Source organism: Cyprinus carpio, chromosome A14 (assembly GCF_018340385.1).
Source record: "Cyprinus carpio isolate SPL01 chromosome A14, ASM1834038v1, whole genome shotgun sequence".
In the NCBI taxonomy this organism is placed as follows: domain Eukaryota; kingdom Metazoa; phylum Chordata; class Actinopteri; order Cypriniformes; family Cyprinidae; genus Cyprinus; species Cyprinus carpio.
This window is the reverse complement of record NC_056585.1, coordinates 24,157,474-24,301,652: the sequence shown is the minus strand read 5'-3', so window position 1 is coordinate 24,301,652 and position 144,179 is coordinate 24,157,474. Positions and strand designations below refer to the sequence as shown.

The 144,179-nt window shown below is 35.6% G+C and overlaps 1 protein-coding gene across 1 annotated transcript; it reads left to right on the top strand.

Annotated features, from left to right (window-relative positions):
- The first annotated feature begins 45,870 nt into the window (after nt 1–45,870).
- On the top strand, nt 45,871–133,606 carry mid2 (midline 2). The gene is given in 11 exon segments (XM_042770329.1): nt 45,871–46,120; nt 73,677–74,425; nt 100,470–100,565; nt 107,813–107,920; nt 111,618–111,766; nt 113,138–113,313; nt 113,474–113,578; nt 118,987–119,148; nt 131,523–131,730; nt 133,056–133,089; nt 133,092–133,606. Coding segments are annotated over 10 exon segments (2,112 nt in total). The 5' UTR covers nt 45,871–46,120; nt 73,677–73,732; the 3' UTR covers nt 133,473–133,606.
- The last annotated feature ends 10,573 nt before the right edge of the window (nt 133,607–144,179 follow it).

Genomic DNA, 144,179 nt, shown 5'->3' with positions numbered 1-144,179 from the left:
AGGATTTTTTTTTTTTTTTTGTGTGTGAAACAATTTGTTTGTTTCACACAATCCAAACGTTTTTTTTTCTTCTTTTACTGCAATATATTTAGCCTAATGACAGTTTTGTGCCATCCTGAAATAACAAAAACAAAAAATGCTAGAGCAGCCTACTGTTGCCATGGTTACCACCTCAGGTTTATTTATTTATTTATTTTAATTTATCAAGTGAAAATGCCAGCTTTGACTAACTTGTAATCTAACTTTTGAGGTACTGAACTGTTTGAAAGGGATATGTGCGCTTCTGTTTAAGATTCCATACACCGCATACTCTAAAAACAGATAGAGTTTTAAGAAAACCATCCTGCAAGCAAGCTTTGTTTTGACGGACGCAAGTCTGAAGTAGGGTCCTCACGCAGAATGTATATAATTTAGTCGATATGTTTATATAACCAGGTCGATATCCATATGCATTCAGACTGGTTTGATTGTCGATGCTTGTCAACTTGTTTCCATTGTCCAATTCATTATGTGCACATCACATTAAGAGGGACGCAATGGAATCGACAAAGCCGAATTCAAGGACGTGTCCTGCCGAAGCGATGCCGGTGTAACCGATACCAGCCGCCGGTGAGGGAGGGATGAGAGCTATTCCCGTGGGATGGTCACGTGCCCGTGGGGAGTAGTTGTGTGGAGCCCGTGGAATAGGAGGTGTAGCGTCAAGCGCGTCGTTCAGACTTGATTGTTACAGTAAGGAAGCTGTCAACACAGAGCCGACTGTATTTGCGCGTGTTTGTTGCTTTGTTCTGGGCGAATGAAAATGCACGTGAGGATTGAGGACCTGGCGATCGATTTCCATAAACTTCTGCGCGCATCTCAGTCGCAACAAACACACTCGGCGTGCTCAGTGTTGTAATATCAACGCTACTGTTTACTATTGCAGCAACATCTGCGAAATACGAAGGACTGTCCCTGCAAATCAAGGTGGGTACTTTTTTCTTTTGAGATTTTATAAGTTTAATGAAAAGTTATGTCATTGCATATTTAGTTAAGTAGTATCTATCATGAAGATAAACAACTCGTTTACTCTGAATGTAACATCATCTACATTATGGAAAGTATGTTTAATTTGTAATTGTTGTAGACTGCATTGTTCATATTTACACTAGTATCGTGTTTTTCTGCAAAATGAAAATACAGCAGGTAGGCTGCACGTGACTTCTCCGGTGATGAAAGCTTCTGGATAATGTGCAAGAGCAACATGATTCAATTCCTGCCTCTGTAGCCTCCTCAGATTTTTTTCTTCTAAATAGTCCTATATATATATTTGCCTTTTTTCTCCCAATTTTTTTTTTGTTTGTCTGTTTTTCATTAACCTCATGTTTTGATATTTCTCTGGAGATAAAGAAAGACCGAAAGCACAAAATAGCCATTTACCAAGGAGAGGCAATATCACACTTTTATGCTCTGTTAATGTCACCATGCAGATATAAAAATCTTGGCTACATTATATTTTTTTTTTAATAAGTAGTTCCCCCTCAATATGTAAAATCTCTTATTATTTATTTATCCTCATGTCAAATTGTCTTTCTTCTGTGCTGAAGACAGTGATAGTGATGGGTGGATAGAAAATCTATCATGCTTTTAATGGCAAAAAAGAATGTAAAAAAAAGTAGCCTATTCAACTTCCATATCTTCCAACAGGGGGAAATTATAAGTCATTATTCACCTATATTTTCCCCAACAGTGAGTCATTAAACATTGCCACCAAATCAGTTTGCTCAACTCAAGAACTGTCATGAAAAACTGGGTTGTATCCGAAAATTCACTATGTCCTACATTACTCCTACTAATATAGCTCACTGAATGAGTGAATAAAAGCCAAGCGAGTGAAAGCATGCTGGATTTGCGGCAGACGTCAGGTATTTTCTAGAAGTTAGTAGTTGAGTGTACAGCAGTTGTACTTGTTATTTAGATGCATTATGGGGTTGAATGAGTGCACTCGACAGTGTCCACTATGGTTTTGGACACCACCTCGAATGGCTTTTCCCTCAAATCGTGTATCTTTATAAGAGTATAGGGGGCGATTACAATGCCTGATCAAACAAAACACATAAAAATTTGTGCTGTCAAATGATTAATCGTGATTAATCACATCCAAAATAAAAGTTTTTGTTTACAATATGTGTACTGTGTATATTTATTATGTATATATATAAATACACATACTTACATTGTATATTTTGAAAATATTTACATGTACTGTATATACATTTATATATTTATATTCTTATACTTTATATTATACATAAATATATTTAATATATAAACATAGCATATTTTTCTTAAATACATACATGCATGTGTTTGTATTTATATATGTATAATAAATATACACAGTATGCACACATATTATGTAAACAAAAACTTGAAAATGGTTTTGATGTGATTAATTGAGAGCACTAATAAACATTTAACATTTGCGTAGAGAGTAAGCTAAGGTAGCAGTTTAATCAACTAGCAGTATGCTAAGCTAGTACACTGAATGGTTAACTTGCAAAAGTGTGGCCAATTTTGTGGTAATTTGAGTTTCACAGTAAATGTAAAGTGTGTGGTTATTTTGATTTTGTTTTGCAATTTTTGTTTATATCATGTACAGCTTCAGTGCATTGCATGTTTGTCAGTATCTTAAACAAAATTGATATCCTCTGTTCCCATGGCAGAAATATCAGAACTGTGTGGAGGTGTACCTGCCTTTAGCGATGAGGAAGGACATTACATGCCCTCGTGTTGAAAATGTCTGTTTTTCATCCAGTGCGGTTCATGTGATGTATTTTGTTTGTAGCCAGTTGATTTTCATATTGCATCTGAATACATAGGCTAATTTAAGGTTACAATGCATTGTTGTGCACTGTGAGTTATTTTGGTGGCATTTCTTCATGAAAGTACTGTCATCCCCATAGTAACACTGAGCTTATTGTATATCCACAGGGGACTGACACCTGTGTCACCGGCTGCGCTGTCAGCACTGATATGACATTCATGTGGTTAGATGCATTTCAGGAATAATGGTTTACAGTGCTGGTTTTCAGTTGCACCTCTTGGAACCAGTCCTTAAATCTTGTTTAGAAATAACAGGACTAGTTTGTGATGATTATAATAAGAACTGTTCATAGTATAGTTTGTTTTTGAGGAAGTGGGAGGTACAGTATCTTGTTGGCACTCTGTCTAGCCTTAAGATGCAGTTAAAAGGTGCCCAAAACTGCAGTGAAAGGACTCCTTTAGTGTTGTTTCAGCCTTTCTTCTGTTTATGCTGAGTAGTCTCAACTTCCTTCCAGTATTGTAGGGCATTCTTAAACTAGCAACAAACATCCAATTTAGACCACCCTTGTGTTATGGGACACATGAGAAAAACCGTGCCCATATGTATAATGGCTTCAGTATCCAAAAACCTGCTTATATTTATGGAAAATCAACTCTGATGCCATCTTCTAAGAGCTTTCTTTCCTTCTCTACCACTGTAGCTCCAAAGGGAAGAAAAGTTTCTCGATATTAAAAAGCACAGAAGGTAATTTTCCATGGCTGACCTGCTGTGCCACTTGTATTTCTTGAGGCTATGTACTATTCTTATCTCAGGCAAGGCAGCCTGAGAAAGGTTGCTGAAGAGCTTGAGGATATATCTACTGAAAATATTGAGATATGTGTTAGATATGATTCCATGATGCCAGGAATCTGGTGGAGATTAGGAAGGGGTTCCATTAATGTTGTTAGCTTCTCGTCAGGGGTTTAATATTCAATTAGAGAGTCCTGCGTTCACGCCAACTCTTATGTAAATGTGGCCAAAAGTTTGATTTAAAATGTCTTATATTAAGCATTTCTATAGTTTACTGTCATTGAGGCGTAATCGCTTGTGGAGATTTGACAGTAAGGCCTGCTGTGATGACGGTCGCGTTAACAGCTTCGCACTTTTTCCTTCTATCTTTTGCTTTGTCTTTATCTTTCGCTGCATGAACTTTTTAGCCAATCCAGCATGTGATCTCACATTGATTTACTGTTCATATTGTGGTTCTCTGTTGTGCTTAATGTGCTGATTTAAACTCTCCTTCTGTTTTCATGCTTATTGTTGTGTTATTGATGGATGATGAAATGGTGGTGATTACTTGGTGGGAGGTCTCATAATGCACACATCGTTTTCTAGGAGAGCCTTCAAAGAATGCAGGCCTGTTGAAATGGGTATGACTAATTTTGTTTTGAGCCAGAGTCAAGACGAGGTGACATAGTGCTTTAATGCCCAGTAATGGCCAAGCTCCATATTGAGTTTAGGAAATGAAGCCCCTCATGGCAAAGAAACTCATTCTGAATCTGATGTGACTTTCATTCCATTTTTAGCGGATTCAAATCATAGTATCTGTTATAAAGTGCCATTTAAGTGTCTAAAGAGTCTATTTTAGGAACTATTTATAGAAAGCCACAATAAAGGTTTCATTTAGAACCAAATAGGGTTTTAAAGAAGGATCCCACTGGAGAACCTTTTTAAATTCAAGAAAAAAATTCTTAGAGAAGAGCTTTGAGGAACCGAAAAAGCAACAAAATGATCTAAAGAAACCAACTTGTGAACTTGTGGTTGTTAAGTCGCTGAATGCTGTAATAAGAATATTTTTACATTTGAATTTATTTTTTAATAAAAGGTTCTTTAGATTATGTTGACCTTTTTCCAAGAACCTTTTGTGTAATAGAAAATTCCATGGATGTTAAAGGTTCTTTATGGAAACATCAATGCCAATAAAGAGCCATATTTTTTTTAGCAATGTTCTTGTTTTTGCAGATTTAAAAAGGTACTTTAACAAATATTTAATGAAAAGTATAATATTTTCATTAGCCAAAGAAAAGTGTCATTTTCATGCCATTTATCAATACTTGTATGAAAGTGACATCCTGTGTGGCTTCATACAATTTCCCTTTTCCTTCTGAGACACAGGACATCATAAATTTCAATTGTTCAGTTTTCAGTATGGTGGCAGTTTATCTCATTTTAAAGGATGTAGCACAGTGAAAGCTGTTATTCAAGACACTTAGAAGACATTGTAAATTGTCATTTTTCTCCTGCTGATATAATTAATGCCGCTCTAAGCTCATTAGCTACAATGCACATTAGAGTCACTGAGATGGATGTTGAGACATTCACCAAGCCAGAAAAATTGTCTTGTCTTCCAGTATCAAAACAATGTCAGGCTGCCTCAGCACACTCAAAAAAAAATTTCATGAATCCCTGATGGTTGCTGTGGGACAAAAATTACACGACAAGGTCAAGACGGGTCATGAGACAACCCTCAGTAAATTCCTTCAAGGACTAATCATAGTTTTTTCTGCCGTAAACTTTTTAAATCGGCCACTGGCTATCCTTCGTTCATTCAAACAATTCTTAACCAGCGGCTTTCAGAAGGTTTTAATTTGTTTGTCTTTCAGCCCGTGACGAACACACCTCTACCTCCATATAAAACAAACAGACAGTGTTTAACTTAATAGAATGTTTGGCATCAGTTTGAGCAGGACGGATAGTCTTACTCAAGTGTTTTACTCAAGGTCAAACATGTCTCCTTCAGCTGACGGAAGGAGCACAGATGTTGAAGCTATGGGAGAGTTTAAACACAACGCTATTGTTCTAGTTGTTTTGTTTGTTTGGAGCCGTATAATGCCAATCAGTGGGGTGGGGTTTGTCTAGACTCAAAGGGGGACCATGTGTTTGTGTAATGGCCAAAATAGTGGACCAGAAGTAGACAGCAGATAAACCTTAAGTATCCCTTGGCCTGCCAACATCATTTAACGTAGAGTTCTCTTGAGTGGATTAGATGCCATTAAGGCCAGACTTTCATTATTGTGTTTTGTCTCAGTCACAAGTTTTCTTTCTAAACAGCCACCTACAATGTCTCAGTGTTTATCTCAATAGGGTGAGTTCAAGTAAATTGCGCCATTTCATTTCAAGGTTTCTTTCTGGTATCATATTGGGGTCAGATTTTACTTGACCTGAAAACAAGTTTTATTTTTATCAACATATTTTATGTGTAAGAAAAGCATATTTATATTTCGTTTTTAATTTTTATTTTTTTTTGGTTTTTTATTGTGTTTTGTTATTTTTATTTAAAATAACTTATCTATGTTAATATATTTAAAAAAGTAATTTATTCCTGTGATGCAAAGCTGAACTTTTAGCATCATTACTTCTGTCAGTGTCACATGATCCTTCAGAAATCATTCTGATAAAATGCTGATGAATAAACATTTATTTTCATTATCAATGAAAAATAGTCATTCTGCATAAAATTTCAAACTATTTCTGATTCATTTTTTTAATTAGCATTATTTGATTAACAGAAAATTCAAAAGAATAGCATTATTTGAAACAAATCTTTACTAACATTATAAATGTGTTTACATTCATCGTTGATCAACGCAATGCATCCTTTCTAAGTAAACATACTGTACTAAAAAAAAGGTCTTAACCTCTAACTTTGAATGGTGGTGTAATAGAATATATATTCTATTACTATATATATGTAATTTACATTTTTGGTGGAAAATTATACAAACATATATTTGTTTGATGGTTCCAACACAAGTCATTACACAAGTGACAATTTCAACTACCAGTGTTAACTAGCTATAGTAAGTTGCCCTAAATTAGTAGCAACACATATCTTTGAACCTTGCATTGATGATAATGTTAAAAAAAAAAAGACAAATCTACCTCACTTCACTTTGTTTCTTGTTTCTATCTGTTTGCTCCTAGAGAGCCTAGAGAGAACTTTGTATGCTTCTTGAAGCTAATGTGTGCTTTTTAAGATATGTCAGTTGCTGCGTCACCCTTATTTTTGCTATTTTTGTAGTATTTTTGCTTGTGTTTTACATTTTTTTTAGATGTATTTAATTTTTTTTGGCATATTGAGATGTTTTATGAGATGTTGTGTTTCTGCTAGTGAGTGTTTATTTATCCTGTTCTGCTAAAGTACTCTAGCAATTTGCATTTTGCTGTTCTTAGTTCAAACTGCTGCTTTTCCAAATATTAATTACATGGATGGAGGATAGAGCAGTTTGTCATAAATACATTTCAGGAGATGTCAGGTCACCATTTTCATTTCAGATATTTGCATTCACAAGAAAACCTCCATAAGCTAATTGCTACACTCACAAACTCAGAAAAAAAAAAATCTCCTCTTCACTCTTCCACCTTTTTTGCCCTGAGCATGAACAGGAAATGGACTATGTGCCCACATTTCAGTTCGTGGGAAAGGTTGAGAGCATGCAAATGCGTGTAATTAGTCAATGCCAACGCAGTGATTAAAACCTACAAAGTCATTAGTTCTCTGACTTCCATGGCGCCTAAATTCACTTATATTTTTCTTCCCACTGCATTACTGGTTTGAAATGAAGTGATTTGCTAACAGCAACGTGAACTAGGCCTAGCGACTGTGAAAGTCACAGTTATTCGTTACTCGTGAAGTGTCAGATTCTCCTGAGTGTCTCTGTATGAGCCCTGCAGTTTTGTCCTGTCTGGTTTAATTGTTGTCCTGCTTGGGCTGAAGGCCATGGCGTGTGGATCACTGCACTCTCGCGCTCTCCGTGTGTAGGCGTGTCTTGCTTTGCCTTAAGGAGCAAATAAAGACTCACATTGTTGCCACCCAGTCAGCCTGCTGGATTCCAGAGCTTGGGAGAGGAAATCTATCCACAACACTAACAAAAGCAAACTTGCATACCTCTGAATGAGTCAGCCAGGCATGCTGGGAAAGTTTGTACCCATCTTATGCATCTTAAATGAAATGTGATAACCTTGGAACCATCTACAACATTCTGTTCTTGCGTATGGGAAATGGTATTTCTAAACATGGTGGCTGCTGTCCAGTGCTTTCAACACCCACTGAGACTGTAATATAAAGACTTTTGTGTATTTATGACTGTAGACGTTTTGTTCATTAGCACTGGGGAGTCTGATTCATTTTAGTGAATTGATTTGTTCGGTTGGGTTATTGAACCCTCAGAGACCCAGCATAGCAGTAACATTGTATTAGGGTTAAATGAGTTCCTAGCTCACAATTTTATGTGGGGTTATTTTTGTAGTTAAATGCATTTTACATAATACACAGTTAATACTGCTGTCTATTTGAATGATTTTTTTTTTCATTAACTTATGTAGATTGTTAAATGGTGTGTTGTTTTTGGCTTCAACTTGTCAGTCTTTATCAGTTTTATCAAGTGTTTTACAAATGCTTTGTGAATCATTACTACTGAATCATTAAAGATAGCTGTTGCAAAAGAAGGGTTTGCACTTATCTTTTATGAGTTCAAGATTTGAACATTTATTTATTAAAGGGATGGAGTTAAAGATGATTGTCTGAAAATGAATCTCATGAATGAATCATTTACCTGCCCTGCTGTTGCGCAAAACCTGTACAGCTCTTTCTTTCATGGAATACAAAAGAAAAATGTTTGATGGAATATCTCATCTTCATCTTTTTTTCAATGTGATGAAAGTATATGGTGACCGAGGCTGTCACTCTGCATAACATCTTCCTTTGTGTTCAAATGGCTTTGAAATAACATGAAACGATGACAGAACGTTCATTTTTGGGTGAAATATCTCTTTCAGAATGATTCAGAAATAAAATAAATAAGTACACACCCTCTGAAACTTACATTTAGCTATTACTCTATTAGGTGTTGATTTATGTTTCTGCCAATGGGTGCTCACCCCACCAGAGTGGGGTAAATGATGTTTTATGTGTGTTTCCTCTTGTGAGAAGGTCCCTGAAATAAGCAGGCCTTTACTTTGAGTTACTTTGAGTGATTGTTTTGCTAGGAAAAGAGCAGGAGAAATAGCATGCAAGTGTCAGAGCTGGCGAAAGCTATGAAAAGAGTTTCGTCTCACACAAAACATGGTTGTTGTCCAGTGATTAGACTTCTGGGAATCCATACTCTGGTTTCATGAGGCCAAGTCAATAATTTTGTATCTAAAATGTTATGGCATTGTTAAGGGAGGAGAACAGTGAGAAGTGCACTGAATTTATTCAAAGCTGTATTTAAATTGTCAAATTGGCTAATTGACTTTGATTTTAGTTATATTAATGACATATTTCTCTTTTTTTATTAAGAATATGTTTAATGCACTTCATTTTTGCCATCTTTTCATGAATTGTATTAGTGATTATTAAGAAAAAAAAATATTTTGGGGTATATTCATCTGCTGTGTGCTGTGATAAAAATGTTAATAATGCATTTCTTAAAATATATAGTACTGTGTGATCACAATATAGTGGTTTGTTGTTTCAGTTCAGTTTGTCTTCCCACAGACTCAGTGGCTGTGCATCTTTGAAAAGCCCACAACCTACAATTAACGGAGAGGCTGAGCACACAGAGACTCTCTCTTCTAATTGTCAAGCATTGTCTTTGAATGAGCAGCCTGAGATCTGCTCTCCATCACTGAGACTTTGTTTAGGTAGAAAAGAACATAAAGGGTGGCAGTGTGTCACTTCCTCCTGCTATAATGAATTCAGAAAGCAGTAATGACAGCTTTAGTTTCTCTCTCCGGGTCATCAGCCACAGCTGGTGGGCACAGCCTCTGCCATCTGACACACAACATTGCTTTAGTTTTTCATCCATTATAACCTTGCACTGCATTTTCACTGGATTTTAGCGCTAGTGTCTCATCTGCCTTCTCATTGCCCTTTTGTCATTTTTTTTTTTGTTTTTTATCTGGTCTTTGTGAGGCTATATTGCCTTTTGTGGAATTTGAAATTGCATTTTAATGCATTTTCTGTGCACAACACTTTTTTTCTTTTCTTTTCCCTCCTCGTAAAGAGGCTTTTGTGTTTTTAAAGTGCACTTCTTGAACTATAAATAATCTTCTGGTTGTTTTGGAGGGATAAAATAAGACATTTGTGATGTCTTGCGAACCCAGTTTAAATATTACTCAGGTTTGTATGTGTACAAGTGCAGTAGAGTCACAGTAGACTGTGAATAGTTTTAGCACTTTTAAATTTACTAACCTCAAATATAAAAACAGTCAGAGATTTGTAATGTATTTTCAGACCCGGTGGCAAGCATAACAACCAATGACTTTATTAAATGCATTTTGACATCAATTAACAAATGCATCATGGATCAATAGTTCATGTTTATTAGATTGTGAATGCACTAAGAATAATTGAATATATTATCCGTCTGCTTGATTTCAGGCAATCTATCACCTCGCAGTTTGTTAAAAATACACGCCAGGCATGTATACACAACACATGGGAGCCTTAAGGAACACACTAAGTGTTTGCCAGAAGGCCTGCGGGGAGTCTGAACAAGAAGCTGAAGTGTGTTCGACTGGTTGAGGTAAAGGGATAGCCTAGTGACAGGTGGCTGCCCCTCAGTTGAACCAAACAGTTCAATGGCAGTGCCGAGTAACCCCCCTCCACCTCACCTACCTCTGATCCTCAGAGCTCAATTTCCACTTCCACCCCTTGGCCAAGCCTGAACCTACGCCAGAGTCAGTCTCATGGGACGGAGTTATCGAATTTCTACCGCGATACAGAATAGCACCTGAGGCGCTTTCTGTGAGAGCAGCATTGCTGAGAAAATGGAACGATAATGACTCGAGTGCCAGTTTGTCTTCCAAACTATGTTTTTATTTGGTGGTAAATGGTCTTCCACTGCAATTTTGTGCTCATTAAATGGCTTCAGTTTTATTAAGTATATTCAGAATAGTGGAGATATGGTTTTCAACATTTATGAGTGAAAAAATGATATCTGGATAAATGGTGTTTGCAGGCGTTGTTTACTTTCCAATTTGTAGAATAAAGGCTTTAGGGTAGCTTAATATTACTTGTACAGACCGATTCAGGTGATAAAGTGGTTTTAGTCTGAATATGTTGAAAATCATCCTCATTTAGCAAATGCTGTTAGACAGGTGGAGAGTAATAATTCATAATGAATTGTAGGGTGGAGAAATGTCTCACTTCATGAGGTGCCTTAGTAGGCACTCTCTCACAGCTGGAATGCTTAAAGAGTATTTAGATGTTTATGATTTCCTCGTATCATGCAGCAGAGTTTTCATCTTTATCAGTGAAGATTTAATGTTCATTTTCTTATGTAACGCAATATATTACTACAAAACTACATTTACACTCACTCATAACTGCAACAGGCTGTTAATGCAAGCATGAATGATGCCATTTAGCAAAGCCATAGCAACAGTAGGAATACAAATATTGGACAAATGGCATAGGTAGGGTTGGAATTATTGTATTGTTGAATTGACGAAATTTTTTAGAATTGACTTTTCTTGTCTTAATGGTTAGTAGTATAATATAGTTAAAGGGTGGGTTATAACAATTGTGATACTGTGGGTATAGAGGTATTGATATTTTGATTGATCGGTGGATAGATAGATAGATAGATAGATAGATAGATAGATAGATAGATAGATAGATGATTGTGAGAAGATTTGAGATTTGCTCGTCATAATTTTTAATCACGAAATCAATACTGCTTAATTTAAATTTTCTTAAAAACTTTAGATAAATGCATTTGGAGGATGGACTGCTAAAGTTCATGGTATCTAATTTAGTATTAAATATTGCCCCAAAGTTTGGGCAACTGTGCCTGTAGTAACTAAAGTGCTGTGTCTAATTACACAGTTGGCCCTGAACTGTGCATGTAGTAAATGATGCAAGTTAACTCCCCAAAGGAACTGTGCGTGTAGTAACAATAATGCAAGTAATTTTGGGTCTGAAAATGTCTGTTAAATGAAAATTAACTGCTCTAGAATTAAACAGTGTGGATGCACACTCCGGCACCTACACTTACTGTACATCACTGTCCTGAGAAAGCTTACACAAACCAGCATAAACAAGTCACTGTTTTTGTATTAAAGAGATCTCTGTCCTGGCTATTGACTAAATTAATTCATAGGTTACTGAAAGAACATAATGAGATAAACTGTAGCTGTATCAAGTATCATGTTTTTGGTCATGACATAACTCCTTCATACAATAATTATTTCCAGTCCTCCAATTTGATTGGCCAAACAGCGTTCCAATAGCGTTGATATATGCAGTCCGACAGCACAATGTGTATGCTCAGAAAACTCAGCTGTGTAATCCATATAATGTGTGATTTATTCACTCACAGAAAGTGTCTGAGTTAAGAACATGATGTGTTTGTCTTTCTCTGGCAGCTCTTGGCAGCTTCATCATTTGAGTTCTCCTGAGATACTTTTGATTCCTTTAAGCAGATTTTGCCCGAGACAAACTGCCTCAGAAACGGGGTTTTTACACGTTACAGCTAATCTTTATTGAAGGGATTAGTGTTCACAGGACGGATGCACTTACCCTCTCCTCTCTGAGTGATCCAATTAATAAGGTCAAGAGGAACCACTCCTGTGAGGCATATTTGACTTGACCGCTGCTTTATATCTTGGTAGTGACTCAGATATATGACAAATTAAAAGTTTCGTTTTGGATGGTTTATGTTTTTTGACAGCTTTTATTAAACTGAAATGGGACATCAAATCATATAATTAATTATCAAGTAATTGTCTCCAAGAATTGTGTTTTAAAACTCAACAATGGGTTTTTCATGCTTTGCGTGACACTGCCTTGCAGCTCTATAACTTGTTGCCAATTTTTTTACACATCTGATCAGGCCAGCTACACTCTTAATGACATTTAAGCCATAGGTAATTTATTTTCAATTCAATATTCAATATTCAGGGTCAGTGTCTTTTTGGCTACCAAAGCGTGAATACAGAGTGTTAGCTTTATTCAGGCTGAATTTTCAACACGGCTTTACTTTGTTCTATTCTCTTAATTATGGATGAAATTCTAATATTATGCTATGGTTAAAAGGATCCTGTGTAGAATGTGGATGATGAATTGATAAAGGTAGCATGTAATTATGAAATTATGGCTCTAGATTTGTGAGTAACAGGGCTAAATAGTATGGTGCGGATTTGTAATTAGAATATTTTTAACATAAGGGGGTTATGTGTTGCAAAACAGCCTGGTTTTGTGCAATGCTCTGGATTACATAAAAGACACTTCAGCCATTAATGAGAAGACTGGATTGCACAGAACATTGCATTTTTCTGTTATTTGGTTCACTGCAGCCGTTGAGATTCAGACTTTCACAGAATTGCATTTTCCAAAGCAATTGCATGCAAATTGAATTTACTGCTCTCGATTTTCACTGACCTTTCTCTCCTCGTGGAGCCATAAAGGTGGTGTATAAGGGAAAAGAGGTGTTTTTAGTTTTATTTAGTGTGTAGTGGGTGCTAGGCCTGGGCAAAATGAGGGTGAGATGGCTACAGTCTCACACTGGGAGCCTTTCATTCTGCTCGGACTGTTCTTTGCTTGTTTGCTTGTTAAGATAAAGATGTTTTGTTTTATTTGACTTTTTTTAAGTAGGGGTGGGTGGGAAAACTGTATTTTTTTTTTGTGGTATGATTTGATTTTATAATGAAGAAGATATTATTTTGTGCTCTTTTGAGGGCCCCAAAAAATGGAGCGGAGCTAACTGATAGATGTTCACCCCCAAGCTTTTGTCTCCTGTTTGGTGACAGAACATGATCTGTATGCCATCAGGAGTCTCGCATCTCCATTTACAGCTGTATTGTGTCTTTCACCTGAAAGACAGACAGACCACAGACATTGAAGCAGACGGGAATCCATCTGAAGCCACAGAGCGTTGATATTTGAGCAGGTGGTCTGTGTTTAATCGTAGGGAGAACCACAAAACACACATCATCCGCATTAGAGCCGAGGTCTTTAAAGAATTACATAATACAAATCTATTTATGGTGTATTGTGTGGGAACATGATGATACTGCTTTGACAGGCATTGTTAATATACAGTGTGGCTCCCAAAATTGTAGCATAACTCTTGTGTAGTTTTGGGACGAGACAAGGAGTACTTTTTCAAATGGTGGGATTGTTATCATCATATGTGGTGAACATCCGCTATCAAAACAAAAAAGAAAACTTTCTGAAGCCACTGGTGCAATCCACATTTTACTCTGTCACTCTACTGCTTCCACTGTCTGTAAACTCCAGTTGATTTGCATGTATTGTTGTCATTTTGAATAATTGTTTTGCTTCTGTGCTCTGTTATGTTTGTTGCTTTGGGCTTGTTTGTAACTGTAATATGGCAGAGATAAATGTAGGTTATTAAAGATGAAGTGTATAATTTCTGAGCCACTAGTGTTACCGAATAAAAATAATGACTGTTTTGAAACACTCCCCCTGTCTCCCATTGGTCAGACTGACAGATGGCCACGCCTCCAAACTCATGCCGTAGAGTGCAACAGTGGCCACTTTGTTTTTCAGTTGGGATTTTTAAAAAGTGTTCCTTAAAGAAAAATAAGCCATGAACCAAACCAACCAGCTACAAGGTTAATCACAACATTACAAAGTTTGATTTGAAGCAAAAAAGTATTGGAGAAAAAGACAAAGGTACAAGCCTGTGAACTTAACAATTTTAATGAAGGAAAGAATTACAATCCCATGGTGCATGGTAAATGATTTTTCTCCAGGTGCGTTCGGTTCCGATTGACAGGGTCCCTATGCAGTGCTCACTGCTCCCTACTCCCTAAGCACGGGATATCCATTGAAGTGAACTTCACTGACAATAATCGCTCATTTGGAATGCCCTTTAACGTAATTTTCCCTCTTCACTTCTTGTGAAGTTATGTATCGATGTTCCCTTATTCCCTATGCTGTTCGCAGTGCCCTTCAAACATTTCGGAAAGTTCGCTCCCTTTGGACTGGAATTTCACTTAAGATGGCGGAATAACCTATGAAGTCCACTTACTGGAATGCAGCATGGATGGAACGCACCTTCCGATTGTTTGAGATTCTCTGCAGAATCATGGGTAATGTAGTTTTTCACCAGGAACATGATTATTTAAAAAAAGCAGATGGCTTTAACAAAAGCATATACCATTGATAAACAACGTTGTAGTTCACAGTAGATCTGTCTTTAAGGGCTTATAAGTGACTGTTAAAAATCAAGTCCCCTATTGAGAAAGTGGATGAGATTTTTGCTTCGTAATATTTCTGATTTGGTCTATTGGTTGACCCATTTTTTTTATAGTAAAAAGTTGATTTTATTTTTTTTAGAATCATATTGATTTATTTTTATTAGTTTGTTGATTGAGTGCAACATAAGTTTCGATGCCTTTAATAATACACTTTTTCTTTTTTTAAATAATAATAGAACTATATGGTGAAAATATGGTTTATCTTCAAGAGTATGAAATTCTATGTAGAAGTGACTGTGTAATAAGTTGTGTAGGTTATTGCTAGCTTAGCAGGCTAATCATTTGGCTTGTTAACTGACAACACAAACTGTACTTTAGATATTTTTTATTGAAATATATTTTATCTTTATGACAGTGAGATTATTTAGCTGTTTTCCCTTTTGTTTGTGGTAAATAGCACAGCACAGGTCACCGTGTGACAGAATCATGCTGGACATGATACAACTGGACAAAAATGTGAAGGCGTTTTACATTGTATAAGGTGTGAGTAGTTTGGGACTTCATTTTTACAAGTGAAATTATTGAAAATTAACCTCATGTTCACATAATTGTGATACAAGAAAACTTAAATATTTAAAAAATGTGATTTAATATTTTCTATTAGGACCTATAGGACCAGGATGTGAATTAACAGGAATGACTTGACCCAGGTAAAATTCACATGCTGATTATTAAATTTACTCAGTTGCAAAACTCTCTCTAGCTTACCGCTGTTACTGTAGCACATTCAAAGAAATAGGACAGAGTTTAAAAATAGGTGCTCCCCAATTCCTCCCTATTTATAAGATGAAATGACACTGCAACTCTATTTTGAATCCACTTATTAGGTCCACTTTTCTGCTGTGAGTGTCTGATTTGCTCTAGTGTATTATGTCTTTTAAAGCCTGAGGGGTTTATTATTTCATTTTTAGGTTTTTTTTGTGGCCTGGCAAAACTAGACATAACACACCATCAATGAGAAAGAAAGGCTGCATTTTTATTTTGCTCGTCAGAAGTGTGGTTCTCCTGACACCAATAAAGCCTCAGGTTAAACAGGTGTTTTCAAAGCATATTTATGCCACTTTTTGCATTAAGACTGTGAATTAAGGCTGTGAAATCTCACATTAAGCCAGTCAACATTGTATAAACACATTTTCTATAGATAGAATAACATCTATTTAAAAAATAATAATAATTTTTGCCAGGTAAAATTTAAATAATTTGTTTTGGCTTAATATTACCTGCAGTGATTTACTCAAAAAACAACAAAATTTTTCTGATTTATAAACTTAGAGATACATTTTCAATTCAGTTTAAATGTATGTACCAATTTCACAAAGAAAGGTATCATTAATAAGTATTAGAGTATTTATTATACTTACTATCCAATGACAAGTTTGTGTGTTTTGAGGTTTTGCAGTTCTTAAGCTTGTTAAATGTAAATGCACTGCATTTTTGTGTGTGTGTGTGTTGGCATGTACTTAGATAGTGTTATGATTAATATAAATTATCTTCAGTGGCTCTGACTAAATGCTGCGGCCCACCTGGGAGGTAGTTGGTGGGTATAAGTTTTTTTTTAAATGTTGTTGTAGGTTAGTGGGAATGAGTTAAAGGAGGTATGTGTTTATTTTTTATTTGTATTAATGAATTACTTAATAGACATATCAAAGGCATCCGTGGCCCCCCCAGAGTGTAGTCTGATCATGAAATATTCACGTCCTGAATAATTTAGCTCTCGCTGTCAATGTTTGTGCTAACAGAGACCTCCAACAGACAGTGCATAACTGGCAGTGCAGGGTTGAGGCACTTCTTGTACTGGATGTGTGGAGGGACACAAGATTCATGAATAAAAACCAACGTCCCTCATTTATCGTTTTTGGAATGGTTGCATCTGCTTTGCTTTGCGTTTTGCTTTCTCTCTGAAATCTGTTTATGGAGACATGGAAAAAACGAACAAGTATCTTTTTAGCATATCAAAAAGAACAGAGCCATTTCAGTGTTTTCAATCTTTTCAACAAATAATAAACACATGAATAATGTACAGCGTTACAGCGTTAGCACATTCCAGTTGGGCATTGCATTTATCTTCAGTAGCAACAGCCATGATTAGAATCACTCTACATTCAATGAAAAGTGCATCTGCAGGCCTGCAGTTTTGTTGAAGATGAACATTTTCTTATTCAGACTACTGTAAATGCAATAAAGAGCCTAAAAATAAAGCATCCAACCATTAATTCTAAGGTGAGACTGTAACATTCTTATTCAACCCTCGTAGTGTAAATTTAGAACATAAGTATTCAACTTCAAATTCCACAATATGTAACTATATATATATATATATATATATATATATATATATATATATATTATATATATATATATATATATATATATATATATATATATATATATATATATATATGTATATAATAGTATATATATATATATATATATATATATATATGTGTGTATATATATATATAATATATATATTATATATATATATAATATATACAGTCTCTACATAATAGTATAAATTATATATATATATACACAGTCTTGTACATAAAGTAAATACTACGTCTTGCTGTATGTGTGTGTATTTTTTAAATAAAAAAGTAATTGATATATTTTGTTACGATTATATTTTTAGATATTGCTGTTTTACTGTAATTTTCATCAAATACATACAGCCTTTGTGAGCATAAGAGACTTCTTCAACAACACTTACATATCTTTGTCTTAAGTAATAAATTTATAATATTGTAACGATATTTTATATATATATATATATATATATATATATATAAATAATATATATATATAATATGTTGTACATAAATAGTTTAAGCATGCACTGATGACTTATACAACAACTAAGTTGAAAGCAATTTATGCTAAGTTCCCTTTGAAGAAAAGCTGCGTAATGCACTGTGAGTTGCTAGTTCAGATCAGGATGCTTGTTCATCTCCTCCAAGTGCCCTGAGGTTTTCTGAACGGAACAGTGTCTCCTCCTGGGTGTTGTAGAGCTGACTGAGGTGCACGTAATTAAAAGTGTACTGGACCCAGAATGGAGCTATCTGAACCTCATTAAGGTGTAATACTCTGAGGTTTTAATGCTGTCATAGCCCAGCATCACAAAGTTCAATTAGCTTGCCCTTCACACACAATTACCCAGATGTAGTGACCACCTTGACAGGACACGTCAACCTTAATAGGAAGCTGGATGCCTTAGAAGTTTTATGACAGTGTCCTAGAAGTCTAATGACTTGCCCTTGTCCTTATGGCCCAAAGTTTGTTTTTAAAGTTAGTTAGTTTAATAAAAAAGTTGTATCCCTTGGCAACTTACTAACAGCCTCCTTCATCAAGGTAAAGCTTGAAACATCTGCAGGAAACTACTATCAGTACTGAACACTCACTGTTGTAGTGGTCAGTGAGGTCACAGTAACAAAAGTTCCCACAATGTGATAATGGCATACAGTGTGAGAGACTGGCAGATAATGTGGGGTGAGATAATTCCTGAGTTCTGATTAACACTCTCCACTCTGTCCCACTGGACCTGCCATTTTCCAACCGTTTCTTTTTTACTGTGTTGCAGGGGAAAACACCTTAGCTGAATATGCCAGAGTAAACTGAAGAAAAATTCATTTATTTGTTCTTTATTACTGACTGCTTCAGGTTTTAACCGTTTTTTGTGAGAAATAATTAGTTTTCATTTCTCAGTTTTATTTATTAAACAAATAGTTTGAGTGCTGACTTGGTTGGAGGGGGGAGGTGGGGGTCAATACGCAAATCAGGTAAATTTGCATAAACAGCAAGATGATGAAAGTAGTTAATTACCTGTAAATGTTTACAGTTTTAAGTGATTTTGATTTATATTTGTATTGTATTTTGTATCGGTCATTACTGATAGGTGTAATACTCAGCCTTACTAAATATTGTGAAAACGTTAAGATTGACTTTCTTAAACTTGTTAAAATAGTTCAGTTGATTTTCTTGAACAGTTTAGAGTTTTTTTGCTATATTTTGCATTCTTTATTTTTTAGGTAACGTTTTGAGTTGTTTGTTATGATATGAATTATTTAACTTGACTTTCTGAAGCACTTTTCACTGAAATAGGCAATTGCAAATGAAATGGAGCACTTGACTAAAGTCATAAACATGAAAATGAGCCTTCTGCCTAAAGTAAGCCCTGGATATTATTGAAGGCAACATTTAATTTATTTGACGCAGGGATATGGTGACACTTAATTTCTTTCCTCCATGTCTGCAAAATACAGCTTGGCCTGCAGGAAGTTTGATGAGAGTAAAATCAAAGTGGGCAGTTTAATCGCGTACAGGGGGTATTTATCTGTCTTGTGCCTTCACGTCCCCTACACGCAAACCAGTGTCAGCAACATTCATAATTCATTAACTTACAACTGCCATTTATCTCTGTGCAACTTCCATTTGGCTGCCTCCTGGGGTAATTCTGAGCATTGTGTTGCAGACACAGTTTAGTTTTATTTGAGAAGCTTTGTCATCTATCCCCCATCTGAAACATCTTAGATTGACTGATGTAATATCATGTAAATAATTCAGTTTCAGCGCATTAGCTAACAGATTAATCAAACTTTGTGAGTGTGTTGGAGTCAGTTTGTTGATTTCTTAGCTAACAGATTAATCAAACTTTGTGAGTGTGTTGGAGTCAGTATGTTGATTTCACTATATATACAATATATATATATATATATATATATATATATATATATATATATTCAGCAAGGACGCATAAAAACTGGCAGTAAAGTCAGTAAACCCTGAAAAACAGTTGTTGTTGTTTTGACTTGTTTTTTATTAAGTCATTTGACTTGTTTTTTATTTTTTTGTTGTTTTTTTTAGCATGTTAGAATGATTTTTGAAGGATCATGTGACACTGTAGACTGAAGTATTCATTTGAAATTTAGCTTTGCATCACAGGAATGAATTACATTTTAAAATATATGAAAATAGAAGTTTAAAATTGTAATATATTACAACCATTTTACAGTTTTAGATCAAATAAATGCAGCATTATTGGGCCTTAAAGTCTTTCAAAAACATAAAAAAAATTCTTATTGACCCCCAACTTTTGAAACTTACTTCCTCAGACAGACACTCAATGCATATTTTGTTAAATTTGCCATGGTTTCCCTCAAGAATTTCAAAAATGTTTTATTATTTAGTTCCTGACAGTTTGCTACATAAGAACAACTACTACTACAAGTATGTGAGTTTAAATGCTTGATGAATTGAACAACTGCTGTAAAAACATCTTCGAGTGATATTAACCACAGGTCTTATTTTATTCATAAATCAAAAAATCTAAAGAGCCACATGAAAAACCTCAGATGGAGCTCATGACTCAAAATGTAAATTCAACTACAACCTGAACAGCTCTATGACCTCCATTCCCCTTGGCCTTCATTATACCACTGGAATATGACAGCTCTTGCTGGGTTTGCATGGAAATTTGAGAGGTTTGGTGACCAGATATATTAATTTGGACAAGCCAGAATCCAGTGCCCTGACAAATACTGCAGCAAAAATATGTGCACTTAGATCTCTCTTATTAAAGAATCTAAACTTCTGTTCTCCCACAAATATGCACAGAATAACAAAATGAAGACTCAGAGGCATTGGGTGTTCCCTCCTTAAATATCACAGGAAATGACTCTCATTCTTTGTGGTATTATCAGGATGCAGTTGCAGAGTGATTTGGACGGTCTCACATATGGAGTTTGGGATTAATTGGGGTGGGTTGGTGGGCTATAAATTCAGAGGTTGTGTGGGGTTGGGTGTGAGCGTCACGCTTCATTTCCTCATTAATTCAATTCAAGTTTATTTGTATAGCACTTTTTACGATACAAATCATTACAAAGCAACTTTACAGAAAATTATGTTTCTACAATATTTAGTAGTAGCTTATCAGTTTATGTACATATGGCAGAAATGTAAAGAAAAATCAATTAAAGACGTAAACAAACAGACGATGAACACTAACAGCAATTTTCATATGATGCAATCAAACTTTGGTAGTTCTGTATGTTGTTTCAGGGTTGGCATTAACTCTTCTCAGGTGTTCTGGATCCAGACTGAAGCTTGTGTATCCCGTGGCAAAAACAGAGAAACAAATAGAGACATAATTAGCATAGCTGCTGTTCCAACCAAGCAAAATTAATGTTTAACCCAAGCTAAAGAATAATAATGCACATTCTGATCAGATATAACTGCAGTACATGATTATGAGATGCATTATTTGAATGATTGGCTAAAGAGATGTGTCTTTAATCTAAATTTAAACAGAGAGATTGTGTCTGAACCCCAAACATTATCAGGAAGGCTATTCCAGAGTTTGGGAGCCAAATGCGAAAAAGCTCTACCTTCTTTAGTGGACTTTGCTATCATAGGTACTACCAAAAGTCAAGAGTTTTGTGACTTTAGGGAGTGTGATGGATTATAGTGTGGCAGGAGACAAGTTAGGTACGCAGGAGCTAAACCATCAAGGGCCTTGTAGTTAAGTCATAATATTTTGTAACTGATACGGAACTTAATAGGTAGCCAGTGCAGAGACTGTAAAATTGGGGCAATATGATCATATTTTCTTGACCTGGTAAGAACTCTAGCAGCTGCATTTTGGACTACCTGTAGCTTGTTTATTGAAGATAAAGGACAACTACCTAGCAGAGCATTAAAATAGTCAAGTCTATTTATATTTTGACCTCACTATTCGGAGAACAGACACAGTCTTTATAGATTGGACAGTGCAAGTACTTCTGTCATTTAAGTGGGTAGAACAAAAGCCATCATAGCAGTTATTTGAGAATTGGCTTACTAGTCATATGGTGCCTAGAATCCTGGAGATGTTGTTGGACAGAAGTTCCTCTCCGACTCTGCTGGGGTGCAGGCCATCAGCACGAAAAAGAGTAGGACGCTTCCAGAAAAGATTCCATTTATTAACAAAGAGCAGTTTCTGTTCTGTTCATGACGATAACCATTAATTTAAAGCAAAAAGTCTACTGAACCTTTCGTGTCCTCGTCGATACGTGGGAAGCCGTCCTGACGCGATAATCGTCATTGCGGGCGATGTGCTGCGCACCGTCTCGATCATGCTCCTGAAGTCCCTCTTTAGTGTCTCCATCTGCCGATGCGTGGTGTCGTTAACCCTGTCATGAAGCACGACTGCTCTGGGGCTCTCATCTCCCTTCAGGATCGCAAGGATCTGCACAGAAACATCGTTAACACAAGCATCAGGGAAACAGTGAGTGTGCACTTTACCTTCGACTAACGAAGCACAGAAGACGTGCCGGATGATGGAGTCTCCAACGATCACAGCGTCGTGTTCCGTGTCACACCTGCACTCAAAGGTAGACATACATCTACCATTAAAGCAAGTAACAGTGAGTAAAACAAAATTGTAATGTGTGTGAATAGAGTATTAGCAATGTAAACGAGATGAGCGGCAACCACGCTGGTGATGCTAACGGGCTATAAGCTAATAGCAGACTGTGGAAACCTAAATAAAACTAGTGATAACAAGGCTCTCTGATTGTTTTTGTTGTAGAATACGATAGAGGATATATTCACACGTTATAGAAATGAAAATTATGGTGAATAAATAAAGAATTAACATGATGGAGCTCAAACTCAAAACACATGGTAGCAACAAGGAGAGAGCCGTTGCGTCAATGGTTCCCTAAAGTGCTGACCCTTCATTTTATCACACCTGCCTGTATTTATAGCCACCTCTTTCCATTAAAATGTAGGGACATCAGAGGATGGCCATACTAGATTAGTCACATGACGGAGTTTTCCCTTCATATTTCTCTTTTGTCTGAGATGGAGAGAGTGTTGAATCAGGTCAGACCTATCTGTCATAGTCATAATCACATGAATCATAAATGCTAATGAAGATGTATGTCAGTGTGTGAATGAAGGTTCATTAATGTGATTAAGCGGGAGCGTACACAGACAGGCGTGTGTGTTGTGTTTATTTGAACCAGCCATTTGTCTTCAAGCCTTCGCTTTCATTCGTGGCCGTTTACAGATATGTCTTTGTTGGTGTTTCCCATGATTTCATCATCAAAAGGGCAATACTTTCTTTGGTCTTTTTTATCTGGCAACAAGAGGCAAAGATATTTTCAAGTCATTTGATACCTGGATTATGGAAACCATCATGCTTTGAAGTGGCTGTTGTGTAAATGTGCCATTTAAAGCTAAAGGGATATTCATGACTGTAAGTGGAAAATGTTTTGTGGTCGTGATATTGAAGATTTTCTTGTGCTGATTTATCGTTTTGCTAAAAAAAAAAAAAAAAAACATTCAGGTTGTGCTGTGGTCTTTTTTTGAATGCAGATAATAAATTTTTTAACAGCCACAACCTTGCAATACCTGGTTTACCAGTAATGGTATATTTGAACAGCCCATGGAAACTTGCATTCACCTTGAGAAATCAAAGAATTCCTGTATGACAATAGAGAAATGCACTTGTCGCATGTTTCCGATTAAAGATGAAAATCATAAGGAATTGCTGCCATGATTCTGTTTCTTCTCATTTATTGATGATTTGATTAAGGATTCTTGGATTCTTTTAGCACTTGAAGAATAACATGATACCATGATTCATTGACAGTCTTATTAATTTAGTCAGTGAGTGAGTCATAAGACCGATTCAAACTGATAACTCATCAGTTTAAGACAGATTTTTAAGTTTTTTTTATTTTTTTTTTTTTTAAGAAAGTTTTTTTTATTAGAGTCATGTGTTAGATTAAATATTCCTCATATTCAGATTGCAAGTTCCAAAGTAAATAAAATTTTTATCTTATTTTTATTTTGTTAATGATTTTTTTATATTCTATAACAAAAATGTAAATTTTTTTTGTTTTTTATTGAATTTATTTTTATTTTTTTTAAAGTTAATGGGTATTTTTTTTTTTTTTATTTTTTTTTTTAGCGGTAAATGTCTGTCCCTGTTTTCAAACGGGAGCGGCAGTTAATACACAGAGCCGTATTCAATAGCTACGCTTCGAATGCGATTAACTCTTATGAACAGAATATTGCGTAGCTTGTCAGTGAACTACGGCTCTGTGTTTAACTGCCGCGCTCCGTTTGAAAACAGGTGACAGACATTTACCGCTTTTCACGGGAACCGGCTTTTATTGATGAGACACGCATGCAAATGCATGCGATTGCCGTATCCATGCATATAGTCTTTTATTAAAGCATGAATATTTTTATTTGATTCTAAAACAGCTTTTATGCATCATTTCCTTTATAATAAAACATGAATCATGAATAATTTTTAATACAGCCTGTTACCAGTTTTAATGCTTTCAACATGGTCTTATTAAAATATTACAAATATTTAAATTATTTTATTTAGTTTTATTGTATTTTAGTTAATTTTTAATGCTTTTTTTGCATCATTGCATCATTAATCATAATTTGAAGCCTGCAGAGAGCCTCATGAAAGCAATTTGACTATGTAAAGACACCAAATGGTTTCATTCCAGTATGTTTCTGTTGTTTTTAATAAATATAAGAGAACTGGTTGAACATTCTATAGTTAGAGTAATATTTTTACTGCTACATTTCCTAGCCAGTTTGAAAGTAGGCCTTCAGTATCTGCTGCACGGAGAATCCGATTCATTAATTCTACATGGGGAAGGGATATGAAACATCAGTGTGAAGTGTGAAGTCATTAAGGTGCTCAGACTGAATACCTGCTCCATCTGTCATCCATGTGATCTCGAATGCAGGGAGAGATTGAGCAGATACAAATAGAGATAACTAGATTTCTCCTCTAATCTAGAACAGCGGGCGGACATCAGAATGTCCAAATGCGCCTGTTGTTTTCCTCAGGCATTGATCTTCCCCCGAAGAATTTTTCCCGGCTGGAGCTTTAGAAAGGGAGGCGTGCTTGTAAACACAGAGCTGAATTCAAGCGATTCCCACCAGCTTTCCATCTGCAGATTGTTTGGTGATGTGCTGTTGGTTATGCGGGCCACGCTTCGAGAGCAGTCTCTGGTAATAAAAGTCCTATTGAAAGGCTGTGAAACCAGGGCGAAGCTGACCTCTCACCCAAAGTGATAAATGAAGGCTGGAGCACTCAGCATGCTGGCTGGACGATCCGTGTCCGCACAGCCTCAGACGCCACAGACGAGGCCATCTCTTGTCCTGTTGTTCTTCATTATATAAGCTCTACATCCTGAGCTCTGCTCTGCATCAATAAACAGCACACTGGACCGTATTAATCTTGCAACCGTATTTATTATCAGATGCCATTTAAGAGTCTAGACGGGCTGAATATAAACTCTATATTCTCTGAAGACATTATACGGTTTGTAGTTTGATAATAAACATATTTTTGAAATTTTTTTTTTTCTTTTTTATGACAAAGGTGAAGTTATTTAAGTTTAATGATACATCAATTAAATCATTTATTCTCTCTGCAGAACCCGTTTTTAGTGTAATCATTTCCTGTGAGATAGTCTTTCTGTATGATGAATCATCTGTAGCCGCAGTGCATTATTTCTATCATACGTTTCTCCCTATGGACATTGTCCAATTGTGGCTTTCTCTAACAGTCAGCTAATATTCACTGCTTTTCTCATTACACATCACAAAAATCTTGTAGAATCGCCTGTGTGGACATAAAATACTGTCAGTGTAAGTGTGTTGTTGGCTTGATTCTTTTCTTGCTCTGACAAAAAGGTGCCTGGCTCTCTTTTTTCTCCTCTGATAAAAGCTTAATTTGTTGTCCTGTGCACACAGTCAGCTATTTGCAAATGTATGTAATGCGCAAGAAGACCTCATTGTCATTAGTTACGGCTGAACTAGACATTTTTTATTCTGTCTGTTAATAAGCCTGCTCAAAGGGATTGGCTATAATGTTTGTGTTATGCAGGAAATGGTTATTGTGTTATGCAGTGATTATGCGTTGTCGGTGTATACAAAGATTGTTTAGTCAGCCAGTGCTTTATATAAAGATTTTATTTGAATATCCTGCTGTAATGATTCAGTTTCCCAATAAAAGATATTTGATTAGGTGGCCAGTGTTGTCTGAAGCACTTATTATTCTGTAGGTGTTTATATGTGCACTTTTACCATCCACAGTAAATCTAATATCCTTTCAATTTGTTTGCAGTATATACATTTGAAAGGGTTATACAGTGTTATTTTAGTTTTATTTGTATACTAGAGCATTTATTTTTGAATAAGCTTTTCTTTTTATGTTTTCAGTTTTCGTTTTAATTTTAGTTACTCTTAATGATTTTGTTGTATGCTTTTCTCAGGCAGGACCACAGTCCACAATCTTATCACAGCTCTTTGCAACCCAGGCTCAATGGAAATACGTGACTGTGCCTACATTTCTGCAAAACTATACATATACAGGTGCATCTCAATAAATTAGAATGTCGTGGAAAAGTTCATTTATTTCAGTAATTCAACTCAAATTGTGAAACTCGTGTATTAAATAAATTCAGTGCACACGGACTGAAGTAGTTTAAGTCTTTGGTTCTTTCAATTGTGATGATTTTGGCTCACATTTAACAAAAACCCACCAATTCACTATCTCAACAAATTAGAATATGGTGACATGCCAAGCAGCTAATCAACTCAAAACACCTGCAGAGATTTCCTGAGCCTTCAAAATGGTCTTTCAGTTTGGTTCACTAGGATACACAATCATGGGGAAGACTGCTGATCTGACAATTGTCCAGAAGACAATCATTGACACCCTTCACAAGAAGGGTAAGCCACAAACACTCAACTGATTCATTCAAAATCACTCATTCATTCACAAATGAGTGGTGTGCTGGATTCAGGATTTGTTAAGATTACCCTGCTTTCATTTAACACTGAGTGTTAAAAACACTAATAACTTAATTTAATTTGACAGCACAATTAAATAGAATCTTTAGCAAATTTAAATCAATTTAAGATTGTAGTGTTTGTTGTTGATTGCTTGATTTAGGCAAAATAATTTACAATTTTAGTTTATTGGTTGTCGGCCATAGCAAGACAGTAATTGTCAGCCAGAATGATAATGTACTTGTGAGTGTTTTGCTTTAATGCTAATGAAATGGGTTTTTATGCACTATACACCATGGTGCAATGAGCATTATTTTCTTCCTTTTCTCAGGCCCATCTGATTGGTGGGGTCATGGGATCGGCTCTCGAGGCTGATGAGGATTACGTTAGCTGTTCATTAAGCGCTCGCTCTGGCATCAGCCATGCTGGAACGTCCTCTAACACAGGTGTGAGACTCAGCTGAGCGCTCAACGTCTACAGTCTGATTCGCTCACTGAGACTCAGCGTGGCCCCCATTCTAATTACATTCCCTCGCTCTCTTCCTCTTTCATCCTGTCTTTTCCTCGAGCTCCAGCCCCTGCCCAGAGCTGCACGTCCCCGGCTCTGCTGATCAGTGCTAAATAGGCTGGGGCCCACAGGTGCAGGCTTGCTCTCTGTGCTATTTTTACCTGCTCTTTCATCCACAGTGGGAACAGTGAACAGAGACTGGAGCATCCAGATACGGCCGTGTGGATTTGGACAACACACATGCGTAAACAACCCCCTCACCTGTATAAGAATCTTACCTCATGCTTCTTATCCACACGGGTCTGGTCAGGTCTCAGCACACATTACTGCTGATTGTGTCTCTTTAGCTCTGTACCTTGGCAGGAAGTCAGACCTCCCAGAGAACGAGAGATAACACTGCTGGGGCCTTCCCTCTGGCTCCTGACAGCCGCTTAGATCACTTTGCTTAAGTGTGTGTGTTTGTGACAGTAGCGACTTTATAACGCAACTGTTATGCTTCTCATTGTGCTTGAGAGCCCCATGAATCAGTAAAGTGTACATCCATGTATTACAAACTGCATAAAGCAACATTTCATATCGCAGATGGCTCTATTAGGCCCAATATCCAAGAGCAGATAAGCCCTTCTTTATTATGATGAACGGCTAACATAAATTTGATCTAAGCATTGACAGCTGCGGTTTGTTATTTTTCTAAGCAGTGTATTAGCTTACCTGAGTCACCCTTCAGGGATCAATGGAGTTATCTTGAATTCGAATGGCTCTCTGTGGTGGATATTGCCTTGGTTTGAGCTTTTATGAATGTTGTTACTTTTCAGACTTGTACAGCTCTTTCATTCCTCTTAGTCACTGATGAACATTTGGCATTTGGTATGATTCATCAGCAACAAAACAAAAAAATATATTTTTTATGGTTATAGGCTTTTTGAAAATTTTTTTTTTTTGTTGTTTTTTAAGGATTTTTAGGATATATTTTTTTGACAACATTGACGTGTGAGTGAAATGAAAAGGCCCCTGTGATTTATCCTTGAAATTTGTACACATTTTCCAGGGATATGGAAAACTATTAACAAATAACCAATATATATATTTATTTATTTTTAATATACTGCCAACAATTTTGTGTCACTAGGATTGTAGACAGACATGGAGTTGCACTTTTAATTAAACAGAGCTGAGTGGTCACTCAACATACTGATTATTCATATGAAGCGCATTCCAGTTTTTATCTTTCAGTGTCTTTATTGTCACTTTTGACACTGAAGCTTCAGTGTTAACTTTTTACAAATTTAATGCATCCTTGCTGGATAAAAGTATTAATTTCGTTAATAATAAAAAAAAAAATTCTGACTCCAAAATTTTGATCGTGAGCATTAGCACATTAATATCAGGGCACAAAGGTTCAAATTCAAACCTATGCTTTCCATTTGAACAATATAGTATCTGATGCATATGCTCTAACTGCTAAGCCACAGTTGTTTGTTTTACTTAGCTGTTTATTTCAAGCTGTCACAATAAATGCATCAGGCTAAAACCAATGTTAGCATTCAAAGCATAGATCATTCAGGGAGTCCCTGTGCAGTCCTATTGAATCCCAATGAGCAGAGGAGATTCTACTACTTTTGCTACATTTGATAATGTACCATCGATCCCAGGCCTTTCTCTAACAAATAAGAGTTGAGAATAGTGGCTTTTTTGTGACCCACCCTCTGTATTCCAATCCTGTAGTAAGCTTTGCTTTATATCGGAAAGTAATTATTCTCTCTTTGTGGTAAATTGCAGTTAAGAAGCAATGATTTAAAAGTGCATTAAGGATTCTCAGGCTGACTCGGCTGATAAACGCTGTCTCCGATGGTTCCTTCTGCTCTCCCCTTACAGGCATTTGTCATCCCGCTGTGCAGGTACCTTCCTCTCCTGCCTAATGATCCCTTTGCAGGAGCGTTTTTCTCTGACACATCTATAGCTGTCAGGGATTCGGGGAAAGCACTCCTCCCGGTCCCATGTTCTGAGAGTACTCAGAGTAAGCAAAAGCACCAGCCGATACATTTTTCTACAGCACAATAGTGAGTGGCGGGGTGCTGTCAGGAAGTTCTTTGTGATGTATTGTGAATGTGAGCTAAGAATGTGTGCTCGTTTGTAGATGTTCAGAGATTACCGCATGTCTTGTCCTCTCAGCATTTTGCTGATTGTTGTAGTGATGCTGCTTTTTTTTCATCCCGGCTCATCAGACACTGCGGTCTGCATTCAGGTTTCTCTGTGGGGGATATGGCAAACCAACACTTCACAATGCCCTCAGTCTTATAGTGCAGTGATACTAGGGTGGGAATATGCATGCACAAATAATATCAATTCAAAATGCTAACATTTACAATCTGCTTAAGTTTCCTGAAAATAATATCATTTTATGTTGGTTAAATTTTTTTTTTATTTAAATTTGCTGTTTAGAGTAAAGTGTGAGTTTTTCTTTTGGTTTAAATAATGGTTATGCTTGTGCTTCTGATTTCAAAGCCTTTAAGAGTGCAGAATGTACTCTATATTGGAAAGTAGTGAATAGTGATGTGACATACAGCCAAGTATGGTGACCCATACTCTGAATTCGTGCTCTGCATTTAACCCATCCAAAGTGCACACACTCAGCAGTGAACACATACACACCGTGAACACACACCCGGAGCAGTGGGCAGCCATTTATGTGCCTGTACTGTGCATAGGTATCAATAGAAGTGAGTGGAACACAAAGTCTTAAAAAAAATCGCAAAGCTCATAAAGATCATTAGAGCTGTTTATTATTGCTGTCGAGTTCTGCATGTTTTTGTGTTATATTGTTGTACATGTCCTTGCCCTGTCGACAAACAGTTGGCAAGCAGCTTGTTTGAGTTCATCGAAGGCTTCGTAACCAGTCTGGTCTAATTGGTGGTGTATTTCTCACTGATTGGTGGCCACCAGCCAAACTTCAATCATGATTTCTACTCACAACATATTGAAACTTCACTGAAATGACTCTGGTGTGAGTTCATAATGAGTTGAAGAATAATATTTCCATTGTGAGCCACAGCTTTAAAAACACTAGTACTTCTTGTACTTCTCAACAGAGACTTGCAAACGAGAGCTGAAGTACGAAGAGTAAGAGGCTGCAGGTATGAGCCGTACCTATCCTCTCTATGATGTGTGCAGTGAGAAACCTGACGCTTGCCTGGGTTGAGGCAGATGAAAGTGAGATGGTGCAAGAAAACCAACCTTCAAAGGGCTCCATGTGGAACTCTCGGGGCTCTTTGAAAAGCTGTCCCTAAAAGGGTGAGAGTAGTCCTGTCTCCTCCAAAGAAAGTTTGCAGAAGTGGAACACTGTGTTAAATTTCATCAAAGGGCTTGGGCTGAAAAGCTTGTATGGCCCGGGGTGTGTTCTTTCCGGTCCAACTTTTGATGGTTTTGTCACCCATGCATCTAGACAAACTGGAAGGCAGGGAAAAATAAACCCAACGGAATTGGTTTTGATGCCTTTCTGAACCAGTGGACACTGGGCCAAACTATCACTTTGTCACGCTTTTTCAGAGTCACAGCACTAGTGCTGAGTTTGGACTTCTGGATGCAATAAATTCACATTTGTACCAACACAAGATGTCAAAAGAGTGACTCCAACCATCATTAAACTTTTATACTTTGCTCCCAAAATGTCAAAGTGATGGATTGCTGCAGCCCATCCTAAGGGCTCAATTGCAATCAGCCTGATAGTAGCTTCCGTTTTAACACTGAAGCTTCAGAAATGAATTAGAATCTCAGAATTGACACATTGATCCATATTATTTGCTGTCTAATTGGCTCCTTATCGACCCATGTTGTTAAACCTTGCATATTTTCAGCTGTCAGCAGCCATCATTTTGAGAGTGAATTTTGAGCAGCGTCAGAATTGGTGGTCAAGAGGTAGTCATGTTTTGCAAATCTGCTGGATATTTATCTGTCAGTAGGAGCGGTTGTGTGGCTGCGTTTAATCGTGCCATCTCAATGTCTTGTCTGTTTTCTTCCATCAGCCACAGCAATACTGTTTTATCTGTTCTTCTGCTCCTCTTTCAGAATGTCTGAGACTTGGCCGTTTTAATTAGCTGAATAATAATACCATGAGGCAATGAAAATGCTCGTACGCCTTGACTGTGAGACCCTGTTCTTTTTTCCAACACACAGTAAATAGTGAGACATCATTGCTTAAATGAATTGAAATGGGATTGGGTTTTTGCAGCATAAATACAGGCTTTGTGTGTCTAATGGCACTTCTCCAGACTATGATTATCATATCTGTTCCAACGAATGGGGCCAAGATATCTCATACTTCACAGCTTGCAAACAGAGGATGCCTCACAGACATGAAGTAACGTGAATTTTTGTGATGTTCATTTTTGTGTATGTGTATACAATGACCATGTTTATCTGTTTGGGTTTTCTGGACATAGGGGAGAGATAAGGAAGCACAGCAACTCACTAAACGAGCACTGTTTTTTTGTGTGTTTACATGCACACTCAATGGAGTTACGTTTGTTGTTGGAGTTGAGTTACACAATCTTATGTATAATAAAATTCCAAGTGGGCCGCCAAAGATATTTTGAAAAATGCGCCAGTGGTTGATTCATTTTTATTTTTTGTTCAGATAAATTCACTGGTGTCCAATCTTGTTTTGGACCCCACTGACTTTCATTGTATGGACTGAAACAGTCTTTTGTGTGTCTTTTTACAGTGTGGCTGTATTTGCCAGAACTTTACCGTAAAAAAAAAAATATATATATGGTAGTCATGTTTTACGAATTTAAAAATGAGTTTATATATGTATTTCATTAACTGAAATATTAATGTTAGTACTCCAGATTACTTTGTTTTTACCTTTATAATATTAACAACAACCATACTAAAAGCACAGGTGGTAAAGAAAAAGCCAAATGTTAAATCAAAGTTTGCACAAAGAAGATACACACAAAAAACACCATCATAGTAATACATGGTACTAAAATAATGAAATGATTATTAATTTAACAACATAAGATGTAATGTAAAATAAAAAACGAAGAAGAAAAACTCAAGGGAATAGTTATTTCAGTCAAAGTAAAAAAAAAAAAAAAAACTGTACCACAATTTTGTCTGGACATTCAATTTTATTATTATTATTTTTTTACTTTATAAAATTATCTCTTTTCTTTTTCGCTTCCAAAAATTATGTACATTTAACCATCTTTTACTGTAAATTTACCATTTGATGTATTACTAGATCAAGTTTTTCACTCTATAGAGAAAGATAAATTGGTGTTAGTCAACATTTTTACAGACTTTTACTTTTTAAACTATGTAATTTAACTATACAATGGAGTAGCATCCATTGTTTTAGACATTTTGTGTTTGTCTACCTTTCTTTCAGGGCAATATTCATTATATTTTAAGAGCTTGGTTTTGTTTGGCTGCAGTACACAAAAAACAGCCAACCATGTTAAAATGGGTTTAAAGTCTAAGCTAAATCATCAGCAGTCAAATGAATGGCCATTGGCTAACCAGTAATCCTAATGGGTCTTCCTTGTTCTTCAAGTCATTGAGTTAGGATGACCGAGCAAATATTACATTGAGTGACTTAATATTCATGAGCCAGACTGTTAAGGTTTATAATGTGTCCCTCCACATTTTACAGATCATTCCTACGCCCTTGGCTGTAAGAGAATGATTTAACAAGTTAGGATTTGTGCCGGGTTCTGTTGACTTTGGAAACAGACAGATGAAATGAGTCTTGATACTTTCTTGTGAAAGCTCAAGAAAGATTCTCTTTGTGTACTCTGACTTTTACTTAATCATCTCTTGACTCATCCCCAGAGAACATGCCCACTGGCCACTGTTGCCTTACCCAGTTACAGAGGAGCTAAAGCGGGGCATTGCTCATTAGCCTGAGCACCACTGGCTGTAATTAAATTTAGCCTTAGAACAATGCTTATTCTTCCATGCTGTATTATTTTATCATTTGACTAATCATTAAGTAAGCTTAATAAAGTATCTTTTGTCTGGAGTTATGAGAGGAGATGGTCTTTGTGGCTAGGAATGGGTGGTTTCAGTCTGGATTTCTGTAAATAGTCTGGGGGCATCTTTATGCAGCACGGAATATTCATTCAAAAATTATGCATTTTAAAGGAATGATTCGCCCCAAAAATTGTTCATTATTTCCTTACCCTCAGGCTGTTATTTTTAAAATGGAATGCTAAAATTTCTGAAAATTGAATTTGAATTTTAAAATGAACTGAAGTCATGGCATGGCACTATGTGCTTTATTATTATTATTATTATTATTATTATTATTATATTGGTTTTCATTGAGCGTTGTATGGAAAAGACCTGAAAATATTAAATATTTCTTATTTAAGAATGAATTGAAATCAGAACCAGTGAAATTGAACAATATTTTATTTTATTTTATTTTATTTTATTTTATTTTATTTTATTTTATTTTATTTTATTTTATTTTATTTTATTTTATTTTATTTTATTGTGGTATGGAATTTTTTTTTCTAATTTAAAAAAGAATTGAAATCAGTGACATGGCTCAATATTTTTATTTGATTTTATTTTAATGTTGTGGTATGGAAAACAACTAGAAAATTCTTACATTTTTTGCTAATTCAATAATTAACTTTATTATTTCTTTATTTATTTTAGATTTTAACAGTATTATATGGAAAACTTTTTAAAAATTGTTTACTTTTCTAATTTAAGAAATCAGAACCAGTGACATGGATTTATATAATAGTATTATTTATTTATTTATTTAATTAATTTTGTGGGATATAATTTTTTTTTAACTGGTTTTAATATTGTCGAATGGAAAACATCTTAAAAATTCTTGTTTTTTTAATTTAATAAATGAAATCAGACATGATCAGGACAAATTATTCTTTTATTTTTTTATTGTTTTATGCAATTGTATGAAAATAATCATAGGATTCTTCAATTCCTTCTTTTATGTCCCATGGAAAAAGTACCTGCATGCTTGGAACAGCATGAGGGTGAGTAAATAATGAATCATTTTCATTTTCGTGCGAATTTTCCCTTTAATTCTGAAGTGTAAAGATGCTTTAGGTGAGGCTGAATCACAGTTTGACCAGCAGGTCTAAAAGTGGTTTGGAGCTCAATGTGAAGCATTTTTATTTCACAGAAGTGAGGTATCAGACCCAAAAACCACTTATCCAGAAGTGTTTGAGCCAGCCTTATGAATATCAAATGAGGCTGATTAATGCTACAGTTAAATGGTGTGCAGTAGTGTCAGTTAATGCCATTGCCTTAAAGTGCAGCCTCATGAGTAATGATGTCACCACAGCAGCAGTGGCTTTTATGACTCCAGTGTTTGGAGGACTTGTTCTTTCCATTGCTTCTGCTTTCGCAGCACATGGCCAGCACTCTTCCTCTGTCTGTTTATTCTGCTGTTTATTCCAAGTACATGTGCTGCTTTCATGCTCTACTCACTCCGTTTTAGTTTCTTGTTTTTCCCTGGAGAAACAAATGCCTCCAGTTGTCTGTTGTGTTTTTAGAATTGATAAACAACCAAGTCATTGCGATTTCCAATCTCATCAGCTTAGGAATGGGTGGCCCGGGTGTGACCCAGTTTTTTGCTGCTGGCCTGTGTGCCTTCATATGAAATGACATACATTGTTATGATTTACATGAATCTGTTGGAGTTTCCAGTCTACTGAATTCATATATGTCTAAAATCAGTAATATAAAAAGCAATAGGAGCCCGGGGTGCAGCCACATCAAGCTTATTCTACCACAAGCTTAGACAGGAAGAAACTGCTGGACTGACATACAGTATATAGCAAGCAACCACAGTTTGTTTTGTTTTCACATTCTGTTACAGTGGTGTAAAAAAAACATTTAAATAATGAAGTAGCTGTCAATACATTAAACGGTCAGCAAACCCACCAGCGTGTAAGCGTTCAGCTGAGTCTGAGACTGCTCTTGGTGTAATTCTGACTCAGAATTATGTGTGAGTTTTACATTAATGTAAAAATAACATACTATGTGCATTGTAAACAAAAATGAATTACAAGCTTTTATATATGACAAATGGCCTTCACAGGGTAGCATCAGTATTCAACGTCTTCATAAAAGCTTTAGCCTCTGGCCTGCATTGTCTCCATGGCAAAGATCACATAACTATTCCATAAAAGCAATTGCTTGGTATTGATTGAGGTGATTTCAGTAGGAGAAGAAAGGTGAATTCAGAAGCCTCATTTATTCCTTTTGTGATTTACTGTTCTAAAATGGTTGAATATAAATGTTTGTGTCTACACAAAGCACAAGGAACAAACTTGACCTCTGCTCATTTTGCTCATTCTTAACCATCATTAATTGTTTTTTATTTTCCTGTTGGATGATTTTGTACCTTGAGACACATAATGGGTGGATTGTTTACTGCCCCTTTGGCATAAACTTTGTTGCTGTAGAAACTAGAAAACAAAGATTGTATTGACATACATTACATAGTCTTTCTTTATGTTTGCTTGGACCTTCTCACTCATGCACAGTGTGTGTGTGTGTGTGTGTGTGTGTGTGTATATATATATATATATATATATATATATATATATATATATATATATATATACATACACACACACACACACACACATTATATGTATATATATATAGATATAATATAATATATAATAATTAATAATAAATTATAATATATTTATGTATAGATATAAAAATAGATATAATGTTATTTTAGATGTTTGGCCTTCTGTGTTTGTTGCATTTTTTTATTCATTGGGTTTAGAAGTTAATGTGAAAGCTGCATCACCTTTAAAAAATATAAAGCAACACAATTGTTTGCAACATTGAAAATAAAAATAATTCTTACGTGAGCAGCAGATCAGTATATTAGAATAATTTCTGAAGGACCCTGTGACACTAAAGACTAGAGTAATGCTGCTGAAAATTCAGCTTTGCCAGCACAGAAATAAATTAAAAATTTTATTATTTTAAAAATGACATTTTAGACATTTTTAAAAAAAAATCTACATAAAAACATTACCATTTTAATTGCAATATTTTACAATATTACTGCATTTTTTTATCAAATAAATGCACAATAAATCTCACAAGGAACAGCTTTATCATCACGTTTTTTAATTTGAAAATATATTAAAACATATTTCACAATATTACTGCTTTTTTTTTTTTTTTTTTTTACGCAGTTGTGCTGCAGGCGTCCCGAGTTCGAATCCTGGTTCGAGGACTTCTCCTAATTCCACTCCCTTCTCTGTCTCCCACTTCTCTTCCTGTCTACTCTACAGTATCCTATCTTTACCTACAGTAAAAAGGTAAAATGGCAAAAATAAATCTTAAAGAGTATGTGTGTGTATATGTACAGTACAGTATATAGCTGTAAAATAATACTTGTTAGTGCTGCATAGGTAAACTAGTTTTTATCCTGTGCTTATCTGTGATCTGCTCTGAAACACGGGAGGAGGGTACGTGATGAGATTAGTCTGTACCATGTTTACCAGTTCTGATTCGTATCAGGCGTTGCTGTCTTGACTGAATTACAAACTCAAGTAAGTTCAAATACCCCCACTTACCATTAAGCAATAAATCCAGAATTAGCATCTAACTCATTCAGACTGCATCGGGTTGATTCATGTCTGGGAGGGATGCTGATTATTTGTGTGTCGAGGTCATCAGTAGGCCAAGGGGCTGCCCGCCGAATTACTTTGAAGCCGTTCTGGTTTACTCTGTTAATGATCTGTCATTTTAAATGGTCAACGCGTGAGAATTAATCTCACATGCCTCACCAGCAGCAATTCCCACTGAATCTTCACTGGCTATTGCCATTCACAGCATGGTGAGATTGCATTTATGTCTCCTAATGACTTGTGTGAGGTCTGGCAGTTTACAATGAAAGCAGAGGTGCATGAGATTAGCTCTTTATAGATTTGGTTTTGAGAAGATAAGGTAAGATAACATGTTTAAGGAGAATTTAATCCTAAATGACCAGGGCTGTGCTATTCTAAACCATGATGCATTTTTAATGCTTTAAATAGTTACTCTGAAAGTGGTCATTACCATTTAATCTAGTCTAGATGAACAGGAGGATTTTTATGTATTTTTTGTTGTTTGATTGGTTATTATTAAATTGTTATTTATAATTTGATTTAGTCTAGATGAAATCTTTCTAAATCACATTGTAAATACTGGTCTCACATGTTTGTTTTGTAGGTTGATTGTGCTGTGTTTTTGTTATGATTGTTTTTTATGTTGTGGTCCTTCTGTCTGAAGTCAAATTAATTCTCTGCAGATATTATACAGTATGTATGAGTGGACAGCTATACATTTTAGTTGATATATAACTTGTGATCATGTTTAAGTCAGCTTGTGATGTTTTTGGTTCAGGGATTAGAAATGGCTCAAGGAACAAAAACAACAAAATAGAAGAATTTACAAAAAATAATGTTATGTTGGAAGCTGTTAACCAGTATTTTGTTCGGATTATATTCATGAAAACAAATATATATTATTTTTTATTTTTTAACAGCAAACCTTTGTTTTAAACTAATGTATTTAGTTTTTAAATTATTTTATTTTGAGTTTATAATTTATTTTGGAATAACTTATTTAGAAAGGACATATTGAATTGAGAAAACATGTCATTCATAATGCTGTTCATTTGAACTTTCTATTTATTTTATTGTATTTGATCAAATAAATGCAGCCTTTGTGAACATTTTTTTTTTTAATTATATGGGGGGAAAACTTTGCAACCTATACAGTGTGTACAATATAAGCAGTTTATAATTTAGCAAACTTTCTGATGACACAAGAGTTGACACTGGCTTCATCCGAAATTTTAGGCAGCTTATTTAGCCTATTGTTTCAGACAGATTAAAAGTGGAAAAAGTTGGTAAAAAACAAAACAAAACAAAAAACATACATTTATACACAAACTGACCACCAACCACAGCTTTGAGTCACCATTTACATTTTTCAGATCAACTGAAGGATAGCGGGATATCATAACTTCAAAAATTTATCAAATGAAGGCATCTCAGTAGACAGGATGTGACACGATCTTTGTATTTGGATGTGTTTTGTTGCCTCCCTTACCTCTATGTCCTCCAGAGGCAGCATTTTCAGCCTCCGGCCACAGCCAAGATGACCACAACACAATGGTGTTATGTCTGTATACACACGGTATGAGACACACACTGCCAACCAGCTTTTATAAGCTCTGAGATCACCTGGATCTGTGTGTGATCAGTGGACCAGTCATTACTTATTTTACAATAAGTGTATTACAATTTATTTCCCATTGCTTTCCACAGGCCATGAAATCAAGCTTTTCCATCCCCATTAAACAAACCACTGCCTTCTGCAGTCATCTGCTCTCTAACAGCCAGCGCTGAGATAGCCCTTAGCATGACTTGTTGCACCATTTAATGCATCTGTGATCCTATTCCTCCTGACAGCTAACGACAGACACTTAGTTCCAGACCACATGTGGAGCTAGTCGCTCATGCAGAGCATTTCACTGTGCTCTAAACGATACAGTCTTTTTAGTAGCCCTGCGTTTGTCTTTTGATGATATTTTTTTTTTTTATGTTAATTTATGTTGTATTTATGATTTAGTTTTTTTTTTTGCCGGTCTTCAGATGAGTTCACCCCCTCAGCAATCACTAATGAACGTAGTACTAGTGACAGACACAAGCTGTATATACCTAATTGTTTTATTTGATAATCATTAGTAGTCATCCTGCTGCTTTATTGGCTGGATTATTTGTTTTATTGCTATCTGTAAATTACTTTTAAAGCAAAGGCAATAGTGCAGTTACCCACTTTTAATTAAGGTCCTTTTACTGTTTGTTTGGCCGATTCAGAAAATTGAATGCCTCCAGTCTCATTCTACTGAGAGAACTCAATATGAGATTATACAGGGCAATAAGGAGGATGGCCCCATAGTCTGCTGTGATGTATTGAACATTGTTCTTGAAAATATGAATACATTACATACAGTAGTCTTGGAAGTATCATTAAGAATGAGCTGAACATGATAAATAAATCACTGAATACCATTGTTTTCCACCAGCAGATACTAACCATAACCATGTGTTTATTTACAACAGTTCTAACAACATTAACAACATAAATTATTTCATATACACTAACATTCAATCGTTCATGGTCAGTAAGATCTTTAAATATTTTAAACAGTCTCTTTTGCTTACCAATGGTGCATTTATTTGATCAAAAATACAGTAATATTGTATATATATTAAAATGTCTAAATTGTCATATTTTTAATATAATACAAATTTTAATTTATTTCGGTGTAATCATTATTACTGTGGTCTTCAGTGTCACATGATCCTTCAGAAATCATTCTAATATCCTGATTTGCTGCTCATGAAACTTTTTTGATTATCAATGTTGAAAACAGTTGTTTAATATTTTCTGTGGAAATCATGATCATTTTTATCATCAAACACAAGTATTCTTTGATGAATAGAGAGTTCAAAAACATTTCTTTGAAATTTGTCTTTAAATTGATCAAAAGGGACAGTAATGCAAAAAAATAAAATTGAATAAATTTTCCAAAAATTATAAGGTTAGTGTGTGTGTGTGTGTGTGTGTGTGTGTGTGTGTGGGAAGCAATACGTTTTTTTTTTTTTTTTTCCTGAGTGTTCCACTCCAGACATGAGTTGAGAGTCCAGTTGTAGGACAGCATGGCCTTTATCTCAGTGGGATCCACTCAACAGGGGGTCTGCTCATACTTTAACATCTTACGCCTTGTGACATTTGTGTCTACTGCAATTTGCTAATTTATTTTCAGAGAAAAACAGAAAATAATCTTAAAATAATAAAATATGCAGCTATTAAATGCCAGCTGTTTTATTTATACTTTCCTATGATGTGATATTGCCACATTGTTATCCTCAAAACAGATTTTGTTTTTCTTGCATTCTTCATCTTAAAAGCTTTATAAGCTGTTGCTTAACCTGACAATGACATTGATGATAATAAGAAATGTTTCTTGAGCAGCAAATCAGCATATTAGAATGATTTCTGAAGGATCACTTGACACTGAAGACTGTGATTGTCAGAAAAAGGCCTATTTTTTGATGGTTTAGTTTTAGTATTTTTTTATTTATTAGAGAGTTATTTGTTGTATTATTTTAGAGTGTTTTTCACTAGATATTAAATATCTTAATAAAATTTATTCTCACAGTTGCATCTCATTCATTGGTAATTAGTTTTGTTTCATAAGAATATATAATAAATACAGTACAAATGTTAAAGTTAGGGTGTGAGTCAGAAGTATGTGAATGAGGTTATGAAGGCTGAAGAATTCCTCTAGGGACAGGGGGAGGGTCGAACTGACATTCGTGGCAGTTTAATTTGGTTAGTCAGTGTGAAAGCATCTGTGTGTGATAGTGATGGAGTCTGTGTATTAGAGCTCCGCATTTCTGTCAGAAACAATATGTCTTTGTTCAACTGAAAGTCACAACAAAAAGAACAGTGATAGTCTTCTCTAGTTCTGCAGCCTGGCCAAGACTTCAGCTTGATAACCAAGATACACAGAAATATAGAATATAAGATACTTACTAGCTGTACATGGAATTTGTTTTGAGCTGTGTTTATTCTTGATTATAGTTTATTCTTGATTATAAACTACTAAAGTTTGTTGTATTTTAGAATTTTGTATACATATTCAAGTGATAAGTTCTTGCTTAAAATCTATTAGAAATTAAATGATAATAATAAAGTAAGTTCATTGTCCACTCTCTACTGTGTTGTAGGAGTTACATACAGTCTGCAGAAGCTGTGGTGCAGAAAATAACAGATTTTTACAAGACAAGCATTTAACATTGTGTCAAGTACAGTACACACAGTCAGTAAATACAACACTATGCAGAGCTGAAGTGTCTTTAAATATCTATTGAAAATACTATACAAGCTGTGTGCTATATTGTGAGTTCTTGTTGATTTTATTTACTACTATAAATTTTATGCTGTTTTAATGCAAATTTATTACTGTGATGGATCAAAGATTTTAGCACAGAGTGCTGTATTGACCAATCAGAAGCCATGACCACATCTGTTGTATACAATTTCAAGCCTAGACTATAAACATATGCATATACCATAAAACATGCTTTAATGGCTAAATTAAACAGTGTGTGTGTGTGTGTGGCTTGTTTTAAAATTTCAATTTAGTTTTATTTACATTTACATTCTATTTAAATGTTGTCATTTAGCAGACGCTTTTATCCAAAGCGACTTACAAATGAGTACAATAGAAGCAATCAAAACCAACAAAAGAGTGTTGAGGAATTTGAATTATTTTTGTTTATTTTTATAGTTATGTTTCAGTTTGAATATTGTGTTTACAGCTTTTGTCCAAGCAATAATAAAAGGACACATTTAATTCATAATTTGTCTGAAATATTTTGTTTAAAAAAAATAAAAATAAATTGTGAATCAAATCGAATTGAATCATGAAATCAAAATCGAATCGTGAGTTGAGTGAATCGTTACCCTAATTCTCAGAAATCGCTTACTGTACTGTATCTTTAAAGGTAGAGTAGGTGATTTTAGAGAGGGTAGCAATAGCAAGCTAGCTTTGAAGCATAAGATCCCACCCTCCCTGCAAATCACTCTCCAAAGCCACACCTCCACCAAAACACATGAGTGCACACAGGCAGACCAGAAGCTAACCAGCGACACGATGACAGATGGCATTGTTGGAGGGTTAAATGCAACGGTAAGAAATTATTGCAGTACAAAGCACATAATATTGCAATAATAATGCCTTCCGTTCTCGCTCAGTCTGCAATACTGTAATGGAATGTGCTGATGACGTATCATGTCTACGGAAACTTGTATGCAAATATATAACTTCACAGGCAAGTAGGACAGCCTATGTCACAAAGTCACTACAAGGCAAGCTTGCAATGCCCTTAACTTATTTTTTTTTTAGTATTATTATTGGTTATTGGTAAACTGAGTCATTACATAATAATTTTACACACTGAACCTCTCTGAGCTTTCAAATGGTTCCAGTGATGTGTGGCTTCTACACTGACTTTTATCGAGACGAAAAACAGAAAACAGATGAATGGAAATAGTGGGTGATCATGGCTGCACCAACTGGTTGTTTAAAAAACCAACTTGTGGATAGCATTACAGCGCTAATCAGAGACATGGTGAAACTATTCTAAAACAGGAACAGGCGTGCTTTGGGAAGAGTGGGAAAGTTCTGTCAGTGGTTTTGTGCACATGTTGTGGTTCAGTCCAGTCTCAGATGAAAGTCAGTGGAGGTTTATAAACTGTGCAGCACATCTGTGTTTACCTCGACAGTTTCAAGTTTATAAATTGATATTTATTTTGCAGTTCATCTGTGTTTTTTCCTTTTTGAAGTTTCCTCTTAGAGGCTTGTTTTTGATTGGCTCATTGTCACCCGACAGTGCCTCCAATTTAATTATTGTGCAGCATCCATCCATTGAGTGTGTTTGAAAGTTTCATTAACATATCTAACTTGAAAGCTGATCTGATCCATATCCTGGGTTTCCGACGCGTGAGGGCGTATGGAGGCGGATTGTCACGCAGCGCGTCGCCCACCTCAGACAGTCAACAGACTGAGTAAAAAGGGGTGGCGATGCATTTCCCCTGGATCCTCACGGCACGCTGATGTGTTGATGATGATCTGTTATGTAAGCTGCCTTCGTGTCATTGTGCTTCCTGTCAGCTAGAGTTCTACCCTCATTCTTTCACCCGGGCTTCTCAAAGCATTGATCAGCGGCTTGTAATATTTCACCCTCTAAAATAATTTTTTTTTTTTTTTTAAAAAGACCGTCAGGAATGTCTCAGAAGCATTCAAGGCATGCAGGCTGCACTAGACTCTTTGAGTGAAATGAATGAATTCATCATGAAATGAAAAAGCAACAGTTTTTTGAGAGTGTGTCCTCTCAGAAATAACCACACTCCAGCAAAATACAAATTGATTTATTCTGCACATTATAATCATTTTTCCCTCATCCAAACCACTGAGGGTTTGGACTTGAAAGGTTCTCGAGGAAGCTCTTGCAGAAAGTGTCTTTGTGTTTCGTCAGATGGCCGCAGACACTCCTTTTTGTGTAGCTGTAATGTCTTTGGACGTATCATGTCCCCTCAAAAGTGGATTAAGCTTTACTAGTCTGACAGGTTTTCATCTTGTGATGGGTGTGTCATGTGGCAGCAGGCGTTCGGGAAACACAATGCTGTCTTTCTTCATCTACATGACCACAAGCATTTTATATCAGGCCTCACTGGGCCTCTCAGTTTACTAAACCACAGTCAGTTTGCATATCAGCTGGGTCTGCTTTAGGAAGGCATTCATCTTAGGTGACAAGAACAAACTGTATTACCTCATTCTGTGATGCTATCAGTTATGTTTTCATGGAATATGCAGTATACATGCAGCAGCTGAGAGAAAAACTTTATAAAGTTAAAAAAAGGCTCTGGTGTAGTGAAAAAAAAAAATGAATTATATAAAAGTAAAATAACATTTTTTGCATCATTACTCCAGTCATCAGTGTAAACACGATCCTTCAAAATCATTCTAATATGCTGATTTGCTGGTCAAGAATCATGTTTTATTATCAGTTAGGCTACTGTATTATCTATTTGAAATAAAAAAAATAATTGTCTTAACTGTAAGTTTTTACCAATTTAATGTGTACTTGCTTAAATAAAAGTATTAATTTCTTTAAAAAAAAAAAGTTTTACTCAAAAATGTTTAACTTGCCTATGAATTGCATAGATTTATTATGTTGATACAAAAACAATAAGACATGGCAATCTTTCTCAGAATGGTGTAATTAAAGTATCTACCAGGAGATACCTGCATGCTAGTCAGCCAAACCTTGACCTCTTGGGTGCAAGAGAAAAGTTCCAGAAAGCCTAAAGCTGCCCGATCCTGTTCTTGGAGAGCTGCCTTTCTGCAGTATTCAGTTCCAACACACCTGCCCGTAATTATCAAGTGTTCCTGAAGATCTTAATTAGCTGGTTCAGGTGTTTTTGATTACGGGAGGAGCTGAACTTTGCAGGAAGGTAGATCTGGGCAACCCTGGCATAAAGCCAAACAGCTGCAAAGAGGAATTCAATGTGAAATGGCTTAGTATGGTTCATAGCATATTTATTTAGCAACAGCTTTTTCCAAATAATATCATGAAATGAAATCACTACACTGTTCTTGTTTGCTTAGTTGACTGTAGGTCCCCTGCACCTATGGCTCTCATTGAACCTCCACTGCAGGGTCAATCATAATTGGCAGTCAAAAGCAAGTGCCCTTGATTTCTGAACTCTGTTGCAAGTGTAAATTGTTTTGTCAGCAGTGCTGTGACACTGTAACTGCACTGTATATCTGGACTAGCAACCCAGGAAGCAATTAGTAATTGTTTGTTTTGATTTTTTTTATGTTTTGAGTGTTCGTGCATAACACTCCAGACATGAGTTGAGAGGCCGAGGTAGGACAGCATGGCCTTATCTCAGTGGGATCCACTCGACAGGGGGTCTGCTCATACTTGCAACAGCTAATACCATGTGACATTTCTGCGTCTACTGCAATTTGCAAGATTTATCCCAGAAAAATAGGAAATTAGGTTCACATTGCTTAGCTGAATATCAGGATGCTGCTAATAAACTCCAACTGCTGGTTGTGTATTTAATACATTCTTGTGATGCATTCAAGTCATTTGTTTGGGATTTTAAAGCTTTTAAAAAAAAATTTAATCAGGTAGTCTGTCTTATAGAGACAAGCTTGGCCAATCAGATTTGAGAACCAGAACTAATTGTTGTACAGTACAGCTAAAGTTACATCATTTACATGAAATTTTAATTATATAAAGTTAGAATTTATTGCTTATAAGCTTTTGTTGGGTGGAGAATGTCTGTTATTTCTCTATGATACTTTTTACATCTTTAATTGTTCTTTGTTGTATGGTTTAACATTTTTTTACTGTGTACATTTTGCTGAAAAGCCTGTAATAGTTTAATCCCGCTGTGACTACTTACCCCACACAATATAAATGTGTGTCGCTGTATTATAGATTTTTGTAGCTGTGCTTGTATAGAAACAACATAATTATATAATATTCACTGGAGAAAAAAAAAATAAAACCGTGACAAACAGCCTTGTACTGAGAAACGCAAATGACCCTCTCTATCATGATTGTATTTGCTCTCATATAGCTGCTCATGGGTAATTCTGTTTACCATTCATCTCTATAGGATTCTCGTTCATAATAAGCTATATTATATCATATCTTCCCGGTTTCATACACAGTTAAACGCGAGGTGTAACAAATGGGTCACGGCTGTTCCTTGCAGGTCCACAGACGACCATAACATCGATAAATCCTATTATGGTTCATATTTCTGACTGTATAGAGACGCGGGAGTGCTGTCTGGTGATTAATGACCCTGCTAATATCGAGAACCTGACTGGAAGGAGAGCATAGCCGCTCACAGCCATCATTCTGGAGACTCTTTGCGCGTGTGTAGCCGGTGGGAGGAGCCGCTTTCCTGCGATTGTCTGTCTGCTCTGCGCTCGCGCTGCGCGCATTCCTCTAAAGTTGCGTTCTCGAGACATACTGCGTCGCGGAGGATTGCGCGTCGATACACTCACACTTGTTTCTGACATCAAGATTTCTTTTGGTTCCTTTCAAGATGACAGAAGAAAAGATTGTTCGACATTTAAAGCTGGTATGTGAGTATGTGGTCTCATATCACGCTGTGCTGTAGTTAGTTGCGCTTTGGACAGGATTTCAACTGAGAATGAAGGTTTCCTGAAGTAACCTAAAAGCGGAGAAGTTTTATTAAAACCAGGGCTGTGCTGCAAAACATACTGAGGTGCTTACCTAGACAGTGTTTTGGGGCATCGTAAGCGCTTGGAAATGCTGTCTAGGTAGTGGGCTCGCTAGGTATTGAGAAACAGTGCTGTAGAGTCGGTGTGTTTTACTTCTTCTTAACCTGCCTGTTCTCTTTTGCACCGTGTTTCGACGTTATTATTGGATGTGTCTGGATGAACGTGTGTTTGGAGATGCTGAATAACATTGTGTCGTAATTTTGATGTTGTGATGTTCTCCTGTAGACAGAGATAAATGGATGATTAGTGTCTCTCATAATCTGAACATTTGGGGGATTTGCGCATATCGCTACCATTGCGACGATACATGCATGTATCTTTTGTATTTCGCTGAATCACTGATCGTTTTATTTATTAAGGACTTAACATTAAAAGTACTGAAAATAATACAATGGCTTTTAATACATCTTGTCTTTTACTTGCAGACTAAGATCACATTGGAAACATTCTATTTTTTATTTTTTCATTTACTTAATTTCTTTTTCCAACTCTTTCGGAACCGTTTTTAAGATCAGATATGTGGTTCTTAACTTGGGGTCCAGGGCCCACTAGGGGGCCTCAGTAAACCTTCAAGGGGCCACAAAATGTTTTATATATATATATATTGCAATAATAAGGGTCAAAAAACAAATTCTATTTTTGTTTTAAATTATATTTGCATCTGATTTCTTTTTTCAGAGAAAGATTAGTTTAACACACACTAGCTAGTTCTCAATCAAAAATTGTTAGTGTATGTAAAACATTTTGTTTTATTGATTTTTTTTTTTTTTTGTTTTCTTTTTTGCTCTTCAATGATATTTACATGTTATGTTTCTTTTAACAATAGGTTAAAAGCTACCTAAGCAGAGTGAGAAGTGTTTAAGAAGATAATTGTAATCGGCATACTTTTTAATAAAATAATTTTTTATAAGTTCTATGGGGAAAAAAGCCCACCTGCTATGAACAAGTTGAGAACATGTTTTCAGTCTAAAAGAATGTTGTTAGTAGTTGTAGTGTGTTGTTTTTAGTAGCATTACTAACTAACGTTTGAGACTGTAGGAAACTCATGTTACTTCTTTTTCGGAGCATAAATCCATCAGAAGCGGTTTGGATCAGTTTTGATCTCAGGATTCCAGTTTAATTGTTTTCATACCTCAACTGGTTTTGATTTGTAAGTGATTGTTTACACTTCGTTTTACAATATAAAGTCTATTGTAAGTGTGGGTTTTTGTCAAGCTTTCATCAAAGGCTGTCAGAGTCCCTTAACAGAAAGCAGGTATTTGGGGGTTTGTTTGTTCCGCTGGCATGCAGAACACCCTGTAGGCAGACCCTGAGTTGAAGGTCATTAAAATGTCATTTAGCAGCTGTCAGTTTTAAAAGATTATGCGGCAGATTGATCTGATTTGTTGAAAGAGCACTACTGTTGGCAAACATAACTTACATGCTAAACCATTTAACATTTATGACTAGAATTCATAAAAGTGATCTTTAGTGGCATGTACACCGTGGCTGTCAGTCCCTTCATGTTCTTTCATACAGGCTTAGATTACTGCCAGCTAAAGTAGGGATGGTTAGCTCTTTAAAAAAACATGACTTTTATTCTACTGCGACTCTGAGCAAAACAAACTGAGTGTACACTTGTTTTGAAGGCACCTCTTTTTTTACACTTCTGTGGCTCATGACATGGCAGGTTCTCTCAGCTGAATTACACATGAATAAGAGCATAATTATTGCTGGGTAACAGAAGGCTGAAATGGGCTGAACTGTGTTTCTTTTTTGCACTCGCCATTGTTCATGCCCTAGAGACAAAAACAAGTATGATGGACTATTGTGTGGTCAAAGGGCAACCACAAAATGTCATTTTGTCATTTAATTCTATAATTGCGCCTACTGGAAAAAATACTTGACTCTAAACCTAAAAAGTAAACTGACTGCCTTTTTAGCTGGAAGTAAGCACTGTTGTTTTAATTGACCCATTTGTTGTTTTTGAAAGATGTCTCACCAAGGTGTCATTTATTTAATCCAAAATACAGTTTGAAATACTATAACATTTTTCAAAATCATTTATTATTATCAATGTTGACAAAGAAAAACAGTGATATACTTTTTTAGGGTTTCTTTGAAATTAATTTATAAAAAATTTCTATATCATAATGCACGTATTTACTGTCACTTTTGATCAGTTGAATGCATCCTTGCTGAATAAAGGTAATTTCTTAAAAAAAAAAAAATGTATACAAGTATTCTGACTATACATATCGCCCAGCCCTATTCATAACCATATAGTATGAGTAAATGATACATGTGCATTGTAACTATGCACTATACACTTGTTACTATGATTAAAATGCATTGCAATTCCTAAATCAGGGATGTGGCAGTTTTACCTCCCTTCGTTGAAAGCAGGCAGGTGTGGCTGTATTTTATAAGTTTTCATTGTTGTCAGCATTCCTTGAGGAACTCTGTTAGAACAACAATAAACAGAAACAATAACTTTTTCACAACGTTTAGAGCTCTGCACCCTTCCTGTCGGTAATAGTTAGAGCAATATTTTTAGTCTACTGTACATAAACCTTTTTGTCCAGTACTGTAGATGTTTATGCTTCTTCATCTCTCACCCCATTATATGTCCCTGATGATGAAATGATCTGTTGCATTCATTGTGGTCAGCTATACAGAGTTTCATGCACCGCTGTTGATTCTACTCTGCAAAAGAAATTATATTTCAGCTGCTTTGCTTGCAGGCTGAATTGAATGAGAGGAGATAAAAATGTGTTGCACAAAACTTGGGCAAGTCTTTTTTTTTTGGATTGTCTTCGCCGACAGCATGCAAAACCAAACACGCAAGCAGTGTCGTTTGATAATATATTAACTATATTATGGGAATTATTAGAGCAGCAGTAGCAAACACTTCAGCTACATCATACGGCCTCAAATTCAGCTCACATAGAGCTCTGTTGAGAGCCTCTAGAGGGGCCGGCTGGGGACTGCGTCTGGATTGGACTGGCTCTGAGAGAAGCGTGAAGGGTACATTTTGCACAGTCCCTAGCAGACGCCACGCTGATCGTGTCTGCTCACAGAGGGGACACGTAAATCTCAGTGCTTTGCGGTGTAAGGTCATTGTGTACCTAATGAAGGTGTTGCATATTGATCACATGCTCCCAGTCACATGTTTTATTCAGGTCGTGATGATCCTGTTCAAATCCTTGGTTATTTCTCAGTGCCTTACTGTGTGTTCATGAGACACGGGGTACCAGGATGCTCCTGATGTTGACTCATGTTTTTTTTTTGTGTTTTGATGTTAGTATTAAGACTAATGTCATATATAATAAATGAGCATCAACACAGCTGTCTGCTGATTAATTTGAGCTGCAGACATGTGGCAAACAAGCAGGTTTTAGACAGACTAGCTCTTGTTCTTTCATAAACAAGTCTCAGATATTTTAGAAGTAGGGCTAGGCAATATAGGTGCCTTCTGGTGATATGTATTTTTGATCTAAAATGGCTTGAAAATGGTTGCTGTTATTGAGAAGCTTCAAAACAAATTTTGCACGATATAAAATTAAAGTTAAAATAAATCAAGTTTTCTACATTGTTTTGTTCTGAATGGACATATTGAAAATCATATTTAATGCAAAATTACACTTAATTAGTTTTACACTGCCGTACAAAAGTTCAGGGTCAGTTTTTTCTGAACATAAATTAAAAAGATTATTCAGCTTTGACACATTTAATCACATTTATAATGTTACATAAGATTTACATTTCAAATAAATGTTGTCCTTTTGAACATCAAAGAATCCTAAAATGAAAAATGTATTACAGTTTCCACAAAAAAATATTATTGCCATCCACATATTAGTATGATTACTGTAGGATCATTTGACACAAAAAATCCTGGAGCAAAGGCTGCTGAAAATTCAGCTTTGCATCACAAGAAAAAATTACATTTTAAAATATTTGTTTTATAATTGTAATAATAGTTCAATTTTACTGTATTTGTAAACAATAAATGCAGCCTTATTGAACATAAGAGACTTTGAAAACATCTTACTGACCCCAGACTTCAACACAGTAGTGTATATCCTGAAAGTTTTTATGGTTTTTAATACACAGAGCCATAGATTTTTCACACAGTAATCACAATCAAGAGAAACAATGCATCAAATGTTTGTTGATTCTCGTGCACAGCAAACTGAAAAAAAGGACACTGATTGAAATGACAACAAAACATACTCATTCAGTTGTTTTTTATTTTATGTAGTTGTTTTCGGGACCATATTTCTGCATTCTTCATCTAATTAGCATAACTAAACCACTTCCGCCGTATGGTTCCAATTGGAAACTTTGTGATCTAAACCAAGGCTAAGATTGAATCTTCCCATAAAAACAGCCGATGCGATGCTGCCGCTCTTTCTCACTGCTGCACATCTCTGAGCTACACCGGATGCTTTCACTTTGCCTCTGGTCCTGGGACTTCTCTGTACCGCCTCTAACTTTCAGCTTGTGTATGTCACATTTCTGAGTGTATCCTGAAAAAATAATGAGGCTTAATTGGATTTTCTGCCCATGTTGATCTCCATCCTGCCGTTCTGTGAGACGCTGGAAGTGAGATAGGCGGTTGACTCTCACAGGACCGCTGACCCTGGGGGTGGGTGCTCATGTACAGGCTGTTCCACTGCAGTTTTACCACTTCCTCCAGCAAACTGCAGCTCAGCAGGAAATGGGCTCTGGTCTGTTCAGTGCCAGACAAGTCTCTGTAGAGATCCAAACCACTAGCACATCCATTTCAAATCATGGAATTGTAAATCATTTGGGGAGCTTTAGACCATCTGAAAAGTTGTTATAATTAGTAGTGACTGACTGAATTTGTGGACTTCATTAAAATTTCATTGCTCATTTTAAGGAAAAACTCTTAACTGAATTTAAACTTGGCCTTTGAGACTAGTCATCATTTGTGTTGTCAGATTATGTGAAATTTGATGCATCAGGAACATAAATGATTAGATCTTCAGTTGACCAGATGTTGTTCTCTGTCAAGGTTTCTGCAGGTCTTCGGGTCTTTGCCCTTCCACAAATTAAGGTCTTGAATTGGAGCAGAAAGTCTTAAATTCATAGTCATGGCCTTAAATATTTTATGCATTGCAGAAGTTAAGCTTGCATATTTTTGTCTTGTTTTCCAGTATACATATCTAGCTAAATCAGCATATCTGCTGATATGCAAATTAACATATATGAAGTCTTGTTTTCTGAGAAGCTAAACATAATTAAAGTAAGTTCATGCTTAAAATAAGAACAAATAACTTGCTTTCCATTTGAATTTAGTTTTTCAGAGCCCACTGAAAGATATTTGTTCTCAGTTTAATCATTTTGTTTTATTAATTTGTCAAAAAATTATTTGCTTCTCAATATATTTTGATTTAAAAAAAAATACTGAGGAACTACTTTTTTGCAGTGTAATCAGAAGCTACAGAAAAAAAAAAGATTGAAAATATTGAAAAAAAAAAATAAATAAAAAGTTGGGGAAATTATATGGAAAAGTTATTTCCATATTCTAGTTAAGTTATTATTATTATTATTATTATTATTAGTATTTTTTTTTTTTTTTTTTTTTTTTTTTGTAAATTGAATTAAAAAGTAATGGAGATTTGTTGGAAGTTGTATATTCAAACTTTGAAGAATTGCTAATACAACTCATGGTGTACTTTCTAGACATTTACATTTAGAGAACATATTGACATATTTGTTCCCTTTAATATAATCCTTAAATTTTCTTTAATTTGTCTTAAAGGGATAGTTCACCCAAAAATGAAAATACTGTTGTCATTTAGGCTACTCACAAGTTGTTCCAAACCTGTATGAGTTTCTTTCTTCTGTTGAGCACAAAAGAAGGTATTTTGAAGAATGTTGCTGATAACCAAATTTTTACTAGTATTCATTGACTTCCATAGTATTTTCCACTACTATGTAAGCCAGTGGCTTCCAGCAACTGTTAACAACATTCTTCAAAATACCTTCTTTTGTGTTTAACAAAAGAAAGAAACTCATACAGGTTTGGAACAATATGAGGGTGAGTAAATGATGTTTCAAATAACCGATCGTTTTGCTAGATAAGACCCTTCTTCCTCGGCTGGGATCTTTTAGGGCTCTTTGAAGCTGCATTTAAACTGCATTTTGTAAGTTCAAACTCAGGGGCACTATAGAAGTCCATTATATGATGAGAATTCCTGAAATGCTTTGCTCAAAAAACATAATTTCTTTACAACTGAAGAGTACATTATCTGTCAATTTTTGTTCTGGAAGTGAACTACTCCTTTAAATTTGTTTTAAAGAAGAAAGAACGGAATTTGTGAATGAAAGAATTTTTGGGTGAATTTTGTGTTTAAAATGTTCAGCTGTGAGCACATCAGAACGACCCGCATCTGTTTCGTCTCTGTGCTGGTGGAGGCAGAGGTGAGCATATGGGACTAATCGGCTGTGCTGCCGTGGAGGTGGAGCCAGGCATGAGGTCAGGAGTTTCCTGCAGCAGCTGAGGGAGGCTCCCGCTGTGGTTGTTAAGAGCCAGCTGCCGTATGTGTACATATGTGTGTGTCTGCCTGCATCCTGTGATCTCACCTGGCATGGAGGTCAGGTAGTGGCGTCATCCAGCCTCACCCCAGAACCTCGTCCTCCAGGGCCGGTAAAGCACAGACAGGGAGGAGTGTGGCTTGGCGTTATGATTATAGACACACAAAGTGTGCATTTCAAATCTAGCAGACACACAAGTGCACCTTTTATACTGTATAAATATAAGCATTGTCTCAGATACTTTGATCCTGTAAGAATATATGAGGTGTTTCCTACGCCGATACTGAATCTACAGTGCAGCAAAGAGATATTTTTGCAGTGTGAGAAGCTGAATGTGATAAAAAAGATGTTCTGCAAAGAAAATAAATAGTCTGCATATCTTTCTTTGATTTGTCACCATTGGCTGCACACAAAAACTAACTGATTCACAAACTAATGACTCTTTTGAGCTGGGAATATGTAATGAATCATTCAAAAGACTAACAAGTTACTGCTGAAATTAACATACTTTTTTTTTTCCAGAGTAATGCATTAAATTTATAAAATGTAAAAACATTTACAATGTTATAAAAGATTTCTATTTCAAATAAATACTGTTTATTATATATATATATAAGTATATATATATATACTTAGTCTTAGTCTTATACTTATATATACTTCCTTAGCCATCCTTAAGTCCTTAGCCATCTTAGTCTTATTTTTTTGACCCTCTAACTTTTCACTCACTTATAATTCTATTAAAAAAAAAAAAAACATCTAAACCTTTCTAATCTTTTTGTATTCTACTATTAAATTTTCATTTATATACATAATTATATATATATACTAACACTACCTTGCTCTATTCTTTTTGTATTCTGTGTGTTTTCTTTTTATTTATTATATTATTTTAAAAACCCTTGCTACATGTACTGCGTTAAGCTAACTGAGACTTCTTATAGCACTTGTATATCATTTCTCTTTTGTTGTTTTTGATTGCTTCCATTGTCCTCATTTGTAAGTCGCTTTGGATAAAAGCATCTGCTAAATGACTAAATGTAAATGTGTATATATATATATATATATAGACGATCATAGAAACATTTCCCATGAAAACATTGAGCAGCACAGCTTTTTAATAAGAAATGTTTCTTGAGCAGCAAATCAGCATATTAAATGATTTCTGAAGGATTATGTGATACTAAAAATGGCTGCTGAAAATTCAGCTTTGCCATCACAGGAATAGTAAATATATTAAAATAGAAAATAGTAAAAAAAAATCAGTTGTAATAATATTTTATAGTTTTGCTGTAGTTTTTATCTTGGTGAGCATTAGAGACTTATTTTCTAAAAATATTAAAATAATTTTATCAATTTTGAAAAGGAAGAATATACGACATGACTTTCACTTAAAGTCAACATGAAATGGCATTCGCAGTGCATTAATGTCTATAATGTGAAGTATTATTCAAATTTATCCAAAGATTTAGAAAGAAAATAGAAAGTTACAAAATTTTGAATAATGATTATGTATAAAAAAAAAAAAAACTTTATTTTTTAAGAATAATGTATGCTTGATGAATCATGACACATTTAGGAAAGACCAGTAAGTAAATACAGGTAATTTTGATTCCATGTTGACTTTGAATTAGTAATGACACCTAAATGCTGTACAGACTGTGACATGCACTCCGGAGACCTTAGTAGCGTCAGCGGTCCATATTTCAGCATGCACATCATCTGCTCTTGACTCATTTATGACCATATAAAACCACAAAATAAATCCACGTGCATAACTCCTCCTCACCTTTCGCATGTTTACTTTGACTCTCAGCAGAAGGAGCTCTGCACATTTAAGCTGAGCTCCGTGGATTTACAGCCCTTTGTTAGGAATATAGGCAAAGGCTTGGAGAGCAGGTAGGAGGAAGAGAAGGGATGAAGAGCTAACTAGCTCACACTTACTCACTTCACCATCATGTGAACACAGAGAACGGGGACTCCTACGCTCTCTGTCGGCTCAGTAACAGCCCAACTTAAGGCAGAGCAGGATTATAGAGCATGACTGAAAAGCTCTCTCCAATTTATGCGATGCATAATCCATGAATTATGAATACAAACGAGCCATATGTTTGTGTTTCTAGCCATGGAATGCTATCTATAGCTTATTGTCAAAGCATATTTTTCTCAAGCTGTCTGTTTTGATGGTTGATTGTATCATTCAGTATAGAAAAAAGCAGAAATTAAACTGTGCTGAATAACCACTGTGTGTTTCAGGTGGAGAGCACTTCACAACTAATACAGAAAGTTTTGTGTAAAATATTTTATACAATTTAATAGCATTTAAATATTTAAATCTGATGATAATGTTATTCATGGTTTCATATGTCAAAAACACCATAGTTGTTGAATTAAACATGATATTTTTGCTGCTGTGCCTTTAAATATTATGCTGTTTTGATGGACCAAGCTTGGCGTAGGTATTCGGTTATATTAAATAGGTGTTGATACGAGCCTAATCTCATGACGAAATGTACATTTTCAAATATATTAAAATAAAAAACAGTTATTTTAAATTGTAATAATATTTCACAATTTTACAGTATTTACTGTAATTTTGATCATTCCTACCGACCCTTAAGTTTTGACTAGTAGTGTGTTTTAAAATCAAAAAGCAAAGAACATTGTTTTCTTTGATTTGGCACCTTAAAGTGTTGAGTTGGACTTCATGGAACTTCATAAAGTGGATATCCCTTGGTCTTACGCTGGCGTTTGATCTCCATTGGATCGTCATTGTTTAGTCCGTGGTGAATCCACAGTGTTAAATGTGAAGCCTACAGGGTGTTGAATAAATATAAAATGTAATGGTTTAGACTATTGTGCAACCATACACTGCAAAGTTAGAGTCTATGGAAGAAAACATAAACAGCATGACTGTGATGGGGGGGGGGGGGGGGGATAATGGCCTTCTCAACTCAACACATGGAAATGCATAAACAGAACAGCAAGACTTTGACATTTCAACAAAAAGAATCAGCAAAACAATCAAAGTCAGCCGAGGAAAACAATGCCTTTTCCTTGCCCCATCCCCAGAGGAAATACCAAACATTACAGCAGCTTATAAATAGCATCTCCTACAGCCAAATACAGGAGGGGTTCTACATCTCTGGGGGTCTTTGGAAACACGCCAACATCTCCGACACGTCTGTGTTGCACTTCCCTTGCACTCTTTTCCTTGCTATCTGCCCACCTTCTGCATGAGTTAGCAACCTTGTAACACCTCACAAACAGCCGTTTATTTATTAATAAGCAGCAGCAGCACTTGTGCAGAGAGTGTTTTTTATATGGGTGCTTCAATGAGGGGAGTGTGTGTGGACACTGACCCGAGTGATTGCACAGGTTATCTGAGGTGCCCGGTTGTTGGCTGATCACACAGCAACCACAAGGGCACACATTGTAACACACAGCTGCTAGAGGTGCTAGTATATAAGATACTAATAGATATAAGAAAGGGCACAAGAACCAGAGCATTCTGTACATGGGTGTTTCTTTAACTTGCAGCACATGTTCTATAGATTAATTATAATTAAAATAGAAATGTATTTCTTAGAAAAAGTTTTTTCATGCATTTATTTTCATTATTATTGCTCTCGAATGCTCACCAGAGATGCAATTATTTGATATAAAATACAGTAAAAATTCAAAAGAACAGCATTTATATATATATATATATATATATATATGTGTATATATATATATATATATGTATATATATATAGATGTATATATATATATATGTATATATATATATATATATATATATATATTATATATATATATATGATATATATATATATATATATATATATATATATATATATATATATATAGTATATATATATACTATATATATAGATATATATATATATATGTATATGTATATATATATATATGTATATATATATATGTGTATATATTATATATGTATATCTATATTATATAATATATATAATATTGTTGTATATATATATATATATATATATATATATATATATGTATATATATGTATATATATATAATATTTTATAAATAATTTTTTGAATTTTTTTTGAGAGTTGAAATTTTTAATTTTTTGCCTATTTTTTTATATTTGGCTTGTTTTTCCTATTAAAATGAAACAAATAATTTTGTGGTATGTTGCATTTTACAGGCTTTACCTGTGCATGTGTGTAAGCAGCCAAGCGTAAATAAGTTGCAAATGTATGGGTGAGATTTTTTTTTGCAACTTTTTTTAAACCGTATATATGCAGATGTTTCCGTATGATAACCGTGCACTTTCAAACCGTGATAGACCGTCATACCGGTATATCATTACAACCCTAGTCACAAGTCCCTTTAGTTAAAGAAACACCCACATATTGATTCACGCTATTAATTTTCTCATTTCCTCATTCCCAGTGGACTTTGAGTACGGTGGGTTCATGTGCAGCGCCGGCCTCTGTGGCTTAATAATGAGATGGAAGAGACACCGATCCCAAATCTTTCCTCAGTTATATTTCTTGTTTTAAACACTGCGCTTTGCTTGTCTATCTTGGCGATGATCCAGGGTTTAAAAGATGGATTCTCTTGATCGCTTCAGCTGTACTCTGAGCAAAAGCCTCAGTGGATTATCCATTATAGACTCTGAGAAAGAGTACATATGAAATTTACATTTTCAGTAGAATTGTTTATATTGGGAATTTCACCAGCTGGGGTTCATTGACTAGTTATTTTTTTTTTTTTAAAGTGACCTCTCTCTATTATAAGTTTCTGAATGAGAAAGGCCAGCATGCGATCTCAGAAATCATTTTAGTTTAGGACCTTTGGGGAAACACTAGGTGGGTTTGAAAGGTTACATAAGCATTCAGCCCACAAATTCATAGAAAACTGAGAGAAAGGCCATCAGCTAATCAATCCATTTGATTGGTCATGCAATACTGAGTCAAAAACTGCACTTCCACACATAATTTATTTTTCATACTGCTGATAAAATCTGTATGGATAGCTAAAAATTCATTAAAATTGGTTCAGAAAGACCACATTATTTATGTAGCTGACAAATGTATATTATTTTTAATTAATGAAGAGCACATTGGGTGTCTTGTATAGAAAAATTCAATAGTAAAAGACAAGACTAAAAAAAAAAAAAAAAGTTGTTGTGGAAAATTTTTTTATCTGGATATGGTAAAATATGGAAGCACCTGTTTTGAATATCATAAGTATTTGGATAGGATCAGAGATAGCTATGATACTGTAGCAGATTCTGCTGTTCATTATTGTCAGATGGGAATGCAGATTAGTACATTTGAGACTCAATGCAGCAACCCATCAGATTGCCATTTATGTGCGGCACAGACTGCATTTTATTCAGGCTATGGGAAATTAGCATATTTATGGGAATTTTAGCAGAAAAGTACGGCATTAGTTTGGTTTTAGTTTGGTTGTAAGTTTTGTGTGAGACTTTGTGTGAGTTTTATAGGAATAGTAGGGGATTGGTTTTGTTGTCAGTTCCTCGCACATTTTGTGTGAATAACGAAAGGATTTGCCGCAGCTTTTGCATGTTTACACTCCCATTGATCAAATTCTTAATGCATGTCAGCGGGGACCTTCACCGCAATGCTGAACCAGACCTACTAATGTTTGGAGATTCAATGTATCTTGTTCTCCAAAATGCGTGAAATAGAGGAAGCATTAAAGAATATGACAGAAAATATCCGACTAGAAACTTCAGAGAAACTTGTTATCTTTAATGTTTGTGAATCGATTCCTTGACATGTAAAATGGAGGAATCAAAGAATCTCTATGTGCTCTGATGCTGAACCATAGCATAAAACCTTCTGATACTCTTCTGTTAGCTCCAGTGGGACAGTTTGTTCTCGTACCTATGTTTTTCTGTGGCTTCCTGTGAGGATTCGCTTGAACACTGGACACAGCGGCACAAGCACTCCTTCAAATTCTCGCCTCTGTCTCCTCCCTGAAGGTACTGGAGGTGAAGGCATGGGGTCAGTAGTCCGTGTCAGGAACACTAGGACAATAAATGTTACCAACTCTCAACAGCTCTTTTTTATATATTTAGCCTGTTTCTCTATAATCTGGGCTTAATGTTTCATGAGGTTTTGTGCTGCATTTTTATCCCATTTTGTTCTCACCAGAGCAAATGCACATCAATAATGGATGTTCTTTGGAGTAGCAGAGAGAGAAAAAAAGCATGAAGGTATTCTGTTATTGTTAGACACCTCTCCAGCTGAGAGCATTAGGAAAATGACAAGTCTTTCTAGAGTATTAACGATGTGGTGATTGGTCTATTTGGCGTCAGTTCCATCCGCGGGTGGTAAATAATTAATTTTACAAACAGAAACTGTCGTTTAGTGAAACTGAGGTTTTGACCTCAATTCTGGGCAGAAGATTGTTCAGGGAAATAAGCTAGTAATAAGCTTCCTATGAAAAAAAAAAGATGTCACATTTTTCATGTCACATTGATTGCTGTAATTTAAACTCTTATTATGTGGAGAAGATTGTTGTGGGACTATAGAGTGCATGCATTTTAATGATTATTATATAATTTTAGATTTAAATGTATATTTATTTGTGCATACACTACCAATCAAATGAAAAACAGTAAAAGCAATAGGCCTAATTTTGGGAACACCGATACTTTTTTTTTTTTTTTTAAGGATTCTTAGATGAAAGTTCAAAAGAACATAATTTATTTAATTTTCGTTTTGTTTTGTTTTGTTTTGTTTTTCTTTTAGATTTTTTGTAAAACTGTATAGGGGAAAAATATTTTTTTTTTTTTTTTTAATTGTGCGAAATAAAAAACTATTTACTTTTATTTATTTATTTTAGATGTTGAGATGCTGCTTTGTTAAAATTGAAGTATGTAATAGCTGTGCCACTAGCAGTGCCAAACAGAAATGCAATAAATAAATAAAATTCCAAAAAGGGTTTCTAAACACTTACACTGGCAATTCAGTTCTGTCCCATCCACAATTGTGTGCCAGAAATCAAGATTTCAGACCAACAAAACATTGTTTTCAAAAGCACCACAGAATCACAGTGTTTCAGGAAGACGGCCTACAAATGGCTTTTCTTGGAAAAAAATACACACTTCATTTTTTAAAATTCTATTTGTGACTGCAGAATGTTGTGAAACACAGACACACTTCCACTGGTGTTTGCCCCTCTCTCTCTTATCGAGATCCTGCCACTTCCATATCTAGGACAAAGGAAGCCATTTCCATCATTTCACAAACCTGTTATTCTCGAGTGGTAGGGCACCAGATGGGCTCTGACCTGGATCCGCGATCTTCGATCATGAAGGTTACCCATCCGTGTTTGTGCAGATGCCAGAGCATGTTGAATCTCTAGTCAGTGGTCATTGCTCTGATCCCCACAAAACTTAGCCATGATTTAAATTTTTTGATTATATTAACATGTTTGATTAAGCCAGCCCAGTGTCAGAGCGGACGTGGAGAACATGAACAGAGGCCAGTGAAGCAAAAGCTGAACTCTTGGTGTGGAAAACTGTCACTATGTTTTATGTGACACATTTGATGTGCAACATGATCTGCTGAAAATACAACAAAGCACACCTCTGGGGATTGTTACTTGGGATGGAAAGAGTAACTGGAATCGTAAAGAATTTAATGACTTTGGTTCTGATTCCTCTTAACGATTCTGGTTACTTAATGGCTCCATTCTTTTAGTACTTGTAAGAAATAAATATTTGGGCAGAAAAAAAAGAAATGAAGTTCCATAAAAGTTTGTTTATTCATAGTTTTTGAAGGCTTTGGAAGGTTTTTGAAGGTTTTGGAAGCTGGCATAAATGCAATTAAATAATTGCCCCTAATTATAATAAACAACAATACTAACAAAAAATATGTATGGTTTTTTTTTTTTTAATGCTATACTGACAAGAAAAAAAATGTGTATCTTTAGCTACATGTTATCATATAAACAGTCAGTGACTACATTTGATTCACTAAAAATAACTGGCTCCTTAGAGTCATTCGTTTGGAAGTAGCACTATGCAGGTTACGCTGTATGTGTTTGGTTGAACTGACTCTGACTCTTTTGAGTCATTCATTGGGGTATCAGACTGCACTGGTTGTGCTGTAGGTTTTTTTCGATTCACTAAAAAGAACCAACACATTTGTTTGGGAATCAGACTACACTGGTGGCACTATATATTCACCTAAAACAACTGACTGATTAGAGTCATTTGTTTCAGAGTCAGAATACACTGGTCTCTCAGTATTTTCTTGATTCACTAAAATGAACTTGTAGTAAGAATTATGTGTTCTGTAATTGGACTACAGTGATAGTGCAGTCTGGTCAGTCTGTTCTGCTATTTTTAATTTATTTATTTTGTAAATTTATTTATTTTTGAATAGACTACTGTTCAAATATTTTGTGGTCTGAAGAAATTAGTAGGTTTTTTAATGAGATTAATTTCTTTATTTGGCGAAGATGTATTTAATTAATCAAAAATAACAATGAAGACATTTATAAAGTCTGAAGTGGGTTGATTACCATTAAAGTTGAGGGATCATGTGTTACTTTAGAATGTTTTTATTTTGTTTGATGTTTTTGATTTGTCATCATATGATTAAATTGCATTTTAAAAAACATTCACATAGAAAATGTCATAGTTATTTTAAAGTGTAGTGGTAGCCTTGGTGAATAAAAGAGACTTCTTTCAAATCTATTAAAAAATCTACTCTGACCAAAAAAACGCATAAACGGTTGCTTATAGCCCTTTCAGAAGTGGAGAAAACACGTGATGTGAATGGCCATATATGACCTTGGTGACCAGTCAGCTATTGTGTATCCTTATAAAAACACATCCACTGCAATTATCCAAGTCCGCCTTATATTTCAAGCTTTGACATTAAAAATAAATAAAGTGGCACTTATGGTTTGAGAGACTGACCACTTACTTTTGGGATCTAGGCAGCTTTGTGTTGACTCTCCCTGTGTGGCTACATGGTTTGGTTGTGTTGAAGCCAGGCTATCCACTCGCAGCTGAAATCTCACTGCAGTGCAGCTAAAAACAGGCCTAACATACCTTTATAGCGCTGTCCCATGGGAGATGGAATAAACCACCTGTTTAAGCAATACTTCAACCTGTTAAAGGCATATTCACCCTTTGGGCCCTGTTCTAGCACTGCTGTGTACTTCAGAACGCTTATTTAATTAGCGACATGTCTCAGTTCCACATGAAGTCATCGGTGGGATAATCCTGTAATTTGTAATTAACATACATAACCTTTTGTTCTCATTTAAGATTTGAGGAATGCTCACTGCATACTAATTCTTGCAGCTCGTTGCTGTCTCACTCGCGTCTTTTGTTAATGCTAATCACTGCCGAAAAACAGCATGTCACTTATTACGTGGACAGCTTTACTGTACAGAAGACACATGCTCAGTGCCTGCACTCGCACAATGGCTCACCTGTTCGTCTCGAAGCGTTAGCTGTGGGTGAGCAGATTATTACTCAGTGTGGGCTCTCCAGAACGTGTGTCATATTTATACATCGGCAAGATTTAGCAGCTGAAGGTGGATAGGATAATCGTGAATGTTTGCAGCCTGCAGTGGTGAAGAGCCATGGATTCTGTGCCAGACACTTCAGTTGAAACACACCTGCATGCTTTTATTCACTCCTGCACTCTCGTGGGATTGAGTTTTTCATAAACGTATCCCACAGCTACGTAGTAATGCAGTGAGGGGAAAATTCTGCATTGACAGATCTTCAAGAGTTTGTGTGATGCTGCGTGATTTAGGAGTTATTTCAGTATGAAGCTTCAACATGTCAGCTGATCACTTAAGGGTAATTTTTTTATTTGTTATTATTTACGATACACTGTGTACATATATTCTTGAAGATCTCGCAATATCTGACAATTCAGTTTTTTTTTATTTTTTTTTATCTTAATTCTGAGTTTATATCCCAACCGTTCTGGCTTTTTTCCTCAAAATGCAGAATTGCAAGATACAAGCTCAGGATTGTAATATATAAACTCAGCTCTGAGAAAAAAAGTTGAATTGCATGATATGAACTAAGAATTGTTAGATATAAATGTACAATTACTTATTGACCCATATCAAAAGAATATAGCTCCTGTCGTGAGTATAAATCTTCGATTTTTTTTTTTTTTAATTCACAATAAGTTTGTGCTATATTGGTTTTCTACCATTATTAGATCATTTTCAATTTATCATATCATTTGATATTGTATATTTAACAGTGCAAGCCCATTTTACTTATTTTTGCATGTACAATGACATTATCTAATGCTTACTTAGTTAATCTTTAAAGAAGACTAATAATTTGATAACCCTTAACCTTTACCAAGTCACAGATATGAATAACCTTTTTTAACCTTGTTGTGATGTCTAAATTTACTTGCAGTATTTAAAATTTTTATTTATTCAGAATAAATGGACCGAAAATTTGATAAATAAATTTTATAGCAAATACCAAATTTCACTTTTTATTATCCACCAAGAGAATATTATGAAAAATTGTCATTAAGTCTGATCAAAGTCTTATAATAGCAGACATCTGCTCGACAAGCCTCAATATTTAGATGTTCATGTCTGTAGCATAAACATTCATATGAGTACAAGCAACAGTATTAGCTTTAGCAAGCACCAGTAATTCAATGCCATATGAGAATGTTATTTTTATTTATTTTTTTCACAAAGAACTTTATGTACTGGTGCTTTACAGAAGTAATAAATCAATGTAACAATACACATCTGAAGAACCTATGAAGTAAAATCTAAAACTTTTCATCTCCAGATGACCGTAAATCAACTCAAGAACTCTATCCAGCACAAAATGGTTCTTTTTAAGAAGACTCCAGGGTAGAATTCGCCATCCTCTGGAATCCTGGCTTTCTTAAACTCCTCTCCTGCTCACATCAGTTGCAGCTCGGCTTGTCGGGAGGTCATTCGTAACAAATTCAGAGGTGATAAACTGCGAATGGCTTCCCTGGCACCTGTCCTAACAGCAGAGCTCTGGGAATCCCCAAAGTCCAGTGGCTCATTTTTAATCGATGTGTCTTCAGCCGTCCGTGAGGTGTGGGGCTGCGGTAGTGCTCCAGTGGTGCTGTGTCCGGTCTAGACTTGCTCTCTGCCCGTGACTCCAGCTGTCTGGCTACTCAAGCGGCAGAGGAGGCAGTGGGGAACCGGTAACCAGCTGCGGGTTGACAGGAGATAAATTGCTCCATTAGAGTGTATGGGCCGCAGGGCGGAGTCTGACCCACTGGCCCACCCAGTGCCATAGTAATCCACTTACAAACATCAAACAACATACTTCCTTATTCCGGACAGGCCTGCCAGGGAACACTAGCACAGCGAGTTATCTTGTGTCCTGACTGGAATGGCCTATATAATACCATCTGGATGGTAGGTCAGTGTTACGACAGGTTTATGAAGGATTACAGTGTCCTACTAGTTTTACTTTGTATCGAAATCTAAAATTTTGGTGAATTTTGAGGAAATGTTTAATTTCAGTATAAATTGGATAGCTCTATATCATTTGGGATATTGGATTGCTGTCTTATTGAACTGAGAGCTCTATAGTTATCAGCCACTTTAAAATCCATGTCGGTCAGACACTAGGTGAAATATTGCTGGTATGGAAAAGTGCCTAAAGGAATGATTAATAAATGAATAAATACCAGACAAGGACTGGGCTGTATACAGTTATATCTTATGCAATGACTGAAATATATCTATATATCTATCTATCTGTCTGTAAATACTAATTGTAAACTTTGACAAATCTCTGAATTTTTTTTTTTTCATACTGTACATTGTAATGTTTTGCTTAAATTAACTTAATTTTTTTTTTTTTTTTTTACATTTTTGCAGTATTGGGTTAGAGTTGTTAATTTTCATTTTATCAGACAAAGTGTAACTTTTTTATCATCTGCCAGGAGAAAATTATGAATAATTTTGGTTGTGTGGTCCAAGCCGTGTGTATTTGTGGATGGATGGATGGATGGATGGATGAATGGATGGATGATAGATAGATAGATAGATAGATAGATGGATATCACCAGATAGATAGATGTGAATTAGATAGATAGATAGATAGATAGATAGTATTAGTATAAAATAATGTGAATTAAAATAAATGTTTCTAAAAAAAATGTATGTACAGTAAATGTTTGTTATGTTTTTGATAAATATTGGTTTTAAAAATTGAAGTTGAAGTTTAGTTTTCATTTAAAATTAGCATGTGTTGTAAGTAATCATTGTCTCATTATCAGTGTATGCATATAATCCAAGGAAGAGCAGTCCTTGGAGCCTTTTTAAAAGTGAACTCTCTCTATTGTTTAGTCAAGGCTAATTGTCATTGTTCCAGAAATGCCATACCTCTCAGTGACGCACGAGTGTTGGTTTTTCTTTTTTCCTTCTGTCCTAAAAGGCTCAGAAAAGTAGAGTCCCGGGAGGCCAGAGATAGTACTATTAAATTCAACTGCCATCTTTTAAACTAGCTTTGCTTAGTATTTGTGTTCTAGAGTGGGTTGTCTTAAGATTGTTTGAGAGAGATGTATTACATTTGGGTGTTTATTAGCAAATATATCAGCATCAAGGCGGCTAGGTTTGTGTTTAGGTGAATGCATTATGCACCTGATGTACACTTGTGTCTGCTATTAAGCACTAAGTGTTAAAGTACCCCTATTATGCCATTTCCAATATTCCCTTTCATGCAGTGTGTAATGTAGCTGTATGTGAATGTAAAAGATCTATAAAGTTGTAGCTGAGTCGTTATTGTCTCCCAAAATAAAGAAGGACTCTGTACAGCCTAGACGAGTCGAGTAATTCCAATACCACTTCGGCATGGGGTAACACATTTGCATGGGGGCAGTGCTATGTTATGAACAAACCTGACCCCACCTTCAATACATCATTCTACTGACGTGTGTTCCTAATCTCAGCATCAACACGGGATTCACAAACGCTTGCTGTTGAAAGATGGATTACTGTTTATTTGGATAGCTGCTCCACTGAATCACAACCTAGGGTATGATAAATAATAGATGTTTATATTTTTACAGAGATTATTGACACAGGTGTACGGCCAATCACAACAGACTAGACCATCTGACTAATCAGCAGAGCTGGCTCATGGAAAGGCGGGGTTAGAGAGACTGAATCTTTTAACTGCTTCAAACAAATCGTTTGAGAATCGCTGGAAAATAAAGTGATATTAAATGCATATTTTGAGAAAACGAAAGTGGTTTTTGACCATATTGTAGGAGACTCCCAAAACAATATTAGAAAACTGTAAAAAACGGCAGGGGCACTTGTAGGAGACTCCCAAAACAATATTAGGAACCGTAAAAATGGCATAATATGGGCATTTTAAATACATCAAAGGGGAAAATAATGCCTTAATCAAACTGAGAACAGATCAAATACACCAGACTCGGCTCTGAGAACGTGTGCATGCGTGTTTGTGCTTGAGAGGGGCTGTTCGTGAGCAAAAGCAGACTCTGATCAGCCTCCATATGGAGCACTTCATCATAATCAGATTATATGTGGTGTCTTTCTTTGAAAGGAGTAAACTGTTTGCTTCTCCACTTCTCCAGTCTATCACATCCTTCTTCTGACTGTAACACTTGAAGTAGACGTTTACGTGCTAAACCTTCTGGCTTATTCTCCTGACTCTCTCTGTATGTTTTAAAATGTCTTAAAATCTGCATTCAAAACATCAGACCAGCTGTAGAGGATGCTGGAGTCCATTGCTGACCTCTTCACAACCTTCACTAAGCCCCGCCATTTCTTTTAGGGGCGTTTAGTTGATATAAGCTGCGAATGCTCTGCATACCCAAGCCATTTGAGAGAATGAGTTCAGGGACTCATTTATTTGAGGTGCAACATAATGCATTCATATTAAAATGTTGCAAATACATATTATTATTTGCCAACTGATGGTACTTTTCTGCAAATCTGTGCCAATTACAGAGGGTTTGCATAACAATGGATTCACAACAGCTTTGGCCGCTTCGCTCTATTGCTAAGAATCGTCATTATTGTTGCATGTTTTCATTGGTTTGTTGGCCTGTTGGTGATTTCATGAGCAAGAAAAGCTGTCCGCGAATTGCTTGCCCAAGCTGAAAACTGACAAAGGTCTCAATTACCGAAATCACATTTTGAAAGAATATTTTTTAGCATAGACAAAGTATGTTGAAGATACACGTTAACTAATCAAAGTTAAAATATCTGAGGATTTTTATTGTTCCGTTAGTTTTTCCCATGCTTGACAAACCTTGTGTGCGTGCATAAGCATTCGTATGTCTCTTGAGAAGGCAATGCCACCTAATGGTTATTCCTACCAACAGCCATACTTTCTAATCAACACCTGCCAAGATTTCTTATTGTCGTCTTAAATTAGATGGCATACCTGGTTAAAGTCACCACTTACCACTGGATTCTACTTCAGCACAATTGCCACATTGCCAGGCAAGCTTTTTGTTATTTCTAATGGAATAAGTCCTTTTTGTTTTGGTGTTTTTGTATGTGACAAGCAGCGTTTTTTTGGGGGGAAATTATTAATTTTCTTTGATGGTTGGTTATTTATAGGATTGTTTTGTTTAATTATTTTTTTTTTTGTTGTATAATTGCTGTGAAATGAGGCTTTTTATGTGACTGAGTTTGAGCATTTGCATCAATTCTGTTATTCATGCTCCACAATTTTCTTTTGTCTTTTTTAGCAGTTAGAAATGCTTTGCAGTTCACATCTGGTCCCTGTCAGAATAGCATTGATGCAGTTTGTACCAGTTTACGAGCACAAATCACAGTGTTCACAATAAATCTCCAATTTATTTTAGAGATACAGTGCCCTCCATAAGTATTGGAACAGTAAAGACAAAATTGCTTTTTCTGCTGTGGAGTCAAGACATTTGCAAATATGATTAAAAGATGAATATGCGACAAAACTACAGAATGTCATATTTTATTATTAGGTCTTTCGACACATACATGTTTTACCAAATTAAAAAGGAAAGCACTTTTAGATTTCATCCCACTATTTGATGTGAGCACAAGTATTGGAACAGTTGAATTTAAGGCAGATGTAAAAGATTAAAAGGTAATATTTAGTTGCAGATCCTTTGCATGCAACCAGAGCAGTGAGTCTGCAACCCATAGACATCACCAGACTCTTGGTCTTATGCCTTTACTGCAGCCAATTCCAACTGTTGCTTGTTTTGGGGAGTTTCTGTCTTTAGTCTCCTCTTCAGCTGGTGAAATTAATGTTCAATCTGATTTAAATCTGGAGATTGATTTGGGCAATCTAAGACTTTACATGTCTTTGCCCTGATAAAGTTCTTGACTGAACTGGCAGGGTGTTTTGGGTCATTGTCCTGATCCAATATGAAGTGCTTTCTATTGAGTTTGGTGGCATTTTCTTGATTATTGGTAGCCAAGATGATTTTGTACCCTTTCAAATTCATCCTGCTACTGTCATCATACATTTAGTCATCATTAAAATGAAGAGGCCCTGTTCTAGAGACAGCCACGCATACCCATGCCATGACACCACCTCCACCAAGCTTTACAGATATCGGAAACTTCCTTTTTCCTACTTATGAAGTCATGAGCGCAACTGCAGTCTTAGGCCCACCCCGAATGCTCTCAGGTTGAGACACATGATGACACCCATCCCAAGCCAGTGCTGATCAACATCCCACGCCTCCTGTGACCCATGGTTTATCTGTAGCCTATGTGTATTCAGAGCCAGTGAGCAACGGACTTTCATAATAAAAAAAAAAACACTGCATTAACGTGCAATAAAATAATTGTCGGCGTTAATCAGTTAATGCCCTAATATATACTTAAATAGCTCATTAGTGACTATGGGCTGCGATACTGAGCCTTCCACCATTTTTGGAACGGTCTGCGAACCCTCGAGTGCAAGTTGACTGTGCGTCTACAATAGCAAGTTATACGCATGTATATCTTTGAATATTCATTGATTATTGTGGTGAATGACGGCAAGTTGTCTGTTCCAAAATGGGGGACGCATCAGTGTAGCTGGCATCTATAGATATCTAATATTCTACCTATACACTGTTTTGTCTTCTTTTGTATTTCATGAAGGATGGCCACCAACATTAAGGTAACCTACTGCCACCTACTGTGTTGGAGTGTCAACAGATTATTTACAATATTATCACATAGAATTAACATGATATCAATATAATTTTTTTTTTTTTTTTTTTTTTTTAATTCATTGTTATTGTCAGTGCCGGAATATTGCGATAACTTTAACACAAACTTTCAAGGATTATTATTCACACAGAATCCTCCTGCTATCCATCAAGGTGACTATTACACAAGGACACAAGCTCTTATTACCATATATCTGCATGTTATTTAATTTTTCCAGTAATGACTTCATCCAGTTTCCACCTGGTCCACTGCTGCTTTAATCTCATGCCCTTCTTGGCCCGCCATCATAAGTGCCTTTCGAGTTTAAGGTTTAGTACAAGATCTCAGGATGTCTGCAGACTTTGAGAGCTTTTGGCTCCTCACAGGAGCTGTCAGATAATTTTAAGCATCAGTCAGGGGCTTCAGGTTCCTTGTCAGAAATGGCAGTAACTTGCTGCTCCAGTAGAGCAGTGTGTCTTGAAGATTCTGACATGCTCAATAGCCATTTAAGAGGATGGAGCTGAAACCTAATGTGGGAATGATAGGACAGAGATGCATGGTGTCGCTGTTAGATCAGAAGGTGCGGGGAAATGCGACAGACTAAGGCAATGTGATCATAGCCTTTTACGTGCACTTGGAGTTCTGCATTGATTTGTATGTAACATCAGAGATGGAAATCGGTAAAAGCCACCGAGCGGTTTAGCACAATCAATATTAAGTCACATGGATGCACACATGCACAAGAAGGAGAAATAGAGAAAAAAAGCAAGAAATAAAAAATTGAAGCATAATAATAATAATAATAATAATAATAAGGAATAATAATATAAATATTATATAATTATGTTTATTTACTAATTTTGTTCTATAATTTTATGTATTTATTATTTGTTTCAATAATAAAATTGACATAATTATTTTTTATCTTATTATTAATATTTTGTTTTAATTTTTTATTTAATAATGACAATAAATTATTATTATTATTATTATTATTATTATTATTATTATTATTAAAATAAAAAATATTTATTTGTTTGTTTTTATTTATTTATTTAATACTAGATTTTGTTGTGTTCTTTTATTTTTATGTATTTATTATTTGTTTCATTAATAATAATACTAATAATAATAATAATGTAATTTTTCAATAAAATAGTAAACAATAATAATGAAATTCTACTGAAAGTCTCACATTAACCTGCTCCAGGAAATTGCTTTTTAAGTCCCCCACTTTAATGCAATTTAATTGCTATTTTAGTTATAGATATTTAGCCTGTTCATATGTTTAATGTATATTCCCTGCACATTCTTGCATTGTCTTTTTTTTTTTTTTAAGTTTGTCTGTACACATGCATGTCTGTTTATACTAGAAGCATAAAAGCTGAAGATGTATCACATTCCAGAATAGACGCCTCCAGTGCAGACAGCTATATTGATTATAATGGGAGTGATTTACATTTGACCACGCTGCTCTGCTCGTGTTTGGTGTACACATAGTGTCAGAAACACGCCTGGCATGATTATATTTTAGAATTATATATAATTATACAGGGCTTTTTATGACTAACTAGTCATTCAGATTTGGTGTACACATAGTGTCAGAAATAATCGTTTAATGTTTATTTTTTAGATAGTTGTCAACTAATTTAGTAATCGATTCGTTGCTAAATAATTTTTTATTTGCCGTAAGCGGCTCATTTCGTGCATATTTTAAATCTGCGGTGACCAAAGTGTGGCAGTAATGAGCCACCGGAACTCAGCCAGTACAGCAGGAGAAGCAGCGAATAGCCAATAGCTGGCCTCGTTTTATGTCACGTGCTTCCCGTACAGCGTCTCTCTGCTGCATTCAGCGTGATGGGTGAGGCAGGCGGCAGTGGAGTAAGCTCGAGTAAGAAAAAGAAAAAAGCGGAAGATAAAACTATTCGGACGAAGTCATCCAAAGTGTGGGAGCAAAAAGAGAGCAAGCCAAACTGTTAAGCCCTGACCATTTGGACATGTTGACCTTTTTGCACTGCAATGCAAAGTTTTTCTCAAATAATGAGTGAATAGTGTTTCTGCCTCATTTCCCACAGGTAGTCGAATTCCTGTCAGTTCAGGCATAAGCTGTTTTGTTAACATTTTATCGCTTTATTACTTTGTTTTTTTGAATTTGCACTGTTATAAGGACCACTACATATTTAAATCCGATGAAAATCACAGTGTGCAAAGACTTTTTATTTGTGTAGATTCTGCAGTACAATGTTGTTTTGCAAATGTTTAGTCGTGAAAGCTGATAACATTGCTTTTTAACAATTAACATTTAAAGCTTTGTCGTTTACCAGTTCATAATTCAGTCTTGCAGCCTAATTATGACTGAATGAGAGAGGTTAATGTTTTAAATGTATTTGAAATGCACTTTTTTCTAAGTATTCACTGCTCTTTTTTCACACAGCAGGTTTTTTTTGTGTCCAATTTTTTTCTTCTTTCTGGACCAACCTTCTGATGGATTTTTACTTTAAATTTTACTTTAAAATGTGAGTTCCATTCAGGTTTCATGCCATTGGCACTTTATTTGGAAGGATTGTTTACAATTTCACAGCAGAAGCTATAAAGCTGTTTACCCTCCCAGGTATAAAGCTGTGTGTTTTACAGGAAAAAAATAATAAAATGCAATTTACCTGCAATTTTAATTCTGTTTTATTCTTAAGTTCTTTGTGATAATATGTTCTGAAAGATTCCTTAATAAGCTTTGTTCGGGATGTTAAAGTACTTTAGGAGCCCTAAGGACTGCCATGGTGGAAACATTATTTGAAATCTCCTTGTGAAATTTGCTAGAGTATGTATGGGTCAGTGTTTTGACTGCAGAAGAGTTCGACAAAGGATAACTAACACATAATAAAACACAACTCCAGGTATGTTTTTGATGAGGATATGACAATGCAAAATGGTTAAAATCTCTAAAGATCTATGTTGAATGATAAAGACCCTTTGTTAATAATTTATTTGGGGAAAAAATGGGCAAAACTAAAATATAAGTACATAAACCGATTCATCGATTAATCGTAAAAATAATCGGCCGATTTAATCGATTATCAAAATAATCGTTAGTTGCAGCCCTAGTATAATTTTTTTTTATAATTGTATTTTTTTGTATGGGTATTTTTTTGAATATATTTTTACAAGGGTTTTTATGAATATGTAATTATATAGTGTGATTTATTTTATTTTTTTTTCATAATTTCCTTGTTTATGTGACTGTTAGCCAAACAGGCGATGTATCATCACACCATGTGAAGTACAGTTCATTAGCTAAAAAGACAAACACATTTTAGCATGCAGGCTGGAGGCACAGGTGCCGTGTTTATTGATGTGCTGTGCTGATTTGGGTCCATTCATATTCATCAAAGCAGAAACATTGTAATCTGTTAAAGCCCCTCCATTAAAACAGCAGCAATGTGGCACGAATGTATGATTTAAAATGAATGTGCAGGAGTGGTTTTACTTCAGGAGGTTTAGCTTTCCTTTAAAATGTCTTAAGTGAAGTGAAGCATCTTATTGGGTCTTAGTTTATGGGCAGAGGAGATGTTGCTTGATGACACTGACAGCTCAACAGGTGTGTGTGTGTGTGTGTGTGTGTGTGTGTGTGTGTGTGTGTGTGTGTGTGTGTGTGTGTGTGTGTGTTCACTGTTCATCTAGCCCAGAGCATATGCGTATGAATGGAAGTGAATGGAATGTGAAGTCTTCTTTAATCCCCATCTGTCATGTTGACTATTCAACTTGAAGGCAATCCTTGATCATGTTTTGACATTTATGTTCTCCTTGTAAAACTATTAGCTTACACACGCTGCCACTATTGAGCCAGAGATAATGCTTTGAATGTGTGTGTGCTGTCATTAACCAAATTGCTTATAACTCTAGTGATTTTCCGCTCAAAATCAATATTTTCCTCTTTTTTCCAGTTGTCATCAAGGTTAATGTAGTTTGATTTATTTTCTAATTTATTTTTTGTCATCACAAATTTAGTTTAGTTCAGTGTTCAATTTCACTTTATTGGCATAATTTATTTAGTTTTAGACTATTTAATATCAAATAAATTTAAGGTACACAACCAAAATAGTGAAGGAAAAAGAAATATAGTAGTAATATAATATAATGTAATATAAAAATTTCTGCTCTATTTAGGTTATAGTGATTTTTTTATTTTTGTTTTAATAGATTATTCTACAAACAAAATACGTCATGATAAAAGTTTCACTAGTTTCAGCTTTTTCTGTTTCAGTGTATTTAGTTTTAAATAAAAGGTTAGCATTAATATAATATAATATAGGAATTTAAATTAAAAACAAATATAATTAATAATAAAATGTATTTTCTCTATTTGTTTCTTCAGTATGATTCATTTAGATTTTTTTTTCATAGCAATATAATATAATATGATATAAAAAATTGTCTATAATTTCATGATGAAAGTTTTTTTAGTTTTTCTTTTTCAGTATATATGTAGTGTTGATTTTAATTTTATTGTTAGCAGTATGCTGATTTAAATGATTTCAACTGATTTAAATACTTCGGTCACTGACTTTGTATACTTTTTTGTTTTTGAGCGGAATTTCTCTTTCTGCTGCTTTTGCCATACTAAAGTTGCTTGCCGCTAACCCGTAGCTATCCGCCGCACAGGTGACTGACCAGCTTCTGTGGGATTTGATGTCACCTTTAGATCGGTTCAATTGAAGATGGAAACACTGGAGTCCGAGCTGACGTGTCCAATCTGCCTGGAATTGTTTGAGGACCCCCTCCTGCTGCCCTGCGCCCACAGCCTGTGCTTCAACTGCGCCCACCGCATCCTGGTCTCGCACTGCTCCAGCACCAAGCCTCTCGAGTCCATCTCCGCCTTCCAGTGCCCCACCTGCCGCTACGTCATCACGCTCAACCAGCGCGGCCTGGAGGGCCTAAAGCGCAATGTGACGCTGCAGAACATTATTGACCGCTTCCAGAAGGCCTCTGTCAGTGGGCCCAACTCCCCCAACGAGAGTCGCCGGCCGCGACCCTACAGCGCCACGCTCGGCGGGAGCACGAGGGGCAGCCCCGCCAGTAGCGCCATGTCCCTAGAGCGTGTCGGCTGCCAGTTCTGCGATCAGGAGCCCCCGCGGGAGGCCGTCAAGACATGTGTGACTTGCGAGGTGTCGTACTGTGACCGCTGCCTGCGGGCCACGCACCCCAATAAGAAGCCCTTCACCAGCCATCGTCTGGTGGAGCCGGTGGCGGACGCTCAGCTGCGTGGGCTGGCCTGCCTGGAGCATGAGAACGAGAAGGTGAGCATGTACTGCGTGGTGGATGACCAGTTGATCTGCGCTCTCTGCAAGCTGGTGGGACGGCACCGTGAGCATCAGGTCACCTCGCTTAGCGATCGCTTCGACAAGCTCAAGGTGAGTCCTGAACTTGATTCTTAAGGCAAGACACCCCAGGTAACAAAAATAGATAATAGATATAACCATGCTTCCCCAGTTGATTGATTACATTAAGAATTGCAATTTTCTTAGTGCTACAAGTTTTCTGTAACGTAATTTTTAAATATGCAAATGAGGCATTGCCTAATAAAGGAATAGTTCACGCAAAAAAATAAAAATTTGCTGTAAATGTACTCCTCCTCAGGCCATCCACAATGTTTTTTGAAAATGATGTATTGCTACATTTCTCAAAATCTGTTCAGATGAAGAAACAAACTCATTTAAATATTGAATGTCCTGAGGTTCAGTAAATTTTCAGCAAATTTAAATTTTTGGTTGAACTTTTGATTTAAATATGCACTAATGTGCAGATGTTTTCAGAACGGAAATCTAAACATTGGATGAAGCGAGGTTCAAAGTTTGTTTCATTTTGTTGACACATTAGAGTCAAATTGCTGGGATTTTTGATATGATGAGCTGTTTTCTTTTCTGACGGCATTCCATTCAAATCAGAGGATAGTGGTCAACAGGCAGTAAAAAATAGACAAAATATGTTCCATGATGAAAAATTGATTTATGAGCTTAAATCCCTCTGTGAGAAATTTTTCAAAATATTAAGTGGGAATACACTAACTGTACAAGGCTAGTAAAATCATAACATTAGAGAAGCCAGGATTTTTTTGTTTAATTTTACAGACACAAATAGATGAGAAGAGATATTATAATTTTAGAGAGAGAGGGTATAATTTTTTTTTTTTTTTTTTTGACATAATAGTGAAATCAAATTTTTCTTTACTTTAGTGAAAAACTTTATTTAATATAAATTAAATATATGAAAAAATATGTGCCAATTCATTCATGAAAAAAGCTTAAAGTGTTTTTGTGCTTTTTGTCTTGAGTTTCTTGGATTATTTTGTGTTTTATTAGCTCTTTATTAGTGTTTTTGCCTGCAGTGTCTTGCATTACACAGCTGTTTTCACTATTATTAGCTCTTTATTATAGAAGCAGTGCAGACTCCTCTAAGTGAGCATTAGAAAGGGTTCATGTTGTCATGTATTGTAACCATCATTTATGCAAACTTGTTTTTTTTTTTACTTCAGTAAGCTAATTTCATTTCATTAGCATCAACCTAACTCATTCTTTGCGATATTTGTTGGCCTTCATAGTGGAACGCTTCATGCAAAGTAGCAGCCAGAACTGCCCAGCTGTTCCTTTGAGCAGAAATCATTATCATATTAGATGAGTCTGCAGTCCCTAAAGCCATTCTCTGTTCGGCACTGAAACGCAATGCTGACCTGCTACAAAGACCCTGATTGCTGAATCAGTGCTAAAATACAGAAGCTCACACAGAGCTCCCAACCTGTGAATACACTTTGCTCCCGTCAGTTTAATCATCCGCAGCTGCAGAAGGCCAGAATCACATCCGTGTCTTGTTTTTTCAATGCCACCATAGCTTCAGAGCACGTTTGTTTTAGTTGAGTCATAACTTAATTGTAAGTTTCCTCCGGATGTCGAGTTACAAGAGAAGAGCGGGTTAAGGCCGCTAGTGTTATGTGCTTGTTAAGTTCTCATGGGGTGGATTGATAAATACGAGCCCACGTAGAGGCCTCTACACCGTCGTAATCTGGCTCCCATGAATAGGCCGCCATTGACTTCTGCATCAGCATTATAATAGCATGCATAGAGGGCACATGTGATCTCCCTGTGATCTCGTATCCCGGTTGACCTCTTTGTTAACACCAGCTCGCACAAAGGAAATTCCGATCATTGACGCTCTCCCCATCTGGTTTTTGAAGAAAATGACGCGGCTCTGGTGAAACTGCCTCGATTGTGCTAGATGAAGTTCATTGTGTGTTGCTGAAAGTCGATATCTGAGAAAGCTGTTCCTCTTTTGTCCCAAGGTCTTCTTGCAGGGAAACAGAAAAAGAGGCTGGCAGTATGCAGAGGTTACAGCATCCAGATCGACATTTAATTTCCTCTAGGAATCCCGACGGACTGTGAGGATTACCTCGGTTTTGAATTACTAGCTGGAATGTTCTATCCATAATTACCTCTTGTGCCGTAGATGCTTGTTGTACACATTCCTCACGGAACTTGTGACAGTCCTGACTCGTCCCGTTTAAAAAACGACTATAATAAGACACCAGGTCTAAAAGGCACTTTAATGCACTTTTAATGCAAAACGTCCGGATTGGGGTTTGTATCTACGTTGCAGAGGCTTATTTGAATGTTCCCCTGCCGAAGCTTTGAACCTGTCTAACTTTGAACTTCCAATCCACAACCTGAAGAGAGCGAGAGAGAGAGCAAAGACGCCGTCAGGGCTCAGGGCTTCAAACTTTTAATCTTCTTCCGGCTCAAGTAAAATGAGAAATCCTTGTTTGTACGTAAGCTTCACGGTGGATGATGATGATTCAAACTGTTCCACGCGTTTAGATGAGCTCTGCCGTTTCCTAGTCAACAGTCGCAGAATTGCATATTACAGTTATTGTGAAGCCAAACCGCAGGCTCTCCTGCAATAAAGTTGTATAGGTTTGCACATGCTCACATGCTCATGTCCTGAAAAAAAGTTGCATTTGGCCCCGAGTAAATTTTGTGTTCATATTTTGCTCTTTTGTTTTTTGTTTTTATTTTTGCTTGTTTTTATTTATTGTTTTTAGAATGTATTCTATGTGTTTTGAACAGAACTTACTGCATGTCAAGTAATTATTAAGAAATGAAGAGAGACACATTAAGTTTAGGGCTATTTCAATTAATTAAATATTTAATTATGTAGGCCTGAGAACGGGGGCTTATGATAACTCTCATTAGAAACTAGTAGGGATTATGGTTGTGTTTACAGTTATGCTTATGATGAAATTGTTTTTATAGAATTAAAAAAACATTATGGAGATTTATGTTGCTTTTAACTAAGTACAACCTCATTTTTTCTCACATATGTAAAGTATACTTTAAGATTGTACTTCAATTTGCATCTAGTTTATTTTCTTCATAGCAAAAGTACTTTTAATTTAAGCTAACCACATAATTGTTCAAAAGTCTGAGAATAGTAGGTTATATATCAAATTGCTGCTGCTGCTGCAAAAAAAAAAAAAATCTGTTTTAAGTAAATGCAGTACTTTTGAACTCTGCAAAAAAATAAACAGCACAACATTGTAAATTGTAATATACAATATAATACATCCGATATACTATGCAATAATACATAATAAGTGATGTTTCCTGTGCATCAAATCATAGCATCAAGCATATTAGAATGATTTCTGAGGAATTGCGTGACACTGATGATTGTAAATAAATAAATGGCTTTGTCATCAAAGAATAAATGCCATTCAAATTTATTAAAATAGAAAACTGTGCTGTAAAAAATTGTAACAATATAATATAGAATATGATTTAATATATAGTACAGTAATAAAATATTGGAGGCTTTTTTCTTTAAAAAAAAAAAAAACATGACCTCAAACTTTTGAACAGTAGTGTATGAAAATCTTTTTGAAAATTGGGTTTTCAGTGTTTACGCTCTCAGACGCTTTGTTACAGGCAGCTAATTAATTGAAGAGCAGGTCATTCAGTTCAACTTTGTGTGCTATACTTCAAGAAGCTAATGAGCTGCACGTTCTTTTAAAACCTCATCAACACCTCTTCACGCACTCTTCACTTCTAAACAGCTGCAGAAAGGAGCCAAGACAAATATTATGTTTAGGCGTTCGCTGTCCATTGCACTCAGCGTGCATCTTCCATCCGCCTATTGATCTCAACCCATCTTCTGCATTTGAACGTGACTTACATGAGTAACATTTGACGCCGAGGCCTTCAAAGCATGACAGCACTCTCGCAAACGCTCAGGGATTAGGTTTTACAGGGCCAAAACACAAAATATGAAAAAAAGTGGCGATTAAAGGCTTAATTTCTATTTCGGAAAAGTTGCAAGTCGCAGCAGTCAGCTTTGATTAAAGTTCCACCCCGTTTGGTGGTTGGGCCTCTTACTCTAAGCTCCTTAGGGAAGCCGTCTATCTTCTCACAGATATATGAGCCCAGCTCAGCAGACACCAACTCGCCCAATTCTGCTGCATTCAGTGAGCCATCAGTAGTCCGCTGGGGTCATTTTCAAAATGCTCCTAAAAGACAGTTTTCAAAGCCAAAAGAGCAAGTCAGCTGAAAAGGTGCTTGATATGAACTGGGCTTTCCTTCCACCTCAGCCTCTGCCAGATTTCCCTTCTATGGCCACATTGGCCTGGTTTGGTCCTTTAGCCCAAGGTGTTCAGAGGAGATAATGCTGGAGGCAATATGTCATGCTTATAAGTTTAAGCACTATGGAAATACTACTCATTTAGGGTGATGAAAGGTACAGATTTTGTATGTGCTCACAGCTGACTTTCACCCTTATTCAGAGGACAGTGACTGTGACCCTCAATATCAAAACTATTTTATTGTAATAGTCAGCGTTGGGAACATATTTCAAAACTGTAGCTTGTTACCGTAAAAGCCAGTTACTGAATCAAAGCTAAAAACTATGACTTGCCATTTTTACCAAAATCTAAAATTAGCCTTTAATTACCACTTTTTATTCATATTTTGTGTATATAATATTTGTAACAGTTTACAAATTAATTTACAGTAACTACAAAAAACTTGATGATGAACGGGAGCATTTAATAGAATTTTACGAAAATATAGCGGTAAATATTAGAAATTTCTTATTGTATTCCTATTTATATGTTGATGGATGGATGGATGGATGGATGGATGGATGGATGGATGGATGGATAGACAGACAGATAGACAGACAGACAGCGATAGATGGATAGATAGATAGATAGATAGATAGATAGATAGATAGATAGATAGATAGATAGATATTCTGTTTTTACAAAATATATATGTATGCTGTGTATTTATGTATATTATTGTTTTTAAAATTTGTAACAGATTAATTTACAATGACCAAAAAAAAAAAAAAACTATAAAAAATACTAATTTAAAAAAAAAAATGAGGGAAAAAAATTAATAAAAAAAAATAATAAATAATAATAATAATAATTATTATAATTATTCGTATAATTTTAGTAAAAATATTGCAATACATATTAGAAAATAATTCTGAAATATGTATTATTGCGTATATTTGCTACAAAAAGAATACTTTATTTGTGACCCTGGACCACAAAACCAGTCATAAGGGTCAGTTTTTTTGTTGTTGTTTTTTTTTTAATTGAGATTTTTATACATCATCTGAAATAAATAAGCTTTCCATGTATTTATGGTTTGTTATGATTGGACAATATTTGACCGAGATACAACTATTTGAAAATCTGAGGGTGGAAAAAAATCTAAATACTGAAAAAAAAAATCGCCTTTAATGTTGTCCAAATTAAGTTCTTAGCAATGCATATTATTGATCAAATATTAAGTTTTTAGATATTTACAGTAGGAAATTTACAAAAATATCTTCATGGAAAATGATCTTTACCTATTTATCCTATTGATTTTTGGCATAAAAGAAAAATCTATAATTTTGACCCATATAATGTATTTTTGGCTATTGCTACAAATATACCCGTGTTACTTATGACTGGTTTTGTGCTCCAGGGTCACATATATCTTTTCTAAATATAAGTCTAAATATAAAAATGATTTGGTGTCTATTTTACTCCAGATAGCTTGACTGTGAAGCTGATTGTTCAATTTATTAAAAAAAAAATAATAAATAAATAAATAAATAAATAATATATATATCAATATATATATATATATATAAATAATATATATATATATCTACACACACACACACCACACACACACACACACACACACACATACATATATATATATATATTATATATAGTAATACAGAGTTTATCACACTACTTCCCTACATGTTGAAAAAAAGTAGTTTGTTACTAGAAAAGTTATTCTGTTTTAAAAGCTGCTGAGCTACTGCCAGGCTACTGAAAAATACAGTTAAATTGGTGGCTTTTCTACTTTTAATCATTACTCCCCAACTCTGGTAATAATCTATTATAAAAAAATGTGTTTTAATGGGTTTTGCTGCTATTATTGCATTTTGGAAGATGTCTCTTTTCTTTTTCTCTCCCATCTGTATGGAGGCGTGCCAGTGTTTTGCAGCTGCGTGAGGACCGAGTGAAGCAAGAGCTTGTTGTTTCTGTACGGAGGGGTAGTTGTTTTTTGTTTGGGGATTTTTTCATATATATTCTTTGGGGGTTTTTTCATACCTGGCACATGGTTGCATGCAAAAGTGGCCACATGTGCGTAATGCATGGGGCATGCTGTGAAGAGATACACTGTAGTGACAAGTTATCAGAGGTGAATATAGAGGCTTGTTATTAAACTGCTTTGAGCCTTGCGCTCCCCATACACAATTAATGCAGAGCGGAACTGAAAAGCTTTTAAGAGCAGTGAAGTGGAGTCATCAGCCTCGCAATGCGAACCACATTCTCCTTCTCTCTCCACTTTGGTCTCCAGGTTCAGGAGTTTCTTGAGTGCAGGGGGCTAATGTTTTGTTTCTCTGCTTTGTGCTGTGGTGTGAAGTGCAAAGCACCACATGTATCATCTTCCAGCTGCATATGTGATGGACAATATCAGTAATGCTCAGAGAGTGGGATTAAAAGCTGTACTGGCTCTGGTTTTAGGAGATTATTCCACTCAGTCTTGCCCCTCTTTGAAATGGGATTTGTGTATTAGTAATTCATGTAGAGTCTCTTGCATTCATGTTCTACCTTTATTTGGCCTGCTGTGGTGCTGTACTCGAAAGTCCTGTGAAGTTATTTGCGCTGGATGTTTTGCTTTGGAAAGCGACTTTAAAGAATTAGTTCACCCCAAAATGAACTCATCCTCATGTCTTTCTAAACCTGTACGACTTACAGTCCTCTGTGTAACAAAAAGAGACATGTTGATTCCTCTGCTGGTTGCTCTTGTACGAAAAAAAAAAAAGGTTTTTCAAAGATATAAAAAAAAAAACAAAGACTATTGAAGAAAGTTTTACAAAGAAAATACTATTTTAATTTTTCGACTTAAATTTCAAGTTTAACTTTTATTTGTTTATTTGTAATTGTTTGTAAAAATTAGTAGCAATATCTGAGATAAACTGCGAAACCATCATAAAAGTGTAGAACATGAGTTGAGTGAATCAATCTCAAACTCAATCTATTTCTCTCTCAAGGCTGTCAGAATACTTTCAATACAGTGCTTTTATTTATGCATTTACATTTTAATGCATTATGTGTTTGATTTATATTTATTTTCTTAAATGAACCATCAAAACGAATCGTTTCGCTAAAATGAATTGGACAGAGTCAGTATTTTAGGCCCGCATTTTTGCTTATTCCCTCAGACGTTTGGTTTTAAAACTTATTTACTTAGTTACTTAGTTTTCAGTTCATTTAAAAAGTAGCATTTTGCCACACTACATGTTGAATAACAAGCTTGTTACTGGAACAGCTATTGTTGGAAGTAGCTACTGAAAAAAACAAAAACACATCCTCCTTGTAGTGCAAGAGTCATATGGACCAATATGTTTTGGTGCTTTTGCATCCTTTTAGCAGCTCGAAAACCATACTCCTTATTTATTTTAATTGCATGCAAAAAACCACCTGTACATTCCTCAGTAGTTCTCCTTTATTGTAACGCAGAGGAAAGTCATACAAGTTTTACATTTTCATGTGGGGATGAACTCTGCCTTTTAATATTTTTTTTCTCGCTGTACCGCAGACCTTGCTGTGGTTTTCTCTGAGAATTGGTTTTGTTCAGTTTTTTTTGTGTTGTGATTTTTATGTGTTCATTCATCTTTGTTTGTCAGTAGTTATTTGTATGTGTGTAGTCCGGTTCCTAATTTACTGTGTTCTGCATGGGTTACGGTCGATTGTGAACAAAAATGCTTTGCTTTTCCATCTTTTCCACCCATGTTTTCGAAGATCAAAAATCATTTAATCACTCCGCATCCGCTTCCATCTGAGCTATTCTGATCCCAGCAGTTTTAGGCTGAGGTGACCTGGGTCACCCGTTATCTCTGCTAGGGATGCTTGGCGCTTTTCTGTGTTGAGTTGGGTTGTCAGAAAACAGTCCAAGGTGGTTGTCCGCCAAAAGTTGAAATCCATGGTAGGAATTTCCTGTGTTCATTCTCATTCTGGGTGGGTGGTGGGTGTTGTAGATCTTCCTGGAGATTCAAGTGCAGGGAGTGTGAGACCACGAGCACGTCTGCAGTGTTTCTGAGACCTCTCTCCTCGTTTCACGTTCCCTGAGGAATCCCAAACCTCCTTCTCCTGCCCCGGGACAATCATTGACTATGACAAGACCCCTCTCCACCTATTCTTCCCCTTCAGCTTATCTCTACTTCTGCCAGTGAGTCGGGGATGAGGACAGACAGCCTGGATCTTATCACAGAGCAATGAAGGTCACGGTGAACATCCGGCAAGATGGAACAAACTTAATGACCCCACAAAATCACTGTTATGTTGTTTTAACAGTACTTTTGAGCTTATCAAAAGCCCCTTTCACACTGCACGTCGGACCCAGCAAATTGGCAGAACATTGCCAGGTCGATTTTTATGTGAAAGCAAACACGTCCCGGGATTGATTCCGGGATTGATCCCGGGTCGGGGACCTAGTAACATTGCTGGGTTCAGTCCCGGAACGAGCGCTGTGTGAACAAAAGCCAGATCTAATGCCGTGTCGTAGTGATGACGCGCGTTATCGCGCGACTCTTTTACCTGGTGTTTTGAAGGCAGATCAACGTTCGCGATGAAACAAATATGTGCAAACTGTAACGAAGCAGAGATCAGTTAGTTCCTCACTTTCCGCGCTGAAGCTGAGATCGTTCGCCAGCTTCAGTGAAAGTTAACGTGCCTAGTGTTTTCGACTTGTACATTACACGTCACGTTTCCTGATATCACGCGTGTCTTCACGGGACCTTTACGGGTTGTGTGTGAATCCCGCACATATTCCGGGTAATCACTGGCAGTGTGAAAGTGCAAAATCTAGCGACCCGGGTACAAATGCCGGGACACATTACCCATGTATTTGCCGGAATCGCAGTGTGAAAGGGGCTAAAGAGATAATCCCTTAAAAATAAATAAATAAATAAATTAATAAAAAAATTGGGTGGTGGGTGGTCAATAAGGTTATTCATTGTTTTTGTTCACTAAGTCTCTTGCTTAGTGAATAAACAATTCTGTAAAAAACTGTAATATTGTAAAAATATTAATACAATTCAAACTCATTTCTGTTTTAATATATTTTAAAATGTATTTGTGAATTTCAGCATCAATACTCCAGTCTTCAGTGTCACATAATCCATAATCATTCTAATATGCTGATTTGCTGCTCAAAAAACATTTCCTATTATTAACAAAGTTAAAAACATTATGCGTCACAGTTGTATGTATCGCACAAAAAGCAGTACAACTGTTTTTTACTGAATAAAAACAACAGCATTTATTTATGTATGTATTTATTTATTTATTTAAAGGGAAAAAATCAGGATGAGAGCAGGATGAGCCATCCACTTTATTTATTTATTTATTTATTTATTTATTTTTACACTCCTGTTGTTTATACTATGAATATAAGCAGACAGAAGGGGCTATTCAATTTTTGATATGTGATTAAATATCCCATTCTTTATGCAATGGACTTCTGTGAGTAAATTTAAATAAGACTTTCTATCTTCAGTGAGGAAATATTAAGTTAGCACTTTTAGTCCTTGGAGCATGCCTGGCTCTCAAGTCTTACTCATTTCATGCTTTTGAAAGAGTGTGGAAAATTAGATATATTGTGGGTCCCAGACTGAATTTTCATTCTCAGGTTTTCTGAGATTTTTTCTTTGCCTATTCAACCCACTTTAAAGAGCAGACACCTCATGCATGCTTTATTCCCAGAGCCATCTTTAATGGACTGTTAAAAATGTCACCAGTCAGCTTTCCGTAGTGCAAGAGTCAAAGAGCCCGGGGTCCAACAAATCTGCCATGCTGCCACACACAGGAGAATCCCAGCAGTGAGCTTATTTCCCATCATACAGTCTGTTTATCTTGACTCGAGCTTTAAGCCTCGTGCCATGCATGCTAATTATTCTAGAAGATTAGAACCAGAGGAGGTAAAAATAGTTTGCGCTGTCTATGTAATTATGCATTCTGCATCAAAATGTGATCCAAAAATCCTTTGCCTATCAGTAAGGAAAAGCAAGGTGAATGGTGAAATTTTCAGCACAAGTCAATTATAAATGGGATTTTGTATTTACCCCCGACCAAATGCTAACCACCATAGCTGTGATTTATTAATATGAAAGCTTCCTTATTGGAGAAAATGATTTTAACAGTACTTGGTTATAAATTTAGATCAAACAGTTGCTTAAGAATGTATATAGATAAAGTTATTTATATATATATATATATATATTTGGTTATATATATATATATAATATATATATATATATATATATATATATATATATATATTATATATATACACACACACATACACACACACACAATTTCATAATGTCTTAAGCAACTGTTTGCAGGATATACAAAGATTAGTATGTTGTTTTATGAAAATGTCATTGGATTGTAATCCCAAATAAAAAAATTTCTTAAACCGTATTAGGACAGGATTAGTTTTTAGGACATATGTTCATAAAGTAATTGTTTCTGGACATATGTAATGTTTACGTCAGTTTGTACAAGATAAGTGATCTTTGTTGAAATCACTAAAATGGGTTTGTGTACTTATATGCATTGCTCTCACTCATTTAGCTATTTCATTTTGTATGCATAAAATGCGTAACATGAAGCATAACTATATATTTGGTATTGAATATTCAGTAAAATACGGGTCTTGCTTGCATTATTGAATCTATAATCCTGCAGTGCACATTAAAAAAGGCTGACAATTTGCACAATGCACATTGTCCTAGTCTCTGATTCTCTTTTTTTTCTTTTGAAAAAAATGTTCAAAGAATGAAGCAGACAACAGCCTTTGAACAATGTACAATCACTTGTAACTCCCCTTGTCTCCTTTTAAAAATGATGAAATTTTGTGCTTTGTTTGTTTTCATTGTATTGTGGGTAGTTTAATATTTTGTGTGTATTGAATCGTTTGTGATTTTGTGTTATTGGGAATGTGGGTTTGAGTCCAGTCTGCACTACGTCTCATGCTCTATCCTGTAAAATTAGATGCAAAAGGCTATAAATAAACTGAAAACATTTCTGCATTTTCCAAATAAGTAATAAATGGTACTATGCATTAAAGAGCAGTTTAAAATTTATTTAAAATTATTTATCATAAATCAAATGTAATCTGTTCATTCAGCATCTTTTTCAAAATAAAAGTCATGGGAATTTACAATCTTTACGAAGTCAGAAAAATTACTGACATGCCCAATTCAGATTGGATTAAAATAATGGAGAAAGTCTAGTAAATATTATATTACCCCACCTCACCTCTTCATACAAAACTAATCCGGTCTGAAAAAGGGTATTGTTTGTAAGAGCGTTGTCATAAACAAATACTTATGTAAGGTACCCTCCGAGGGGCCGTCCAGAATGTGCTCTTGCGTTAAAAGCAGCGAGAGAGAGAGCATAGTGGAATTGAACCAAAGACATGTTTAGAGCAGTGGTGTAGTCGGGGCCATACGCAAGTATACGCCGTATGCTTACTTTTTTTTTCCCGGGCCATTTGCGTATTAAGACTTCTAAGCATCAATATTTGCGTATACCCTCGTTATACCCACTTGTTTTGTAGCTTCGCAAGTCCGTAATCTATTATCATGTAGGCTATAGTTTCCCCTTAAATGGTGTACCATACAGTTGTGTGAAACTCATGTTTCTTTGTTGTAATTGGCGCATTATCACTTCTGTCATTCTACCTTTCCCCGCCCATCATCTACTGAGTGCGCGTGTCCGCTGTAGTGAGAGAACTCAATGCAAAAAAAGCACCGGGACATTTCTGGATCGAGGGAAATGTCGAGGGAGACCTCCTCCACATTAGGCACTGTTTTTAATTACACCAAACTGCAAAAAGTGCAAAAAATACTGCAAAAAGTGTGAAACGGCACTACGCAATGCATCCGCACAGCGCTGCGTTTGCACCACAGTGTAAAGTGATAAACATCGCAAGTCGCTTCATCCATTCAGATGTGACATAGAATAATTGTTATAGTTGTGTCGTGTGATATATGAGAACATTAAAGGTTCTGTAGTGATGCTGGCTGAAAACAGCCACGATAATGTAAACTGCATGAAGAGGTAACTGGAAAATGCCAACAGGCCTACATAGGTTTGTCAATTCAGCACCATAGTAATTTACCATGGTTTTACTTCTAGTGACCACCATCTTACTAATAGGCCTACTAATTACATATAAACAAGATCTTCTCTCTTTAGATGTTTAGTTCTAATTAATTTTAACAGAAGTAAAATGTTAATTCTGTAAGAGGCTGATTAAATATGAATATCAGTGTCTTTTATAATTTAGGTGTGTATTATTTACAAATAATAAAGTTCTTAAAAGGATAGTTCGCCCAAAAACGAAAATACTCAACACCATGTCATTCCAAATCTGTGTGAATTTCTTTTTACTGTGGAACATAAAAAATAAGATAATTTGAGAAATTCAAGACATTTTTGTCCATACAGTAGTAATCAAAGGTATAAGCAAAATGGTTTGGTAACATTCTACAAAATATCTTCTTTTGTGTTTGACTTTTGATGTTTGGTTGAAATATACTGAAGTGATTTTGCATTGGTTTTTAATGTTTGGGTGTAATTTAGAAGTATGCTTTGTTGTTTTTATGATTATAGTTCAGTATCATTGCTTTAGCGTCACGTGCATTTCTATCTGCCAAAATGCATGTGCTTTGAATTTCAGTAATATCTATCATTATTTGTTTCTGTCCTGTTTTATTTATTCATTTATTTACTCCAATTGAAGGCCCTATAACCCAGCAGAACATTCATGGGGGAACTCGTGGACTGGATATGTCCAGTGCTGAATTTGAACCCCAGTCCAGCCCTGCCTACATGCTGCAAAATCCACTTGCAGGAAGTATAATTCCCTTCCTAAATATTACAATCAGTGAATAAAAGCATAAAATAAAACATAAAACATCAAATTAAGATGAACATTGAGATAAAAAAAAAACATTAAATTAAGATATATCTCTAAAGCACTTTTCACAATGAATATAATTCCAAAGAAACATGTTGAAATTATAAAGAACTGTAATAATGCATCGACAGATGGGCTGGAACAACCTGGAAGTCATGCTGTAGACTACTTGTAAAATAATCTGTTGATCAAATTTAGAGTGCACTGTATTGATATTACTAAATTACTATTTAAATTACTAATAAACCAACAAAAATAAAAAGTTTTTTTATTTTTTTTTTTGGTTTGTTTTTTTGTGGTGGTGGTGGTGGTGGTGGGACAGGGGGTTGGGGGGCGACTGGGTAATAGTAAACCACATTTTTCGTTAGGACTACACCACTGGTTTAGAGGTACATTAACTCCCGTTGCTTCACACTGAATGCACTTGAGTCGCTCATCACATCCCGAGATTCACCTGATTGGTCCATTGATTTAAAGCTGACATTGATCCTCTGTGCTATATGTCAAAAGTTGAGCTGTTATTTAACTTGACAGATCCTCTTAAAAACGCTGCTTTTGAGATTCTAAAAAATATGGGGAGACACTGAAAACAACCACCAAAGATGTCTGTTTGACGCAGTGTTTCTCTCATTCCAAACCAAAACAAAAGAAGATATTTTGAAAAATGTTTCAGTTTGTCTTAGACCATAAAATGAAAGGGGTAGCTGTACTGGACTGGAGTGATATCTTGACGCAAAGACGTTGCTAGCTTGTTTCACATAGCCTTCTTCCTCCTCCAGCAGAGCAGCTCTGATAGATGTTTGCTCTTGCTGTCTTTCTTGTTACACTACATGTGAGCAACGTCTCACACTTGCTGTAGACAGCTTCATTGATTATAATGAGAGCAATCCAGTTTTGCTGCACTGCTTCGTAGACAAGATGTAAGTTCCATTTGCATGTTGAATTAATTTTTCTGTTTTGTACCATTAGTTGTTAAATGTTCACTGCCATACATTTTGCAAATTGCAGCCCATTATTTACTTTGAGCAACACTTCGTCTACACTGTAAAAAATTATTGCTGCGATTAGTAATCAAAACTTAAAATTCAACATTAGAATAAGTAATGGGTTTCTAAAAAATATGCCATTTCTTGACTATGTTTAAAATTATGTTTAGTTAACTTCAGTGAAGTGTAATTAAGTGGATATTTGTTATCTCACCAAATTTTAAGTTGTTATAACTAATAGCCATTTTCTTCACCGAAGCAATGCAGGTCTCTGCTTAATCGTACTAAACGTAACAAGAGTCCAATGAGCTGCCAGTGCAGTACAGATTCAAATAATCATTTATTTAAAATAATTTAATAATTCTTATTTGTTTTAGCAAATAATTTGGTACAGGAATTTCCTACATTACAAAGTGGAACTTTCAAACAGTGTTGTAATTGTTAATCAAAGCTAAAATTATCAGAAATAGTTTTTGTTATGAAATAAAATGAAATATAAATATTGCATGTGAAACTTCACCAAAACAAACAGTGATAGTTTACTGGAAAATTTCTATTTTGTCATCATTTACTCACTCTCAAGTTTTTTCTTAACTGCATGAGTTTCTTTTTTTCTGCTGAACATAAATGAGGATATTTTGAAGAATATTGGTAACCAAACGGATGATGGTTGACTTCCATGGTATGGAAATAATAATAATAATGAAGAAGGAGAAAGAAATGCATATAGATTTAAGAGTGAGTAAACGATGACAGAAGTTTCATTTTTGGGTGAATGATTCCTTTAAACTTAATTACAAAACACATAATGAAATATTGCATTTGAAATTAACTATAAGTTTAAGTTGAATTACTAAACTGAACTAAAAATAAACTAAAGCTAAATAGAAAACCAAAACAAATACAAATTATGAAAGCACACATAGAAACAGTTATGGAAACTGAAAAGATAAAAATAAATGTTTAAAGATTATATACAAAAAAGCTTAATAGTATATGAATAATATAAAAAAAACAGTCCTTTCAAGACTTGTGAAAATGGTTTTTATTACCCATAATCAACAACACTTCACATCTTGATTTGATGCAATGTTATAAAGGCACAACAGAGCCATGGTTCGTATAGTTTTCTTGAAGTCATCCTACAAGATTGCTGCAGTTAGTGCCTCGTCTGGCTCAAGCATTTCTCAGTAGTATTTATAACAGACAAACATCTATTGGTTTGGATGTTCTGCAGAGGCTTTCACGACTCAGCATCTGTCGTCATTATAGCTCGCTTGCGTTTTTAAAACCTAGATCACACAGTTCTGACAGAATATCTCAAAGTGCTGTGTGGTTCAGGGACTACCATCCAGAGTGTTTCAAAGGCCCATCAAAGGAATTTTTCACTCTTATGTAGCCAATTAGATACTGAGAACTGTAGTTTGGAGCGGTGATACAGTAGTTTCTGTGTCTGTTGCTGCTGTGAGACTACAGTCGTCCCTGTTGTGCATCTCAAATGCCCATCTCGGTCTCATGTGGTTTGAGAACTAGGCCGTGTCTTTGCTGTGAACCCTTAAAGAAAGCAGCACTTGTCACTCTTGGCATCAACACTCCTTTTTATCTGCCTTTGAAAACATGTTTACACTCCAGAGAAGTTTTGTCTGTGTGTGTGAAGTCGTTCTTTATTCTACAAGCCACTGAGTACAGCTCACAACAGCAATGAGCGGCTGAATTTCAAGTCACCTTCCAGTCCAGCTAAAGATTATAGTGTTGCTGAGGACAGAGCTTTAGTGTGTTAGAGGCGGCTGCCTCAGAAGTCTTTTTGTCAGGATTGCTGTGATGAATCAGGAGATGTCAGTGCAATTTTTTGTGTTTGCTTTATTCATCTGCTATTGTGCCTTTTGAAATTGTGTGTTTTTTCCTTGTGGGCGGCAGCAGCAAACAGACTGCCAGAAGCAGATGTAGATATATGGATGGTCATGCACAGAGCTGTCTTGATTTACTGTGGTAATTTTGGAAGTTTTTTTTTTTTTTTTTTCATATTAAGAATGTAATTGGTAAGGATGCAATTTGAAGACTAAATTGGCATTTTGTGAAATTCTTGCAAGATGTTGTGTGATAAAGAACAATCATGATTAATTTTTTCATAATTTATTGTGTGATATCATCACTGGCAGATGTTCAGTGTCAAAAATCAGAAAAAAAGTGCTCATATAGTATATCACAGTTTTGTGTGGTTGTATGTATGGTGTGTATATATATATATATATATATATATATATATGTGTGTATATATATATATATATATATATATATAAATTATTTATATATATATTATTTGTATTATTTGCACTATAATAATATAGTATAGTATAGTATTTTATATATAATTTATTGATTGAAATAGTACTCTGATTTATAAATGTTCAGGTTTCTTTTTTTTTCAATTTCAATTCAATTTATGGGGGTTTTTTTTGACTGAGAAATAAGCATTGTGATATGTAAATATAATTTTTTTATTGAATGTTAATTATTTTTAATGTATATTTGAGATTTTTGTTTATTAGAAAGATTGAAAGAAGCCAATGTATTTATAAATCTCCCCTTTTTGAGTCAATTTACAGTTTCTGAGAAATAAGAATTGTAGGATCTAAATATTATTTATATATTATGTATATTGATTTTTTTTATTGTATGTATATTATTTGATGTATATTAATGGGACTAAAAGAAGTACATTTATTTATGAATTTTTCTTGACGTAATTGTGGTTTAGTTAATAGAAATAAGCCTTGTAGTCACCAAGTAATATTTATTTATTTATTTATTTATTTATTTATTTATTTATTTATTTATTTATTTATTTATTTTTTTATTTATTTTTTTATTTTTTAAAAAATAAATATTATTATTTTAGCACTTTATTTTAAATATTGTAACCACTATATTGCTTAGTAATTTGTAAAGCTTATTGCCTAAATAATATGAAGTTTATGAAGTCATAAAGCTTATAAAAACACAAAAAATAATAATAAATAAACACCAAAATTAGCTAGGAATTGACCCCAAAATGTTTAAGTTGAGTCTTAATGCTATGCAAATAAATTGTATAAAGTATGAGAAGACATAGAAGAAATATAAGGGATTTCAATACAGTTGTATCCACTGTAAAAATGGTGCTGTTCAGTTTGCCAACATTTGACCCAGTCTTAGCCGTTGGCATCCTTGCTCTTTCTCAGCGGTCACAGGACAGCAAGAGAGATGGACAAATGTAGAAGATGAGGACAGAAGGTCTCTTGATGCAGGGCGACAGCATGACTCACCCTTCATCCACAATTGAAGGTTTCAAATGGCAAGTCCCTGCACATGCCTCCCCATGTGTTCTGTCTAAAGATGTTTTCTCTTGCTTTGTGTTTGAGTTATTTATCCGGGTATTAGCTTATCTATGGATTTATGGATTTCCAATTGAGAAGGACACGTTTGTTTTGAGTCTTTTCCCTTGGCAGGTCCTACTCCGCAAAACTTACAAACATGAAGGTCTCCAAGATGGATTATGGGAAGTGTCAGAAAAAAGACGAATTAACATCAACCAGTTCATGTTCAAAAGAGTAATAAATGACAAACTCAAACTTGCCTGAACTGAACAAGTTTCAAAGCTTCCCACAGCCATCATTCAGAAACGTACTGGCTGAATTTCAATGTTTTTTGTACGAATATGGCGTGAAACTGTACTGAGCCAGATTTACATAGAAAGGAGGCATGTTTTGTTCTGCATAGAATAACAATGAATGGAAATATTCAAGAAACTGCACTATATCAGCTCGTATAAACTGATTTGCTGGTGGTTAGTGAATGCTTTGCTGTTTCAAGAGAGGGAAAGAGTGAATATATATGACTGATATGCCAGAAAACATAACTCTCTGTGAGTTGAGGAGCACTCAAACCTTTTACCTCAGACTTGAAAGACATAATAGCAGGAAGTGTTATCTAACATTAGCTGAATTAGCCTGAAAGAAAAGAAGGAACAGTCTTGAATTGATGTGAGTTTCAATGAGAACTTAAATGAGAACAATTCATTTAGTTCATTCGAGGCCCCGTCAAATGATTTACGGCATGCATGATATCTCCAGGGTGTACGCCGTCGACTAAAACAACAAAACTCACAATAGCACCAATTGTAGATTTGTTTTTGTTCCCCGAGCACAGGCACAATTTATGGGGTCGAATACACAACAGTGCTGTCTTTTTTTCTCCACCTCTGCTCTGTACCCACCCTCTTTCACCTTGACTTCATAACACCACTTTTCACAGTCTAATGAGAGTCTGGAGGCTGTGTACAGCATTCCTGGGTGGTGATATAAGTCGTGCACCTGTGCACACTTGTGTACGCTTTACCAATCCACAGCCAAATGTTTTGGGCTTCAGGACGCATGTGATATTTCAAACTGAAGAATGGGACAAGCCTGAACCCCAAGGCCAATCAAACCGCTCGATTCGTCACTAGCGAGCATGGCGTTCCAGAGAAAGTGAATCACCATGTCATTCAGATCCCAGGAAAATCTACAGCAGTTAATTGTGTTACACAAATGAAATGTAAAGCCATTTAGCAGACATGCCACGTGAGTCACTCTTTAGCGTTCCCATGCTTGTCCAAATTGATAGCACTTAACTCATTGGCAGATGAGCCAAGGCTTGTTTCTGCAAATTAATTTTCTGAATAAACTGTTTGTTAGGCTGCCTGTCAAAGACGGATGTCATGCTGAAAGTTGTCTTCGGGCTTATGATTACAGGGAGCGTGCAGGGTTGGGTTCGGGTAGGGCTCAAAGTCAAATGGAGGAGACAGTATCTTTCCAAAAGAGTCTCAGAAGTTTTGCAGCTATAAATAACCACAAGCTCCATTTTGCATCCGTGCTTCTCAAGGGCTTAGGCTTTTTGTTTAACAGCCTCTGCCGTGCATTGTTTTCATGTAGTTTCATCAGCTTTGCATGTCTTTTTTTTACGCTGTGACCTCTACTGTGATGACCCAGAGTTCGCTCCTGCTCCACATCGGCCATTAGCTGTGACCTCCATGTTCCTCTTTCAAGCAGATGCCAATATTAGCCTTCCAGGCATGCAGTAAGAGGAGATAATGGCTCTATTAAAAAAGCTGTTAGCCTCTTTCTGGCAGTTTTCTGGCAAGTTATATGCATAAAAAAACCTGTTGTTGTAGGTAAACGCACTTTACCTAATTTTTTTAAAAATAAATTACATCTAGAGTAAAGGCTGGAACACATTATGCATTTGGTTTTTTTAAATACTAGGCAACTTATATTTGCTGATTTTAAATGGTTACAGATAAAAACTAGACATCAAGCACTATGCAACTGAGGATCACACACTATAAGACATTAAAGTATTTCCAAACACAAAAATAAATTGTGACAAATGAAAACAGTGTGTTCTAAAATAAGATCAAAATAACAAACATGTTTAATGTTAACTGGTGGATTCATAGTCTGACTCTGAAGCTAAAAAAATCTGAGTCTGTGCCCATCATACACTATACAATTTTTTTTAAAATTATCAATTCATTCCACCCAAAATCTGCAGGCTGGCTCTGGCCTTCAGCAGTTATCACAGTCTCTTCCAGACTGCAAATCTGAGCATAAATCTGGGCAAAAGTTGTATAGTGTATTCCAGCCTTATCCAGCTTTTTGTGTCTGAACAATGCAAAGTTTAAATTATGTAATCTGCCATTGCAGAATACTTTCTCAGCAACGTTTTGCATCCTAAAAGACACTTTCACACTCTCAGTCACTTATTTCATTTGTCTAATGATATTATCCTACAGTGTAGACATGTATCACAGGAGAAGTTTGTCTTTTCTTTTTCTTCATTTCAACCACACCCTAAATTATGTTCCACACAAAAATACATAAATGCACACAATTAAAGAATACACATATACAAAAATGCACACAATTTAGGAAACACAATTATGTAATATTGTAAAATAAGTACAGTCAATTTTAAAAAGAAAAAAAACATTATTTGGGACAATTTTTGGTGGAAATTTCATTATAGCTGTATTTTATTTTATTTTATTTTTTTAAAAGGGAAGTTGATACATTTAGTATTTTCCACCTAAATTGTCAATAGGAAATATATACAGCAAACACAGTAAAGAAAACTGGCCTCATTGTTCATGTTTTTTTTTTTTTTTTTTTTTTTTTTTTTGACATTTAATGAATATTCTTTAATTCTGCACAGCCTTGATTTTGTTTATGTCGAATAAAATATGATTAACTAACCTCTCTAATGTCTGCTGGTAGAAGCTGAAGTGTCCCTGTTCCCTCAGACTCTGACAAGCGGAGGCGTCTCTTCTCAAAGAAGCTCTGCTTTTGATTAAAATTAATTATTGTCTAACTGAGCAATTCCTTTCCATTTAATGTCCTCAGTGGGTGTAATTAACTCGAACACATTCCTCTTAAGTTGTTTTGCATGAAGCACATTTTCCCTCAAGGGATTGGTCTTCCCCATGAGAGCAAGCAAATTCCTCTGACACTCATCCCTTTAACCTTCAAGCCGGTTAGTCTGTGGAGTCTCATGTCTTCCTGTCTGTGGTCTTCAGGCTGATGATCTGTTCCCAGTGGAATGTCTTATTAGAGAATGTGAGGTCAGGGAAGTATGGAAGCTTATTTCCACCACAGAATTTAACAAAAAGAAAGAAAGAACGGTAATTGTGACTTTTTACAGTATCTCACAATTCTGAGTTTATATCTCACAACTGAGAAAAGTAGAACTGAGAGATATAAACAAGCCAGACTTGTGAGATGTAAACTCACAATTCTAACATGATAACTTGCAGTTGCAAGATAAAATTCTGGGAAAGAAGTCAGAAATGTGAGATGTTAACCAAGAATAAAGAGAAAAAAATCAGAATTGCAAGATGTTAACTTAGAATTCCAGAGAAAAAAAAGTCAAAATTGTGAGATGTTTACTCAGAATTCCGAGGGGAAAAAAGTCAGAATTGCAAGATGTTAGCTCAGAATTCTGAGAAAAAAGACAGAATTGAGATGTTAACACAGAATTCCAAGAAGTCCAAATCACAAGATGTTAACTCAGAATTCCAAGAAAAAAGTCAGAATTGAGATGTTTTTTTTTTTTTTTTTTTTTAATTCTGAGGGGGAAAAAAGGCAAAATTGTGAGATGTTAACCCTTTAAGACCCAAGGGTAAAATCATTATCACATATTTTGTTTATTTGACTGTAAAATTCTAACAATGTGCTATTCTCAAGTGCAAGGTGTCATTTATTTCAGAAAACAAATGGCTTTCAAAAAAGTACAGTTTTTGACCATTAATGGTGTGTGGAGAGTTAGTAAACAGAATTTAAATAGACAAAAAAAAGAACAAAATTTTCAGATTTGTATTTAGAAAAAAAAGAGAAAAATAAACCAACACTTTTTACTTCAAACTTCAACTATATTACATATATGCAAGTATATGTAATATACTGGGTTGCACAGTTTTCATTCAGGAGGCTTTTTTTGTTGTTGTTTATACACGCACACATGTATACATGCATACACTCATACAGTCAAGAAAATATTTATTTGATCCCCTGCTGATTTTGTAAGTTTACCCACTTACAAAGAAATGAAGGTCTGTAATTTTTATGGTATGGTTTATTTTAATGTATAGAGACAGAATACTAACCAAAAAATCCAGAAAAAAAAAAAAAAACATTATATAAGGGTTAGAAATTGATTTGCATTTCAGTGAGTGTATTTGATCCCCAAGCATAACATGACTTTTTTTGTAGATGGTCACCAGGTTTGCACACATCTGCACACACCTGCGCTGTCCAACCCCAACAGTAAATCATTTGGATTAAAAGTATAGGCATGCTAGATGGTTTGACAGGGCCAAAGCTTTAAACACGGCATTATGGGATTGATTTTTTTGTTTTTGATGGAGAGAAGGGGGCGTATTCCACTGCGTTAAAAGCTTAATGGCACTCCCCAGACAAGCCTCAAACAAGGGTAATGTAGACAGAATTAAATGACTGTCTAATTAATTAGAAGAGCGGAGGCTGGTAAGGAACAGCAGTGGCTTCTTATTAGACCGAGTTTGCGAGTCTCTGGAGAGTGCTGCTTTGGAATATTATCTGGTGCAAGCGACATTTCCCAGCAGGCTCTGGTTGCTGACACATGCACGCACTCAACCGCCCGTTGTTAGCGTGGTTGCTGTGTTTCCGCATTGTGTTCCCTTGAAAAAACACAAGAGGAGAAGATCACAGAATAATTAAACACACCCACTTTGAAGTCTGTTTTCTCGCCTCGGGATGTAATTCTTTTTCAGGATTTGTTGTTGTTGTAGCTCTGACCCAGAACTTAATGGATGCGGCGCACGCCTGTTAAAGAGTGTAACGCCTACAGTGTGAGCATCAAACAGCAACTCAGCAAATATCTTGTACATCTAGCCTTCCCTCTTTATCTGGGATAATCTCTTATCTGATAACAAGGTCTAGTCAAACTGTGAATCATTTGGACTAGAGCTTTCCATCCAAGTCTGATTCATTGGATTCATTCAAGCTGTTTGATTCATTTGGTGAATCATTTGCCAATATAAGCAGATATAATTCAGCTTCAGTAAATTGTCCCACAACACAGCCTAGATAGTCAGTCCTTCGTATCATTCACTCTCACTCATTGCTTTATTCCTGTCAGTCATGTCACAGTGTCAGTTGTGTACTGCAGCACTGAGCTTGTTACATATTAGAGCAGAGTTTTTATGTGTGCTTCTGTCTCTCCCTTTAGTCTCTCTCTCTCTGCTCTTCCTCTTGCATGGCTGTGTCTTTGTCTTTGAAGTTTAGTGTCTGCTTTAATGAGTGTGTACTTCAGACTTTTTCAGCCCACTTTGTATTTGGTGTTTTGTGTTTGCGCTCTCTCTTTCACCATCCCTCTTTTCTTTCCTTTCCTTTCCTTTCCTTTCCTTTCCTTTTTTCTCTTTATTTTTTTTTGGCCAATTCTTGATTTTCTGTTATTATTCACTCATTCCTTACTTCTACCTCTCTTGTTCTTTCTTTCTTTCTTTCTTTCTTTCTTTCTTTCTTTCTTTTATCTTTTTCCTTAATTAAGATGCTCATTTCACTATTCCTTCCTTCCTTCCTTCCTTCCTTTTTCTTTCTTGCTTCCTTTTTTTAAATTACACCTATGCTTCCTTCCTTGATTCTTTCTTTTATTCTTTCTGTCCTTCTTCCTTCTGTCCTCCTCCTGTCCTTCCTTCCCTTTTTTCTTCTTTGCATCTTTCATTTACTTCTGTCTTTCCTTCCCCATTTTCCTTCCTTCCCTTTTTCTTTCTGTTTCTTCCATTTACTTTTATATTTCCTTCCTTCTTTTTTATTACTTTTCTCTGTATTTCTTACTTTTATTTTTTCCTTCGCTCCTTCCTTGTTTTTCTTTCATTTACTTTCATCTTTCCTTCCTTCATCCTTGATTTTTTTTTCCGTTTTCTTTCTTGCTTACTTTTTTAAATTACATATATCCTCTTGTTATTTTCTGTTATTCTTACCTTTTCTTTTTTCCTTCTTTCCTTCCTTCGATCATTCCTTCTTTCTTTCTTTCTTTCTTTCTTTCTTTCTTTGTTTCTTCTGTACTTCCTTTCTCTGTTTCCTTTCTTTCTTTTTCTTTTTTTGTTTTTTTTTTTTTTTTTTTTTTTTTTCTTTTATTTCTTTTATTCCTTCTTTCCTTCCTTACTATTTTCTATATTTCTGACTTTTTTCCTTCCTTCCTTACTTGTTTCTTTTATTCTTTTCTTCCTTCTGTCCTTCCTTTCATTTCCTTCCTTCCTTCCTTCCTTCCTTCCTTCCTTCCTTCCTTTCACTATCAGTCACTCTGTCTCTCTCTCTCTCTCCCTCACTCATTTGGGCTCCAAGCTCGTTCAGCCCCGGCAGCTTGTCTTCTATCTCCTGGGAGGTGATACTTGGTTTTGATGTATAAATCATCCTTGACTGTTCAGTCTTTAATTAATGACCCCCATCTGTCCTTGCTGGGTGAGTTTGAATTTTAAAATGCTGACACACCAAACAAGCACCTCTGCGACTGCCTGACGCAACGAGCCCCCGAGTAAAGCAAGCTATCAGCGCACAGAGAATAAGCAGTCTGACATAGACACCCTCACCTGCTCCGAGGTGCTTCCAGTCCATTTACCCAGCAGAGCAGGAGAGATAAAGCACGCGAGAGGCTGAAAACCAGTGGTCGGACAGAGCAGGGGTAATAATACTTCCGTACATCATTTGGCCAGACCAGTAAGGCTGTGTGTATGTGTGTGTGTTCATAGGCTTTTCAAGTGAGCCCTGCCAGAGTTTCTGAAGCGGTTATGGAGGCATCAAAGACAAGCGTCGCGGTGAGTCACTGGCTGCCTTTTACAATCTATGTACTGGATGTGTGCAAGATAGCGTTTCAGGGAATAGACGGGGGGTGCGGGACGTGCAGGTGGACAGGGTCAGGCTGCATCACATAATGCATGAACAGCCAACAACACAAAACAAGAGAACATAAAGGCTCTGTTCTCGCTTTTGTATGCCGATGTTGTCGATTTTGTTGTTCCCATCGTTCCTGCTTTTCAGTCCGCTCTGGCTTCTTTTTTGTTTCTTCTCATGTCATTAATATCAGCTGTTCATCTCAGCACCATGTTCATGTCTTTCTCTCCTTTCTCCCGCTGTGCGGGTCATCACATCGTACAGCTGCTCATGTAGCATGGTGGGGTGGCTCTCTTTGAGTTGTCGCTACGATTTCCCTCTTTATCGCTCAAACTTGTGTTTTAGTGAAGCATGTGCTATTTACACAGTTCTCCGCCTCTCACCATTGTGATTCAACACCAATGAAATTCAACTCCCTCATAAATCTTTTGCACGTAGTGTTAAACTCCATTAGTCTATGATATGGGACATCTTCCCTCATCTTCCCTTTTTCATGAGCTAAACAAATGCAAGCGGTCTCAAAGTGACCCAAACTCACCAGTTCTGACCGCAAACCTCTTATTAAACTTTAATTGCTACAAACCTGTTTCTACAGAGTGTACACTAGAGCTCATGAATTAGGACACCCTCCCCCCAGTGTGAAAGTCTCAGCCCAGCGCACACAGTTTCTCGTTAGTGACGATTAGTGGTTGTGATGTGGAACTAATTTGCTGTTAGTTGCTTGTTTTGAATCTAATCCGTCTTTGTGGGATCTCTGTGGACTCTGTATCATTTATCCATGCGCACCTACACTAACATTATCATCCGCACAGTGTTTTTCCTTAATTCGTGAAAAAGACAGATCAGAAGCATTGGGGAAAAGAATCTGCTGCCCTTAATCCCTTAAAAGCAGATGTATTATGAGATACAGTTTTCCGTTCTAAATGTAGAAGCCTGCTTTTATGCAATGCATTTTGGAAGTGGATGTGAATATATATTAAAGGGATAGTTCATCCAAAAATTTAATTTATGTCATTTATTCATATTCACGTTGTTCCAAACCTGTTCACTGTTGTTTTTAATCATTTTAATGGCATAAAATTCATATATTCTAATTGAGTTGTACACTACCAGTCAAAAGTTTGTGGTTGGTAGGATTATACTCACCAAGGATGCAGTAATATGATTAAAAAATATATATTACAATTGAAAAATGTTTTCTATTTCAGTATATTTTTAAATGTAATTGTGATGCCGTTACTCCAATTTTCAGTGTCACATGATCCTTCAGAAATCAAAATGTTGATTTGGTGCCCCAAAAATTCTATATTGTTACTTTTGATCAGTTTAATGCCTCCTTGCTGAGTATGTTTTTTTGTTGTTGTTGTTTTTTATGGTATATCTCATATCTTGATGGAAAAGCTTGTCTGTTTCAGACAGAAAGAGTGATTCATTTCATTCTGTCTAAATGCCATGTATCTGCCATTCCAACAGCAAACCTTGGAGAATAACTTAACCAATCTGGTGAAGAGGAACAGTGAGCTGGAGAACCAGATGGCCAAACTCATCCAGATTTGTCAACAGGTGGAGGTGAGTCCAGGCAAATTTATCATTATATCCTTCATCCTTCAAATCACCATCCTCATCATACTCCCTCATATATTCTTTTCCATAAATTATTTAGTTTGCATTTTATTTTTAGTGACAAATGGTTTGTTGCCCTTTTGAGCTACAAATGCTTGTTAGAGGTTCAAGGCTGCTACAAGGTACAAAATGATACTTTTACATGAAAAGTGGAAAAATGTATGTGAATCCCTGAGGTAATATCTTAGCTAAAGCTTATGTCGAATCTAATTAATGAAGCAAGATTGGAAGTGCTGATCAGGGTAAAATAAAAATTGAGATTCCTATTCACTAGACGTATTGCCTGATGTGAAACATACCTTGAATAAAAAGAGATGTCTGAATGAGAATTGTTGACTTAAAGCAGAAATATCTCTACACATTAGTCATCAGTCCACAGTGAGAGAAATTGTCTATAAATGGGGAAAGTTCAGCAGTGAATGCTCAGTGATGTCATTAATGTGGATTAGTATTGTCACATTTGTAATCATTCGAGAGTGTCTGAAATTTTCTAAAATTCAGTATGGTTTGTTCTAATTATTAAATTGCATGCTTTTTCCCTATAATTCTGTGAAAGATTACATGGTTTGCACAATAATGACTTGAAAACACATCATTTGTTATTTAAGTAAGATGTTTTTCACAGCTTTCACAAACTTTTTCCCTACAAGATTTACACATATTACATATATCAATCAGTATCTATCTATCTATATATATACAGTATATACATGTAATCTTTTTTGGAACCTGATTATGTAATCCAGATTACATGTGATTGGTAACTAGCACTGTGTGTGTGTGTGTGTATATCTATATATATATATACATATATACATATATGATATGTAATATATATTGGTATAGTTCACTATGTATATATATATATATATATATATATATATATATATATATATATATATATATATATATATATATATATATGGTTTTTGTTTTACAAAGAATGAAGACCTTGTTTGATACAGTTATAAAATAACATATAATAAATAATTACATTTTAGAAATATACACTTTGTTTTTAGTATTATTTATTATTACACACGCAAAATTTAACAGCACGACTGTTTTCAGTATTAATAATAATAAAATGATTATATTATATTACTATATTATTAAAAATAATAATGTTTCTTGAGCAGCAAATCAGCATATTAGAATCATTTCTGAAAGATGTGATACTAAAGACTGGAGTAATGATGCTGAAAATTTAGCTTTGCCATCACAGGAATTAATTGCATTTGAAAATATATTAAAATTGGAAAACAGTTATTTTAAATTGTAATAATACATTACAATATTACTGAATTTACTATATTACTGGGCAAAAAAATACAGCCTTGGTGGGCATTTTAATTATTGTTACCACCATGATGTTACTTGTTCATATATTTGCAGCCGCAGCTTGGATGTGACATATTTATGCACACATGGTAAACAGTCCTTTTGAAAGTCAGTTAGTAGCCTTTTATCTTTAAATCAGAGCTTATTAAAGGCACGACAAACAAGGCACCAGGGATATATTTAGGCCTTTGCATGATGTCACCTTGAACATCGGCTGAGCGAGTTGTTGTTACTCCAAATATGACTCAAGATGAGCATCAGGCACAAGGGAAATTCAAATGCGAGCGTCCTTTTTAATGACTCTGTCAGGATGGTTGTCCTTGCTGTTTGAGAAAAGAAAGCAGGTGACAAGGCATTGTTACTTCATTAGCTGAATCAGTCTTGTTGAACCCCGAGGGGGCTGCATGCGTAGCACGTCTCTAACCTCAGCTGAACCGCACATAAAAAACTTCTGCATACCACCGGCTGCTTTGAGTACTTGAAGAATGTAGCTCACACCTCAGCTGAGAGAGTTAGTGTGGTTGAGGCCATTCATTTTAAAGCATTTAAAAACAGCTTTCCTCAGTAAATCCCCAGCTACGTATATTATATTGAGTTGAACACCCTCAATGTGATTTAAAATGGTTAAACCTATCTGAAATAAATAAAGTATTAACTGCATTTCATGGCGTTTTCTTCTTAATGATCAGAAGCACATCTTCTTTATGACCAGGCCCTCTGTGTCATGTTTATTTGAAAGCCACAGTTAATTATTGAGGACCAAATGAATGAGGTGTGATAATGATAAGTAAGCCAGATTTCAGGGACACTGCAAATTAAATGTCTTGGAGGTTAAATGCTGAAGGTTTGACCCAAAATCCCTCAGCTGTGAACTTTGGTCCTCCACTGTGCGTATAAAGCTGGCAAGGACAGGAAATGTGCATCAGTTTTGATCCTCAAGCAGCCAGTTAAATTATAGTATTTTGATTTTCAAACTTGTAATCATGATAAAGTGCATTTATGTGCTGCAGGGTCAGTAGAAGTTCAGATCTGTCATCCCTGTAAAACGGGTGATTTAAATAACTTTACAGCTCAACTTGTAAACATTTTGTAATAGAATGGATTAAGTAAATGAGACAAAAATACACCTTTCACATTTCTGATTAAGAGATTAGAGCTAAAAATTAGGAGTTTAAGCAAACATTAACTGTTATTCCAGACCTTCTAACTTCTATGACTTTCTGTCTTCAGTGTAATGGCACATTTTATTTTATTTTATTCTGTTTAATTCCATGCTTTTATTGTGATTATTTTTATTCCTTTTTTGCCTTGCTTGCATTGTTAAATGGAAAAAAATATTCTCTATGGTACTGTACTTAACATTATGCCTCAGATGTTGTTACTAGAACATGAATGTTCTGTAACTTTACCAGTTTAGCCAATCAGAAGACTTTGAGGTGATTTCTGCCTGTCAGTCATTTTTCAGGACAGCCCATAAATAGGAGTTAGGCTGGATTAGGCTGGTTTTTAATGTAGATCGATCAAGTTAAGCAGCATATTCAGCTTCATAAACGGTTGTCAGTTGTAAGTGTGTGACACAAACACATGGAGAACACTGAGATGGTAAAACTTGTGTAAAACTTAAATTCATATTTATTATTTCATTCTTTCATATTTAGTATATTTGGGTATTAAATATTGTGTTGTAATTGAGCAAGTGCATTTTATTGTATTTATTACTTTCTTTTTTGATGGTTATGTCTGTTTATGTTTTTTGTACGTCTCAAAGCAGATTCACACGCTCTGTTGTGAAACATCTGCAGTATCATTCTAGCATTCAACAATGAATGAATGCAATGTATTGCAGATGCAAACTCTTAACAAATGACATCTTTCAGATGAAAACACACATCAAATAGACCCTTCAGCATTCGTGCAGCATCAGAGGAACATCTGCAGAGATGTTTACAGGGGTCTTTGTAAGCATTACGTGAAAAATAGTGTCCATGGCAAGGTTTTCGATGGATTCCATTACAGTGAACAGTGAAGGAAATGTCCTGAGAGAACCAATGTATAAATAACTCACAAGTGATGCTGTCAGGGGACCGAAGGTGTCTGGGGAACTTTGCACTTTCAGTTGGGAATTTCCATTTTTACCTTTGGTGATTTGAAGCCTGGAGGACATCACTGCCTTCTTTGACATTCCAGGTTCTCTCTCTGGGCTGCTGTGGGTTATTAGCCCTGCGGTGAAAAGGGCCGCTTTGTTGTGTTACTGTTCCACCGAGTGGACATCTGTGCAGTGTGGTGAGGGCCGCCACGCTGTGATGCATATGCCTCTCCCTCATACATTTTTAACAGGGCCACTTGGACTCTTCGGCAATGAGGCAGGCCCCATAGGAGCGTCTTGTACATCCGTGTACTTAGAGCACTCAGACCTGCCCCATCTGTCAGCATACGGGTGAGATACACAGTAATCAGAGCTGCCACAAAAACAGACCTCTGCTCAGTGGCATCTGTTCAGCAGCACTTAGATTGTTTATGTACCCAAAGTGAACCGCTGGAGCTCATTAACAACCTTTATATAGAATTCTGTTTATTTGCATTTATTTTGGATTAGTTGTTTTTAGTGCGTTGTGGTTTGGTGAGATAAAGGTCAGGAACTGATGAGTCTGGTCAATAATGAGTCTTGTCGCAGTCATTACATGCAGCGCACACTAGCATCTGGGCTTAATCCGAAAAATAAATGGCTGAAGTATGTGCAAACATTTTGGAGTTTTTTTTTTTTATTAAATGTACGTTTTTTTTTTTCTTACTTAAAATTTATATATTATGTGTATATAAATACACACTCATGCAGTGTATATTTTGTAAATATTTAAATACTATGTATTTAAATGTATATATTTATATAATTTATATTATATATAAATTTATTTAATATACTAATATAATGTATTTTTCTTAAATTTATACATGCATGTGTGTGTATTTATATATACATAATAAATATACACAGTACACACACACATATTATGTAAACAAAAACTTAAACTAATATAATGTATTTTTCTTAAATTTTGACAGCACTAATATATATATATATATATATATATATATATATATATATATATATATATATATATATATATATATATATATATATATATATATATATATATATATATATATATATATATACATATGAACAGATGATGTTGAATGTTCATTATTCATAGATGAGATTTTTGTTTTTTTTGTTTTTTGAAATTTTATTTTTTTTTTTTTCTTCTTTATCTTACATCTATTTATCCCTCAGTGTATTGTATTACAATCCATTTTATCATCTTTATATTTCTTTATCCATATTTGGATATATAACTTTTTGAACTATCATAATCCTTCAATGTTTTTTTTTTTTTTTAGATACTTTTTTATTTTTCGTTTTTTTTTTTTAATTGCAAGTCTAGTTTATTATGTGGCCTACATCACACAGCGTCGCAAAGGCACTAAGTTACATTGGTATATTTTATTTTGTGGCCTATATGGAAACTGCATCTACATTGCATTATTTTTATGCATTGTAAATGTAGTTTTGAATACCCTAACTTGCTCCTTTGAGACTATTTTACAACCTTAGATTTTGCCTCTTAACAACTACTTAACATTTCAGTTACCAGCTTTTACCACGATATAAAGTTTTTATATGAAATCTGTTTTAAACTCTTTTAAAGATTCAGCGTTAGTGTTTGTAAGGGAATGCAGACTAAATCACCTGTTCATTTTTTTCTATTTCAGTACAGAATCCCAATCCACAATGACGCAGGATTGTTGTAGATCTTTTCTGAGTGTCCAATAAACATTAATCCAATCCAAGACAGTCTAAATGCGTAGACAAAACGTCTGTGCACAGCACAACACTTTAAAGGTGTCAGCATGAATCTGCCAAAATGCCAGGCGAGTCAGCCTTCAGGGGCTTTGCTGACTTATGGCAGGCCGGTAGGGTGCAGGTTGGGCGCGGTAGTGTGGTGTGGTATCTCGTTAATTTCATACTCAGAAGAGTCCTTTATAGTCCCAAGAAAAGCTACGGGAATGTATTTAATCCCTGGTGGAAGGATGATGTGTTAAGAGGTCTGATAAGTAACAGATCATATTGGCAGCCATTTCAACCTGTAGCCCAAGATCTTGGTTACCCACTGAAGCTAAGCAGGGTTGAGCCTGGTCAGTACCTGGATGGGAGACCTCCTGGGAAACTATGTTGCTGCTGGAAGAGGTGTTAGTGAGGCCAGCAAGAGGTGCTCACCCTGTGGTCTGTGTGGGTCCTAGCGTATAGTGACGTGGACACTATACTGTCAACAAGCTCTGTGGTCATTAAAAATCCCGTCTTTCAAAAAGAGTAGAGGGGTGACCGCGGGATCCTGGCCAAATTTGCCCATTGGCCTCTGACCATCATTGCCTCCTAACCATCCCCGTATCTACAGATGGGCTTCATCACTCTGTTTCCTGTCCAGCAGTAAGCTCGGGTGTGGTGGGCGTTCTGGCGCACTATGGCTGCCGTCGCATCATCCAGGTGGATGCTGCACACTGCTGGTTGATGAGGAGATTCCCCCTCACAATGTTAAGCGCTTTGAGTGCCTAGAAAAGCACTATATAAATGTAATGAATTATTATAATTATTTTTTTTTTTTTTATTTTTTTTTTTTTTTATTGTTGTTGTCGTCAGTATGTGTAGTCGTTCTCTGAGCTAGTGCGCTGTGCCAGGGTGGTGTGTGGTGGTAGTTTGCTTTGCTTCAGACTTACCATATGTGTCTGCTGGCTCATTTTTATTCTACTCTCTAGGGTAGTGGTAGGATTTTTTGCATTTTTTCTTAACATAATGATGCCTACACCATAAAATGGTTGTAGTTTTAACTGTAAATAACTGAAAATGCTACTTCTCATTCTATATGGAATGAAAAACTGAAATAGATCTAATTTCATGTTATTTTACAGTAAATTACTATTAAATATATTTCATAACTTTTTGGAAGTGAAACAGTCATCTCATTTACAGTGTTTTCAGGTTTATTTATTTATTTGTTTGTTTGTTTTTTACTGTAAATTTAAATTCAATCTCTAAAACTTAAAATGTTGCTGCCATATTTTTCCAGTAAGGTTTTGGCAACCACAGCTACCAAATTTTTTGTCATACATTTCACAGATTAGTTTTTACAGTGTCAGTATGACTTTGCATTGAAAGCAATCATAGACCATTCTAAAGACATCTGCATTCACTGTTTATTTTATAGACATTCCCAAAAAAGGTTTAATCCTTAGGGTTTGTCTGGTATTGATCGGGTTTCTTCTGTGTGAGTGTATAACGATTGACCAAAAAAAGTTGCTTAGCCGAAATTCAATAAAATGTTGGGTTTGTGCTGTCCTTGGCTTCTGTGCTTTTTTAATGAGACTGAACCTGTTTTGTTTTTGGTTTAGTTTTATTTTTCTGTTTATTTAAATGCATGTGTGTGTGTGTGTGAGTGTGTGCGTGCTTGATTAACAGCTTAAGTGGATCTGTCTTGAATAATAAGCTTTCTGCAAAGATCGGATAGTACAGTGCTAAAGCAGGATCCTAAGAGAGCAGTACGGGAATCTTTGATGGGATATCACAACTTTGTCTAATTACAAGGATGATCTGAGGAAGGAATTGAAGTAGAGTCTAAAATATCTCTTCTTTCTGTAATGATTTGGTCCACATCACTCCAGACAGGACGTGATGTTGATATTCTCATGGCTTTTGCATGAACTGAAGCAGAGAGGCTGGACTAACTTAGTTATCCCAGCAGACTGATTAAATGCCATTGTATTTTTTTTATGAAACTCTTTGCTCTTATCTGCAGGTGAACACAGCCATGCATGAAGCCAAGCTGGTAGAGGAGTGTGATGAATTGGTGGAGATAATTCGCCAGAGGAAACAGGTCATTGCTGTCAAGATCAAAGAGTCCAAGGTACAGTTTCTCTCTATTAAATCAGACTCGTATCAAGCACTTGAGACACATTTAGGAAAGTTTTCGATGTGCTTTTCAGTTTATAAACTCTTTAAAGTTCCGAGTATAATATCAAGGTGGAAGTTAAAACTTTTTAGCTTCTTTCATTTTTACCTAAAAAATGGAAATTTCATTTACTCACCCTCATGTCGTCCAAGAAAATGTGTGTGAGTGACGTGTTTTGTCCATACAATGAATATGTTGAAACAATTGTCCTAACGTCTTATTTTGTGTTCTACAGAAGAACAAAGTCTGTACAGGTTTAGAACAACATAATAATGACTTTCATTTTTGGTGAACTGTTCCTTTAAGACGCACATATGGAAGAGAAACAGGTTTTTTCAGAGCTCAGTCCTTCACTCACTTAGAGAAAGCTTTTTGAATTTGATTCTTGACAGTATGTCACATAGCGCACAAATACGGAGCTGGCATTTCTAACACATCTTTCAGATCATGTCACTACCCCTGTTATAGCAAGAGAGAGACTGTCAGGGTCTGTTGGACCCTACGCTGTGCGGAGAGATTGGTGATGTGTCGCCTGATGACAAGATGGAGAAAAGGCTGGGAAAATCACAGCATATTTTCCATTTGTGAATTAAAAACTCCTCTATTTAATCTGTCCTGTGTGAACGCTGAGGTTAAGCTGGTGCATATGAGTTATAATGTGGCTGTGAGGATGTTTAGGGCTTTGGAGATCCTATCAGATAGTCCACAGGCCAAAGTGTGGTGGCCATCGGGTGAGGGTGCAGTGAAGCGTAGAGATATTGCTTGAACAAGATTGTTGAATGTATGACAGGAAGCTTGGCTGGTTGATGCGGACTTGGCCATGTGGCTTCACTTAACAAGCTTCCCTTGTGTAACAGTAACAAGGCCTTGATAATCTTCAGCAGCACAAACAAGGCACAGTGAACAGCACTCTTCTCCTCTGGGATAGGATATAAAGACTAGACAGTCACTTTCAGTGCAAAATAAAAATAAATGGAAATGTTGAAATGTCCTTTTGCATTATAAAGACAAGGGGGCTTTTTAGTTTTGTGTTGCACTTGTAATTTAAAGCAAAACTAAACAACTAGTGAAGTGTGTAATAGTGATTTTATTGTGAATAAGGGATGTTTTAGCTTAAATTCAAAGCTCTTAAGAGACGTACTGTACTGGCAATAATAATAAAATAAACCAATATTTCATATATAATTACTTTTAATAATTTTATTCATTTTTATTATACTAACGTTCAAAAGTACACTCTCAGAAAAAAGGTACAAAAGCTGTCACTGGGGCAGTAAGGCAAACCTTACTACCTAAACAGTCCATATTTGTACCTTAAAGATGCATATAAGCACCTAAAGTGTACATATTAGTACCTAAAAGGTACAAAAGTGTACCTTTTGTAAAGGTACCACCCCAGTGACTGTTGATTTTACACAGAACGATCATATATTGTTCCATGTTTTATATTTTGACACTCTTCAAACATTGCCAGAACTGAAGAGTCAGATTTTCTGCTCCAGTTCATCTGTGTGCTGTGTGTATGTAGCGTTTTGTGTTTGAGAGTGAGTGTGCAGCGCACAGGCACTTTAACTTTGACAGCCTGAACTCACACTCTTATTAAGTGGGGATTTGAGCTGCGAGACAGGCCTGTGATTCTCTGTTTTTGGGTAATGTGATGTGAGAGATCCGGACAAATGCAGTAATGTCCATCAGAAGTGTCTACGTAAGACCTTCGGTGATGTACTCTCACACGGCAGCCCACAGTCGACATGCACAGCCTGCAACATGAGATTATGTCTGGCCTTTTGCAAACATCAGTAATGCAGCTCCAGCACAAAGTGCCTGTATCTCTAGCATTAAGGAGGCTTTTGGAATCATAAACCCAGGCGCAAAGTGTCTGCAAGATTTGATCTGAGGCTTTGGCTGTTCAGGCTGGTTTGTTACTGGGTTGTTTTTGAATGATTTTCTTTTCTTTTCTTTTCTTTTTTCTGATGCAGTCTAAATTCTTTAATGCCGTCCTGAAATTCTGAAACTTTTTGGCAGTGCACAATCTGATCAAAGCAAATCATTTGAAGCTGTCTTTAAGAAATGGGGTCAGATTGGGATTTGATGTAATGCAATCCACTTCAGCACCGAGCAACATTTTTCTCTTCTTGTTTCTTGATTTATCTGAATGCTTCCAATCATTCCTTCCAGGCAGACGTTCCATTCCTCTATTGAATTACACTGTGGCATAGGCTAGATCCTGCTTAACCGACTTACTGGCTTATTGAGGAAGCATAGCTAATGTCTGTCATTCCCTCGCGAAAGAAAAATAATGTGTATGCACATGAAACATGGGGTTATTTGAAGGAAAGCTCAATTCGTATTAAATCTGTGGTCAGGTATGAGCAAAATCTTATTTCATGCTATGAGTGTTTTATATTATGGTAACGGTATATATAAGATTGCTGGAAATTCTTTTATTTTTTATGTTAATTCAGACCAGTATGTTTTATATTTAAGCATGGAATGAAGTAATGCCTATTTTTGTGTAATCTATAGAATTATAACATACTTTGCAAATCAAATGCATATCATCTCATTTGAATAATTCCTTTTTGTAATGAATCCCGATGGACACAAACCAAATATACAGTGCCACTAAAAAGTTTGGCCTCAGTTTTTTTAAAGAAATTAATACTTTTATTTAGCAAGAAAGTATTACTTCAATATTAATTTATATTTAATAATAATAGAATGTTAAAAGAAAAAATATTTCAAATTAATGCTGTTCTTTTAAACTTTCTATTCATCAAAGAATCCTAAAAAAAAATGTATCAGGTTTATGTATAAGAGCACAACTGTATTCAACATTGAGAATAATAAGAAATGTTTCTTGAGCAGCAAACAATTTCAAATAAATGAATAATTGGTAAACAAAAGAGACTTATTTCAAAAATCATTAAAAAAATCTTACTTTAGTAGAAAAGTATAAGATTTGGTCAACAGAGTTAAACTAGTCAATTCTAACTGGATAAGTCATATTTTGGGATCTTGTAAAGTAGCTGAAACAAGCTCACCTGTGACCACACATCACATCAAATTCTATATGAATGCAGAAAATAGATTTTTATGCAAGAAGGAAATCTGAAAAGCTATCCAGCCAGACACAAGAAATGAGAAATATGAAACAATTAGCTATTCCAGCTTTAAATTAGATTCTTTGCACAGCCGTCTGGATTAGGCCATACTCTTTTCTTGTTAAAGTCTCTGAGACTTTGTGTAATTGATTTGGCTTTTTTTTACAGACATTTAATACAGAATGAAATATGCATTTGTTTTTCCATCCAGGCAAAGTCTTTAACAGTTCATGCTAATTCAGCATTTATATGATTCCTTAAAAGTCTTTTTTAACTTAACTGAAAATCAGTTCCGTCACTTTGTTGTTTCTTAGCTGTAATTAAACAAAAAGCAAACAAAGCAAAGGGCTCTTTGGCTGTGATGATGAGCCAAGAGGCGATAATGAGTTTTTGATAAAATGCTCCATTAGGGTCCATTATTTTTCATAACATCTCGAGGAACGTAAACATTTATCATATTGATAGCTTGGAAAGTTGTAATAACAGCTCCATGCATTATCTCTCATAAGAATGTGGATATATTGTAAGAAGCATGTGTGTGGGTTTAGGTGATGAAGTTGAGGAAGCTGGCCCAGCAGATTGCGAACTGCAGACAGTGTCTGGAGCGCTCGAGTGCCCTCATCACACAGGCTGAGCACAGCCTGAAGGAGAACGACCACGCCCGCTTCCTCCAGACGGCCAGGAATGTGGCAGAGAGGTGAGACCACACACACACACACACCGTCACTGCCTCTGCCAGCGTGAATTCAACTTTCAGCTACTCTGCACATTTCCTGGTGCCGCCTCCTCCTTTCAGTTCTGCTGCTTGTGGCTTATATTCAAAATAAAACAAAATATGCCTTCAAGACTCAATATTTAACTGTATTTGTGCAGCTTTGGGTGTGGAGAGAGACTTTGTGTTGTCATGCGTTTTTGACGAGCAATTAATGTAAACACAGGCGGTTTGTTTTGTGGAAATGTAAACAGGTACAAAAACAGGAGGGATCTGTGTTGCGTTATCATATCTGTGCAAATGCAGTCTAATAGACCGAATGCTGGCTAAATAATATTGTGCAATAATATTAATCATTCAAAAATTGATGAGAAACTCACTGATCCTAATGTCTATTTTTTGTTCTTTATTGCTGACAGTTTACTTGAAAACTCAAAAACAATAATACTTAATGAAATAAAAATTTAGTAATTATATGTATGAATATCTTTTAATAAAACTATTCACTGTTAATGTTAACTTAATTTTTTTTGTTGTTGTTCCTTATAACTGACTATTTACTTAAAATCATGTACCTAAAAACAATGTTTCCTGAATTAAACAAAATTTAATAATTATATATATAAATATATATAATAATAGATTTTTTAGGCAAAAGAGAAAACTGCTCAATGATCTTAATGATTTTTAATTCCTCATTACTGTCTACTAAAAACTTGTGCCTTAAAACAGTGTTTTATGGATTAACTAACAATTGAATAATTGTTATATGTAATATAATATGTATAAATATTTAAAAAAAAATTATAGAAAAGAGAAAACTGCTCACTGTTCTTAATGTTTTTTCCTACTTACTGATCGTTTAATTAAAAACTTGTACCTAGAAACAGTGTTTCCTTAAAATAAAAATTATTTATAGTAATATATATGTAACAGATATATATATATATATATATGTATATTTATATATATATATATTTTATAATTATATATATATTATAGATTTTAATAAATATAATATTGAATAATATAGCAATAGTTAAAGGATACATGCCATTATTTTACAATATCATTATTTTTATACAGAATCAGAATTGTTCTCAAGAACCATAAAATTTCAGTGGTTTTGGTAGAAACTGGTTAGAATTCTGGTCTCATGGCATCCTTACTGACTGTCTTCTGTATTATTTGAATTTCATGTGCCACACACATTTCTCTGGGTTTGAGCGCTGCCAGATGCTGTTTATAATTTCTGTCACTGTGGGTGAAATCACATACAGCCTTATAGCCTGTAAATAGACTGTTGTAAATAGAAACATTTATAAATTAATTGCCAGTGCCTCTCTTTCCTCCCAGAGTTGCCATGGCCACCGCCTCCTCCCAGGTCCTCATCCCAGACGTCAATCTAAACCAGGCTTTTGACAATTTTGCCCTTGATTTCTCCAGAGAAAAGAAAATTCTGGAAGGACTGGATTATTTGACAGGTAAAACCAGTGAGAAAACTGAAACCATCTTTTACAGGTGCCTACTGTGTATGTAGTGCAAAGTTAATGAATACATGCTGTATCTGGCAAATTGTTTTAATTGTGTTTTCTGTGCTTTTAGTGTTAAGTTAAAGAATACATGACATGGTGTATCTGACAAATGGCCAGAATTACATCAGCCATCCTTTTTCCAAACCTGAATCCACAGCCTCTCATGACACCATAACAGTGCACTGGACCTCTGAAGATGAATTCAGCGTCACCTCCTATGAGCTTCAGTACACCATCTACACTGGCCAGACCAACTTCATCAGTGAGTCTAAATACACAACTTACACAGCTTGCTATCTCACTCTTTTCCATGAAACCTTCATATAGATCTTATACTTGAATGCTTCTCAGCTGGTTTTGCTTCTGTTCACAAACTTTACATTAGACATTAAGTTGTGACCCTACACAGTACCAAAATGTTTGCCATAGAAATGTAAACAAAGAATTATTATAGTATTATTATTATTATAATAAAAGGTTTATTATAGTATTATTATTATTATACATACATTATTTATAAGGATTGCACAAGCTTTTATATTAAATAAAAATCATATTGGGCTTTATATGGGTATGACTTTTTTCAGTTTATTTTAATTTAATTAATTGTATTTTTATTTTCATTTATTTATCTTTTACTTAATTTTTACTTTTATTAGTTTAAATTAGTAATATAAATAGGATATTGCTGCACTCTTTTTTAAATCTCTTATGTGCATAAAAACATTAATACTGTGAAATATTATTTAAAAATATATAATATTGTGAAATATTATTGCAGTTTACATGTTTTCTATTTTAATATACTATGTAATGTATTTTTCAAAGCCACATTTTTAGCAACCCTTACTATTATCAATGTTGAAAACAGATTTTTTTTTTTTACATTGTCTTTTTGTGAAAAATAACTGTTTTTTTACACTGTCTTTACTGTATTTTTGTCAAAATAAAGTATAATTTCTTTTTTTAAAAGTATTAACTTTAAAGAAACTTTTGAAAAGTATCAATTTAATGCGTTCTTGCCACATAAAAGTATTAATTTAAAGAATAATTTTACTGACCACAAACTTTTGAACAGTGGTGTATATCATTTTATTATTTTAATTTTTTTCCAAATGATTCATAGGGTTTTTGAAAACCTACCTGTCTCCCTATTCATTTTGTTTTGTTGGTGCACCTGCAAATAAAAGCCCTAAGTCTAGCTTTTATGGAGCTGTGGAGTGAAAGCGTCTTAAGGCTTAATTGCTTAAAGGCCAGTAAATAACTTGTTTGTGCTTGGACAGTACAGATACAGCATTTTCCTCTCACTCACTCTCTCACTCACAGACCTGCTCCTCAGTTTTCATTCAGCCAGCTTCGGTAACAAACACGGTATATTTATTTCAACCGCTGATAGTTTAGAAGCCCCGAAACATCTTCAGAGCTACTGGAGGCTCCTTAGAGGATACAAACAAACAGACACAGAAATGGAGAGCAATGCTTTCTTCCCAGACCTTTTTATAGCATTGCTCTGTGAATGCGGATGCCTAAATGCTCCAATTCTTAGATGCGTATGCTTCGCTCCCATGAGATGAAATGTGTCTTTGCTGGTGCATTTTCTCAGCCGTTGGCCAAGTCAGGGAAAGTGGCTCCAAAAAATACTCTGGCCCCCGGTCAGGATCTATCAGCTGTAGATGGATTTTCTTCTATGAAGAAGTTCAATTACATTTAGTTTCAAGGCATTTTTAATGGAATAATATTTGTATTTTTTTTTCTTGCGTTTTATCATTTATCATATTTGCTGGCCAGTGAAATTGATGGCTTGTTTTATGTTCCCTTCAGCAAAAGTGTATTACATTTTGCAAGCCTCTCATAGCAAAAGCATACTTTTCAAGGGCTCAGAATAACATGCAGGATCTTTTTCATGATGGTCATTTATTGTGATCCGTCAGTTTGTATGCCAATAGCATGCCTTTGACATATAAAATAAGAGTCATGTGCTATGTAAAAATCTATACATTCCCCCTGCAGTGCACTCAAGTCCAATATGTGTAATAGCACAGCTCCCATGACTGGAATACCCACCTTTTGTAATCAATTAAACATGCCCAGAATTCATATGCACCAGCCAAAACTCAAGCTTAGAGAATAAATTAGCTGTGAAATGGGCTTTAAAGCAGAAAAGCATTTGCCTTGGCTGGAAAGAGTCGTTCGAGGATTGTTTTTGTTGAGAGGGTATGGTTTGTCTGCGGACTTTATCGCCAGCTCTGTGAAAGTGAGGGCACTGGCCTGGCATCAGCCCTGATTAGATCTGACACGAGCTAATGCTCTTTGCTCCTGCTCTCATTGTGACATTGATTGATAGTGATACAAGCCGCCGGACTGGCATGCTAACCTGCAGCAAACAGTATGCAAATGCCGCTGTCCTTGCAGTGGAAACGGGACACATCACCTAATCTGACGTGCGCACCTCTTGCTCAGGGACGTGTGTTGTGACTCATGGGCAGTTTATGGAAAAAGGGAGAGTCGTGGATGTTACAGGGGCCAGCAAACACATGGTCAAACACAACTGTAAAGCTGACAGTTGTGCAAACATGAGTGAGGTCAGACCAGTCTAACAAAAGACCCTATTGTGATCATCTGACTCTGTGTGTCTGTTTTCCAACATAACTCTTGTTCATTTGATAATGTGTGTCCCTGCAAAACACTAGCTCAATGTGCTGTGTAACCTTGAAAACACCAACAAATTTTAAATAATCTTAAATATAGACAAACAGAGAATGGGAACATTGGGAATGTCTGTTAGTCAGCTATTGTATGTAATATCAGTAAGTCAGAAATTGAAGGAATATTTTCTTTTCTCTGTGGAACACAAAAGAAGACGTTTTTGTTAGTCAGCTATTGTATGTAATATCAGTAAGTCAGAAATTGAAGGAATATTTTCTTTTTTTCTGCAGTTAGCTCAGACACGTATAAAAAAGGCCTCTAAATAATCTGTTCTAATGACAAATGTTCATTTAAAAATATATATATTTTTATATATAATTCTGTCTAAATGATGGATTGATTGCTTATACTACTAACTTCTTTTTATTTTCAAGAAATAAATAGTTTTATATGGCAAGGTTGCATTAGATTTATCAAAGGTAAAAACATTAATAAAGACATTTCTAAAAGATTTTTAAAAAATGAATAAATAAATGCTGCTATTTTCAAATTTCCATTCATCAAAGAATTCTAAAAAAGATATATATAATAATAGTAAATGTTTCTTGAGTAAATCAGCATATTAGAATGATGATCATGTGATGCTGAAGACTGGAGTAATGATGCTGATTTCAGCTTTAAACTTTAAAAAAGCTAAAGGTTAATTTCATTTGAAATAATATTTCATAATATTACTGTTTTAGTTGATTAAATACGTCAACTTGGTGAGCATAAGATATTCCTTTAAAAACATTTTTAAAATCTTACAGACCCTAAACTTTTGAGCAATAGTGTATATACAGTACAGCATCGCCTTTTATTCCATATTGCTTAAATACCATGCTTAATGTTGAAAGCAGCTTTCTGGTTGATGTACTCTCTCACAGACATCTGCGACATGCTTACTAGGTCAATATTCCTGTCCTGCTTCCATGATTTATCCTCAGCCTTGATAGTGGATGCTTCTCATCCTGTATCTGACGTGAATCTCAAAGCACCATCATTGAGCAGATAATCACAAGACTGGTCAGCCAGGCATTGATTAAGTGTCATATTATTTTTGCATGTTGGCATTGTTCGTCTTAAGACGGTGCATCGTGATGTTAGGTTTCTGTTCCTTTTAAGTGGTTTCTGCCAAAGCCAAGGTCTTTGTACCTTAAGATATTCATAAGCTGGGCTTTGGAGAGCTGCCCAAGAATGTGAATGTGAAATGAAGACACAGTCCACAGTGGCCACCGATCAGAAGTGAGATGTTATTCTTGCGGTGAATGTGACCGTATGTTTTTGCATCTCTAAGAAAATATGTTCATGTGGGATCATAACACATACACATACTGTCCATTCTCTTAACATACCAGGATTAATTATTCTTATGACAGTACATGTCCTGTTGACATTGATGACATCTAAACACATGCACAGTCATTGAAACATACACACACACACAATAGAAGCATCAAAGGCTAGTTTGGAACTGCCAACAGTATTGGGAGCAGCCCTGTTCCAGTTTTGTGTTTTAGCTCCCTTTCATCTGCCAACACACACTCACGTATGCACCGTCTAGGATCCCTATTCACCCTGCCTTCTTTTTAGCCAGTGACACATACCTTCATCTGCGCCTCTTTGAAGTCTCTCTCCCTCTGAATGTCAAGCAACAGTAGAGAATTTACAATGTAAGCAGCATATTGTAGTCTGCTATGCTAATTCCATTCATCAAACAACAACATCAAACGCCTTTTTTGATATGGACGTGGATCAAATGACTTTTTTGCTCATGAAAAAATATTACAGACATGCAGTTGGTGGATTTGAATAGTTAATACTTTATAAGCTTTGCTTTTTTCATCCAGTTATCAGCAGATGGTGGATGCGAATGGTTAATACTTTATAAGCTTTTAACTTTATAAGTACTTTTTATTTACTTGATTATTTGAAGTTTTGTTGTGCAGTTGATGTCCTTGTGAAAGGGACATTTTGTGCTGACTGTAAGTGGTTGAACAAGAGGGATTTTTAAGAAATGGCTGAGTTAGATGTCCTTGTGAAAGGGACATTTTGTGCTGACTGTAAGTGGTTGAACAAGAGGGATTTTTAAGATTTTATTATAATATGATTATTGATCTAGAGCTTAAGCATCCCTAGGATGGCACATAGAAGAATAAACATTGGAGAGTCATTTAATTTGATTTTATTTTTATTAACGATAGTTGAGGAGAGGAAAATTCTTTTTAAGCACATTTGGTACATAAATATATTATATATTATATATATATTATTATTTATATATATATTATTATTATATATTATAATTAAAGGCCCTGGCTAATTCTCCCATACATAGAACAAACAGTTTTTTTGTTTTTTTTTGTCTTGTTTTGATTGATTGATTGATTGATTGATTATATATATATATATATATAAATATTCAGAATATCATTATTATATATTGTAATTGTATCATCGTCATCATAATAATTATACTATCATATCTTCTGGATTTGTCATTTTAATTGCATTGAATATAATTAGTAGTTTTTTATTATCTAACTGATATGTATAATGTATGGATGCAAGTAGTACTTATGCTTGTGCTTTTTAATTAGTATTTTTTTATATCTAAGTATGTTGTGTGTGGATGCCTGTGGTTTTAATGGCAGTGCTGATGTTTCCTAAGGACATTCTGGGCAAATGGTGCATCATGAGGATCTGGATTGGTGGGCATCTGTTTGCCTGAGGCAAACATCCCGAGTCTCTCTACGAACGTGTGCTATATATGTTTTCACATCAAACAGAAATAGACATGCCTTGAATAATGCACTTCATTCTTTTTTGAATCACAGTGTGTTCAGACATTTATCTGTATGTGATGTGGTGATTATTGCACTGTTCTTCTATGTTAATGTGTACTAGCACAGTCCTGCCTAAGAATGATTGAAAACTATGCTGAATCTGTGATTAATGTTATGCTTTGTCTTTCTTACCTTGCAGGTCTGTATAACTCTGTAGATAGCTGGATGATCGTGCCCAATATCAAGCAGAATCACTACACAGTCCACGGCCTGCAAAGCGGCACCCGTTACATTTTTTTCGTCAAGGCTATCAACCAGGCAGGCAGCAGAAACAGTGAACCTGCTCGCCTCAAAACCAATAGTAAGTCCAGGCCTTTAGGTTTTTTTATTAAAGTCTTGGTAGTCGTCAATCGATATGGCTTTTTCAATAGCTAATGCAAGTATCTTGACAGCGGTATGCAATATATTCCCAAAATGAACATTTATTTTACACAATATTTACTCAACATTCACTTCAATAATATAGAGTGCTGCAGGGATGATGTATTTTTGGAGTTCATCCAAGAAGTTTGCATCACCCTGGCTCCCACAAGTAGAAGCCAGTAGGATATTTCCACTAGCCTTTGAATTCTTTCTTACACATTTTGTTCATCAAGATAATCCTCACAAATGGACACAAGTGTTGTGAAATTTGAAGCCTAAATGCAATCGCCAGAACTAACCCTTGTATTATGTTTGAATTCTGGGTAAGATTTTTATGTTGCAGGTCAAATTAACCCTAATTTGATTCAATACAATTTACCAAAATTCACACTTGAAAACAAACAAAATAGTAAACTTTTAACATCAAAACTTCTCACATATTACAATAAAAATAAATATTAGAAAATATGATTTTTAAAACCGTATTTAACTAAAATAGATTTTAAATAATTTAATTATTTTTATTAAAAAAATATATTTGCAATGAAAAATACTTTCAAAATTTCAAAAAAATATTAATATCATTATAAGCAGTGTTGTAATAATTTTTACGTTAAATTCAGAATAATTTAAATATTAATTGTGTGTGTGTGTGTGTGTGTGTGTGTGTGTGTGTGTGTGTGTGTGTGTGTGTGTGCTTTCATGAAGATCAAGCAGTACAGAAGTTAGATTCCCAGGGAAATTAACATGCTTAAACTGACAAATGCATAAATGTAAATACCTTCAGAGGGCAATTGAGAACCTGGCGTAACATTTTTTTTTCCTTGTGACCATCATAAATGTAATAAAAATTTTGCACACATATGCACATTGAGTTTTCCTGAATTTAGTCGCTTGTTAGCAGTAATCTTTTTCAAGACATCAACAGTAAAAGCTTAAACAAAATCACTAATGTGGTATTATTCATGTATTGTATGTTGCAAAACAAAACTGAACATATCTTGAGTTTGTTTAAACCACAGGCACTTAACCAAAAAGAAAACAAAAGTTTGACTTCAGGAAATAGAATTAAAAGTACAAAAATGCTAACTGTTTCCAGGTTTAAGGACTCGTACTGGCTGCAGCACTCTATTTACTCCCAAAATGAAGATTTGTTTTACACTAATTCACTCATACAAATATTTGTAAATGGAAAATATGCCCTGAACCCCAAATATTATAGGTTTTTGGTAGGGAAGTTTAGGGCTTGATGTGAATAATCCCAAATTATCAGAAATTATTAACAGATTATCTGAATGATAAATCAAGCCAAACGCACCAGTCTGCACCTCTTAGGTCTAATACCCCGAGTCCTAGTAGATATGGTGCTTGTACATCAGTGCAAATATAACATCTCTGTCATACTCTACTGCTCAATAACTTCGGCATTCAGTCTGTGACAGGCACCGAGCATGCAAATAATAAGAACCATCAGTTGGATTGGTGTTAAAATGCTGTGTGTGTGTGTGTGTGTGTGTGTGTGTGTGTGTGTGTGTGTGTGTGTGTGTGTGTGTGTGTGTGTGTGTGTGTGTGTGTGTGTGTGTGTGTGTGTGTGTGAGAGAGAGAGAGAGAGAGGTCTGGGAAAGCCTGGGTCCCTCACCTAAGCTGTCTCACAGCAAAGAACTCAATCAAGATGAAGCACACCAGCTGACAGCATTCAAATGGATTATTGCATCAGAGTGTCTCTGTGGCCTTGTGGAGGAGTTTGAGAGGAATACAGGAATGTCTGGAGGAAACGGCAAGCATTCCTCTCTCGCTCATTTTCATTGTCTGTTTCTCATGCTTTCTCGAGCTTCTGTGAGAATACGGCAGCAGTATCTCTCTCACTTTCCATCACTCACCCCCCACCTGTCTTTTTTGTAACTGTAATAATGCTGCTTTTGGACAGCAGTGCCATTAAATGCCATTTTCTCCCAGACACACACAGAGAGCTCCAGTGTTTCAGCTGTATTGTGCTGTGAAAGCCTGTCCTACAAAAATGTAGGTGAGCATATATACAGTATGTTGCTGTAAGTTTACTAATATGTAGACTCAAATTGTAAACCCTTTAAAATGTTTTTGTGTTGTTGTTTTAGACACCAAGAGAGAAGGACTAGTAATTACTTGTAATGTTGCATATAAGATTGTAATATTATCTAAACATTTAATATTGTGAAATATTATTATAACTTAATTAATAACTTTTCTGTTTTCTATTCTAATGTATTTTATTCCTGTGATGGTAAAGCTGAATTTTACTCCAGCGTCAGTACTCCAGTCGTCAGTGTCTCATGATCCTTCAGAAATCATTCTAATATGATGATTTCCTGCTCAAAAAACATTTTTTATCAGTTTTTTAAACTTCATAGTTTTGTGAAAATTGGGGATTTTATTAGGATTCTTTGAATAGAAAGTTCAGTCATTTGAAATAGAAATCGTTTGTTATTTCTGTTAATTCTCAATGTCTGTAATGTCATTTCCGATCAATTTAATGTGTCCTTGATGAATAATAGAATACATTTTTTAATTTTTGTAATAATTTAATAATTTGTAAAAAAAAAAAAAAAAAAAAAAAAAAAAAACCTATACTAAACCCAAACCTTTGAACAGTAGTGTATGTGCTACAATGCTGATATTGGGAAAAATAATGTAGAGATCAAGCACTACTGTTATTCTTAGTGCTTTCGGAAACTTAGCTATAGGAATAAAAGAACTACTGTATAACTTTCTCTCTTTGAACAACAGTATCATTAGCATTCAAAGTAGGAAATCTAAAGCTGCTGTATATAGCTTTGCATCAGAGAGAACATTTTAACCGTTGCATAGCCAAAGAATCCACTGTCATTTGCCACAGCTGTGGCTTCTGCCCATCTGAGCATATAAAACAGGAAGCTGGTTTTGGGCCAATTCTCTGTTTTACGTTTTCTCCTGCACACACACGTACTTGCCATGCCTACTCGACCGTGAAAGTCCAGACACTTCCCCCGTCTCAAGAGAAATGCTATTTAAAGATATTTACATAATCACTTCCTGTTTGATTCAGGAATCCAGAGTGAGAGCGTGCTCAACCCCCAGTCGAATCCTAGAGCTCTCGCTTTATCATCTACAATTAATTTCTCATTAGCCTTTGAGTGGTGACTATATATTTAAATTTACATTTATTCATTTAGCAGATGCTTTTATCCAAAGCGACTTACAGTTGAGGAATACAACAAGCGATGTATCATAAGATGGCAATAAACATGAGAAGTGCCCATTATACAAGGTTTCAGTTATCATTCAAAATAGTAAAAAGCTAGGACAGGAGGATAATAAGAGAAGAGAAAAAGTTAAAGCATAGAATTAATTAATTTATTTATTTATTTATTTATTTATTGGAGGCAGTTAGATGCTCAGATAGGTAAACCTACCTATTAGTTGCAAAGGAAGAGAAGATGTAGAAGCGATTGTATCACAGGCCCTCTCTTTGGCTCTTTGGCCTCCGTACTTTTCACTTTTAGCCTCAAATGCCACATCGTTAATTTCTGATGTAATTATTTAATATTAATGAGACAAATGAGCTGTGTGGTTTGTGGTTTGACTTGTATCTTATATAAGAAATTTAATATCAAGTTGCATTTCAATTTATTTGAGTAGCACAATTCACAATACACATAGTCTCAAAACATGATGTTAATGTTTATAATATCTTAATATCGTCATGTGTTTAAGTCACATTTAAAAATGTAAGCTTGCTGATGATAATGTACATTTTGCAATGATGCAAGCAGTTGAGATTAGCTAAATAGTATATATCACCATACTTATATTTCTAACTTTATATAAAGAGCTTGCTGATAATATAGTTAAATTTTGTAACAAAAAAGTAATGCAGTTGAGATTTGCTATATAATAAATATCACAAAAACAGTACATATCATGGCATATGCAGTATATTTTGATCGAAATGCAACTTAAAATATTTTACATATTATATAAGCATATTGTAATGTTTATTTTTGAAAATCCTCTTACTATAATAAATTAAATATAAATATTATATAAATATATATATATATATTTTTATATATTTATAGTATATATATATTATATATATATATAACTATAGATATATAAAATATATATGTTTTTTTTTTTTTTTTAATGGCTGTACACCAAAAGAAAACCATGTGAATTAAATACAATAGAATTGAATGCAGTACACTGTGGGGGGTGTGTGTGTGTGTGTGTGTGTGTGTGTTTTTTCCTTTTTATTTTCCATCCTGCTCCTGCTTCATCCCCCGGTCCATCATCAGTGTGTACGTGACTGTGTGCCTGAAGCGCAGCCAGGCTTACAGAGTAAGAACGGGAAGACATCAAATGGCTCTTTGCAGGTTGTGCTGAAATCAAAGTTGGGTTTCTCCAGCTGAACTTTGAATGAGATAATATGTTCAAACGGCATTGCTGAGATCCACAATACTGGCGACAGCAGGGGTCTGAGCAGAAACTCAAGTCTAGACACTCAGCCGTACACATCAAGCCGAATCACTGCCTTTCATTCCCACTGATCTATCTTTTTGCCTCAAATGGATCCTCTTTCTTCTTGTGTTCTATCTACTGCTTTGGTTGCATTGTTGATCATAGGATATCATTAATCCACATTGATTGTTCTTTATTTGAGCAAGCGCCTCCTTTGGTCTCCAGCCATTCTGATGTTTTTGTATTGTTCATCATTCGTCTTTAAATATGGTATCACCCAGCTGAATCAGAATAAATATGCTTATTGATTATAAAGTGGCCCCAAAAAGTATTTGGACAATTAAGCTACAGTTTCATTGTTTATTTTAAAGATGGATATCAAAGCACAAATTTGCTAGATTCTACAGCATAAATAGAAATAGTTTTCAAAATAAAGACAAAGAGTATTGCAACACTTTACTGATTGACAAACTTTAGAGCAACATGTTCATAGTTAATGTGATGAATTACAAGTCAGATAGAACTTGAGGAGAACTGACTTCAAAAAAAATCAAAAAAGAATTCAATGCATCTCCAAATGTATGAATTCAGTGCCATTCTTCAATTTTTGTTGTTTAAATGAAATGTCCAGATAACTTCTGAGGGCACTGTATTTAGCAGCTTGACATTGATGGGTAATATGGTTTATTTTGATTGTCGTTCCATTCAGTGTTCAAATGTTCTGTGTCCTTCTAACCATAAAAGATTGAGACTTAAGATGAGGCCACTTTTAATTATTTTTTTTTTTCAGTCTTTTCAGTGGGGATCGATGCAATTAGGAATTTCACGTGAGGGCAAAGTATTTCCCCCACACAGATTTTGCAACCATTTTAGTTGGTCACAAATTCACCGCATTGACCAGCAGAAAGCTTGATTTGAAAATGACTTCTTTGTGATCTGTGCTCAACTTTTACAGAAATTTTGCTAAAATGATTTCAGGTCTTTTTACAATAATTCTAGAGCTCCAGAAGGTCCAGTAAACTTAAAATAAAGGTGTATAAATACCTACAAATTCCAGCTGAAGTTGTAGTTCACAGCATATAGAACCGTAATGCTTTTGTGATGTAGGTTTGAGCCTCATTTGTGGGATATTTTAAGCAAATGTTGTAATTGCTTTCTTCATAATGACTAACAAGTGACAGCTCAAGTTTTTCTCGGTGACTAGCTTTAATGTCATGTTTACTTTGCCCTGTGAAGGTAGAATTTTGAATGACAGCAGCATTAAATAAGCCTGTCTGTTTGTGTGTGTGTAGAGTCACACTGTGTTGCTATAGGAGGTCTCTCCTGTTTAATCAGCACTGCCATGGCTGGTGACCGTACATAAAGCCAATATTGAGAAAATATCACATTGACAAGCTGTGTACTTTTTTATGCTACAATGTGGGAACCCGAATGTCCCCCACAGGATTGAAAACCTGAATGTTTTGACATTAGAAGTGGAGACCAAGCCTGTGTGTGTTGTGTGTGGTGTGTGTGTTGTATAGTGTGCTGTGTGTGGTGTGTGTGTGTGGGTGTGTGTGTGTGTGGTAGTGTGGTGTGTGTGTGGAGTGTGTTGTGTGTGTGTTGTGTTTTCTAACTTTAGAGGACACTAATGTGTGTATAGAATGGGTATTACAAACGTAAATATGGTTTTGGAGGTCCCGTAAACTAAAGGTTTTTAACATACCTACTCTGTGTAGTTTTTTTTAAAGTCTGAAATGCAGAAAGTTTTGTGTTGATGGGGTAGGGTTTTGGGGCATGGTTAGGAAGGAGAGCATAGATAGCAGTGAATCGCTTAAGTTACTGTATTACTGTCGTACGGCCCTACAATGGATTGGTGCTCATAGTCTGCCCATCAGCCCGGCATGATTTGGGCGCAACACCCTTGCCCCTATGGCAGTGGCCATCAGCAAACCTTGAATGTCTATTGTTATTTTAGGTACTCTCCTGAATAAACTATTTCACATAACAGATGTATACATATACCCACCAGACAAATAATAACAGAATTTATAAAAATCACTCCATTCAAAGTTTACCATGACCCTAATAGTTACATTCACAATAGTATAATTCAAAGAATTAATATAACCTCAATAGATTAATTTCGTAATACAGCAAATAATGTTTTTATGTACTATATACATGGAAGGGACGTCTTGGTGAAATATAAGTTAGACAACTTATAGTACTAATAATACTAATTGCTACTATACTAGAAACCCAATACTATATATTATGTGTGTTATATTAGTAGTAGTAGCACAGCAGAAGTAGTATAGTTTGTATTTTTCTTTCATTCATTCAGTTTAATTTCATTTTCGTTTATATAGCACAAATACAACTCAACAGGATTGAGCACTGTGCTTTACAGAGTGTAAATACTAAGATACAAAATGGAAACAAAGAGAAGAAAGCAATAAGACCAGAAGTCATCAAGCCTAAGACCCGACATAACTTTGATTTAAACTCATGTACAGAGGACCGGGATCTCATATAAAAAGGAAGACTATTCCAGGAGCGCCAAGGTCCAACAACGGCAAACGCACAATCCCCCTCGTTGCCACTTCAGTCATGTTCGAGGCTGCCACGGCTTGCACTGGAGAGAAGTACCTAGTGACTTGTGGACCATAGACCCCTGCCCCCTTGATGTGTTCAGTATTAAAAGATGTCAGAGAGGTATGCGGGTGCAGAGACCATTTAGAGATTTAAAAACAAACATCAATATTTTGAAATCAACTCTATGATGTACCGGCAACCAATTTAGAGCCGTTAAAATGGGAGTAATTGTGAAACAGTGGGCTGGTAAAAGAGCGGAGAAGCAAAATTTGCAGGCAATCAGAAAGAGGTTTATTGATATGCAGAGTCCAGAATGTAGGCAATGGAAACGCAAGGTCTAAACGGTTGCGTGAGAAAGCCTGGATGGTGAAGTCGAAGGTATGAAGGTGAAGACGGTCAACTGGATGAAACCAGGAACAGACCGGAACACTGACACGAAGACGACAACACGAACACAATCCAGCACACGAACACGGTGAAGACGGTATCCTTGGTCAACTAGGAAGTGGAGACATGAATGAGGATCTGAAAACAGACACAGACATGAGTGAGTATAATGTAGCTGGAACAGTTGGTGATGAGGATCAGCTGGAGCGAGACAATTAACACACAGGTGACCACAATCAACCCAACGATCCACATTGAGACTACGTTGAGTACAAAAACAAAACACAAAACATGACACGTTGGAAACAATGGATTTCCTACCGTGACAGTACCCCCCCTCCCCTAGGACGGGACCCTGACGCTTCCCAGCCTGCTTGTTAACCTGTGAGATTGTAATCATCACAATAATTCCGTGATCCAGTATGTTGTCCCGACAGAAACCCCACCTTCTCCTCTCCTCCGGACCGTAACCTTCCTCATCCACCCAGTACTTAAATCCGCGTCCCCCCCGTCTAGAGTCCAGAAACGATTAAGACCAAATATGTGGTTTCCCATTAACGATACGATGCGGGGGGGGAACCGGGGCAGGCAGGTTAGACGGGAAAAAAATCACCGGTTGTTTAATTTTTGGACACATGGGAACCGGGATGCACCCTCCTGTACGACCGTGAGGAAGGCTAAGACGCACTGTTACCGGATTAATGATTTTGGTAACAGAAAACCGGCCCAATAACATTTGGGAGCCAGCTTATTCAAACGGAACGCATAGGAATATTCTGGGTAGAAAGGCACAATCTTTGACCGACGACGTAACGTGGGGTCCTTCTCGACCGGTGGCGATCGGCCCCTAGGCCCTTGGTGCGCGACCTAGCCTGGAGCAGAGCTCTGCGAGCTCTGGTCCAGGTGGTTGACAACCTCTGGACTAGTGCGTGTGCGGAGGGGGACCGAAACCTCGGATTCCGTACTGACTAAAATTAGGTGGTTGGTACCCTAAACTACACTTAATTGTGAGACATGCCCGTAGATGACCACTGTTATCGAATTGTGTGCGTACTCCACAATTGAAGAAGTTGCTGACAACCAGGAACGAAGTATTATTGGAATCAGAGTCCAGATGTAGGCAATGGAAACGAAGGTCTACGGTGGCGTGAGAAGAGCTGGATGGTGACTAGTCAAAGGTGAAGGTGAAGACGGTCATGGATGAAACCAGGAAAGACCGGAACACTGACACGAAGACGACAACACAGAACACAATCACAGCACCACGAACACGGAAGACGGTAATCCAACTAGAGAGTGGAGACATGAATGAGGATCTGACAACTAGAACAGAGAGATGAGTGAGTAGTTATATTAGCTGAGTGGAGAGTGAAGATCAATCTTGGAGGCGAGACAATCAACACACAGGTGACAACAATCAACCAAACGAGCACATGGAGACTACGTGAGTACAAAAACAAACACAAAACATGGACACTGAGGAAACAATGGATTTCCTACCGTGAGAGTAATATGTTGATGTTTGCGGACTCACGTAAGAAATCTGGCTGCAGTGTTTTTAACCATTTGAAACCTTGTAATAGAGGACTGGGAAATTCCAACATATAAAGAATTACAATAGTCCAATCGAGATAAAACAAAAGCAAGTGTGACTCTTTCAAGATCTTTGGGGGACAGAAAAGGCTTTACTCTAGACAGAATTTTCAGATGAAAAAAAAGCTTGATTTAACTTCTGTGTTAATGTGTTGATCAAACTTAAAAGAAGAGTCCAGAGTAATTCCCAGACTTTTGACAGTTGGTTTGATATAAGAGTGCATATTTCCAACGTTAACCATGCTTTTCCTTGCCCCACAGAGGGCCCAAACACAATTGCTTCAATTTTTACCTCGCATTAAGGTGTAGAAATTTGATGACATCCGGGATCTTGTGGTCATTTAGAACACGCAAGAAGCAAGTTCTTCTTGTCAGTGTGCTTAAAAGGCAGATAACTTTTGAGTGTCATCCGCATACAAATGAAAAGACACTCCTTGCCTTCTAAGAATCGAACCTTGAGGTAACATACATAATGAAAACAGAATTGGGGACAAAATGGATCCTTGAGGAACACCACAGGGAAAAGATTTAAACCAACTGAGGGCATTTCCACAGATGCCCACATAATGTTCAAGATGTGACAATAGAATGGTATGATCAACAGTATCAAATGCTGCACTCATTCCACAGATGCATTAAAATGACTGAGTCTCTGGAGTCAACAGATAGAAGACATGGCATTCAAACTCGTTAAGAGTGCAGATTCACGGTACTGTGGTTCATCTTAAAAACTAGACTGAAATTTATCAGGATAATATTTGCATCAAGGAAATCTCTATAACTGCAGTAGCACTGTTTTGTCAGGAATCTTAGCTATAAAAGGTCAATTAGAAATCGGTCTAAAATTTGATAAATAAGTGGTGTTTATAATGGGTTTTATGTTTTTGTCTCATCGCTCCGGCCGGACAAGGCTTCACAATATGTTAAGGACATTTCCGTCTCACGCTTGAGGCATTCGGCCAATAACAATGTGCTGGATAGCTAGCCAATCACAGCATACCTCACTTTTCAGAGAGATGAGCCTTGTGAAAATCGACGCGTTTCAGAAGGCAGGGCATAGATGAGAAACATTTAAGGTATTGGAAAATAATGTGGTTTTTTTTAACCTTAAACTGCATTAACACATTTCATTACACCAAATACACAAAATAATGTTATTTTTAGCAGCATCATATGACCCCTTTAAACAAGAGATGGTAATTGGTTCAAAAGAGTTTAAAAACCTGGTGGCCATAACAGGATCAGCTGGATCAACAGATGAGGGTAATATAGACTGTCTAATCACTTTCTAATCATTTTGTCAACAAAGAAAACTCAGAAATTTTCACACAGAGAGGAAGATTCAGTGAGATAATTGTTTCCTACGGGGTTAAAAACAGAATTTAAAATATTAAACAAGGTCCTAGGATTATTAGAATTTTTAGCAATTATCTCAGAGAAATAGCAAGACTTTGCAGCTTTCTGGTATGATATTAAAGACTCCTGTAGTATTTCATAAGACACCTGTAGTAGATTATACTTTTTCCATCTGCACTCTGCTCCTCTGCAAGCTCGTCTTAGATAGTGAGTGTTATTGATCATCCATGGCTCAAATTTATTTTTCGGGATGTTTAAGTCTCAGAGGAGCAACAGTATCAAGCACATTGGTACACAGAGACTTAAATACATTTAGTAGTTTATCAATGTCTACTGTGTTTGCTAGATGTTCAATAGGAAACATCTGACAAGCTTAACAAAAAGCAGCAGAAAAGGCTTCAGCAGAGGCCGGAGAGGATAAACCTAAGACCATTTTACAGGTCTAACAGGTGCAGTGATATGACATGATAGATCAACACTAAAAAACAACAGGTCTATGGTCTGAGAAACTTGGATCACCAATTTGAAAACCAGAGATAGGGAAACCACAAGATAAAACCAGATCAAAGTATATAAACCATGTACATGAGTTGTCTCATTTACCTATTGAACATATAAGTTGCCTAATATTTTGTATTTCACTAAATTCCCTTCTGAACTGAAAATCATCTTATTTGCTGTTCTGAAAGACACTGCAGTTCTTTTTTTTATGTCATGATCACAGCTGGCACTACACATTATGTTCTTGTCACTGTGAAATGCACATTTTAGTGCTTTACAAATAAACCTTTGAATATATGTGACAGGTCTACAGCAGCTGTAATAAATCTAGTTGTTCTCTCACTCAACACTGCTCATTTTTGCTTTCTCAGCTCCAATATGTAAAGTATGTATTTCTCCACAACAGATCTATATATTTCTCTGGTCTTTTAATTTTTAACTTTGAGGTACCTTATTATGTGAATTGCTATGTTTTTATATTTCTGACTACATACTACATGCTTTCATTAACATAAATAAATATTCTGCAGAAAACAATCATAATATTCAACATTATTTCTTGTAGTTAGGTTTATAAAAGTATGCTTTTTAATTTCCTGTTTTTAAATAAAAATGGCACAATAAAGACCTTTATTCTGACACCTGCACTGCCATTTTACTCCTTTTTGTCTTAAACGGTTCATCTGATTTATACCAGCGGGCAATAAGCATTTCATGGGATTCTCGCTTGTAGCCTGGTGTGTGTGTGTGTGTTGTGTGTGTGTGTGTGTGTGTGTGTGTGTGTGTGTGTGTGTGTGTGTGTGTGTGTGTGTGTGAGTGTGTGTGTATGGATCTGCATCGCTTTTCCCATGCCCTCAAACACATGCTGTAAAATTGCATGACCACACGAGTGTTGAGAATGGCTGCGCTCGCAGCGATAAGCAGTTCAAAGACAAGAGCGTGTTAATGTAATTGGCTTCCAGCAGCACATTGCCAGAACCTTTCAATTCTGGGTGCAGTAAACCTCACTCTGGGTTGAGATGATTGGTTTGTGTGCAGGGATGGAGCGCAGCTGATTGTTTTCCTGCATTGTCAGTCATTACGCCAGGGATAGGAAGATTTAGACATGCCATAGTTAAATGTCGGGTCTGCGAGGTCACCTCTGCTTTTCAAAGAAATATAAAAGAATGCAGATAGACCCTTATAATTTCAAGGCGGCGAAATGTAACTCTGTCTTTAACTCTCTCACACACACACTGTGCCTTTTATCACGACTGCTCATCTCCTAATTAACCAGAAGAGCTCAATCTGACATTTAACAAATTGCACGAATTCCAGTAGACCAGTGAGAGTTTCTTGTCAGGTCACCAAACTCATTCCCCACTGGCTCTTATTACTTGTTTCTGTTGTATCACACCCATCTCTGTCCTCTCTGCTCCTCAGGTCAGCCTTTCAAACTGGACCCCAAAACGGCCCATAAGAAGCTGCGCCTCTCCAATGACTGTCTGACCATGGAGAAGGATGAAAGCTCCCTGAAGAAGAGTCACACTCCGGAGCGCTTTAGCGGAACCGGGTCCTACGGTGCCGCTGGCAACGTCTTCATTGACAGTGGCTGCCATTATTGGGAGGTTTTACTGGGCGCCTCCACATGGTAAGAGATTTCAGATTTTCAGGCTTGTTAAAAGGCAGTTGTCAAGAGTGTATAATAGGCATTTGAGAATCACACTCCCCATAGATAATTTGCTTAAAACAGAAAATGATGTCATTACCTGCCAACCCTTATGTTGCTTGAAATTTGTTCATGTAAAATAAACGAAATTTTTTAGTTTTAGCTTTCATCTTGGTGTGAATGTACATTAACTCTATTCCATTTATCAGATATGCCTTATAATTCATAACATTTTTATTATTTTATTTTTTACTAGGTATTTGGAAAAAAAGCAAAAACACAGTGTGTGTGTGTGTGTGTGTGTGTGTATCGTATGTGTATATGTTATATATATATATTACTTGTATATATATAAGTTGTATATAGTTATATATATATATTATATATTATATAACACCAACATTCCCTACTATTACTTATGTTAATATATTATTACTTGTAAAACATAAGTTGTACTGTTGTCTATATTATATATTATATTGAATTAATATTAGTTGGCAATTATCTACTGTACTGAATTAATATTATTGGCAATATTTTTTTTAATTATACTATTATAACTTATGATATATATATCTCCATAGATCATATATACACAATGTTGTTACTAGTTCTTATTTTTTCTCAAGAAGTTTTCTCAGTAATTTTTATATTATGTATCTTTTTTTTTGTGTGTTTTTTCTTATTAAAGTAGTTGGTTGTTGCTTTATTTAGTATATTAATGTTGTTTGTTAGTACAATTTAACATTTCAGGTTGACTAAACTTAAAATTTTAAGGCTGCAAGTCTTCCTAACTGCACAATATTAGGTGCTTTTTTGCAGCTTGATTATATTTGGATTGTTTTTGAAAAAGACACATTAACATACCTTGGTGTTATTACACTTATCGACAAAGTGTGCATTAAAAAAAATTTAACAGACATTACAAGAATTGGAAAATGTGCATCTAAATGTACATAATGTAATGTTACTTTTGACAAGTTCTGATTTCTGACAGTTAAACTGTTCAAAGAGTACGTTGTTTGAGGAATTTTTACATTGTACTTACTTGTAATATATTATTATTATTTTATTATAAATCAAACCATTTTTTCTGTTATTTTGTAATAATGACTTTAAGACATTCCAGTTCAGTTGAATTTTCACATGGTGCATAAACATTTAATAAATATCAAGATTTGGGAACCCAGGTTCTAGATGCTAAATATAAATGATATTACTAAACTAAAATGTCTTCTATAATGAACTAACAAGTTGTTAAAATCCTGCTTTCCAATGGCAACATTTCAAATGGGTTTCCCTTTCAGGTACGCTCTTGGAGTGGCTTACTGGTGTGGATTATAAAGTCGGATGGAGAGGAAGAATGTAGTGGTATTGGGTTTTCTTATTGTGTTTTGTCAAGTTGCTGGTGCGGCTTATTGGTGAGGAGTAGATAGTGGGGGTGTATCGTGGAGGCGTCGCTACAGCTGCGCAGGGTCGGGGTGCTGCTGGACTACGACAACAACGCCCTGTCCTTCTACGACGCCATGAACTCCCAGCACATATACACTTATGACGTTTCCTTCCTGCTTCCAGTGGCTCCCACCTTCATGATCTGGAACAAGTCATTGATGATCATGTCAGGGCTGCCCGTGCCTGACTTCGTGGACTGCAGCGAGCAGCAAGAGGGCATCTGCCGCCAACAGGATTCGCCTTATGTGTCCGGAGTGAAAAGCTGCCACTGAGGCATCATAGGAGTTATTCCAGAAAGTTCCCTCACCCTTCTTATTTTCCTGGTTTTCATAACTGGGGTGAAGTTGGATCTTTAGTTGTTCCTGATAGTTCTGGTCACATTAATGAGCGTTAAGCGAGTGAGTTTTGGTTTTTTAGTTTTTAATGATGGTTATTGTTGTTTATTTATTGGTTTAACATTGGTTTGCTTTTTTGTCAGTTTTAATGTATTCCTAAAAGCACTTTTTAGAGTTGAATTTGTCGCCCCTGTGTGTAAAAAAAAGTCTTGGACAGGGTTGGACTTCCTTTTGGACCGAATATAGTGGATTATGTTAGGATGACAATTTGGTGTTTCTAATAAGGGTTACATTTATTATCTGATGGGTCTATAACACACTTTTCATATTCAGGGAGAAAAGATGATTCTTTGGTTTAAAATATGTCTGAAGATGATGGCATGATATGTATTTCCTCTGTGATTTGTTCTCACTATCTCAGTTTCTGGTTTTGTTTTTGTGAACAGCATGAGGCACAAGTTCCCCAGGTGTTTTTAACATGTATCTTTAATAATTGATATACGATGTGTCGCAAAATCCCATCTGTGGAGGTGTTCGTCCATTGACATCGTCGCATTCAAACGCCGTCAAGTACTGAATTTCAAGACTATATTTATCAGATCCATCCATTCAAAAATATTTGAAAGATTGGCAGAAAGACATGTTGATTCATCCGTTTAACATTCAAATGTGTGTAGTTTTATTTTTTTGATTGATGTTATGATGTTTATATGATGTTAATAATTTTTACGTTGTGGTTTTTTTTTATTATTGGCTTTATTGGGATAAGGTCTTTCGCTTTTTGTAGTTCAGGCAAAAAATTCAAGTGTGTAGCAAGAGATCTTTGCAATAGCATGCTGAACTTGAGATACTTCTCCAAAAGTGTGGTTTGTATCCATTGGGTTCAGTGTAAATATTCTGATTGGGAAGTATTCGTACTACTGACGCCGCTGTCCTGCTGCAGGTTTTGCTTTGTGTCGGTGGGGTTTCCTCTTCGCTCTGCTGAATGTACGTGATTGCTTTGGTTCTTTTTATATCTTTCTGAATGAAAGCACAGAGCATTTTACCATTACATCCTCTTTGCAAGCACAGCAAGTATGTGGATCCTCCTGTTACATCTTGAGAGCTTAACATCCCTACAAATGTATAGAGGGGATGCACTGATAGCATTGTTATTTGCATTGGATAAGGACATGAAATGACGTTTATCCAATGCACTGTTGTGGCAATTCGTAGCTATTTTACGTTTTGGCGAATTGGTGGCTAATTCGTATGAATTTGTACAATCTCTTGTGTATGTTTTTATGCGTTTTGCTTACTCCCCATTGGCGGTTAGGTTAGGACCTTTACTCTTAGCTCAATCACCAGTTCGTAAAATAGTTTTCTCATGAGATCAGGTTGCGTTTACCTCACTTCTGACAGTTTTTCCTGCATCCTTTATCTCAGCATCGGTCTGTATACTTGAAGCTAGTGTCAAGTCACATGGAAGAGCCCCTCAATGACAGACTCTTTTTTTTTTTTCTCCATGAACGTGAACTCATGAGTTGTTTTAAAGTTTAATCTGTGACTGAATGATACGTTCAGTCAGAATGCATTCAGTTAGAATGAATGATACATTCAGTAGTAGAGCAATAATGAACTTAATTTGTTAGCATTTATAATGATTTCTGGCCAGTTGCATGAAGTTTTTGAGTCTCAGAACTATTTCCACTTGATCATTTTTAGATGGTTTATGGAATTAGTTTTATATCTGAATGCCATAATGAGACATTTTTCGGATTGATGGAACTTATTTAGTGAGTTCTACACTGCTGAAAGTCCAAGTATGGGTGACGTGTGACACAGCAACGTCAAATCATCGTCAGTGTGTTTCCTGTATGAACGTCCACTACTGCACTGTCCCTCCGTCTCAGTTCATTCAGTTCTGTTCTTGCTGTCAATGCAGCTGTCATGTGTCTGGGTCTCACATTCTTGAGACAGTCTTGAGTGCAACCCTGCATGCTAAAAAGAGCAAGATGACATGTACTGCAGAAAGTCTTCAGTTGTGTCCATTTCCACCATCATTAGTGATATAGGCGAATCTTGAGGAATTGTTTGAGATTTGCTTATTTCAGGTTGCTTTTCATGTGAAAACTCATTTGCAGGCTTTTCTGAGGCTGAAAGGTAAACGTGAGGAGCTTGAAAGCAGAACTCATGAGTCAATCTCTGATCTAGTTTGATCTATTTGTTCAAGTGCGATTCACTGGGTCACTGCATGACGATCGGCCCAGCTTGAAGTATTTCCTGTGATATTCTCTGCTGTTTTATATAAACATTTTTTATGAGAAATGTCCAGGAAAGATATTATGGCATATCAGGTTTCCAGTTAGTTGTGTTTTTCTTTGCATTTAAGACTGATGAACTAATTACATTAATTTCTGTTTTCAAGCGATTGTTTTTACTTATCTGAACAAAAAAAAAATGAAAGAACCAATTTCTCTTCTTTGATATTACCGTCTTTATTATGTGCTCAAGCAGCTGTGTGTTCATCAACATAATGCTCCTGTTTCAATAGATATAACTTAGCAAAAAAGAATGTAAATCATAGGAGGAAATATATATTATATAAAAATTGTATAATATACAAAAAAAAGTATATATAAATGAACTATTGTTATTTATGTGAGTCCAAATAAAAGTCTGATCCCAAATGTGTGTTTTGTTGTATCATTGTCCTGTTTTCCAGAACATTGTGTTGTAGGAGGAGGTTAGTAGTGCCAAATGAATATGCCCATAAGGTTATGAGCAAAAGTGCATAGGAGGAGCCCTGCTGCACTGGCAGGGCACTCAGTGACCACAGTCATGTAATAGGGCATTGCTTATGTTCCTCAGCTGCTATATCTGGCACAAGGGAGGTTCCACACTCAGGATGCATGACACAAAGGTCACCGTAACAAGCTTTTGCAGTTATAAGCATTAATCATATGCAGTCATATTGTAAGGTTGTTTATTAAATGCCATTGCAATAGGTATTTCATAGGTATTCCATATTTCAAGTTTCTAAATTGTATGTTTGTGTGTGTGTGTGCATGTGTTTGTGTGTGTGTGTGTGTGTATATATATATATATATATATATATATATATATATAAACAGATAAAAAAAAATCCCATCCTGAGAAAAATAAAACAGTTGTTAAATAAACGGTTCTTGTCTTACTCTGGATAAACCTGCTATAATGATATATATTTTGAAAGAGCCCAATACGGGACAGATATGGCGGGAATTTGCAAATTTATGCCATTCATCATTGCATGTTTAAGTCTTGTCAGTAAATGGAGAGAAAAGGTTCTGGTTACTTGCTCAGAAAATATATTTTTTGAATATATGCCTTTTTACTGACTGGACTTTCGTTCTATTGTCAGACCCACTTGATGTGGTGTTGACTAGTAACCATGGAAATTCCTCAAAACATCAGATTTATTATGTTTTAACCACAGAAGGCAATAGTGAGACCACAAATGCTTAGTGCACTTTCAAGATTGAGGATGAGGATCTGTCCCAATACCCACATTTTTTTCAGTCTTGTAGACTCGTGAGTGCGTGCATGCAACAGGAAATAGTGTAAGACTATCTTATGTCTGGAAAAAGTTTTATTGTAAAAACTCTTTTAACACACAAACCTATAGGCTACTATGTCTGCTGCTTAGGAGCAGTATTTGAGGCTAAGTGTACCCCATCATTACCCATGTTAAGGAAGTCATGTGCTCCAAAAGCCACTGCTTGTGCAGATGTGCAGAGCATTGGTACCCCAGCACCAAGGATTGAAAACCACTGAAATACAGGAAATACATCATGTAAGTCAGGGTCCTGGAGGGCAACTCTTAAAACAATGCTAGATACCAAGCTTAAAATTTCAAATTACTTCTAGCATCATTTGTTTGTGCTTTTTGATACATTGTAATCTAATGCAATGTAATCTATGCAGTAAGTGTGACTTCAGTGTACACAAATACTTTTTTTTGGAGCTATTATGTTGTAGTATGTTGTGGCTTTTAGAGGAGAAAAATATGGGGGTGTGTTTTTATGTGTGATTTTATAATCAGAACAGAGTAATTTGAAATGGCTTGTTCTAGTATCGTGATTATGAATGTTACTCCAAAGGTTTCAGAGAAGTGGAATTTACCTTTAAACTAAAGCTTCTGCTTCTGTCTGTAACTGAAAACAGAGTTCATGCGATAGTGCTTCAGTATCTCATCGCTGCTCTCGGTTCAGACCTGCACAGCGGAGGCAGTGATTACAGCTCTCTGCGGTAATGACTCTTATCACAGACTCCATGTGTGAGCATGGAAATCAGGCCCAACTTGAAGAGCTCACCCCACTTCCTGCTCTTCACCACAACACAAGACTTTAAATTGCTTTGCCACTACGGCTTGCAAAGTCTCCAGATTGAAATATTCAGTATCTTTGACAGTGAGTGCGTTAGTATGTCAGCAGAAAAGATTCAAATGTGGGAATGAAAGCTTGTGGCATGTGCCAGATTGTTGTGTTGAACGTGTGATTTGTTAAGCTGGCTGTAAGCAGCGCAGGCTTAGCTTCACATTGATCGAGGAATAGATCTCAGGTTAATCTTGCACTGTGTTCAGTGAGGCATTATTTTTTTGTGTAGGCTTTATTCCTTTTTCTTGAATACTCAGAGATGTCCTGTTTAGTCTGCAAGTAAAATTATGTTTTCTGAGAGATGCAAAGCCTGGCTAATCCTTGCAGTATAAAGTATGCAGAGGTGTAAAAAGTGCTGATGAAATGATATTCAGAAATGGTTATGAATAAAATGCATTGCTTTTTTGTGTTGACTAATGAGTTGTCTCTTCAAAAGGACAAATGACCATTGTGTCCAAATGCAATTTACTCTGGAATAGATGCTATTGATTATAAAAGTTCAGCTTGGAGGCTAATTTGATTGATTAGTACGATAAAGAAAGATTTGTCATGATGATTTGTGAAAATGCTCTGTACTTTTGAGGTCTATGTGAAATTAAAAGAAACTTCTGCCTTCGAAATGTAATTGAGTAAAAGTATTAATTTCCTCTGGATGTCATAAATGTCAAATTACCATTTTTTTCCTAATGTAGAGTTTTTAAACTGCTGTAAGAATGGAACGCCAGTGCATTTTTTACAGCAATATAAAAACTATATTTTGGGGAGGTGGAGGTCCACAGAAAATTTGAGAAAAACATTTTAGTGTTTGGAAATTATTTTTGGCTAATTAACATGTTACGGTTAACTTGACATTAGCTTATAAAATAAATTAAATATAATTTAAAATACATTTACAGATTTTGATTTTATATAGCTTTTAAGAAAAAAAAAATGAAAGAAAAATTAATCTCTCTTAACATGTTTTTCCTGCAGATTTTTTTCTTAAAGTCAAATTTATTTCAATTCATTTAACTTTGTTTGTTTGTTTTGTAATATTGAAGTGTTTATTATACATTTGTCCAAGCACATCATTATAGTAAAAATTCTGATAACTTCTAGATATTTAAATAATTTTCCAGATATTATAAAAATTTTATATTTAAATAATGGTTTTGGCTAGTACAGTATAAACAAATATAAAAGTCAATTTCTTACTATTTCTCTTAAATCTTCCTATAGGGTATCCCTTGTAAAGAGAACATCATATTTGGGTCTTTTGAATCAAAAAGTTTGAAAACCCTGCTTCACACCCCTAAGCGTATGTTCTGACAGGCTCAGACTCTGTATATCGACATGTAGAAGCAGACATGAACTGATGGAAACTGCAGTGAGCACTTTGAACCGGATAAGAATTTCATGAGCGTTGTAACTCTGAGGTTGCTCGTACATCAAAATCTCAGCAAGTCTTGTCAATCAAGCTCTACAATGAGTCCTATATGTACCAGATTGCCCAATAGCTAAATATAACGTTAATTCCCACTCAGCTTCATCACCTAGTCTGCAGTTAAACACCCTCTAATTACCATCTTAATTACACAAGTAATTAGAGGATCCAGCACGACTTGTTATATCATTTGTCACCTTGTCTCTTAATGTGATGTAGAACAGCAAATTAATTAGATCTGCCTGAAAGTGTGTTTTAGCATCGCTCTTATATATGTCACACTGGCACTTTGTCATGATAAATGAATATCAGACTGAAGCATTCTAATTACACAAACAGGGTCGAAAGGTCTCTCGGTGGCCCTGAAATGACATTTAAGTGCTACAGATAAAGAAAAGCACTCCAGTAGCGATAGCATGTTCCACAATCCAGCTCACCTGACCTTCCACCCTCTAAAATCTCTTCATTCACTAAGTCCTATTGAAATCCAGGAGCATTGTTCATTACATAAAGGTGTTATGTTGGTAGTATTATTCAGAGTTGTAGTGGGCTTTACAGGCTGGATGTAATGAGCAGTAAAAACCCATCAGGCTCTGGCTGATGTCTCATGAGCACCTGCGGCAGCTGCATCTACCTGATGACTCTCTGACACCTTCATAACATCCCCAAAACAGCCCACTTTAGTCCCATCTGCTCCACTGATAACTGTAGCACCTTCATCAGCTCCACCACCCTCCATATTACCAGCTGCTGCTCAATATGAGAGAAATTTAAGGAAAGAATTCAATCAGATATGCACAAAATGGGCTTAAAGGAACAATTCACCTAAGAATGAAATGTCTGTCATCATTTATTAATTTCAATATGATGAAACATAAAACAGCAGAATGATACAGCAACACCATTATTATCCTTTATGGCAACATTAATATTCTAGTTTGAAATGGTTAAACTGGTTTTGCATTATGATCTGGCATTAATATTTTTTATAATGAATGTAATTAATTATTATTGCATGGATCTAATACAATAAAGTAGAATCGAAATTGGTCAAATCTGTCTGTCCATCCAACTATCTATCTATCTATCTATCTATCTATCTATCTATCTATCTATCTATCTATCTATCGTCTGTCTGTCTGTCTGTCTGTCTGTCTGTCTGTCTGCCCGTCCATCCATCCATCCATCCATCCATCCATCATCTATTGTTGAGTATAGACTTGAATAAAGGTTTTTATCCATCCATTCATTCATCCATCCATCCATCAATGAGTATGTGCTTGACTAAAGATATTTATCTATCCATCCATCCATCCATGATCTATTGCTGAGTATATACTTTTTTTGGTTTGTTTGTTTTTTTTGTCATTTTTCATTTCATTTCTTTTTTTAAAAAATGTGATTACAAATTAGATTGAAATTTCACACTGTATGCAATGATAAAATGTTCTTTATAGCAATATGGCAGGATGTTTTGAATTCACAGTAAGAAAAAAAATGAGGACATTTCCAAGAACAGCTCCAGCCAGGGAGAGACCACTGAAAATGGGGACCATCTCTGGAAAACAGGGACCACTGGTCACCCTATTAAATAGTCATTAGCATTAGAATGCATCACCGTTCACATTAAATCAAGACAAAGCTATTTTTGCTTGCGCATTCAAGCTTCACTGCAGTGAATGTAAAAAATGGACAGCCTTTTTTTAATACAGTTGCCGGATGGCCTATTTTTTCAATTCATATATTATTGATCACACTTCTTCTGAATATATTAATGCTATATTTTTCAATCAGCCTGCACAAGAAAATGTTTAATATTTGGAGGTAAGGAGGAGCAGCAGCGGAGGAGTACCACATGTCTTTTAGAAATTGAATACTGGGCCGGAGGCATGGCGTCCAGCCAACTGACTGATGAAGCAGCGCTCTAAGTCCTGCGCAACGAGGATCTAACAGGCAGTAGATCATTACTTTCCTGGACTCAATCGAGATTAATCTCACAAGCAGCCATCAATCACACGGCTGTCCATGTATCCCTGAGCCTCTGGGCTTTATGGTAGTGTCTGACAGAGAGTGATGGCCCAGCGTTTCTGCAAGATCTCAGCACACCTCTGGAGGTACAGGACCTCTGACAGGCACAAGAAACTGGTCACCGGCTCAAGTGTGTGGTCATAGATCTACAGCTGATTGATGCTGGAATTGGATTACTGTTGATATCAGCTAAGGGTGAGTGATTGCTTTCTCTGGCTCTCTCTCAGTGTGAGACCCTCGGTGACCATTGGGTTTAGGCAGCCTCGGCTGTACTAGTATGTGATTTTATTTGTTTGTTTTTCATTTTGTTTGTTTTGTTTTTTTAGATCTGTTTGATAAGGATGGTTGGTTACTTTGTTTTTTTTGTTGTTATTTAGACTGAATTTGTGATTTTTTAATTTCAGATTGTAACAGTCGTGTTCTAAATTCAAGTCCTGTGGGGATTGTGCGCATTCTGTTATTCTGTGATCTGTGTTTGAAGTAATTCTGAGGTCTTCTGTCTTCTAACTGCAGGATGTCCATCACAAGGAGGTATAGCAACAGAGCATACAGAGTCCACCCAAAAATCGAAATTCTTTCATCAAACTTGTTTCTTTTTTTCTGTGGAATATAATATAATGAAATATAAAAAAAATCTGTTGTTTAGACAAAAATACACTGGAAGTCAGGGGGGAAACAAAACAGTTTTATTGCATCAAAAATACCTCCATTTATGTTCCACAGAAATTTGGAATGACATGAGGGTGAGTAAATGTTGAGACAATTTTCAAATTACTCATATAGTCAGTGTTATTGCTAACTAAAACATTTTCAATCACTTAAATAAAAATAAAATAAAACACATAAGCTGAAAAACCTAAACTTAATATTTTTTTTTTTAAATATTCAAATAAATGCTAACTAAAAATACTAAAACAACTAACTGAAAATAAGTTAAAGCTGAAGCACTAAAATCACTAAAACTAAAATAAAAACTAAAGCTAAATGGAAATATTTTTAAAACACTAGATAAAATAACATAACACATAGTTTTATTAAAAAGTTAAACTAAAATTTTAAAAAAATGGTCAAATAAAATGTAAAAGCTCATTTAAAATATTAATAAATACTATAATAGTATATAAATAAAAAATAAAATTGGTTGAAACTGGTTAAAGAGTATATTTAAAAAATAATAATATTAAAAAAATGTGATTACCGGTAAATGAATACTATTACAATTTCTGTAATTTCTTTAAACAATATTCCTCTAACCTAAACAAAACCAGGTAAGATAAGATATTATTGAAGCTTTAACCATCTGTCATATCATAAACTAAGTATGCACTTTTTGGAAATGAGTATATTTTTTGCCCCCAGCTAAAACAAACTGTAGAAAAAAAAAATAAAAAACAGTTCAACAAAATATATTTATGTTTTATATCTGGAGACTCTGAGACACCAAACATAATGTAACATAATGTAACATTTCACCCTGAGAACATTTGGAACATAATATTATTCATTTCTCATAAGACTAAGAAAAGTCTTTGAGTATTAACTGGATTCTTCAACGTTATGTAGTTTTTTTTAGTTATTAAAATGGCGTTGGGGATTCTTAGACACTGAATAAAACTTGAGGATTAATGAAAAGAGAAAAAGAAAAGTATATTAAGGCATGCAGTAAAATTTCACATATATAGATTGTGACATGTTCCAGTTTGGTCTTGTGTTTGGACTTTTATGTTGTAGTACTTGTCTTTGATTTTACTGTTTCCGGTTCCAGTGTGTAGTCCTTAGTAGTTTTATTGATCAATGGTTCATTTGATTGTTTCCCCATGTGTGTCTTATTTCCTTGTTAACCCTTGTGTATTTAAACCCTGGTTTCCTGTGCTTCCCTGGATTCTGTTCCTGCTTTGTTTTCGTTGATTAAACTGCCGCATTTAGATCCTGTGTTTTATTTGTTGCATTTATGTCCTTTTTAATGTTGTTGTTTTTGTCTGTTTTTTTGGATGTTTGGCTTTTTTTCATTTATTCATTGACAAGATGGCACTATAAAGGCACCAGACTGATTTTAAAACAGAATGACTGACAGTTAAGATTTATTGCACAGCAGTGCATAAATAAAATCACCCTTTGGGAAAAGCAGTATGGCAGAAGTAAGTTACAGTATTCGATTTATTAGACTGGAAAATAGTGCAAGTCTTAAGTTTCAAACTGTATTTCTTTTGTTTGTTTTCTATCTAGCAATCTAGTTAGTCCAGAACCAGACATAACAATAATTGTAAAAGAAAGCCGAAAGCAGACTGCTATATCCTTCTGTGATAATATCAGTTATCATGATTATAATGTTATTGTAGACATCACTGTTTAACTGAATTATCCAAAAAACAATTCTTGAAAGCGGTGGGAGGAAGTACATGCTGTAGAGATGGATGCAGATATAAGCCTTTGAGACGAGATCTCTTGGGTAAGAGCGATGGTAATTTGAATGTCAGTCGATTATTGAATGAAATAGAGCACCTGAGCTCTTTGATCTAGTAGCGCATGTTCTGCGTAAACACCTCTCCAAAAATACCTCTTCGTCCTTCTGGGAATGATTTTCCTGTGTCCTCTCTAGTTTTGTCTAACCCTTTGATATTTAATTGAATCAGTCTTTCATGTGGATGAAGAAAGATTAACTACAGATTTATTCAGGGCACAGTGTTTACCTAATTAGTTCAGGCGCTCATAATAAACGGGATGAACAACCTTGACTCGTATGCTTCTAGACTTCCGCTTTGAAAGATGTCACAGGATTCTGGAGAAAGCAGCTTG